This window comes from Phyllobates terribilis, unplaced genomic scaffold, assembly GCF_046119375.1.
Source record: "Phyllobates terribilis strain yellow unplaced genomic scaffold, ASM4611937v1 Scaffold_1__5_contigs__length_1240528914, whole genome shotgun sequence".
Taxonomy (NCBI): Eukaryota; Metazoa; Chordata; class Amphibia; order Anura; family Dendrobatidae; genus Phyllobates; species Phyllobates terribilis.
Genome location: NW_027362761.1, coordinates 624,613,218 through 624,742,989, shown reverse-complemented (window position 1 = coordinate 624,742,989; position 129,772 = coordinate 624,613,218). Strand labels below are relative to the sequence as shown.

Below are 129,772 nucleotides of genomic sequence, written 5' to 3'. Positions count from 1 at the left end.
ATCCGATGGGGACACCTTCAAGAATCTCCTCCCAATCTTCACCTTGGATATCAGGAACGAGGAGTTTCCATTTTCCTCTTACTGTCAATAGCGTAGGATCAGTACTCAAGGACAACGTGTATATAACGTGGAGATAAGGCCTTGGGGACCTTGTGATTTGAGGATCCCTATTAAAGGGAAAGACGATATTGTTTGAGTTGTATTTATGTTGTGAGTGATTGAATTGCTGACCTGAGCTCTAGGTTGCGAAATAATTGGGGCCTAGGAATTCTGTATTTAGTTTGTAAGTTTGTACTTGTTCAAAGGACATTAATACACCGTGATCATATACACCGCGTGCAGAATTATTAGGCAAATGCGTATTTTGATCACTTCGATACTTTTTCTCCATGTCGTCCTACTCCAAGCTGCATCGGCTTGAGAGCCAACTACCAATGAAGTAAATGTGGTGATGTGCATCTCTGTAATGAGGAGGGGTGTTGACTAATGACCTCAACACCCTATATAAGGTGTGCTTAATTATTAGGCAACTTCCTTTTCTTTGGCAAAATGGGTCAGAAGAGAGATTTGACGGCTCTGAAAAGTCCAAATTTGTGAGATGTCTTGCGGAGGGAGGCAGCAGTCTTGAAATTTCCAAACTTTTGAAGCGTGATCACCGAACAATCAAGCGTTTCATGGCAAATAGCCAACAGGGTCGCAAGAAGCGTGTTGGCCAAAAAAGGCCCAAAATAACTGCCCATGAATTGAGGAAAATCAAGTGTGAAGCTGCCAAGATGCCATTCACCACCAGTTTTGCTGCAGAGCTGCAACGTTACTGGAGTATCAAAAAGCACAAGGTGTGCGATACTCAGGGACATGGCCAAGGTAAGGAAGGCTGAAAAACCACCACCTAAGAACAAGAAACATAAGATAAAACGTCAAGAATGGACCAAGAAATATCTTAAGACTGATTTCTCAAAGGTTTTATGGACTGATGAAATGAGAGTGACTCTTGATGGGCCGGATGGATGGGCCAGAGGCTGGATCAGTAAAGGGCAGAGAGCTCCACTCTGACTCAGCCGCCAGCAAGGTGGAGGTGAGGTACTGGTATGGGCTGGTATCATCAAAGATGAACTTGTGGGACCTTTTCAGGTTGAGGATGGAGTGAAGCTCAACTCCCAGACCTACTGCCAGTTTCTGGAAGACAACTTCTTCAAGCAGTGGTACAGAAAGAAGTCGGTATTGTTCAAGAAAAACATGATTTTCATGCAGGACAATGCTCCATCACATGCATCCAACTACTCCACAGCGTGGCTGGCCAGTAAAGGTCTAAAAGAAGAAAAAATAATGGCATGGCCCCCTTGTTCACCTGATCTGAACCCCATAGAGAACCTGTGGTCCATCATAAAATGTGAGATCTACAGGGAGGGAAAACAGTACACCTCTGGGAGCAGTGTCTGGGAGGCTGTGGTGAGATCTACAGGGAAGGAAAACAGTACACCTCTGGGAGCAGTGTCTGGGTGGCTGTGGTGAGATCTACAGGGAAGGAAAACAGTACACCTCTGGGAACAGTGTCTGGGAGGCTGTGGTGAGATCTACAGGGAAGGAAAACAGTACACCTCTGGGAACAGTGTCTGGGTGGCTGTGGTGAGATCTACAGGGAAGGAAAACAGTACACCTCTGGGAACAGTGTCTGGGAGGCGGTGGTGGCTGCTGCATGCAATGTTGATCGAAAACAGATCAAGCAACTGACAGAATCTATGGATGGAGGCTGCTGAGTGTCATCATAAAGAAATTGGGCTATATTCATCACTCATTTTTTTGTTTTTGCATGTCAGAAATGTTTATTTCTAAATTTTGTGCACTGATATTGGTTTACCTGGTGAAAATAAACAAGTGAGATGGGATTATACAGTTATATGAAAAAGTTTGGGCACCCCTATTAATCTTAAGCTTATTGTTTTATAAAAATTAGTGTTTTTGGAACAGCTATTTCAGTTTGATCTATGTAATAACTGTTGGACACAGTAATGTTTCTGCCTTGAAATGAGGTTTATTGTACTAACAGAAAATGTGCAATCTGCATTCAAACAAAATTTCACAGGTGCATAAGTATGGGCACCTCACCAGAAAAGTGACATTAATATTTAGTAGATCCTCCTTTTGCAAAAATAACAGCCTCTAGTCGCTTCCTGTAGCTTTTAATGAGTTCCTGGATCCTGGATGAAGGTATTTTTGACCATTCCTCTTTACAAAACAATTCCAGTTCCTGTAAGTTTGATGGTCTCCGAGCATGGACAGCCCTCTTCAAATGATCCCACAGATGTTCAATGATATTCAGGTCTGGGGACTGGGATGGCCATTCCAGAACATTGTAATTGTTCCTCTGCATGAATGCCTGAGTAGATTTGGAGCGGTGTTTTGGATCATTGTCTTGCTGAAAGATCCATCCCCTGCGTAACTTCAACTTTGTCACTGATTCTTGAACATTATTGTCAAGAATCTGCTGATACTGAGTGGAATCCATGCATCCCTCAACTTTAACAAGATTTCCGGAGCCGGCATTGGCCACACAGCCCCAAAGCATGATGGAACCTCCACCAAATTTTACTGTGGGTAGCAAGTGTTTTTCTTGGAATGCTGTGTTTTTTTGCCGCCATGCATAATGCCTTTTTGTATGACCAAACAACTCAATCTTGGTTTCATCAGTCCACAGGACCTTCTTCCAAAAAGAAATTGGCTTCTCCAAATGTGCTTTTGCATACCTCAGCCGACTGTTTGTGGTGTGCTTGCAGGAACGGCTTCTTTCGCATCACTCTCCCATACAGCTTCTCCTTGTGCAAAGTGCGTTGTATAGTTGACCGATGCACAGTGACACCATCTGCAGCAAGTTGATGCTGCAGCTCTCTGGAGGTGGTCTGAGGATTGTCCTTGACTGATCTCACCATTCTTCTTCTCTGCCTTTCTGATGTTTTTCTTGGCCTGCCACTTCTGGCCTTAACAAGAACTGTCCGTGTTCCTCACAGTGGAAACTGACAGGTTAAATCTCTGAGACAGCTTTTTGTATCCTTCCCCTGAACAACTATGTTGAATAATCTTTGTTTTCAGATCATTTGACAGTTGTTTTGAGGAGCCCATGATGCCACTCTTCAGAGGAGATTCAAACAGGAGAACAACTTGCAAGTGGCCACTTTAAGAGCTTTTCTCATGATTGCATACACCTGGCTATGATGTTCAAAGCTCAATGAGGTTACAAAACCAAAAAAAGTGCTTTAGTAAGTCAGTAAAAAGTAGGTAGGAGTATTTAAAACAAGAAAATGATAAGGGTGCCCATACTTATGCACCTGTCAAATTTTGTTTGAATGCAGATTGCACATTTTCTGTTAGCACAATAAACCTCATTTCAAGGCAGAAACATTACTGTGTCCAACAGTTATTACATAGATCAAACTGAAAGAGCTGCTGCAAAAACACCAATTTTTATAAAACATTAAGCTTAAGATTAATAGGGGTGCCCAAACTTTTTCATATAACTGTATTTGGTTTTTATTAAGTTGCCTAATAATTCTGAACAGTAATAGTTACCTGCACAAACAGATATCCTCCTAAGATAGCCAAATCTAAAAAAAAACCACTCCAACTTCCAAAAATATTAAGCTTGGATATTTATGAGTCTTTTGGGTTGATTGAGAACATAGTTGTTGATCAATAATAAAATTAATCCTCTAAAATACAACTTGCCTAATAATTCTGCTCACAGTGTAAATCTTTAACCGAGGAAACATTATGTGAGATCCAGAATTGAGTGGACGGGTGGTTTATCATCACTGGGACGTAAGTATTATTCCATAATGGCATTTCAGCTATGATGTCATCAAAGCCAATCACTTTCTTCATTTGTCTCCAGACTGATCGCGCCGATCGGAGTAAGGGTAATAATCTAGGGGTATTGGGTTTATCTGTTCCTAAAAAACCCAGCAGGCAATCGACTTTTGCAGCATGGGCCAAATAGCTCTCCGAATTAGGTAGGTAATTATTGGGCATCCACTTACTCAAAGCTTTGATTTGCCCAGCCGAATAATACAAAAAGAAATCCGGCAGTGCCGCTCCTCCCATTTGTTTAGACCTATGTAAGGTGGACAATTTAAGTTTGGGTCTAGTCTTCCCCCATAGAAAGGACGAGGCCAGAGGACCTCTCATATAAAAGGCACCTCCTCCAAAATGGAGGTGCCCGTGCAAGGTTGTAGCTCTGTGTTCCTAACTCTGCTTCAGCCCTCAGGTCCCGCTGCCAGCCTGACTACCAGTCCAGTCCGCCAGCCTGACTACCAGTCCAGTCCGCCAGCCTGACTACCAGTCCAGTCCGCCAGCCTACCTGTCTCCGCCAGCCAAGTACACTCTCCAGCCCGACAGTCTGCCTACAGTCCAAACCCGCCAGTCTGTCTATGGGCCAGGCTTGCCTGCCTACCTGGAGAACGTACCAGTTACCTGTTGTGCCTACCAGCCAGCCTACCTTGAGGCTGCTGCCAGTTACCCGTGGTGTCTGCCAGTCCGTCTTCCCGGATCACCCGTCAGCCTTCCTGCCGAGCTCGTCTGCTGTACCGGTCAGTTCCTGCCTTCTGACCCATGGGAGTCACCTGCTCTTATACAAGGACTGGTCCAGAGTGGCACCTGGTCCCTCTGCTCGGTCCGTCCCTGGTTCACGGAGTCGATTGAGCCGCCTTGCGACCTTGGTCAGTCCGAGTTGATACCTAGTTAAGCCCCTCTGGTCCCTCCTTGCACCGCAGCACAGAGGTTCCACCACCCAAATCCGTAACAATGTATAATCATGAATATTTACTAAATTTGTCTATAGTGGTAATCATATGTGGTAATGTTTCTTCTACTATTCTTGAGATCATTTTGACCCCATGGGGTGAGATCTTGTGTGGAGCCCCAGATGGAGCGAGATTTTCAGTGGTCTTGTATGTCTTCTATTTTCTAATTATTGCTCCCACAGTTGATTTCTTCACACCAAGCTGCTTGCCTATTGCGGATTCAGTCTTCCCAGCCCGGTGCAAGGCTACAATTTTATTTCTGGTGTCCTTCGACAGCTCTTCGGTCTTCACCATAGTGGAGTTTGGAGTGTGACTGTTTGAGGTTGTGGACAGGGGTCTTTTATACTGATAATAAGTTCAAACAGGAGCCAGTACTACAGGTAATGAGTGGAGGACAGAGGAGGCTCTTACAGAAGAAGTTACAGGTCTGAGAGACAGAAATCTTGCTGGTTTGTAATTGACCAAATACTTATTTTTCACCAAAATGTGAAAAAAAAATTTCCTTCCAAATCAGACAATGTGATTTTCAGGATTTGTTTTCTCATTTGGTCTCTCATAGTCGAGGTCGACCTACGATGTCAATTACAGGCCGACCTCATCTTTTTAAGTGGGAGAACTTGCACAATTGGTGGCTGAATAAATACTTTTTCTCCCCACTGTATATTATTTATATTATCTTTTTTTCCAAGTTTTTAATATTATGTGTGCTCCTGTCTCCTACATTGCCACCACACATTTACTTGTGTTCTCAAGAAACGTTTTTCTGTATTCTTAAGATCGCTTGATTTCATGACCAATTCGTTTGGTTTTTCTTTGTTACTTTTATTGTATATACCTGGGTATGGTCACTGCCAAACTCCTCAATAATCCAAGAAAGCTAGCTGTCACCACCAATCGTTTATACAGGCAGATTGGACACCCGTTACAGGTAGCGTATGGCTTCAGGGGTGCGGTTTACAGAGCAAGAGGAACAGAACTATTAAATGTTATATTTAATCCAGCACGATAAGCAGTGTTTATAAAAATATGCAAAAGATTTTACAAAGGGGACAAAACAATGCGGTATATACAATTACATGAAGTAAAAAGGATAAACAGAAGAAAAGTACTAAACCTGTGTCATAGAAATGGCTCAGATCATAGTGGAGGGAAATGCTCCTTCTAGGGAAACGGTATTGCAGCACAGCACACTGTGTCTTCGACGACTGACAATGTTACGCCCACATACCTCCCCTCCGGTGTCTTATAACAGGGCTAGTCATGGGAAGTGGCTAGGTCGTTATGGAATCCGATACATCCATGATATCTTTGCCCATGGAGGTCCCAGGTGTGAGATATTAATGCCATATTTCCTATCACAATTTTATCTTTCTATAGATAAGAAACATGGCATGGATATTGTCATCCTTCTGACTGATATTAATTTGGAGGTGCTGCCGCAACGCCCAGTAATGTAAGACATTGCGATACGTTCACCATGATGTCAAAAATATGTCTCACACATCTGTGCTGTTCATAAAAACCCAATATTCACAATTTTGAAAGGCAGACAAAGGAGCTCAAAGTAATCTGCTTGTCTTCTGGTCACCGTGAGGCCAATGGTGATAGGTTATCTCCACTGGTCTTAAATCTGTCGTCTCACAAATTCCTCTGACAGCTGGTCTGCCATCCATCAAATAACCAGCTTTAATTACCAGCTTACAGCAAGGAGGGGAAGGTAGGAGGTCCCAACCGAGAATAATGGTCATGTGGAGGTCAATTTAATCCATGAGGAAACTATGAGATAGTTTTATAGATTTTACAATTACATTCAAGACAGTACATCTGGCTGATATTAATTCGGGGCTCTTGTACAGAGTGCACAGTGATGTACAGTAAGTAAATGCGTTCCGTTCGTGACTTCATCGAAAAATATGTCTCCCATAACTATAGGACCTTCGCATGTCACAAAAAAAACAACAATATTCATAAGTGGACTTCAGCTCCAGAGCCTGCTTGTAGTTCTTTTGGACATAGTGCTGTGGAGACAAGGCTTCCTAAAGGTGTGGCTTCTCTGCCTCTTGTACACAATGAGCCAGGACTGCGCGTCCGCTCTACAGCAGATAACCCACTTCAGTAACCTGGTCACAGCGGTGAAGAGGGATTAGCTGAACACGGATTGGAATGAAGTGTCAGCTCAGTGGATTTGTACAGATTAAGGGCGGCATTAAAGGGGGAAAAAGTTCTGAAATGATTCTTCTTGGTAGGATTTTTTTTTGCATGACAAAAGCTGGCCAAAAGGAAAGATAAAATCCCAAATAAAAAATATGGCATCAATCTCCAACGTCTATGACCATCCGGCGAGGAGTTATCGCATAAATTGGGGATTTCATAAAACCATGAAGTGTTGAGACCAGACCACAACCCGGCCCACGTGAGGTCATCACAGGGGAGTGTGTGGTGGGACCCAATTCTGCATAAAAGATCAAGCCGAATGATGATCTGTGTTCGTGCCTAAGAGATACATTTCTCATGTATGCAGGGACCACGTTCAAGTCACAGTCAATCGAAGTGCTCTCGTCGGCTAAACTGAATCGTCTCTGCGATCGGTATAGTAAGTTCTTCTGTTAATCCCTTTTATTTTCTGTGACTGTACACGCTGTCTTGTTTTGTCTCCTTTGTAACATCCTTGTATATATTCTTCTTAAACACTGCCTCCCTTTTGGATTAAATATAAAATGTAATGGTTCTGATTCTTTTGTTCTGTAATTGTGTCCCTTCCCCCCGAAACCATATACGCTACCTCAAACGGCATCCAATAGGCCAGAAAACTGATCGGTGGTGGCAGCTAATAATCTTTCTTGGGTTATCATGAAGCTGGCAGTGATCGTACGGGGGCATATACACATATTACATGTGTTGGAATTCGGAGGTGTGTACGCCATACGCTCACTGTTAGCTTTCCGATAACTAATAATTGAGAACAGCTTGCGGTCCCCTCGGTTGATCGTCGGCCAATCATGTAATTGTCCGGGCAATAGGTGGCAGCAGAGAGCTGTTGGGTCCAAAGATCACAGCGGGTGGTCTCTGTGATTATTAGGGATCGTGAATCCCTGACATAATATTTTTAGAAATAAAGAATAATCTTAATTTAAAAAAATATTTCAAGTTTAAAAAACGAGCGTGTATTATTACCCCATAGACAGAGGGTACCTGGACAGTAGTAAGGCTGTGCTCGTAATTAATGGGATCTGTCTGCAGACTACACCCCCAACTGTTCATGAGGGCAAGTCCATCCATAGCGCTGGCTACCAATCCGTTTCTCCATTACTAAGAATTCAACATTTGAATTGATATGCAAATAAGGCTGAAGTGCTTTGGGCGTATGGTAGCTCTTCCTGAGCCTCTGTCGCTCCACTCTATTCCCTCCCAGCACCGCCTGCTGCTACTTGGCTGATAGCTCCTATGCTGTGCGACTTCAAGCAAACGAGCTGTCACTCAAGCCGCAAAAGGCGGAGCCGAGCGCTGTTCATTTCTAATTATTGGAATAACTGACAATAATGAGATGCGGATCTTACAGCCTCGTGTTTATTGAGCAAAGAAATTGTAACAGCAGCAGCATACATACAGCATAAAAGGTGCACAAAGTGTTATAAAAGGAAGGAGCGAGCGTCACTGGATCATACAATCCACTCCTCCAACGTAAGATCAGGTCAGAAGCTGAAGGCCACAAAAATGCATGTGATCAGAGCAACAGGAGCACATCCAAGGAGAAGTCACGGGATTACACCCCCGAGGAGCACTCATAGGAGCACACCCCGAGGAGCACTCACAGGATCACACCCAAGAGGAGCACTCACAGGATCACACCCAAGAGGAGCACTCACCGGATCACAACCCCAAAGAGCACTCACTGGATCACACCCCTGAGGAGCACTCACAGGATCACACCCAAGAGGAGCACTCACAGGATCACACCCAAGAGGAGCACTCACAGGATCACACCCAAGAGGAGCACTCACAGGATCACACCCAAGAGGAGCACTCACAGGATCACACCCAAGAGGAGCACTCACAGGATCACACCCAAGAGGAGCACTCACCGGATCACACCCAAGAGGAGCACTCACAGGATCACACCCAAGAGGAGCACTCACAGGATCACACCCAAGAGGAGCACTCACAGGATCACACCCAAGAGGAGCACTCACAGGATCACACCCAAGAGGAGCACTCACCGGATCACAACCCCAAAGAGCACTCACTGGATCACACCCCTGAGGAGCACTCACAGGATCACACCCAAGAGGAGCACTCATGGGATCACAGACCCAAAGAACACTCATGGGATTACACCCCAGAGGAGCACACCTCGAGGAGTTCTCACAGGGTCACAACCCAGCGGAGCACACCCCAATGAGCACTCACAGGATTAGACCCCATAAAAGCACCCCCACCGAGGAGCACTCACAGAATCACACCTCGGAGGAGCACAACCCTGAGGAGCACTCAGAAGATCACACACTTCCATCCGGATCCTTCATCGGACATGGCGGCTTGTGAGCAATCTTCTTCAAGTCTGGCAACGGATAAAAACAAAACATTCAAAATTATAGTAACAAGACCTGAGAAACAACAACCACTTTCCCCCCGCTGCTCCAGGGCTAAGGCTACTTACCGCTCTGACGTTTTAAGGCGTTTACACGATGGATCTTCTAGTGAAACTGAGGGGCGCAAAATAGGCACAGGGGAGTCCACCTGGAGGAACCAGACAGCACATCCCGTCATAACCACAGCCATTAACTCCATCTAATTATCTCTTGTACCTCTGTCATGTCTACATTTCCCCCCTCCTTACATTTGCTCCTGTCTACCTCAGTCATGTGTACGTTCCTCTCGTCTATCTACGTTCCTGCCATGACCACATTCTGCTCCTATCTACCTCCGTCATCTACGTTCCTACCTGTCATGTCCACGTTCCGCTAGTCTCTACCTCCGTCATATCTGCTCCTACCGGTCATGTTCACATTCCGCTAGTCTCTACCTCCGTCATCTCTGCCTACCTCCTTCACCTCCGCTCCTACCTGTCATGTCCACATTCCACTAGTCTCTACCTCCATCATCTCCGCTCCTACCGGTCATGTCCACATTCTGCTGGTTTCTACCTCTGTCATCTCTGCTCTTACCAGTCATGTTCACATTCCGCTAGTCCCTACCTCCGTCACCTTTGCTCCTACCTGTCTTGTCCACCTTCCACTAGTCTCTACCGCCATCATCTCTGCTCCTTCCTGTCATGTCCACATTCCACTAGTTTCTACCTCCGTCATCTCCGCTCCTACCTGTCATGTTCACATTCCACTAGTCTCTACCTCCATCATCTCCGCTCCTACCAGTCATGTTCACATTCTGCTGGTTTCTACCTCTGTCATCTCTGCTCCTACCAGTCATGTTCACATTCCGCAAGTTCCTACCTCCGTCATTTCCGCTCCTACCAGTCATGTCCACATTCTGCTAGTCTCTACCTCCATCATTTCTGTTTCTGTCATGTCCACGTTCCGCCCCTCTCTACTTCCGTCATCTCCACTCCTACCTGTGATGTCCACTTTCCGCTAGTCTCTACCTCCATCATTTCTGTTTCTGTCATGTCCACGTTCCGCCCCTCTCTACTTCCGTCATCTCTGCTCCTACCTGTCATGTCCACATTTCGCTCCTATCTACCACCGCCATCTCTGCTCCTACCTGACATGTCCACATTCCGCTCCTATCTACCACTGCCATCTCTGCTCCTACCTGACATGTCCACGTTCCGCTCAGCTCTATCCCAGTCATCTCCGCTCCTACCTGTCATGTCCACGTACAGCACCTCGCTACCTGTCATCTCCATTCCTACCTGACATGTCCACATTCCGCTCCTATCTACCACCGCCATTTCTGCTCCTAGCGGTCATGTCCACATTCTGTTAGTCTCTACCTCCGTCATCTCTGCTCCTACCTGTCATGTCCACGTTCCGCTCCTATCTACCACCGCCATTTCTGCTCCTACCTGTCATGTCCACGTTCCGCTCCTCTCTACCTCCGTCATCTTCACTCCTACCTGACATGTCCACGTTCCGCTCCTCTCTATCCCAGTCATCTCCGCTCCTACCTGTCATGTCCACGTACAGCACCTCGCTACCTATGTCATCTCCATTCCTACCCGACATGTCCATGTTTCGCTCCTTTGTACCCCAGTCATCTCTGCCTCTACCTGTCATGTCCACGTTTTGTTCCACTCTGCCTCCATCATCTCTACTTCAACCTGTAATATCAATGTTCTGCTCCTCTCTACCTCCTCCACCATCCCTATATTTAATATTCCTGGTGTTTTTCTGGACTCCTATCTACCACCACTTTGGTTGTCTCTTACATGGTGTCTCTTTGGAGCTCTTGCAGCAGGAACCTTCTGTATCTCGGTCATTATTGGCTGGTGTCGCTGCGCAGCTTCTGTCCTTGTTTGTCTGCAGTTTTCGGTGTGAAGCTTCCTACAGAACCAGACCTGGTTGTTAATAAACTCAAACTTTCTGCTGCAGGGAAGACAAATGAAGATTCACTTTTTCCCCACAAAGGAAATAGATAACAAGGATTCGGAATAATGAGAACTGAAAACAAAGAGTGAGGGAAGCAGGAACAGATAAAGGATAAAGACTGAGGAGAGAATGAAGAAGAACAATGACTGAAGAGAAATCAAGGAGCGAGGAAAAGACAACAAGAACTGATAAAGAGTGAGGGAAGCAGGAACAGATAAAGGATAAAGACTGAGGAGAGAATGAAGAAGAACAATGACTGAAGAGAAATCAAGGAGCGTGGAAAAGACAACAAGAACTGATAACAAGGACTATTAAAAATGGGAACGGATATCAAGGACTGGGGATCACAAACTGAAGTCAAGGACTGAGAAGAGAACAAGAACTCACAGATAAGCATAACGAGACTGACGACAAGGACTGAGAAGAGAACAAGAACTCACAGATAAGCATAACGAGACTGACGACAAGGACTGAGAAGAAGCAATATCATGGACTGAGGAAAGTAGAATTGATGGAGGATAGTATAAGACGCACCCCGGGCCACTGACCTCACCGCCATCACCAGGCTCTCGTACCAGCCGTTCATTTCTTGTTGATTTGACGACATGAACAGAAGCTTTTCTCTTCTGAATGACAACTGCAGAAAGAAAATGACACAAAGCGATGAACAATAAAGAGGACATCAGGGAGCGGAGAACAATAAAGAGGACATCAGGGAGCGGAGAACAATAAAGAGGACATCAGGGAGGGGAGAATGATCACCGGCGAGAAAGCCTCTGAACTGCACTTTACCAGCAAAGCGACACACGGGATCGGACACGTCATTTTTATCTTAGCTTATAAAGGGTAACTGAGAAAACAACGGAGCCGTCGAGTACAGGAGCGAGGAAGATGGGGCCGCCGGGTACAAGAGTGAGGAAGATGGGGCCGCCAGGTACAGGAGCGAACAAAATGGGGCCAGGTACAGGAGCAAAGGAAAGTGACAAAGCAGTCGGGCACAGGAGCGAGTGAGAGAGATGGAGCCGCCGGGTACGGGAGCGAGTGAGAGAGATGGAGCCGCCGGGTACGGGAGCGAGTGAGAGAGATGGAGCCGCTGGGTACGGGAGCGAGTGAGAGAGATGGAGCCGCCGGGTACGGGAGCGAGTGAGAGAGATGGAGCCACCGGGTACGGGAGCGAGTGAGAGAGATGGAGCCGCCGTGTACAGGAGCGAGTGAGAGAGATGGAGCCGCAGTGTACAGGAGCGAGTGAGAGAGATGGAGCCGCAGTGTACAGGAGCGAGTGAGAGATGGAGCCGCCGTGTACAGGAGCGAGTGAGAGAGATGGAGCCGCAGTGTACAGGAGCGAGTGAGAGAGATGGAGCCGCCGTGTACAAGAGCGAGTGAGAGAGATGGAGCCGCCGTGTACAGGAGTGAGTGAGAGATATGGAGCCGCCGTGTACAGGAGCGAGTGACACGGGGGAGAGTACAGGAGCGAACAAAAGTGACGGAGTCGACGGGTACAGGAGCGAAGGAGACAGGGCCGCCGGACACAGGAGCGAGCAAGAGAGATGGAGCCGCCGGACATGGGACCGAGCAAGAGAGACGGAGCCGCCGGACACGGGACCGAGCAAGAGAGACGGAACCCCTGGTCACGAGCAAGAGAGATGGGGCCACCGAGTACGGGAGCATTACCACCGCTCACCCTTTATCACAACTGTGCAGCTGAATGTGGGAGGCCCTGCGGTGATATAGTGTGAGCACCACCTCCTGTAGTATCAAAGTACTATGCCAAGAGAGAATCATAAAAGGAAAAAGCTACACATCAGGGAAGGATATGTACAGGATTTTGGAGGTGGAAGAACATTTGTGGGGTAAGACCCTGGTGTTGGGGGGAGGCCGGGCTCACAATCTCTGTGGTGTTGGATGGGGTTTGGGTCTGGGCTCTGTGCGGCCGCTTATCTTCTTCCCGCTCCATGTCTCCATGGGGCTGAGGTCCAGGCTCACAATCCCCATTATAGGTGTTGGAAGGGGCCAAGGTCCAACCTCACAATCTCCATTATACTTGCTGGATGGGGTCGAGGTCCAAGCTCACAATCTCCATTATAGGCGTTGGATGGGGCCGAGGTCCAGGCTCACAATCTCCATTATAGGCGTTGGATGGGGTCAAGGTCCAAGCTTACAATCTCCATTATAGGCATTGGATGGGGCTGAGGACTGGTCTCAAAATCTCCATTATAGGTGTTGGATGGGGCTGAGGTTCGGGCTCACAATCTCCATTATAGGAATTGGATGGGGCTGAGGTCTGGGCTCACAATCTCCATTATAGGTGTTGGATGGGGCCGAGATTTGGGCTCACAATCTCCATTATAGGTGTTGGATGGGGCTGAGGTCCGGGCTCACAATCTCCGTTATAGGTGTAGGATGGGGCCCGAGATCCGGGCTCACAATCTCCATTATAGGTGTTGGATGGGGCTGAGGTCCGGGCTCACAAGCTCCGTTATAGTTGTTGGAAGGGGCAGAGGTGCAGGCTCACCATCTCTATTATAGGCGTTGGATGGGGCCGAGGTCCGAGCGCACAATCTCTATTATAGGTGTTGGATGGGGCCCTGAGATATGGGCTCACAATCTCCATTATAGGTGGTGGATGGGCCGATATCTGGGCTCACAATCTCCATTATAGGCGTTGGATGGGGTTGAGGTCCGGGCTCACAATCTCCATTATAGGCGTTGGATGAGGTCGAGGTCTGGGCTCACAATCTCCACTATAGGTGTTGGATGGGGCTAAGGTCCGAGCTCACAATCTCCATTATAGGATGGGGCTGAGGTCCGGGCTCACAATCTCCATTACAGGATGGGGCTGAGGTCCAGGCTCACAATCTCAATTATAGGTGTTGGATGGGGCTGAGGCCCGAGCTCACACCTCCATTATAGGTGTTATAGGTGTAGGATGGGGCTGAGGACCGGGCTCACCATCTCCATTATAGGTGTTGGATGGGGCTGAGGACCGGAGTCACCATCTCCATTATAGGTGTTAGATGGGCCGATATCTGGGCTCACAATCTCCATTATAGGCGGTGGATGGGGCTAAGGTCCGGACTCACAATCTCCATTATAAGTGTTGGATGGGGCAGAGGTACGAGCGCACAATCTCTATTATAGGCGTTGGATGGGGCCGAGGTCCGAGCGCACAATCTTTATTATAGGCCTTGGATGGGGCCCTGACATCCGGGCTCACCATCTCCATTATAGGTTGTGGATGGGCCGATATCTGGGCTCACCATCTCCATTATAGGTGGTGGATGGGCCAATATCTGGGCTCACAATCTCCATTATAGGCATTGGATGGGGCTGAGGTCCGGGCTCACAATCTCCATTATAGTTGTTGGATGGGGCTGAGGTGCGAGCTCACAATCTCCATTATAGGTGGTGGATGGGGCAGAGGTCCGGGCTCACAATCTCCATTATAGGTGGTGGATGGGCCGATATCTGGGCTCACAATCTCCATTATAGGTGTTGAATGGGGCCGAGATCCAAGCTCACAATCTCTATTATAGGTGTAGGATGGGGCTGAGGTCCGAGCTCACAATTTCCGTTATAGGTGTAGGATGGGGCTTAGGTCCGGGCTCACTATCTCTATTATAGGCGTTGGATGGGGCAGAGGTCCAGGCTCACAATCTCCATTAAAGGTGGTGGATGGGGCCCCGAGATCCGGGCTCACAATCTCCATTACAGGTGGTGAATGGGCCGATATCTGGGCTCACAATCTCCGTTATAGGTGTAGGATGGGGCCGAGATTCGGGCTTACAATCTCCATTATAGGTGGTGGATGGGGCTGAGGTCCGAGCTCACAATCTCCATTATAGGTGGTGGATGGGCTGATATCTGGGCTCACAATCTCCGTTATAGGTGTAGGATGGGGCTGAGGTCCAAGCTCACAATCTCCATTATAGGTGGTGGATGGGGCTGAGGTCCGAGCTCACAATCTCCATTATAGGTGTAGGATGGGGCTGAGATCCAGGCTCACAATCTCCGTTATAGGTGTAGGATGGGGCTGAGGTCCGAGCTCACAATCTCCATTATAGGTGGTGGATGGGGCTGAGGTCCGAGCTCACTATCTCTATTATAGGTATTGGATGGGGCCGAGATCCGGGCTCACAATCTCCATTATAGGTGGTGGATGGGCCGATATCTGGGCTCACCATCTCCGTTATAGGTGTAGGATGGGGCTGAGGTCCGAGCTCACAATCTCCGTTATAGGTGTAGGATGGGTCTGAGGTCCAAGCTCACAATCTCCGTTATAGGTGTAGGATGGGGCTGAGGTCCGGGCTCACAATCTCCATTATAGGTGGTGGATGGGGCTGAGGTCCGGGCTCACAATCTCCGTTATAGGTGTAGGATGGGGCTGAGGTCCGGGATCACAATCTCCATTATAGGTGGTGGATGGGGCTGAGGTCCGGGCTCACAATCTCCGTTATAGGTGTAGGATGGGGCTGAGGTCCGAGCTCACAATCTCCGTTATAGGTGTAGGATGGGGCTGAGGTCCGAGCTCACAATCTCCATTATAGTTGATGGATGGGGCTGAGGTCCGAGCTCACAATCTCCATTATAGGTGTAGGATGGGGCCGAGATCCAGGCTCACAATCTCCGTTATAGGTGTAGGATGGGGCTGATGTCCGAGCTCACAATCTCCATTATAGGTGGTGGATGGGGCTGAGGTCCGAGCTCACTATCTCTATTATAGGCATTGGATGGGGCCGAGATCCGGGCTCGCAATCTCCATTATAGGTGGTGGATGGGCCGATATCTGGGCTCACCATCTCCGTTATAGGTGTAGGATGGGGCTGAGGTCCGAGCTCACAATCTCCGTTATAGGTGTAGGATGGGTCTGCGGTCCAAGCTCACAATGTCCGTTATAGGTGTAGGATGGGGCTGAGGTCCGGGCTCACTATCTCCATTATAGGTGGTGGATGGGGCTGAGGTCTGGGCTCACAATCTCCGTTATAGGTGTTGGATGGGGCTGAGGTCCAAGCTCACAATCTCCGTTATAGGTGTAGGATGGGGCCCAAGATCTGGGCTCACAATCTCCATTATAGGTGGTGGATGGGGCTGAGGTCCGAGCTCACAATCTCCATTATAGGTGTAGGATGGGGCTGAGGTCCGAGCTCACAATCTCCGTTATAGGTGTAGGATGGGGCTGAGGTCCGGGATCACAATCTCCATTATAGGTGGTGGATGGGGCTGAGGTCCGGGCTCACAATCTCCGTTATAGGTGTAGGATGGGGCTGAGGTCCGAGCTCACAATCTCCATTATAGTTGATGGATGGGGCTGAGGTCCGAGCTCTCAATCTCCATTATAGGTGTAGGATGGGGCCGAGATCCAGGCTCACAATCTCCGTTATAGGTGTAGGATGGGGCTGATGTCCGAGCTCACAATCTCCATTATAGGTGGTGGATGGGGCTGAGGTCCGAGCTCACTATCTCTATTATAGGCATTGGATGGGGCCGAGATCCGGGCTCGCAATCTCCATTATAGGTGGTGGATGGGCCGATATCTGGGCTCACCATCTCCGTTATAGGTGTAGGATGGGGCTGAGGTCCGAGCTCACAATCTCCGTTATAGGTGTAGGATGGGTCTGAGGTCCAAGATCACAATGTCCGTTATAGGTGTAGGATGGGGCTGAGGTCTGGGCTCACTATCTCCATTATAGGTGGTGGATTGGGCTGAGGTCCGGGCTCACAATCTCCGTTATAGGTGTAGGATGGGGCTGAGGTCCGGGATCACAATCTCCATTATAGGTGGTGGATGGGGCTGAGGTCCGGGCTCACAATCTCCGTTATAGGTGTAGGATGGGGCCGAGGTCCGAGCTCACAATCTCCGTTATAGGTGTAGGATGGGGCTGAGGTCCGGGATCACAATCTCCATTATAGGCGTTGGATGGGGTCGAGGTCCGGGCTCACAATCTCCGTTATAGGTGTTGGATGGGGCTGAGGTCCAAGCTCACAATCTCCGTTATAGGTGTAGGATGGGGCCCGAGATCTGGGCTCACAATCTCCATTATAGGTGGTGGATGGGGCTGAGGTCCGAGCTCACAATCTCCGTTATAGGTGTAGGATAGGGCCGAGGTCCGAGCTCACAATCTCCGTTATAGGTGTAGGATGGGGCTGAGGTCCGGGATCACAATCTCCATTATAGGTGGTGGATGGGGCTGAGGTCCGGGCTCACAATCTCCGTTATAGGTGTAGGATGGGGCTGAGGTCCGGGATCACAATCTCCATTATAGGTGGTGGATGGGGCTGAGGTCAGGGCTCACTATCTCTATTATAGGCGTTGGATGGGCCCGAGATCTGGGCTCACAGTCTCCATTATAGGTGGTGGATGGGGCAGAGGTCTTTGCTCTGTGTAGACCCTCATGTCTGTATGGAGCTCGTGCATTGGACAGCACTGGGGAATATATAAGGGTCTTCCCCAAACTATTCCCACAAAGCTGAAGCTACAGTTTTCCACATTGTCTTGTGCTGAAGATTAAGATTTCCCATCACTGCCGCTGAGGGTCCATGACCGCCCCCTGATAACAGCCCATAGCCTTATCCTCCTCCACCATCTGTACAGCGGGCACAATGCAGTCAGGGGGTAACGTTCATTTGGAATCACCAAACTTCAGACTCCTCCATCAGATTAAGAGAAGTGCACAGAACATGTCTCCTCCAGAGTCCAGTGATGGCGACTTTACACCACTCCATCCGACGCACAGCATTGTGCTTGGTGATGTACGGCTGCAGGCAGATGCACAGCCATGAAACTCCCAGCGGGGCACAGTGTTGATACCAGAGGAGGTCTGAACTCTGCAGTTATGGGGTCAGCAGAGAGGTGGGAACTTTTCTGCCCTCTGCATTTCAGCACTCGGCCCCCCCACTATGAATCATAGAATCATAGAATGTAGAGTTGGAAGGGACCTCCTGGGTCATCTGGTCCAACCCCCCGGCTCAAAGCAGGATTCACTAAATCATCTCAAACAGATGTCTGTCCAGCCTCTGTTTGAAGACGTCCATTGAAGGGGAACTCACCACCTCTCGTGGCAGCCTGTTCCACTCATTAATCACCCTAACTGTCAAAAAGTTTTTTCTAATATCTAATCTGTGTCTCCTCCCATTTAGTTTCATCCCATTGCTTCTAGTCTTTCCTTGTGCAAATGAGAATAAAGATGATCCTTCTACAATGTGACAGCCCTTGACATATTTGTAGACAGCTATTAAGTCTCCTCTCAGTCTTCTTTTTTGCAAGCTAAACATTCCCAAATCCTGCAACCGTTCCTCATAGGACATGGTTTGCAGACCAGTCACCATTCTGGTCGCTCTTCTCTGAACTTGCTCCAGTTTGTCTATGTCTTTTTTAAAATGTGGTGCCCAAAACTGTACACAGTATTCCAGATGAGGTCTGACCAAAGAGGAGTAAAGACCGATAATGACTTCACGTGATCTAGACTGTATGCTTCTGTTAATACATCCCAGAATTGTATTTGCCTTTTTTGCTGCTGCATCACACTGTTGACTCATGTTCAGTCTATGATCTATTAGTATACCTAAGTCTTTTTCACATGTACTGTTGCTTAGCTCTATTCCTCCCATTCTGTATATGCTTTTTTCATTTTTATTGCCCAGATGTAGTACTTTGCATTTTTCCCTGTTAAAAACCATTCTGTTGTTTGCTGCCCACTGCTCCAGTTTATTTAGGTCTTTTTGAATCCTCTCTCTCTCTTCTCTAGTATTAGCTATCCCTCCTAGCTTTGTGTCATCAGCAAATTTAATCAGTTTACCCTCAATTCCTTCATCTAAATCATTGATAAAGATGTTGAACAATACAGGTCCCAGGACGGAGCCCTGTGGTACCCCACTTGAGACATTCATCCAGCTGGATGTGAAGCCATTTACAACCACCCTTTGAGTCCGATCACTAAGCCAGTTATGAATCCACCTAACAGTTGCCTGGTCCATTGCATACTTGGTCATTTTTTCAATAAGGATGGTGTGAGATACTTTGTCAAATGCTTTGCTGAAGTCAAGATATACTATATCTACAGCATTTCCCTGATCCACCCAGTCAGTGATTCTGTCATAGAAGGAAATTAAGTTAGTCTGACATGACTTGTTAGTTACAAACCCATGCTGACTCTGGTTAATCACTTCATTCTTATCCATGTACTTACATACATGTTGTTTAATAATTTGTTCAAAGATCTTTCCTGGTATAGAAGTCAGACTCACCGGCCTATAGTTCCCTGGGTCCACCTTCTTCCCCTTTTTGAAGATAGGAACAACATTTGCTCTTCTCCAGTCTTCTGGGACTTCTCCTGTTCTCCAAGAATTTTCAAAGATTATGGAGAGTGGTTCTAAAATTTCTTCTACGATCTCCTTCAGTACTCTGGGGTGTAATTCATCTGGACCTGGAGACTTGAACTCATTTATGTTAGCTAAATATTCCCTCACAATCTTTCTGTTTACAGATAACTTGGATTCTTCTATTCCTTTAAAACGACAGTGAAGATCAGTTGATGATACATTTTCTTTCTGAGAGAAAACAGATGCAAAATAGGAATTAAAAAGTTCGGCCTTCTCAACATCCTCTCTTACCATTTCTCCATTTTCATCCTGTAAAAATCCTATAGCATCTTTGACTTTTCTTTTACTTTTGACATACCCCCAAAATCCTTTTTTGTTGCTTTTGACATCTCTTGCAAGCCTTAATTCATTGTCAGCTTTAGCTAACCTGATACGTGCCCTACAGGATCTGCAGACTGCATTATAATCTTCTTTAGATATGCCTCCCTCTTTCCATTTAATAAACATTTCTTTCTTTCTTTTTAGCATGTGTTTAAGTTCTGTGTTCATCCATCCTGGTTTCCTTAAATGCTTCCCATTCTTCCTACTTTTCGGGATTGTTAACGATTGTGCTTTGAGAATCTCATTTTTAAAAATTTCCCATCCTTCCTGGACATTTTTGTCCTTAAGGACATCCAGCCATTGGATCCCTCCTATTCTCTTTCTGAGTCTCTTAAAATCTGCCTTTCTAAAATCTAACCTTGAAGTTTGAGTCTTCACATGTCTTCCTCCTCTAGTTATCGAAAATTCTATAATAGCATGATCGCTGCCTCCTAGGGTCCCAGCCACCTTTACCTCCTCAACCATTTCATCCCTGTTTATAAGGATTAGATCCAAAGTAGCAGATCCCCTTGTTTTCTCCCCTACCTTTTGGAAGATAAAGTTGTCAGCAAGAGAGGATAAGAATTTGCTTGACCTGTTAGTTTTACTTGAGAGAGATTCCCAACAAATGTCTGGATAGTTGAAATCTCCCATGACCACTACATATTTTTTGGAGAACTTGGTCATTTGATACATAAAGAGTTCATCCATATCTTCAGCTTGCCCAGGTGGCCTGTAGTAAATGCCTACAATGGTGTCCTTTCCGTTGTTCTCTCCTTGTATTCTTACCCAGACAGTTCCCACAGAACTCCCAGTCTCTGAAGCTTCAATCTCTGTGCAGATATACGCTTTTCTAACATACAATGCAACACCTCCTCCTCGTTTATCAAGTCTGTTTCTTGCAAATAAGTTGTATCCTTTTAGCCTTTTATTCCAATCATGTGTATCGTCCCATGTATGTAACGTTACAGGGTCTCCACTTTGTGGCTGAGTGCTGCGGTTCCTTCCACTTCTCAGTAATATCACTCACATGTGATGGGGAAAGATTCAGGAAGAAGAAATTACATGAATATGAGGTGCAATGGGCCCAGATGCTATCCACCAGGGACGAGGGCCCAGATGCTATCCACCAGGGACGATGGAGAGTTCAGATGTAATACACTGGGGGCGATGGAGGGACCGGATGTTATACACTGGGGGGAGGGGGATGCAGGAGCCATATATTCTACACCGGTGGAGATGGAGGGGCCGGATATTATACACTGGGGGGAGGGGGATGCAGGAGCCATATATTCTACACCGGTGGAGATGGAGGGGCCGGATATTATACACTGGGGGGAGGGGGATGCAGGAGCCATATATTCTACACCGGTGGAGATGGAGGGGCCGGATGTTATACACTGGGGGGAGGGGGATGCAGGAGCCATATATTCTACACCGGTGGAGATGGAGGGGCCGGATGTTATACACCGGGGATGAATGAGAAGCCAGAATTCAGTGACAAATATGCGCGGCCCTACGCTTTTCTCCACACCGCGCGCCCCTACGCTTTTCTCCACACCGCGCGCCCCTACGCTTTTCTCCACACCGCGCGCCCCTACGCTTTTCTCCACACCGCGAGGCCATAGACTTTTCTCCACACCGCGCGCCCCTACGCTTTTCTCCACACCGCGCGCCCCTACGCTTTTCTCCACACCGCGAGGCCATAGACTTTTCTCCACACCGCGCGCCCCTACGCTTTTCTCCACACCGCGCGCCCCTACGCTTTTCTCCACACCGCGTGCCCCTACGCTTTTCTCCACACCGCGCGCCCCTACGCTTTTCTCCACACCGCGAGGCCATAGACTTTTCTCCACACCGCGCGCCCCTACGCTTTTCTCCACACCGCGCGCTCCTACGCTTTTCTCCACACCGCGAGGCCATAGACTTTTCTCCACACCGCGCGCCCCTACGCTTTTCTCCACACCGCGCGCCCCTACGCTTTTCTCCACACCGCGCGCCCCTACGCTTTTCTCCACACCGCGAGGCCATAGACTTTTCTCCACACCGCGCGCCCCTACGCTTTTCTCCACACCGCGCGCCCCTACGCTTTTCTCCACACCGCGCGCCCCTACGCTTTTCTCCACACCGCGAGGCCATAGACTTTTCTCCACACCGCGCGCCCCTACGCTTTTCTCCACACCGCGCGCCCCTACGCTTTTCTCCACACCGCGAGGCCCTACGCTTTTCTCCACACCGCGCGCCCCTACTCTTTTCTCCATACCGCGCGGCCATAGACTTTTCTCCCTAGATCTATTCTAACAATGTATTTATATGAACAGAGCCGTGTTCGCCTCTGCTACTTCTGCAGAAGACAAGTACATACGCTGAGGAGACCTCCTTGGCTCTGCGTGTGTCCCAGCACCTTCTCCACTTGGCATTCCCTCAGCGGGTAGACACCGCGGCAGCAGAACTTGTGAGCATTGACGGGGTGCAGGGGGTGACATGGAGCCGTGACTAGAAGGACATCAGAGAAGAGGAAGAGCATGCGATGTTTAACGTCTTCTCCACTGGGTGGGACGAGAGACAACCACCCATCTCTGATGAAGAGCCTCCCTGCAAGAGACGGTCAACCATTACACTAAGCTCATCTGCAAGAGCTGCACCGACAGAAAGGAGGGATGTACTGACCCCCAGAGCTGCCACGTCAGCCATAGCTGGGCCGATACACGTGGCCATAGCTCCCCCATTTGAGCCCCCATTCTGGTGACTGCAGCTACATAAGAGACTAGACCCCCCAATATACCGAAGTGTAAGAACGACACCACCATCTGACAGTCTGTGTGCAGAGAAGGCAGGACGGCCGTCCACGGAGGACATCCAGCAAACACCAGTAAGAGCTTCACATACTGGGAGGAAGAAGCTGCTGCCTCCATCACTATTGTCTCAGTTCTGAAGCACAGTCTTGACCTGAACCCAGCAGAGATGTCTGCAATGGAAAGGCTCAGTCCATCAGTCGGTTCTCTCCTCCTCCATCCTATCTATCATCAGACAGTTCTCTCCTACTCAGTCCTCGCTATCATCAGACAGTTCCCTCCTCCTCAGTCCTCGCTATCATCAGACAGTTCTCTCCTCCTCAGTCCTCACTATCATCAGACAGTTCTCTCCTCCTCAGTCCTCACTATCAGACAGTTCTCTCCTCCTCAGTCATCACTATCAGACAGTTCTCTCCTCCTCAGTCCTCGCTATCATCAGACAGTTCTCTCCTCCTCAGTCCTCACTATCATCAGACAGTTCTCTCCTCCTCAGTCCTCGCTATCATCAGACAGTTCTCTCCTACTCAGTCCTCACTATCATCAGACAGTTCTCTCCTCCTCAGTCCTCGCTATCATCAGACAGTTCTCTCCTCCTCAGTCCTCGCTATCATCAGACAGTTCTCTCCTCCTCAGTCCTCACTATCAGACAGTTCTCTCCTCCTCAGTCATCACTATCAGACAGTTCTCTCCTCCTCAGTCCTCGCTATCATCAGACAGTTCTCTCCTCCTCAGTCCTCACTATCATTAGACAGTTCTCTCCTCCTCAGTCCTCGCTATCATCAGACAGTTCTCTCCTACTCAGTCCTCACTATCAGACAGTTCTCTCCTCCTCAGTCCTCGCTATCATCAGTTGGTTCTCTCCTCCTCAGTCCTCGCTATCATCAGACAGTTCTCTCCTACTCAGTCCTCACTATCATCAGTTGGTTTTCTCCTCATCAGTCCCCATTATCATCAGTCGGTTCTCTCCTCCTCAGTCCTCGCTATCATCAGTCGGTTCTCTCATCAGTCCCCATTATCATCAGTTGGTTTTCTCCTCCTCAGTCACCAGTATCCGCCGGTTCTCCTTCTCTATTCCTCAGTGTCAATTGATCAGGTGCATTTTTCTAATTTCCGTGATAATTGTTTGGCTTCACAGATTTGTCTAATGAAGCAGAATTGAGCCGCTCTGTCACAGCCCATGTTGATGGTTTCTCTCCCTCCAGGCTGATGACTGTTTCCTGCTCACACCTGGTGACAAGATCCGGATCCTCCGACCTTTCAGTAGTCCTTGAACTCTTCTCAGCTGTTGATCGTTCTCTTTGAGCTGCTGCAAGTTCTCTATGTGGTCACACACATCAGTCACAGCGAGCAGCGCTCCTGAGGGAAGAGTCACACTAAATGAGGACACGTTACTGCTCACACATGAGACCACACAGCAGGGGAGCGCAGTCACACAGGTCAGACAACACAGCAGGAGAGAGCAGTCACACAGGTCAGACAACACAGCAGGAGAGCGCAGTCACACAGGTCAGACAACACAGCAGGAGAGCGCAGTCACACAGGTCAGACAACACAGCAGGAGAGCGCAGTCACACAGGTCAGACCACACAGCAGGAGAGCGCAGTCACATAGGTCAGACCACACAGCAGGAGAGCGCAGTCACACAGGTGAAACCACACACAGAAGGAGAGCGCAGTCACACAGGTCACACCACACAGCAGGAGAGCGCAGTCACACAGGTCAGACCACACAGCAGGAGAGCGCAGTCACACAGGTGAAACCACACACAGAAGGAGAGCGCAGTCACACAGGTCACACCACACAGCAGGAGAGCGCAGTCACACAGGTCAGACAACACAGCAGGAGAGCGCAGTCACACAGGTCAGACCACACAGCAGGAGAGAGCAGTCACACAGGTCAGACCACACAGCAGGGGAGCGCAGTCACACAGGTCAGACAACACAGCAGGAGAGCGCAGTCACACAGGTCAGACCACACAGCAGGAGAGCGCAGTCACACAGGTCAGACCACACAGCAGGAGAGCGCAGTCACACAGGTCAGACAACACAGCAGGAGAGCGCAGTCACACAGGTCAGACCACACAGCAGGAGAGCGCAGTCACACAGGTGAAACCACACACAGAAGGAGAGCGCAGTCACACAGGTCACACCACACAGCAGGAGAGCGCAGTCACACAGGTCAGACCACACAGCAGGAGAGCGCAGTCACACAGGTGAAACCACACACAGAAGGAGAGCGCAGTCACACAGGTCACACCACACAGCAGGAGAGCACAGTCACACAGGTCACACCACACAGCAGGAGAGCACATTCACACAAGTCAGACCACACAGCAGGGGAGCGCAGTCACACAGGTCAGAAAACACAGCAGGAGAGCGCAGTCACACAGGTCAGACCACACAGCAGGAGAGCGCAGTCACACAGGTCAGACAACACAGCAGGAGAGCGCAGTCACACAGGTCAGACCACACAGCAGGAGAGCGCAGTCACACAGGTGAAACGACACACAGAAGGAGAGCGCAGTCACACAGGTCACACCACACAGCAGGAGAGCGCAGTCACACAGGTCACACCACACAGCAGGAGAGCGCAGTCACACAGGTCAGACCACACAGCAGGAGAGCGCAGTCACACAGGTGAAACCACACACAGAAGGAGAGCGCAGTCACACAGGTCACACCACACAGCAGGAGAGCACAGTCACACAGGTCACACCACACAGCAGGAGAGCACATTCACACAAGTCAGACCACACAGCAGGGGAGCGCAGTCACACAGGTCAGAAAACACAGCAGGAGAGCGCAGTCACACAGGTGAAACCACACACAGAAGGAGAGCGCAGTCACACAGGTCACACCACACAGCAGGAGAGCGCAGTCACACAGGTCAGACAACACAGCAGGAGAGCGCAGTCACACAGGTCAGACCACACAGCAGGAGAGAGCAGTCACACAGGTCAGACCACACAGCAGGGGAGCGCAGTCACACAGGTCAGACAACACAGCAGGAGAGCGCAGTCACACAGGTCAGACCACACAGCAGGAGAGCGCAGTCACACAGGTCAGACCACACAGCAGGAGAGCGCAGTCACACAGGTCAGACAACACAGCAGGAGAGCGCAGTCACACAGGTCAGACCACACAGCAGGAGAGCGCAGTCACACAGGTGAAACCACACACAGAAGGAGAGCGCAGTCACACAGGTCACACCACACAGCAGGAGAGCGCAGTCACACAGGTCAGACCACACAGCAGGAGAGCGCAGTCACACAGATGAAACCACACACAGAAGGAGAGCGCAGTCACACAGGTCACACCACACAGCAGGAGAGCACAGTCACACCACACAGCAGGAGAGCACATTCACACAAGTCAGACCACACAGCAGGGGAGCGCAGTCACACAGGTCAGAAAACACAGCAGGAGAGCGCAGTCACACAGGTCAGACCACACAGCAGGAGAGCGCAGTCACACAGGTCAGACAACACAGCAGGAGAGCGCAGTCACACAGGTCAGACCACACAGCAGGAGAGCGCAGTCACACAGGTGAAACGACACACAGAAGGAGAGCGCAGTCACACAGGTCACACCACACAGCAGGAGAGCGCAGTCACACAGGTCACACCACACAGCAGGAGAGCGCAGTCACACAGGTCACACCACACAGCAGGAGAGCGCAGTCACACAGGTCAGACCACACAGCAGGAGAGCGCAGTCACACAGGTGAAACCACACACAGAAGGAGAGCGCAGTCACACAGGTCACACCACACAGCAGGAGAGCACAGTCACACAGGTCACACCACACAGCAGGAGAGCACATTCACACAAGTCAGACCACACAGCAGGGGAGCGCAGTCACACAGGTCAGAAAACACAGCAGGAGAGCGCAGTCACACAGGTCAGACCACACAGCAGGAGAGCGCAGTCACACAGGTCAGACAACACAGCAGGAGAGCGCAGTCACACAGGTCAGACCACACAGCAGGAGAGCGCAGTCACACAGGTGAAACGACACACAGAAGGAGAGCGCAGTCACACAGGTCACACCACACAGCAGGAGAGCGCAGTCACACAGGTCACACCACATAGCAGGGGACCACAATCACACAGGTCAGACCACACAGCAGGAGAGCACAGTCACACAGGTCACACCACATAGCAGGGGAGCACAATCACACAGGTCAGACCACACAGCAGGAGAGCACAGTCACACAGGTCACACCACATAGCAGGGGAGCACAATCACACAGGTCAGACCACACAGCAGGAGAGCACAGTCACACAGGTCACACCACATAGCAGGGGAGCACAATCACACAGGACAGACCACACACCAGGAGAGAGCAGTCACACAGGTCAGACCAAACAGCAGGAGAGCGCAGTCACAACAGACAACCATGAGGAGCCCCCATTCTGGAGGAACTTTCTACACTTTCACTACTACTCCTCTCGGACTTAATCCTCTTACCATTCAGATGGGCAGAGTCAGAACTGCCGGGAAATGTGTTCTCCAACAGGTCCTGGAGGTAATGTCTGTATCTGAAACGATAATGACCGCACGTGCATTATTGGACATAGCCCAAATTAGAATCCCAGAGATGGAGGAAATATCAGAAGTTCTGGATTACTGGATTAAAAAAATATGTGGATTATTGGATGCCGGATTAAAGGAGTACTTCACGCCTTGGACCAGCAAATGCTCTGCAGATTTGGATTATGGCAGTGATGGGGAACCTTTTTTCTGCCCAGGGCCATTTGGAAATGTATAATGTCATTAGTGGACGTATAGAATTATCCAAGTATAACTGACTCTGCGATATGTGGTCAGACATTTAATGACCTCCTGCCTGATGTGAAGGTACTCCTCCAGTGCGGTGTAATGGTAATGCTTCTCCAGGTTTGCATCAGTCTGGAGCGCAGGTGACTCGCTGCAATAAGTTTTGTATAGAAACAGAAAATCTCGCAGCATAAAGTTGTTCCAAACACAGAAGAATGTTACACTCCAGGTCTCATCACAGGAGGAAAATCATCACTTCTCATATTAATAGAACTCAGCAGTGGGAGATCTGCTATATATACCCCACATATGAGACGCCAAGACTGCTGTATATACATCACATAGGAGACGCTGAGACTGCTGTATATACATCCCATAGGAGACGCTGAGACTGCTGTATATACAGTACATTCCATAGGAGACGCTGAGACTGCTGTCTATACATCCCATAGGAGACGCTGAGACTGCTGTCTATACATCCCATAGGAGACGCTGAGACTGCTGTCTATACATCCCATAGGAGACGCTGAGACTGCTGTCTATACATCCCATAGGAGACGCTGAGACTGCTGTCTATACATCCCATAGGAGAAGCTGAGACTGCTGTATATACGTCCCATAGGAGACGCTGAGACTGCTGTATATACGTCCCATAGGAGACACAGATTGCTGTATATACAGTAAACTCAGCAGTGGGAGATCTACTGTATTTACATCACATAGGAGCCACCGAGACTGCTTTGTATACATCACAAAGGAGACGCAGAGACCGCTGTGTACACATAACATAGGATACTCCGAGACTGCTGTCTATACATCGCATAGGTGACGCTGAGACTGCTATATATGCATCACATAGGAGACACTGAAACTGCTGTTTATACATCACATAAGAGACACAGACTGCTGTATATACATCACATAGGAGATGCCAAGACTTCTGTATATACATCGAATAAATAACTGCAATCAATCGCTTCCATCAACGAGCTTCTGACACCGCTCAGCTGGAATTTTAGAGCACTTTTCTTTTGCAAACGGCTCCAGGTCTCTCTTATTTGAAGACGTCTTCTCACAACAGTGATTTTAAGATCTTTCCACAGGTGTTCAATGAGAATTAGATCTGGACTCATGGCTGTCACTTCACAACTATCCAGCGCTTTGTTTCCATCCATTTCAGGGTACTTCATGAATTATGTTTGGGGTCATTGTCCTGCTGGAAGACCCATAACCTAGGATGTAAACCCAGCTTTCTCACACTGGGCACAACATTGTTACCCAAAATCCTTTGTAAATGTTTTTCCCAGCAATCTGCGCTCCTGAAGGATGATGATGGAACTTGATATTCGGATTCAAAGATCATTTTTATTTCAAACTAAAATACAAGCGGTTTTGACTTCTTTGAGTCTTCCTCAGGTATAACATCATGCATATAAACACACATTTTATAGCGGATATCCCTGCTTGTCATTTCGGGTGGGAACTGAAAGATCAGTTTTCCGGACACACCCAGGATTTTACACTCTGAGGAATCTAACAAAACCCATATACTAAATGACTTTCATACAGTTTTTTTTCCATAAAAAAAATTTTTGCACAATTTTTTTTCACAAAGAAAGTATTTTCTTTTCTGAAAACACTATAAATATAATTTTACCATATATAAAATGTCTTTTAAAACGTTATTAAATATACTAAAAGTGTGATTTCATACAGAAATGTAAAATCCTGCAAACATGTACATTATGACAAAATTTAAAACCCTTTCTTTCTTCATATTATAGCCATTTTCAAATACAATTCAGTAAAATAAATAAATAAAAATAATAATAAAATAATAAAAAATATATATATATATATATATATATATATATACCTGTCAACATTTATATGTCAAATACCCTCTATAATATAATTTAATCCATCTGGGTATAATGTACCCAGATGGAAGATCCAATATGATTCTTTCCGGTTTAAATTTTGTACCCTATTAGTACAATTCTCAGGTATTTGCTCCAACAGGGTCACGGAAATATTGAATGTTTTATTATGCTTCAAACATAAGTGCCGAGATAAGCTCTGTTTTAAAAACCCATTTTGGGTATTGTGCCTGTGGCCACTCGTACGAGATCGTAGGGACTGGGTGGTCCGACCCACGTATTGCAGGCCACAGGCACAGGTAATGACATATATCACAAAATCACTATCACACGTTAATTTTTGTGTGATTGCTATGGTGTCACCCGCACTGTACGATGTAATGTACTGAGTCATAGGATTGATGATTTTGCAGGTACAACATTTTCGGGAGCCACATCGATGGACCCCCAGTTTGAAAGCATCCGTTTTATTTATCATAGTTTTTTCTTTTTTCTTAATACATTCCTGTTCCCCATCTTGGGTCATTCTGAGATTACTAGGGGCAATTATATTCCTTCACTGTTTGGCCCCTACGAAAGGTAATATTGGGTCCATCTGGTAAAAGTTTTTTCAAAAATGTACCCTTTTTCATCAAGTACCAATATTTATTTAAAATGTTTCTTATCTCCGTATTACTACGATTAAAAGCGGTAATAAAGTTATACTGCCCCCCATCTTTTTTTCTTTCCTTATTCTTATTAATTATCTGCTTAGGTTTTTCTCCTCCTTCCTTCGTTATCCCCTCCTCCACATCCTTATTTTTGTTATTCTCTCTAGATCAGCACTCCTGCTGAGTTCTTGCTAGATTAGTTCTGTATGCTGCCATAATTAATCGTTTTGGATATTTCTTATCTGTAAACCTATTGATCAGAATTTATATATACATCACATAGGAGACACAGAGACTGCTGTGTATACATCACATAGGAGACACCGAAACAGCTGTGTATACATCACATAGGAGAGACAGAGACTGCTGTGTATACTGTAATGCACACGCCCAGACTGACTGGCGTGTGCGTGATTAGTGATTCCACTGTGCCATGAACCGGAGAGTGCCTGGAGGGGCGTAACTAAGTATCTGCCCGATCCGACCAAGGTCGCACGACGGCATACGACGCCAGTGCACCAGGGAGGAACCGAGCTGAGGGACCAGGTGCCACTCCAGGTCAGACCCCGGACACGGCTGTTGACCCACACCGGGGAATACAGGAGCAGGCAGGCTAGAGTGCAGGCTGGGTAGGGTCCAGTACAGACTGGGAGACGGGTTCAGAGCCGCAGATGCGGTAATCAAGCAGAGCAAAGCGAAACAGCAGGTGCGGTAGACAAGGCCGAGCAGAGCAAAACCGCAGACGCGGTAGACAAGGCTGAGCAGAGCAAAACCGCAGACGCGGTGGACAAGGCTGAGCAGAGCGAAACCGCAGACGCGGTGGACAAGGCTGAGCAGAGCGAAACCGCAGACGCGGTGGACAAGGCTGAGCAGAGCAAAACCGCAGACGCGGTGGACAAGGCTGAGCAGAGCAAAACCACAGACGCGGTGGACAAGGCTGAGTAGAGCAAAACCGCAGACGCGGTGGACAAGGCTGAGCAGAGCAAAACCGCAGACGCGGTGGACAGGACTGAGCAGAGCAAAACCGCAGACGCGGTGGACAAGGCTAAGCAGAGCAAAACCGCAGACGCGGTGGACAGGGCTGAGCAGAGCGAAACCGCAGACGCGGTGGACAAGGCTAAGCAGAGCAAAACCGCAGACGCGGTGGACAAGGCTGAGCAGAGCGAAACCGCAGACGCGGTGGACAAGGCTGAGCAGAGCGAAACCGCAGACGCGGTGGACAAGGCTGAGCAGAGCGAAACCGCAGACGCGGTGGACAAGGCTGAGCAGAGCAAAACCGCAGACGCGGTGGACAAGGCTGAGCAGAGCAAAACCGCAGACGCGGTGGACAAGGCTGAGCAGAGCAAAACCACAGACGCGGTGGACAAGGCTGAGTAGAGCAAAACCGCAGACGCGGTGGACAAGGCTGAGTAGAGCAAAACCGCAGACGCGGTGGACAAGGCTGAGCAGAGCAAAACCGCAGACGCGGTGGACAGGACTGAGCAGAGCAAAACCGCAGACGCGGTGGACAAGGCTAAGCAGAGCAAAACCGCAGACGCGGTGGACAGGGCTGAGCAGAGCAAAACCGCAAGTGCGGTGGACAAGACTGAGCGGGCAGGAACCGCCGAAGCGGTAAGTAAGACAGGACAGAGATAAATCGCCGAAGCGGTAAACAAAGATAAAGCAAAGGGGACAGGGCTCTGTTCACATGGAACAGACTGGAAAAGAAAGGCAGAACCAGAAACACACAAGGTACTTGCAAAGAAGTAGCGAAAGGACTCCAACTCACAAACGGAAGTACAATGACAACGAGTAGAATTAGGTGCAGGTTCAGACTCTACAGAAAAAGGGAGCAAACGGATATAAAGACAAAACAGGTAAGAAGCTAGGAGACAGTTCAGACAAGAACAGTAACTGCAACAAAATGCAGGAACGAGCCTAGGTAAAGCCAAGTGCTGGTTCAGACACTGCAGAAAAAGGGAACAAACGGACATAAAGACAAAACAGGTAGGAAGCTAGGAGACAGTTCAGACAGGAACTGTACTGCAACAAATACAGGAGCGAGTCTGGGTATGCGGCCCCCAGAGGGCGAGACGAACAGGCTAGGAGCGTGTTCAGACAGGCCTGGAAATACGGCCTCCAGGAAGGCAGACAGACAGCTGGCTAGAGTACACAGACAGGACACAGTTCAGACACGGGAACTGATACCGCAAGGCAGAAAACATAGACAGGACCTGGCACATCAGTGACAAGAAGCCAACTGATAGAACAAGATGCTCAGGCAAGGATTCCAAGGAGGAGCTGGTTTAAATACCAGGTGACAGACAGCAATAGGCTGAGGACGCATTAGGGGTGTGTCTGCAGCAGCTACAAGAAACAGGAAGATCACCGGGCGTCGCCTTAAGCAGCCAGAGCAGAGCAAAGCAGACAGTATGGAAAGAAGCCAAAGTGGCAGTCTGGACTGGAAATCAAGTGCACGCTCCTGCACAGTGGGAGATGGACCACTATGCAAGGACGCCGCCAGGTATGTTACATATACATCACATAGGAGACACTGAGACTGCTGTATATACATCACATAGGAGACACTGAGACTGCTGTGTATACATCACATAGGAGACACTGAGACTGCTGTATATACATCACATAGGAGACACCGAGACTGCTGTCTATACATCACATAGGAGACACCGAGACTGCTGTGTATACATCACATAGGAGACACCGAAACTGCTGTGTATACATCACATAGGAGACACCGAGACTGCTGTGCATACATCACATAGGAGACACCGAAACTGCTGTGTATACATCACATAGGAGACACCGAGACTGCTGTGTATACATCACATAGGAGACACCGAGACTGCTGTGTTTACATCACATAGCAGACACTGAGACTGCTGTGTATAAATCACAAAGACACCAAAACTGGTGTATATACATCACATAGGATAAACAAAATGCTGAATATACGTCACACTTAAGATACGCTGCGACTGTTGAGTATATCACAAGGAGAGAGACAAAGGGGCGGCGCACATTAAATCTGTCCACAAATAACACCCTGTGCTGCTGAGCGTCAGGACTTCATCCAGCAGTGCGTATGCTGCGGCATTAAGCAGTGAATGCTGTGTGCGCATGCTCACATTATTGGAAAGAATCAAAGGGTCGGCGGCCCAAGCAAAGAGACCCCCAGCTATTGCCAGAGGACCAAATCAAACGATGTAAACAGCCCGTGGACCAGAGGTTTCCCACCCCTGGATTATTGGAAGCCAGATTACAGATTATAGGAGTATTCACTTTACGACTCAGTAAATGGGAAGCTCCGAGGTTGTGGAATATCAGATGCTAGATTACAGTAGCACTTTCCTCATGACTCAGTGCAGGGTATTGGATTATTAGATGCCGGATTACAGGAGCACTTACTGAGTGACACAACGCAGGTGATGCTCCAGAGTTATGGATTACTGGAGGCTGAATTACACTAGTGCTTACTTTACGACTCTGTGCAGAAGGCGCCCCGTGGCTTTGGACTATCAGATGTCGGACTATGGGAGTACTTACCTCATAACTCTCTGCAGGGGGAGCTCCAGCAGCTTCTCCAGGGTTCGGCCCTGAAGTTCTGGACGTGATTCCTGCAACTTCATGAAACGGGAAAAAGATTTCTTCTTCTTGATTTGAATCTGGAAGAATAAAGTAGTCAAGAAAGAGGGAGCTACACAACTGATACACTGATGTCATCGTCAGGGGCGGAGCTACACAACTGATACACTGATGTCATCGTCAGGGGCGGAGCTACACAACTGATACACTGATGTCATCGTCAGGGGCGGAGCTACACAACTGATACATTGATGTCATCGTCAGGGGCGGAGCTACACAACTGATACACTGATGTCATCGTCAGGGGCGGAGCTACACAACTGATACACTGATGTCATCGTCAGGGGCGGAGCTACACAACTGATACACTGATGTCATCGTCAGGGGCGGAGCTACACAACTGATACACTGATGTCATCGTCAGGGGCGGAGCTACACAACTGATACACTGATGTCATCGTCAGGGGCGGAGCTACACAACTGATACACTGATGTCATCGTCAGGGACGGACCTACACAACTGATACACTGATGTCATCGTCAGGGGAGGAGCTACACAACTGATACATTGATGTCATCGTCAGGGGCGGAGCTACACAACTGATACACTGATGTCATCGTCAGGGGCGGAGCTACACAACTGATACACTGATGTCATCGTCAGGGGCGGAGCTACACAACTGATACACTGATGTCATCGTCAGGGGAGGAGCTACACAACTGATACACTGATGTCATCGTCAGGGGAGGAGCTACACAACTGATACACTGATGTCATCGTCAGGGGAGGAGCTACACAACTGATACACTGATGTCATCATCAGGGGCGGAGCTACACAACTGATACACTGATGTCATCGTCAGGGGAGGAGCTACACAACTGATACACTGATGTCATCATCAGGGGCGGAGCCACACAACTGATACACTGATGTCATCGTCAGGGGAGGAGCTACACAACTGATATATTAATGCAATCGTCAGGGGCGGAGCTACACTACTGATACATTGATGTCATCGTCAGGGGCAGAGCTACACAACTGATACACTGATGTCATCGTCAGGGGAGGAGCTACACAACTGATACATTGATGTCATCGTCAGGGGAGGAGCTACACAACTGATACACTGATGTCATCATCAGGGGCGGAGCCACACAACTGATACACTGATGTCATCGTCAGGGGAGGAGCTACACAACTGATATATTAATGCAATCGTCAGGGGCGGAGCTACACTACTGATACATTGATGTCATCGTCAGGGGCAGAGCTACACAACTGATACACTGATGTCATCGTCAGGGGAGGAGCTACACAACTGATACACTGATGTCATCGTCAGGGGAGGAGCTACACAACTGATACACTGATGTCATCGTCAGGGGCGGAGCCACACAACTGATACACTGATGTCATCGTCAGGGGAGGAGCTACACAACTGATATATTAATGCAATCGTCAGGGGCGGAGCTACACTACTGATACATTGATGTCATCGTCAGGGGAGGAGCTACACAACTGATACATTGATGTCATCGTCAGGGGAGGAGCTACACAACTGATACATTGATGTCATCGTCAGGGGCGGAGCTACACAACTGATACACTGATGTCATCGTCAGGGGCGGAGCTACACAACTGATACACTGATGTCATCGTCAGGGGAGGAGCTACACAACTGATACACTGATGTCATCGTCAGGGGCGGAGCTACACAACTGATACACTGATGTCATCGTCAGGGGCGGAGCTACACAACTGATACACTGATGTCATCGTCAGGGGCGGAGCTACACAACTGATACATTGATGTCATCGTCAGGGGCGGAGCTACACAACTGATACACTGATGTCATCGTCAGGGGCGGAGCTACACAACTGATACACTGATGTCATCGTCAGGGGCGGAGCTACACAACTGATACACTGATGTCATCGTCAGGGGCGGAGCTACACAACTGATACACTGATGTCATCGTCAGGGGCGGAGCTACACAACTGATACACTGATGTCATCGTCAGGGGCGGAGCTACACAACTGATACACTGATGTCATCGTCAGGGGCGGAGCTACACAACTGATACACTGATGTCATCGTCAGGGACGGACCTACACAACTGATACACTGATGTCATCGTCAGGGGAGGAGCTACACAACTGATACATTGATGTCATCGTCAGGGGCGGAGCTACACAACTGATACACTGATGTCATCGTCAGGGGCGGAGCTACACAACTGATACACTGATGTCATCGTCAGGGGCGGAGCTACACAACTGATACACTGATGTCATCGTCAGGGGAGGAGCTACACAACTGATACACTGATGTCATCGTCAGGGGAGGAGCTACACAACTGATACACTGATGTCATCGTCAGGGGAGGAGCTACACAACTGATACACTGATGTCATCATCAGGGGCGGAGCTACACAACTGATACACTGATGTCATCGTCAGGGGAGGAGCTACACAACTGATACACTGATGTCATCATCAGGGGCGGAGCCACACAACTGATACACTGATGTCATCGTCAGGGGAGGAGCTACACAACTGATATATTAATGCAATCGTCAGGGGCGGAGCTACACTACTGATACATTGATGTCATCGTCAGGGGCAGAGCTACACAACTGATACACTGATGTCATCGTCAGGGGAGGAGCTACACAACTGATACATTGATGTCATCGTCAGGGGAGGAGCTACACAACTGATACACTGATGTCATCATCAGGGGCGGAGCCACACAACTGATACACTGATGTCATCGTCAGGGGAGGAGCTACACAACTGATATATTAATGCAATCGTCAGGGGCGGAGCTACACTACTGATACATTGATGTCATCGTCAGGGGCAGAGCTACACAACTGATACACTGATGTCATCGTCAGGGGAGGAGCTACACAACTGATACACTGATGTCATCGTCAGGGGAGGAGCTACACAACTGATACACTGATGTCATCGTCAGGGGCGGAGCCACACAACTGATACACTGATGTCATCGTCAGGGGAGGAGCTACACAACTGATATATTAATGCAATCGTCAGGGGCGGAGCTACACTACTGATACATTGATGTCATCGTCAGGGGAGGAGCTACACAACTGATACATTGATGTCATCGTCAGGGGAGGAGCTACACAACTGATACATTGATGTCATCGTCAGGGGCGGAGCTACACAACTGATACACTGATGTTATCGTCAGGGGCGGAGCTACACAACTGATACACTGATGTCATCGTCAGGGGAGGAGCTACACAACTGATACACTGATGTCATCGTCAGGGGCGGAGCTACACAACTGATACACTGATGTCATCGTCAGGGGCGGAGCTACACAACTGATACACTGATGTCATCGTCAGGGGCGGAGCTACACAACTGATACACTGATGTCATCGTCAGGGACGGACCTACACAACTGATACACTGATGTCATCGTCAGGGGAGGAGCTACACAACTGATACATTGATGTCATCGTCAGGGGCGGAGCTACACAACTGATACACTGATGTCATCGTCAGGGGCGGAGCTACACAACTGATACACTGATGTCATCGTCAGGGGCGGAGCTACACAACTGATACACTGATGTCATCGTCAGGGGAGGAGCTACACAACTGATACACTGATGTCATCGTCAGGGGAGTAGCTACACAACTGATACACTGATGTCATCGTCAGGGGAGGAGCTACACAACTGATACACTGATGTCATCATCAGGGGCGGAGCTACACAACTGATACACTGATGTCATCGTCAGGGGAGGAGCTACACAACTGATACACTGATGTCATCATCAGGGGCGGAGCCACACAACTGATACACTGATGTCATCGTCAGGGGAGGAGCTACACAACTGATATATTAATGCAATCGTCAGGGGCGGAGCTACACTACTGATACATTGATGTCATCGTCAGGGGCAGAGCTACACAACTGATACACTGATGTCATCGTCAGGGGAGGAGCTACACAACTGATACACTGATGTCATCGTCAGGGGAGGAGCTACACAACTGATACACTGATGTCATCATCAGGGGCGGAGCCACACAACTGATACACTGATGTCATCGTCAGGGGAGGAGCTACACAACTGATATATTAATGCAATCGTCAGGGGCGGAGCTACACTACTGATACATTGATGTCATCGTCAGGGGCAGAGCTACACAACTGATACACTGATGTCATCGTCAGGGGAGGAGCTACACAACTGATACACTGATGTCATCGTCAGGGGAGGAGCTACACAACTGATACACTGATGTCATCGTCAGGGGCGGAGCCACACAACTGATACACTGATGTCATCGTCAGGGGAGGAGCTACACAACTGATATATTAATGCAATCGTCAGGGGCGGAGCTACACTACTGATACATTGATGTCATCGTCAGGGGAGGAGCTACACAACTGATACATTGATGTCATCGTCAGGGGAGGAGCTACACAACTGATACATTGATGTCATCGTCAGGGGCGGAGCTACACAACTGATACACTGATGTCATCGTCAGGGGCGGAGCTACACAACTAATACACTGATGTCATCGTCAGGGGCGGAGCTACACAACTGATACACTGATGTCATCGTCAGGGGCGGAGCTACACAACTAATACACTGATGTCATCGTCAGGGGAGGAGCTACACAACTGATACATTGATGTCATCGTCAGGGGCGGAGCTACACAACTGATACACTGATGTCATTGTCAGGGGCGGAGCTACACAACTGATACACTGATGTCACCGACAGGGGCGGAGCTACACAACTGATACATTGATGTCATCGTCAGGGGCGGAGCTACAGTACTGATACATTGATGTCATCGTCAGGGGCGGAGCTACACAACTGATACACTGATGTCACCAACAGGGGCGGAGCTACACAACTGATACATTGATGTCATCATCAGGGGCGGAGCTACACAACTGATACACTGATGTCATCGTCAGGGGAGGAGCCACACAACTGATACATTGATGTCATCGTCAGGGGCGGAGCTACACAACTGATACATTGATGTCATCGTCAGGGGCGGAGCTACACAACTGAAACATTGATGTCATCGTCAGGGGCGGAGCTACACAACTGATACACTGATGTCATCGTCAGGGGAGGAGCCACACAACTGATGTCATCGTCAGGGGAGGAGCTACACAACTGATACATTGATGTCATCGTCAGGGGCGGAGCTACACAACTGAAACATTGATGTCATCGTCAGGGGAGGAGCTACACAACTGATACACTGATGTCATCGTCAGGGGAGGAGCTACACAACTGATACACTGATGTCATCGTCAGGGGAGGAGCTACACAACTGATACATTGATGTCATCGTCAGGGGCGGAGCTACACAACTGATACATTGATGTCATCGTCAGGGGCGGAGCTACACAACTGATACATTGATGTCATCGTCAGGGGCGGAGCTACACAACTGATACACTGATGTCATCATCAGGGGCGGAGCCACACAACTGATACATTGATGTCATCGTCAGGGGAGGAGCTACACAACTGATACACTGATGTCATCGTCAGGGGCGGAGCTACACAACTGATACACTGATGTCATCGTCAGGGGCGGAGCTACACAACTGATACATTGATGTCATCGTCAGGGGCGGAGCTACACAACTGATACACTGATGTCATCGTCAGGGGCGGAGCTACACAACTGATACACTGATGTCATCGTCAGGGGCGGAGCTACACAACTGATACATTGATGTCATCGTCAGGGGCGGAGCTACACAACTGATACACTGATGTCATCGTCAGGGGCGGAGCTACACAACTGATACACTGATGTCATCGTCAGGGGAGGAGCTACACAACTGATACACTGATGTCATCGTCAGGGGAGGAGCTACACAACTGATACACTGATGTCATCGTCAGGGGAGGAGCTACACAACTGATACACTGATGTCATCGTCAGGGGCGGAGCTACACAACTGATACACTGATGTCATCGTCAGGGGCGGAGCTACACAACTGATACACTGATGTCATCGTCAGGGGAGGAGCTACACAACTGATACACTGATGTCATCGTCAGGGGAGGAGCTACACAACTGATACACTGATGTCATCGTCAGGGGAGGAGCTACACAACTGATACACTGATGTCATCGTCAGGGGCGGAGCCACACAACTGATACACTGATGTCATCGTCAGGGGAGGAGCTACACAACTGATATATTAATGCAATCGTCAGGGGCGGAGCTACACTACTGATACATTGATGTCATCGTCAGGGGCAGAGCTACACAACTGATACACTGATGTCATCGTCAGGGGAGGAGCTACACAACTGATACACTGATGTCATCGTCAGGGGAGGAGCTACACAACTGATACACTGATGTCATCGTCAGGGGCGGAGCCACACAACTGATACACTGATGTCATCGTCAGGGGAGGAGCTACACAACTGATATATTAATGCAATCGTCAGGGGCGGAGCTACACAACTGATACATTGATGTCATCGTCAGGGGAGGAGCTACACAACTGATACATTGATGTCATCGTCAGGGGAGGAGCTACACAACTGATACACTGATGTCATCGTCAGGGGAGGAGCTACACAACTGATATATTAATGCAATCGTCAGGGGCGGAGCTACACTACTGATACATTGATGTCATCGTCAGGGGCGGAGCCACACAACTGATACACTGATGTCATCGTCAGGGGAGGAGCTACACAACTGATATATTAATGCAATCGTCAGGGGCGGAGCTACACTACTGATACATTGATGTCATTGTCAGGGGAGGAGCTACACAACTGATACATTGATGTCATCGTCAGGGGAGGAGCTACACAACTGATACATTGATGTCATCGTCAGGGGCGGAGCTACACAACTGATACACTGATGTCATCGTCAGGGGCGGAGCTACACAACTAATACACTGATGTCATCGTCAGGGACGGAGCTACACAACTGATACATTGATGTCATCGTCAGGGGCGGAGCTACACAACTGATACACTGATGTCATTGTCAGGGGCGGAGCTACACAACTGATACACTGATGTCACCGACAGGGGCGGAGCTACACAACTGATACATTGATGTCATCGTCAGGGGCGGAGCTACAGTACTGATACATTGATGTCATCGTCAGGGGCGGAGCTACACAACTGATACACTGATGTCACCAACAGGGGCGGAGCTACACAACTGATACATTGATGTCATCATCAGGGGCGGAGCTACACAACTGATACACTGATGTCATCGTCAGGGGAGGAGCTACACAACTGATACATTGATGTCATCGTCAGGGGAGGAGCTACACAACTGATACACTGATGTCATCGTCAGGGGAGGAGCTACACAACTGATACACTGATGTCATCGTCAGGGGAGGAGCCACACAACTGATACATTGATGTCATCGTCAGGGGCGGAGCTACACAACTGATACATTGATGTCATCGTCAGGGGCGGAGCTACACAACTGAAACATTGATGTCATCGTCAGGGGCGGAGCTACACAACTGATACACTGATGTCATCGTCAAGGGAGGAGCCACACAACTGATGTCATCGTCAGGGGAGGAGCTACACAACTGATACATTGATGTCATCGTCAGGGGCGGAGCTACACAACTGAAACATTGATGTCATCGTCAGGGGAGGAGCTACACAACTGATACACTGATGTCATCGTCAGGGGAGGAGCTACACAACTGATACACTGATGTCATCGTCAGGGGAGGAGCTACACAACTGATACATTGATGTCATCGTCAGGGGCGGAGCTACACAACTGATACATTGATGTCATCGTCAGGGGCGGAGCTACACAACTGATACATTGATGTCATCGTCAGGGGCGGAGCTACACAACTGATACACTGATGTCATCGTCAGGGGCGGAGCCACACAACTGATACATTGATGTCATCGTCAGGGGAGGAGCTACACAACTGATACATTGATGTCATCGTCAGGGGAGGACCTACACAACTGATACACTGATGTCAGGGGCGGAGCTACACAACTGATACACTGATGTCATCGTCAGGGGCGCAGCCACACAACTGATCCATTGATGTCACCGACAGGGGCGGAGCCACACAACTGATACACTGATGTCATCGTCAGGGGCGGAGCTACACAACTGATACACTGATGTCATCGTCAAGGGCGGAGCTACACAACTGATACACTGATGTCATCGTCAGGGGCGGAGCTGCACAACTGATACATTGATGTCATCATCAGGGGCGGAGCTACACAACTGATACATTGATGTCATCGTCAGGGGAGGAGCTACACAACTGATACATTGATGTCATCGTCAGGGGAGGACCTACACAACTGATACACTGATGTCAGGGGCGGAGCTACACAACTGATACACTGATGTCATCGTCAGGGGCGCAGCCACACAACTGAAACATTTATGTCACCGACAGGGGCGGAGCTACACAACTGATACATTGATGTCATCGTCAGGGGCGGAGCTACACAACTGATACACTGATGTCACAGACAGGGGAGGAGCTACACAACTGATACATTGATATCATCGTCAGGGGCAGAGCTACACAACTGATACATTGAGGTCATCGTCAGGGGCGGAGCTACACAACTGATACATTGAGGTCATCGTCAGGGGCGGAGCTACACAACTGATACATTGAGGTCATCGTCAGGGGTGGAGCTACACAACTGATACATTGATGTCATAGGCAGTTACACACAGGGAACAGTAATGTCACCGACAGAGGTGGAGCTACACACAGGGAACAGTAATGTCACCGACAGGGGCGGAACTACACACAGGGAACAGTAATGTCACTGACAGGGGCGGAACTACACACAGGGAACAGTAATGTCACCGACAAGGGCGGAGCTACACACAGGGAACAGTAATGTCACCGACAAGGGCGGAGCTACACACAGGGAACAGTAATGTCACCGACAAGGGCGGAGCTACACACAGGGAACAGTAATGTCACCGACAAGGGCGGAGCTACACACAGGGAACAGTAATGTCACCGACAAGGGCGGAGCTACACACAGGTAACAGTAATGTCACCGACAAGGGCGGAGCTACACACAAGGAACAGTAATGTCACCGACAGGGGAGGAGCTACACAACATACATTGATGTCATAGGCAGGGACGGAGTTTCACACAGGGAACAGTAATGTCACCGACAGGGGCGGAGCTACACACAGGGAACAGTAATGTCATCGACAGAGGTGGAGCTACACACGGAACAGTAATGTCACTGGTCACTGACAGGGGCGGAACTACACACAGGGAACAGTAATGTCACCGACAAGGGCGGAGCTACACACAGGGAACAGTAATGTCACCGACAAGGGCGGAGCTACACACAGGGAACAGTAATGTCACCGACAAGGGCGGAGCTACACACAGGGAACAGTAATGTCACCGACAAGGGCGGAGCTACACACAGGGAACAGTAATGTTACCGACAAGGGCGGAGCTACACACAGGGAACAGTAATGTCACCGACAAGGGCGGAGCTACACACAGGGAACAGTAATGTCACCGACAAGGGCGGAGCTACACACAGGGAACAGTAATGTCACCGACAGGGGAGGAGCTACACACAGGGAACAGTAATGTCGCCAACAGGGGCGGAGCTACACAACTGAAATAGTGATGTCACCGACAGGGGCGGAGCTACACACAGGAATCAGTGATGATAATTTCAGGCGAGGATTAAGAGTGTGTGTGTTGTATTGTACAAGCGATGGCCAGGTAGTGTGCGCTCTCTCGGTGTCTTTGTATGTCCGTGTCTGTAGAGTCGGTGTGACGGAGGCACCTGTACTGCCTGCTGCGTGGCTCCTATGCAGTCGCCGTGCTTCTTGTAGAGGTGCAGGTACTGCGAGAAGTTGTGGAATCCAGAAGGTATCACATTGCGCTCCAGAGACATAAGCAGAGACCTGGAAAACACGTGATGGCCATCACCAGCCTGGTCCAATGGTATGAGACCGGTGAGCGGCCACAAGTCCAGATTCATCAGCAGCCGCGCCTCATCACCCCACGTCCCCGCTCCTGCGCAGCTCACCTGTTCACCTTCACTATACTGGGGATGGTGCCGCAGATTCCTTCCTGAGCGAGCTTCATGTTACCGCAGCGAGCTCTGAAGACTTCATCATAGAACTGGTGGAGACAAGACGATGACAAGACTCCGGAGAATACGAGAGGACCTCAGCCACATACCATGTAAGCGATATAAGAGCCCATCAGTCACATAAGAGATATACTGTGGGGAAAATAAGTATTTGATACGCTGCCAATTTTGCAGGTTTTCCTACCTACAGAGAATGGAGAGATCTGTAATGTTTATCGTAGGTCACATCACCTCTGAGAGACAGAATCTAAAATAAAATCCAGAAAAATCACATTGTATGATTGTTACATAATTAATTTGCATTTTATTACATGAAATAATTATTTGATCACCGACCAACCGGCAAGAATTCTGGATCTCACAGACCTGTTAGTTTTTCTTTAAGAAGACCTCCTACTCTGCACTCATTACCTGTATTAATGGCCCCTGTTTGAACTCGTTACCTGTATATAAGACACCTGTCCACACACTCAATCACACTCCAACCTCTCCACCATGGCCAAGACCAAAGAGTTGACTAAGGACACCAGGGACAAAGTTGTAGACCTGCACAAGGCTGGGATGGGCTACAGGGCAACAGGCAAGCAGAAAATGGAAGAAACATAATATAACTGTCAATCTTCCTCAGTCTGGGGCTCCATGCAAGATCTCGCCTCGTGGGGGGAAGTTTGATTCTGAGAAACACCAGGATTCAGACCAGAACTACACGAGAGGACATGGTCAATGACCTGAAGAGAGCTGGGATCACAGTCTCAATCATTACCGTTAGTAACACACTACGCTGTCATAGATTAAATCCTGCAGGGCACACAAGGTCCCCCTGCTCACGTCCAGGCCTGTGTGAAGTTCACCAATGACCATCTGGATTATCTAGAGGAGGCATGGGAGAATGTCTTGTGGTCAGAGGAGACCAAAATAGAACTTTTTGGTATCAACTCCACTCTCCGTGTTTGGCGGAAGATGAAGGATGAGTATAACCCCAAGAACACCGTCCCAACCGTGAAGCATGGTGGGGGAAACATCATACTTTGGGGTTGCTTTTCTGCAAAGGAGACAGGACGACTGCACCGTATTGAGGGAGGATAGATGAGGTCATGTATCGCAAGATTTTTTCAATTACCTCCTTCCCTCAGTAAGAGCATTGAAGAAGGGTCGTGGCTGGATCTTCCAGCATGTCACAATGACCCGAAACACACAGCCAAGGCAACAAAGGAGTGACTCCGTAAGAAGCATTTCAAGGTCCTGGAGTGGCCTAGCCAGTCTCCAGACCTGAACCCAACAGAAAATCTTTGGAGGGAGCTGAAACTCAATGTTGCCCAGCGACAGCCCCGAAACCTGAAAGATCTGGAGAAGATCTGTATGGAGGAGGGGGCCAAAATCCCTGCTGCAGTGTGTGCAAACCTGGTCAAGAACTCCAGGAAACGTCTGACCTCTGTAATTGTAACAAAGGTTTCTGCACCAAATATTAAGTTCTGTTTTTCTATTGTATCAAATACTTATTTCATGCAATAAAGTGCTAATTAATTGTGTAAAAATCATACAAAAACTTGCAAAATCGGCAGAGTATCAAATACTTATTTTCCCCACTGTATGTGGTTAGCTTTTCCCCTTAGTATGTAAAGCGAGGTGGCTGATAGAAGAGAGCAGTACCACGGTACCTTGGTGATGAGCTCCAGCTCCTCCACGTACGCGCGCTCAGTCTCCAGCAGTTCCCGCGCCGTGCGTCCTCTCTTCCGCTCCCAGCGACGTCTTTGATGCCGAACTGGCGATTCCATTATTACAGCTGTGAAGAGAGCGCGACGTCATCAGATAATAACCCATGTATAACCAGAGGTTATAGCTGCTGCCCCTGTGTAATAATGGAGGAGGCTTCACTACGGGTCCACGTTATATTATACAGGAAAGTAACAATGTGGAACGGAAGTGACGTCCAAACAAGTCTGCAGGTTATACCAGAGCCGGAAACGTGCAGGGTAAGGAGACACCACGGAGATATAGACAGGGCCAACATGTTTGGACAGTGACACAAGTTTTGTCATTTTAGCTGTTTACCAAAACATATTCCAAATCCAGTTCTATAATTAATCTGGGCGTAAAGTGGGTGTCAGGAATATTATAAAATATTAATGTCAGGGAGAGATTAACAGAATATTAGCCCTTCTCCCATGCCCTCTGCTGTAGTGTTTGTCCAGAGATGACAATCATACAGTGTCTAATGCAAATTATCACCACTTGTCAGCACCGAGCTGTCCCATTCTGCTCAGCACAAAAGCCCCAATTAACACACGCCTGGTAAATAGTTTATGCAAATACGACCAGCCAAGGAGTGTTATAACTTCATTAGGAAGTAAGCATCCTGTCCCTGAAAGTTGCAGGAGGTAATTAAAATGCAGGCTTGCACTAATTTGCGTGTAACTGCTGAAGCTGCTCCCGAGCTTCAAAGGGGAATTTGCAGACATGATGACTCCGATATGAATTATGAGATATTATGAGTTCCATACGTCCAGCAATAACGAGACCCAAATGGGTAGTGACCAAATCAGCCCAGGAATGTGTAGGTACTTTTCCAGGGCTGTAACCAAAATCAGGGAGCTGCAGCGCAAAAACACCAGAATAGCAGACTGCAGCTATGTGATGTGTGAGATCTAAATAAAGATAAAATCATAAGGGAAAAAATGGCGTACTCTGCAAGCTTCTGCGATCAACGAGCAATGAGTTATCGCAGAAGCTAGCGTTTCTAATAAAAATGTACAGGCTGGAGACCGACCCACATGATGTCACCACAAGGGGCGTGTGGCCAGATCTCCCTTAGGTATAAAAGAATCTATGGAGAAGACAGGAGCACTCATTGCCAGGGGGGAATAAGAATTATAAGCAACGGGTCCTATTCAATAACAGCTTATTCCAACCGGAGCGCCCCTCCTCCACCTATATTGAGTTGTCGCAGCGAACTTTATAGTGTAAGTTTCACTTTTTTATCCTGTTTTATTTTACGTAACTGCCTATGTATTTTAATGTCCCCTTTGTAACATCCTTGTATATATTTTTCCTAAACACTGCCTGCCTTTTGGATTAAATATAAAATTTAATAGTTCTGTTTCTTTTGTTCTGTAATCGTTCCCTTCCCCGAAGCCATATACACTACCAAAACGCAGGCGTCCGGCCAGGCCTGTATTATATTTAAAACTCGGCCGGTGGTGGCAGAGAGTATTAATAATTGGGCTATCATGGAGCTGACAGTGACCATACGGAGGGCGTTAAACACGGATTCCAGGCTGTGGAACCCAGGGTGTTGAGCCATACGCTCACTGGTCGCTTACCGATACCTACGTAGAGAGTAGTCTGGATCGCGTGCTCGCGACTCCGGACGAAATACGGACAGCGTGACGGCACGGTGAGATATTGTGTGATCTCCCCGGTGTCGTCCTGACTGTGTGTGGGTGGAATCCCTGAGAAATTGGTGGCAGCGGTGGGATACGGTGTGATCCTGCCGGTGTCATCTCTGACAGTGGGATTCACATCCCAATTGGGGGAATGGTTTGGGAATGACAGCTCTTTAATATGGAGCTGCCTCTTATTACAGTGACCAAAATAAACAAGACAATTATCTAAGATGCTCTTTAATGGGCTGCATGGGCTTTTCCCTCATTAATCCATCATCAATTAAATAGGTAAAAGGTCTAGAGATGATTCCAGGTGTGGCATTTGCATTTGGAGGCTGTTGCTGTGAACCCACAACAAGCGGTCAGAGAAGCTCTCAAAGGAAGAGAAACAGACCATCATTAGGCTGAAAAAAAAAGAAGAAATCCATCAGAGAGAAAGCAGAAATGTGAGGGGCGGCCAAATCAACAATTTGGTAAATTCTGCAAAAAAAAAAAGGTGCCTTGGTGAGCTCGGGAACTCAGAAAGGCCTGGACGTCCACGTTAGACAACAGAGGTGGATGATCGCAGAATCCTTTCCATGGTGAAGGAAAACCCCTTCACAACATCCACCCAAGTGAAAAGCTCTCTGGGAACTCAGTGTCTCAGTAACTGAGACACTGACACGGGTTCACCACAAGGTGAAAACCATTAATCAGTCTTAACCTCTTCACCCCCAGCTTGTTTTCGCCTTCGTGACCAGCCCAATTTTTTCAATTCTGACCCGTGTCACTTTATGTCGTAATAACTCTGGAGCTTCAACATATCCCAGTGATTCTCAGACTGTTTTTCGTGACACATTGTACTTCATGTTAGTGGTGGATTTTGGTCAACGTGATTTGTGTTTATTTATGAAAATATCAAAAACTTGACAAAAAAAATTGAAAATATTTGGCAATTTTCAAACTTTACATTTTTATGCCCTTAACCCATTCACGATGTTTGACTTACTTGTATCTCAAAAGCTGTGTCCCTGCCTTTCATGCGGGCTCATATGCTGAGCCTGCATCTTTCCCAGCTCTTGACGACTGATATAATCAGCCATCATCAGCTTCTAACAGCCGCGGGTGAAGCGGAGCTCTGCCTGCGGCTGTTAACCTGTTAAATCCCACTGTCAATCTCTGACAGCGGCATTTAGCACAAGCCGGCAGGGACTGCATCATTCCATGCACCCATCAGTGTCCTATGACGTTAATTATGGGGCGTTCGTAAAAGTCAGAACTATCAAAATATAAAATAGATTAATTCGCTCGGTAAAAGGTGTATCGAGAAAAAAATCAATAAGCCAGAATTAATTTTTTTTTGCCCGTTGCAACATTACAGTAAAATGCGATCAAAACCTTGTATCTACCCCAAAATGGTATCCGTAAAAACGTCGGCTCGGGGAGCAAAATATAAGCCCTCATAAGGCTATGGTGGCGGGAAAATACACAAGTTAAGGCTCTTCGAAGAAGAGGAGAAAAAAAAAACGGAAAATCGTGAAGGGGTTAAGCAGAGTTGCGTCACACAATATAGTTAATAAATTACATTCCCCACAGGTCTACTTTCCATCTGCATCATTCTTTAAACATCATTTTTTGGGAGTTAGAAGGGCTCAAAGTTGATCAGCAATTTCTCATTTTCCAACAAAATTTACAAAACCATTTTTTTCTTTTAGGGACCACATCATATTTGAAGTGACTTTGAGGGGTCTCAAAGTCACTTCAAAAGTGACACCATTCTAACCACTGCACCCCTCAAGGTGCTCAAAACCACATTCAAGTAGTTTATTAACCCTTTAAGTCCATCACCGGTGTAGCATCGGCGTCTCTGCCTCCTGCCCGGCAGAGACGCCGTCCCCCTTACCGCCGCGATCCTGCTCCGGCGTCTTCTGGCCTCCCTGCAGCTGCAGCTGGTGCACGCAGCTTCCCAGTCTCTGTGCTTAGGGCGCGTGCGATCCCTCCCTCTTACAGGGGCCGCGCGCGCCGTCCTAAAAAGTCCCCGGCAAATGGCCGGAGGACTTCCCGTATAAAAGGCACCTCCTCCAACATGGAGGTACCCGTGCAAGGTTGTAGCTTTCTGTGTGATACTCTGCTTCAGCCCTCAGGTCCCGCTGCTAGCCTGACTACGAGTCCAGTCCGTCAGCCTGACTACGAGTCCAGTCCGCCAGCCTGACTACGAGTCCAGTCCGCCAGCCTGACTACGAGTCCAGTCCGCCAGCCTGACTACGAGTCCAGTCCGCCAGCCTGACTACGAGTCCAGTCCGCCAGCCTGACTACGAGTCCAGTCCGCCAGCCTGACTACGAGTCCAGTCCGCCAGCCTGACTACGAGTCCAGTCCGCCAGCCTGATTACAAGTCCAGTCCGCCAGTACTACAAGTCCAGTCTGCCCGCTTGTCTACTCTCTAGCCCGACAGTCTGTCTACAGTCCAGTCCGCCAGTCTGTCTATGGGCTCTGTCCGCCTGCTTACCTGGAAGCACCTGCCTGTTACCTGCCGTGCCTGCCAGCCAGCCTACGTGGAGGCTCCTGCCTGTTACCTGCCGTGTCTGCCAGCCCGCTTACCTAGAAGCACCCGCCTGAAACCAGACGTGCCTACCAGCCCACCTACCTGGAGGCTCCTGCTTGGCACCTGCCAGTCCATCTGCCCGGATCACCCGTCAGCCTGCCTGCCGTGCCCATCTGCTGTACCGGTCAGTCCCTACCTTCTGACCTGTGGGAGTCACCTGCTCTCATACAAGGTCGGTCCCCAGAGTAGCACCAGGTCCCTCTGCTCGGTCCTTCCCTGGTCACGGAGTCGATTGAGCCGCCGTGCGACCTTGGTCGGTCCGAGTTGATACCTAGTTAAGCCCCTGTGGTCCCTCCTTGTACCGCAGCACAGAGGTTCCACCACCCGGATCTGTAACAACCGGAACTAAAGCAATGTGGAAAAAAAAATAATAATTTTTCCCACAAAAATATTGTTTTAATCCCAGATTTAGCATTTTTAGAAAGGTAACAGGAGAAGGTGGACCATACAATTTGTTGTCCAATTTCTCCTGAGCACGGCGATACCCCATATGTGGGGGGAAAACTACTGTTTGGGCGCACGGCAGGACTCGGAAGGGAAGACGCACCAACTTAACTCTAGAGCACAATTTTGGCTGGAATTAATAGCTGACGCCACGTCTCGTTTGGAGAGCCCCTGATGTACCAAAATAGTGCAACCACCCCACAGGTGACACCATTTTGGAAACTACACTTCTTAAGGAATTAATTTAGGGGTGTAGTGAGCATTTATTACCCTCACAGTTGATTCACAGATTTAATTGGTACTCCTTCCCTTCCGAGCCCTGCCGTGCGCTCAAACGGTAGTTTTCCACCACATATTGGGTATTGGCGTGTTCAGGAGAAATTGCACAACAAATTGCATATTTCATTTTCTCCTGTTACCCTTGTAAAAATGCAAAATCTGGGGTTAAAACAATATTTTTGGGGGAAAAATTAAAAATTTTTCATTTTTTTCCTTCCACATTGCTTTAATTCCAGTGATGGAAAAAGGGTTAACAAACTTCTTGAATGTGGCTTTGAGCACCTTGAGGGGTGCAATTTTTAGAACTGTGTCACTTTTGGGTATTTTCCATCACATAGGCCTCTCAAAGTCACTTCATTTGTGATGTGGTTCCTACAAAAATTAGTTGTTCAGAAAAATTCAGAAATTTGTAAGAAATTTTTTTATGTGTTTCGCCACTTTCTGAGAAACATAACATTTTTATTTTTTGGGCTGAGGGTTGTTTTTGTGCCCTGAGGCGACGTTTTTATTCATATCATATTGGGGTAGATACAATGATTTGATTTCATTTTTATTGCAAGCAATATTACAGTACAGATTTTATTGTTATGGTTTGCGGGTGCCATGTCACATTGGCAGGGCCCCTGAGGACCCAAAACAGCAGAACCCCCCATAAGTGACTCCATTTTACAAACAGCACCTCTCAATGAATTAATCTAGGGGTGCAGTGAGCATATTGACACCACAGGTAAGTCACAAACCATTAAGTAGTGAAAAAATAATAATAATATTTTTACCATTAAAATTTGGTTTTAGCCCCAGATTTTACATTTTCACACTAGAAAATGGGTAAAAATGGCACCAAAATTTGTCCCACAATTTCTGCTGAACGTGGCAATACCCCACATGTAGCTGTACAGTACTGCTTAGCCACACGGCGAAACTCGGGAGCAACAGAGCGCTATTTGCCTCCTGCAGCGCAGATTTTCCTAGAATAGTATCCATAAACAGAGCCCCTAAGTAGTAGAAGAGCAGAATCCCCCCTCAAGTGACCCCATTTTGGAAATTATATGCTCTGGTAAATTATCTACAGGTGTAGTGACGATTTGACTCCATGGGTGTTTTCCAGATACAAGCAGCAGTGGATGTTTCTGAGTGAAAATTGTAGCGCCCAGTACATGGCAGGGACCAGTACATGGCAGGGACCAGTACAGTGTAGTGACCAGTACATGGCAGGGACCAGTACAGTGTAGTGACCAGTACATGGCAGCGACCAGTACATGGCAGGGACCAGTACAGTGTAGTGACCAGTACATGGCAGCGACCAGTACATGGCAGGGACCAGTACAGTGTAGTGCCCAGTACATGGCAGCGACCAGTACATGGCAGGGACCAGTACAGTGTAGTGCCCAGTACATGGCAGCGACCAGTACATGGCAGGGACCAGTACAGTGTAGTGCCCAGTACATGGCAGCGACCAGTACATGGCAGGGACCAGTACAGTGTAGTGCCCAGTACATGGCAGCGACCAGTACATGGCAGGGACCAGTACATGGCAGCGCCCAGTACATGGCAGGGACCAGTACATGGCAGGGACCAGTATATGGCAGCGCCCAGTACATGGCAGGGACCAGTACATGGCAGGGACCAGTACATGGCAGGGACCAGTACATGGCAGGGACCAGTACATGGCAGCGCCCAGTACATGGCAGGGACCAGTACATGGCAGCGCCCAGTACATGGCAGGGACCAGTACATGGCAGGGACCAGTACAGTGTAGTGCCCAGTACATGGCAGGGACCAGTACATGGCAGGGACCAGTACATGGCAGGGACCAGTACATGGTAGCGCCCAGTACATGGCAGGGACCAGTACAGTGTAGTGCCCAGTACATGGCAGGGATCAGTAGATGGCAGGGACCAGTACAGTGTAGTGCCCAGTACATGGCAGGGACCAGTACAGTGTAGTGCCCAGTACATGGCAGGGACCAGTACATGGCAGGGACCAGTACATGGCAGGGACCAGTACATGGCAGGGACCAGTACATGGCAGCGCCCAGTACATGGCAGGGACCAGTACATGGCAAGGACCAGTACATGGCAGCGCCCAGTACATGGCAGGGACCAGTACATGGCAGGGACCAGTACAGTGTAGTGCCCAGTACATGGCAGGGACCAGTACATGGCAGGGACCAGTACATGGTAGCGCCCAGTACATGGCAGGGACAAGTACAGTGTAGTGCCCAGTACATGGCAGGGACCAGTACATGGCAGGGACCAGTACAGTGTAGTGCCCAGTACATGGCAGGGACCAGTACAGTGTAGTGCCCAGTACATGGCAGGGACCAGTACATGGTAGCGCCCAGTACATGGCAGGGACCAGTACAGTGTAGTGCCCAGTACATGGCAGGGACCAGTACAGTGTAGTGCCCAGTACATGGCAGGGACCAGTACAGTGTAGTGCCCAGTACATGGCAGGGACCAGTACATGGCAGGGACCAGTACATGGTAGCGCCCAGTACATGGCAGGGACCAGTACAGTGTAGTGCCCAGTACATGGCAGGGACCAGTACAAGGCAGGGACCAGTACAGTGTAGTGCCCAGTACATGGCAGGGACCAGTACAGTGTAGTGCCCAGTACATGGCAGGGACCAGTACATGGCAGGGACCAGTACAGTGTAGTGCCCAGTACATGGCAGGGACCAGTACAGTGTAGTGCCCAGTACATGGCAGGGACCAGTACATGGCAGGGACCAGTACAGTGTAGTGCAAAGTACATGGCAGGGACCAGTACAGTGTAGTGCCCAGTACATGGCAGGGACCAGTACATGGCAGGGACCAGTACAGTGTAGTGCCCAGTACATGGCAGGGACCAGTACAGTGTAGTGCCCAGTACAGTGTAGTGCCCAGTACATTGTAGTGCCCAGTACATTGTAGTGCCCAGTACATGGTAGTGCTTAGTACATGGTAGCGACCAGTACATGGCAGTGCCCAGTACATGGCAGGGACCAGTACAGTGTAGTGCCCAGTACATGGCAGGGACCAGTACATGGCAGGGACCAGTACAGTGTAGTGCCCAGTACATGGCAGGGACCAGTACAGTGTAGTGCCCAGTACAGTGTAGTGCCCAGTACATTGTAGTGCCCAGTACATTGTAGTGCCCAGTACATGGTAGTGCTTAGTACATGGTAGCGACCAGTACATGGCAGTGCCCAGTACATGGCAGGGACCAGTACAGTGTAGTGCCCAGTACAGTGTAGTGACCAGTACAGTGTAGTGCCCAGTACAGTGTAGTGACCAGTACAGTGTAGTGACCAGTACATGGCAGTGACCAGTACATGGCAGGGACCAGTACATGGTAGTGACCAGCACATGGCAGGGACCAGTACAGTGTAGTGACCAGTACATGGCAGCGACCAGTACATGGCAGGGACCAGTACATGGCAGTGACCAGTACATGGCAGGGACCAGTACAGTGTAGTGACCAGTACATGGCAGCGACCAGTACATGGCAGGGACCAGTACATGGTAGTGACCAGTACATGGCAGGGACCAGTACATGGCAGGGACCAGTACAGTGTAGTGCCCAGTACATGGCAGGGACCAGTACAGTGTAGTGCCCAGTACATGGCAGGGACCAGTACAGTGCAGTGCCCAGTACAGTGTAGTGCCCAGTACAATGTAGTGCCCAGTACAATGTAGTGCCCAGTACAATGTAGTGCCCAGTACAGTGTAGTGACCAGTACATGGCAGGGACCAGTACATGGCAGGGACCAGTACAGTGTAGTGCCCAGTACATGGCAGCGACCAGTACATGGCAGGGACCAGTACATGGCAGCGCCCAGTACATGGCAGGGACCAGTACATGGCAGGAACCAGTATATGGCAGCGCCCAGTACATGGCAGGGACCAGTACATGGCAGGGACCAGTACATGGCAGGGACCAGTACATGGCAGGGACCAGTACATGGCAGGGACCAGTACATGGCAGGGACCAGTACATGGCAGCGCCCAGTACATGGCAGGGACCAGTACATGGCAGGGACCAGTACAGTGTAGTGCCCAGTACATGGCAGGGACCAGTACATGGCAGGGACCAGTACATGGTAGCGCCCAGTACATGGCAGGGACCAGTACAGTGTAGTGCCCAGTACATGGCAGGGACCAGTACATGGCAGGGACCAGTACAGTGTAGTGCCCAGTACATGGCAGGGACCAGTACAGTGTAGTGCCCAGTACATGGCAGGGACCAGTACATGGCAGGGACCAGTACATGGTAGCGCCCAGTACATGGCAGGGACCAGTACAGTGTAGTGCCCAGTACATGGCAGGGACCAGTACAGTGTAGTGCCCAGTACATGGCAGGGACCAGTACAGTGTAGTGCCCAGTACATGGCAGGGACCAGTACATGGCAGGGACCAGTACATGGTAGCGCCCAGTACATGGCAGGGACCAGTACAGTGTAGTGCCCAGTACAGTGTAGTGCCCAGTACATGGCAGGGACCAGTACAGTGTAGTGCCCAGTACATGGCAGGGACCAGTACAGTGTAGTGCCCAGTACATGGCAGGGACCAGTACATGGCAGGGACCAGTACAGTGTAGTGCCCAGTACATGGCAGGGACCAGTACAGTGTAGTGCCCAGTACATGGCAGGGACCAGTACATGGCAGGGACCAGTAGAGTGTAGTGCCCAGTACATGGCAGGGACCAGTACAGTGTAGTGCCCAGTACATGGCAGGGACCAGTACAGTGTAGTGCCCAGTACATGGCAGGGACCAGTACAGTGTAGTGCCCAGTACATGGCAGGGACCAGTACATGGCAGGGACCAGTACAGTGTAGTGTCCAGTACATGGCAGGGACCAGTACAGTGTAGTGCCCAGTACAGTGTAGTGCCCAGTACATTGTAGTGCCCAGTACATTGTAGTGCCCAGTACATGGTAGTGCTTAGTACATGGTAGCGCCCAGTACATGGTAGTGCCCAGTACATGGCAGGGACCAGTACAGTGTAGTGCCCAGTACAGTGTAGTGACCAGTACAGTGTAGTGACCAGTACAGTGTAGTGACCAGTACATGGCAGCGACCAGTACATGGCAGGGACCAGTACATGGTAGTGACCAGCACATGGCAGGGACCAGTACAGTGCAGTGACCAGTACATGGCAGCGACCAGTACATGGCAGGGACCAGTACATGGTAGTGACCAGTACATGGCAGGGACCAGTACATGGTAGTGACCAGTACATGGCAGCGACCAGTACATGGCAGGGACCAGTACATGGTAGTGACCAGTACATGGCAGGGACCAGTACATGGCAGGGACCAGTACAGTGTAGTGCCCAGTACATGGCAGGGACCAGTACATGGCAGGGACCAGTACAGTGTAGTGCCCAGTACATGGCAGGGACCAGTACAGTGCAGTGCCCAGTACAGTGTAGTGCCCAGTACAATGTAGTGCCCAGTACAATGTAGTGCCCAGTACAATGTAGTGCCCAGTACATTGTAGTGCCCAGTACATGGCAGCGCCCAGTACATGGCAGCGCCCAGTACATTGTAGCGCCCAGTACATTGTAGTGTCCAGTACATGGTAGTGCTCAGTACATGGTAGTGACCAGTACATGGTAGTGACCAGTACATGGCAGTGACCAGTACATGGCAGTGCCCAGTACAGGGTAGTGCCCAGTACATAGCAGTGCCCAGTACATAGCAGTGCCCAGTACATGGTAGTTGCCACACATTGTAGTGCCCAGTACATGGTAGTGCCCAGTACATGGTAGTGCCCAGTACATGGTAGTGCCCAGTACATGGTAGTTCCCACACAGTGTAGTGCCCAGTACATGGTAGTGCACACATATTGTAGTGTTCAGTACATGGTAGTGCCCACACATTGTAGCGCTCAGTACAAGGTAGTGCCCGCACATTGTAGTGCCCAGTACATTGAAGTGCCCAGTACATGGTAGTGCTCAGTACATGGTAGTGCTCAGTACATTAAAGTGCCCAGTACATTGTAGTGCCCAGCACATGGTAGTGCCAGCACATTGTAAAGCACGCACAGTGCAGTGCCCAGTACATGGTAGTGCCCAATACATGGTAGTGCCCAGTACATGGTAGTGCCCAGTACATTGTAGTGCCCAGTACATTTAAGTGCCCAGTATATTGCAGTGCTCAGTACATGATAGTTGCCACATATTGTAGTGCCCAGTACATAGTAGTGCCCAGTACATGGTAGTGCTAAGTACATGGTAGTGGCTGCACACTGTAGTGCCCAGTACATGGTGGTTCCCACACATTGTAGTGCCCAGTACATGGTAGTGCCCACACATTGTAGTGCCCAGTACAGTGTAGTGCTCAATACATCGTAGTGCCCGCATTGTAGTGCCCAGTACATGGTAGTGCCCACACATTGTAGTGCCCAGTACAGTGTAGTGCTCAATACATCGTAGTGCCCGCATTGTAGTGCCCAGTACATGGTAGTGCACACACATTGTAGCGCTCAGTACAAGGTAGTGCCCGCACATTGTAGTGCCCAGTACATTGTAGTGCACGCAAATGGTAGTGCCCAGTACATTGTAGTGCCCAGTACATTGTAGTGCCCAGTACATTGTAGTGCCCAGTACATGGTAGTGCCCAGCACATGGTAGTGCCCAGCACATGGTAGTGCTCGCACAGTGCAGTGCCCAGTACATGGTAGTGCTCAGTACATGGTAGTGCCCGCACATTGTAGCGCCCAGTACATGGTAGTGCTCAGTACATGGTAGTGCCCGCACATTGTAGTGCCCAGTACATGGTAGTGCTCAGTACATGGTAGTGCCCGCACATTGTAGCGCCCAGTACACTGTAGTGCACGCAAATGGTAGTGCCCAGTACATTGTAGTGCCCAGTACATGGTAGTGCCCAGTACATGGTAGTGCCCAGCACATGGTAGTGCCCGCACATTGTTGTGCTCAGTACATGGTAGTGCTCAGTACATAGTAGTGCCCGCACATTGTAGTGCTCAGTACATGGTAGTGCCCGCACATTGTTGTGCCCACACATTGTAGTGGCCAGTACATGGTAGTGCCCGCACATTGCAATGCACGCACAGTGCAGTGCCCAGTACATTGTAGTGCTCAGTACATTGTAGTGCTCAGTACAGGGTAGTGCTCAGTACAGGGTAGTGCCCGCACATGGCAGTGCCCAGTACATGGCAGTGCCCAGTACATGGCAGTGCCCCAGTACATGGTAGTGCCAAGTACATGGCAGTGCCCCAGTACATGGTAGTGCCAAGTACATGGTAGTGCCCAGTACATTGTAGTGCCCAGTACATGGTAGTGCCAAGTACATGGTAGTGCCCAGTACATTGAAGTGCCCAGTACATTGAAGTGCTCAGTACATTGAAGTGCCCAACACATGGTAGTGCCCACACATTGTAATGCACGCACAGTGCAGTGCCCAGTACATGGTAGTGCCCAGTACATTGTAGTGCTCAGTACATTGTAGTGCTCAGTACATTGTAGTGCCCAGTACATTGCAGTGCCCAGTACATGGTAGTGCTCAGTACATGGTAGTGCCCACACATTGTTCTGCTCAGTACATGGTAGTGCTCAGTACATGGTAGTGCCCGCACATTGTAGTGCTCAGTACATGGTAGTGCTCAGTACATGGTAGTGCCCGCACATTGTAGTGCCCAGTACATGGTAGCGCCCACACATTGTATTGCCCAGTACATGGTAGTGCCCACACATAGTAATGCACGCACAGTGCAGTGCCCAGTATATTGTAGTGCTCAGTACAGGGTAGTGCCCAGTACATGGTAGTGCCCGCACATTGTAGTGCTCAGTACATGGTAGTGCTCACACATTGTTGTGCTCAGTACATGGTAGTGCCCGCATATTGTAGTGCCCAGTACATGGTAGTGCCCACACATTGTAGTGCCCAGTACATGGTAGTGCCCGCACATTGTAGTGCCCAGTACATGGTAGTGCCCACACATTGTAGTGCCCAGTACATGGTAGTGCTCGCACATTGTAGTGCCCAGTACATGGTAGTGCCCAGTACATGGTAGTGCCCAGTACATGGTAGTGCCCACACATTGTAGTGCCCACACATTGTAGTGCCCAGTACATGGTAGTGCCCACACATTGTAGTGCCCAGTACATGGTAGTGCCCAGTACATGGTAGTGCTCAGTACATTGTAGTGCCCGCACATTGTAGTGCCCAATACATTGTAGTGCTCAGTACATGGTAGTGCCCAGTACATGGTAGTGCCCAGTACATGGTAGTGCTCAGTACATGGTAGTGCCCAGTACATGGTAGTGCCCAGTACATGGTAGTGCCCACACATTGTAGTGCCCAGTACATGGTAGTGCCCGCACATTGTAGTGCCCAGTACATGGTAGTGCCCGCACATTGTAGTGCCCAGTACATGGTAGTGCTCAGTACATGGTAGTGCCCAATACATTGTAGTGCTCAGTACATGGTAGTGCCCAGTACATGGTAGTGCCCAGTACATTGTAGTGCCCAGTACATGGTAGTGCCCGCACATTGTAGTGCCCAGTACATGGTAGTGCTCAGTACATGGTAGTGCTCAGTACATGGTAGTGCTCAGTACATGGTAGTGCCCACACATTGTTGTGCTCAGTACATGGTAGTGCTCAGTACATGGTAGTGCCCGCACATTGTAGTGCTCAGTACATGGTAGTGCCCGCACATTGTAGTGCCCAGTACATGGTAGTGCCCACACATTGTATTGCCCAGTACATGGTAGTGCCCACACATAGTAATGCACGCACAGTGCAGTGCCCAGTACATTGTAGTGCTCAGTACAGGGTAGTGCCCAGTACATGGTAGTGCCCAGTACATGGTAGTGCCCGCAAATTGTAGTGCCCGCACATTGTAGTGCTCAGTACATGGTAGTGCTCACACATTGTAGTGCCCGCACATTGTAGTGCCCAGTATATGGTAGTGCCTGCACATGGTAGTGCTCAGTACATGGTAGTGCCCACACATTGTAGTGCCCAGTACACGGTAGTGCCCGCACATTGTAGTGCCCAGTACATTGTAGTGCCCAGTACATGGTAGTGCCCAGTACATTGTAGTGCCCACACATTGTAGTGCCCAGTACATGGTAGTGCTCAGTACATGGTAGTGCCCACACATTGTAGTGCCCAGTACATGGTAGTGCTCAGTACATGGTAGTGCCCGCACATTGTAGTGCCCAATACATTGTAGTGCTCAGTACATGGTAGTGCCCAGTACATGGTAGTGCCCAGTACATGGTAGTGCCCACACATTGTAGTGCCCAGTACATGGTAGTGCCCGCACATTGTAGTGCCCAGTACATTGTAGTGCCCGCACATTGTAGTGCCCAGTACATGGTAGTGCTCAGTACATGGTAGTGCCCAATACATTGTAGTGCCCAGTACATTGTAGTGCCCAGTACATGGTAGTGCTCAGTACTTGGTAGTGCTCAGTACTTGGTAGTGCCCACACATTGTAGTGCCCAGTACATGGTAGTGCTCGCACATTGTAGCGCCCAGTACATGGTAGTGCCCAGTACATGGTAGTGCCCACACATTGTAGCGCTCAGTACAAGGTAGTGCCCGCACATTGTAGTGCCCAGTACATTGAAGTGCCCAGTACATGGTAGTGCTCAGTACATGGTAGTGCTCAGTACATTAAAGTGCCCAGTACATTGTAGTGCCCAGCACATGGTAGTGCCCGCACATTGTAAAGCACGCACAGTGCAGTGCCCAGTACATGGTAGTGCCCAATACATGGTAGTGCCCAGTACATGGTAGTGCCCAGTACATTGTAGTGCCCAGTACATTTAAGTGCCCAGTATATTGCAGTGCTCAGTACATGATAGTTGCCACATATTGTAGTGCCCAGTACATAGTAGTGCCCAGTACATGGTAGTGCTAAGTACATGGTAGTGGCTGCACACTGTAGTGCCCAGTACATGGTGGTTCCCACACATTGTAGTGCCCAGTACATGGTAGTGCCCACACATTGTAGTGCCCAGTACAGTGTAGTGCTCAATACATCGTAGTGCCCGCATTGTAGTGCCCAGTACATGGTAGTGCACACACATTGTAGCGCTCAGTACAAGGTAGTGCCCGCACATTGTAGTGCCCAGTACATTGTAGTGCACGCAAATGGTAGTGCCCAGTACATTGTAGTGCCCAGTACATTGTAGTGCCCAGTACATTGTAGTGCCCAGTACATGGTAGTGCCCAGCACATGGTAGTGCCCAGCACATGGTAGTGCTCGCACAGTGCAGTGCCCAGTACATGGTAGTGCTCAGTACATGGTAGTGCCCGCACATTGTAGCGCCCAGTACATGGTAGTGCTCAGTACATGGTAGTGCCCGCACATTGTAGTGCCCAGTACATGGTAGTGCTCAGTACATGGTAGTGCCCGCACATTGTAGCGCCCAGTACACTGTAGTGCACGCAAATGGTAGTGCCCAGTACATTGTAGTGCCCAGTACATGGTAGTGCCCAGTACATGGTAGTGCCCAGCACATGGTAGTGCCCGCACATTGTTGTGCTCAGTACATGGTAGTGCTCAGTACATAGTAGTGCCCGCACATTGTAGTGCTCAGTACATGGTAGTGCCCGCACATTGTTGTGCCCACACATTGTAGTGGCCAGTACATGGTAGTGCCCGCACATTGCAATGCACGCACAGTGCAGTGCCCAGTACATTGTAGTGCTCAGTACATTGTAGTGCTCAGTACAGGGTAGTGCTCAGTACAGGGTAGTGCCCGCACATGGCAGTGCCCAGTACATGGCAGTGCCCAGTACATGGCAGTGCCCCAGTACATGGTAGTGCCAGGTACATGGCAGTGCCCCAGTACATGGTAGTGCCAAGTACATGGTAGTGCCCAGTACATTGTAGTGCCCAGTACATGGTAGTGCCAAGTACATGGTAGTGCCCAGTACATTGAAGTGCCCAGTACATTGAAGTGTCAGTACATTGAAGTGCTCAGTACATTGAAGTGCCCAACACATGGTAGTGCCCACACATTGTAATGCACGCACAGTGCAGTGCCCAGTACATGGTAGTGCCCAGTACATTGTAGTGCTCAGTACATTGTAGTGCTCAGTACATTGTAGTGCCCAGTACATTGCAGTGCCCAGTACATTGCAGTGCCCAGTACATGGTAGTGCTCAGTACATGGTAGTGCCCACACATTGTTCTGCTCAGTACATGGTAGTGCTCAGTACATGGTAGTGCCCGCAAATTGTAGTGCTCAGTACATGGTAGTGCTCAGTACATGGTAGTGCCCGCACATTGTAGTGCCCAGTACATGGTAGTGCCCACACATTGTATTGCCCAGTACATGGTAGTGCCCACACATAGTAATGCACGCACAGTGCAGTGCCCAGTATATTGTAGTGCTCAGTACAGGGTAGTGCCCAGTACATGGTAGTGCCCGCACATTGTAGTGCTCAGTACATGGTAGTGCTCACACATTGTTGTGCTCAGTACATGGTAGTGCCCGCATATTGTAGTGCCCAGTACATGGTAGTGCCCACACATTGTAGTGCCCAGTACATGGTAGTGCCCGCACATTGTAGTGCCCAGTACATGGTAGTGCCCACACATTGTAGTGCCCAGTACATGGTAGTGCTCGCACATTGTAGTGCCCAGTACATGGTAGTGCCCAGTACATGGTAGTGCCCAGTACATGGTAGTGCCCACACATTGTAGTGCCCACACATTGTAGTGCCCAGTACATGGTAGTGCCCACACATTGTAGTGCCCAGTACATGGTAGTGCCCAGTACATGGTAGTGCTCAGTACATTGTAGTGCTCGCACATTGTAGTGCCCAATACATTGTAGTGCTCAGTACATGGTAGTGCCCAGTACATGGTAGTGCCCAGTACATGGTAGTGCTCAGTACATGGTAGTGCCCAGTACATGGTAGTGCCCAGTACATGGTAGTGCCCACACATTGTAGTGCCCAGTACATGGTAGTGCCCGCACATTGTAGTGCCCAGTACATGGTAGTGCCCGCACATTGTAGTGCCCAGTACATGGTAGTGCTCAGTACATGGTAGTGCCCAATACATTGTAGTGCTCAGTACATGGTAGTGCCCAGTACATGGTAGTGCCCAGTACATTGTAGTGCCCAGTACATGGTAGTGCCCGCACATTGTAGTGCCCAGTACATGGTAGTGCTCAGTACATGGTAGTGCTCAGTACATGGTAGTGCTCAGTACATGGTAGTGCCCACACATTGTTGTGCTCAGTACATGGTAGTGCTCAGTACATGGTAGTGCCCGCACATTGTAGTGCTCAGTACATGGTAGTGCCCGCACATTGTAGTGCCCAGTACATGGTAGTGCCCACACATTGTATTGCCCAGTACATGGTAGTGCCCACACATAGTAATGCACGCACAGTGCAGTGCCCAGTACATTGTAGTGCTCAGTACAGGGTAGTGCCCAGTACATGGTAGTGCCCAGTACATGGTAGTGCCCGCAAATTGTAGTGCCCGCACATTGTAGTGCTCAGTACATGGTAGTGCTCACACATTGTTGTGCTCAGTACATGGTAGTGCCCACACATTGTAGTGCCCGCACATTGTAGTGCCCAGTATATGGTAGTGCCTGCACATGGTAGTGCTCAGTACATGGTAGTGCCCACACATTGTAGTGCCCAGTACATGGTAGTGCCCGCACATTGTAGTGCCCAGTACATTGTAGTGCCAAGTACATTGTAGTGCCCAGTACATTGTAGTGCCCACACATTGTAGTGCCCACACATTGTAGTGCCCAGTACATGGTAGTGCCAGGACATTGTAGTGCCCAGTACATGGTAGTGCTCAGTACATGGTAGTGCCCACACATTGTAGTGCCCAGTACATGGTAGTGCTCAGTACATGGTAGTGCCTGCACATTGTAGTGCCCAATACATTGTAGTGCTCAGTACATGGTAGTGCCCAGTACATGGTAGTGCCCAGTACATGGTAGTGCTCAGTACATGGTAGTGCCCACACATTGTAGTGCCCAGTACATGGTAGTGCCCGCACATTGTAGTGCCTGCACATTGTAGTGCCCAGTACATGGTAGTGCCCGCACATTGTAGTGCCCAGTACATGGTAGTGCTCAGTACATGGTAGTGCCCAATACATTGTAGTGCTCAGTACATGGTAGTGCCCAGTACATGGTAGTGCCCAGTACATGGTAGTGCCCAGTACATGGTAGTGCTCAGTACTTGGTAGTGCTCAGTACATGGTAGTGCCCACACAATGTAGTGCCCACACATTGTAGTGCCCAGTACATGGTAGTGCTCAGTACATGGTAGTGTCCGCACATTGTAGTGCCCAATACATTGTAGTGCTCAGTACATGGTAGTGCCCAGTACATGGTAGTGCCCAGTACATGGTAGTGCCCAGTACATGGTAGTGCCCAGTACATGGTAGTGCTCAGTACATGGTAGTGCCCAGTACATGGTAGTGCCCAGTACATGGTAGTGCTCAGTACATGGTAGTGCCCGCACATTGTAGTGCCAAATACATTGTAGTGCTCAGTACATGGTAGTGCCCGCACATTGTAGTGCTCAGTACATGGTAGTGCCCAGTACATTGTAGTGCTCAGTACATGGTAGTGCCCAGTACATTGTAGTGCTCAGTACATGGTAGTGCTCAGTACATGGTAGTGCCCAGTACATGGTAGTGCTCAGTACATGGTAGTGCCCGCACATTGTAGTGCCCAATACATTGTAGTGCTCAGTACATGGTAGTGCCCAGTACATGGTAGTGCCCAGTACATTGTAGTGCCCAGTACATGGTAGTGCTCAGTACATGGTAGTGCCCAGTACATGGTAGTGCCCAGTACATGGTAGTGCTCAGTACATGGTAGTGCCCGCACATTGTAGTGCCCAATACATTGTAGTGCTCAGTACATGGTAGTGCCCAGTACATGGTAGTGCCCGCACATTGTAGTGCTCAGTACATGGTAGTGCCCAGTACATGGTAGTGCCCAGTACATGGTAGTGCTCAGTACATGGTAGTGCTCAGTACATGGTAGTGCCCACACATTGTAGTGCCCAGTACATGGTAGTGCCCACACATTGTATTGCCCACACATTGTAGTGCCCAGTACATGGTAGTGCCCACACATAGTAATGCACGCACAGTGCAGTGCCCAGTACATTGTAGTGCTCAGTACAGGGTAGTGCCCAGTACATGGTAGTGCCCAGTACATGGTAGTGCCCGCAAATTGTAGTGCCCGCACATTGTAGTGCTCAGTATATGGTAGTGCTCACACATTGTTGTGCTCAGTACATGGTAGTGCCCGCATATTGTAGTGCCCAGTACATGGTAGTGCCCACACATTGTAGTGCCCGCACATTGTAGTGCCCAGTACATGGTAGTGCCTGCACATTGTAGTGCCCAGTACATGGTAGTGCTCAATACATGGTAGTGCCCACACATTGTAGTGCCCAGTACATGGTAGTGCCCGCACATTGCAGTGCCCAGTACATTGTAGTGCCCAGTACATGGTAGTGCCCAGTACATGGTAGTGCCCAGTACATTGTAGTGCCCGCACATTGTAGTGCCCGCACATTGTAGTGCTCAGTACATGGTAGTGCCCAGTACATGGTAGTGCCCACACATTGTTGTGCCCAGTACATGGTAGTGCCCACACAATGTAGTGCCCACACATTGTAGTGCCCAGTACATGGTAGTGCTCAGTACATGGTAGTGCCCGCACATTGTAGTGCCCAATACATTGTAGTGCTCAGTACATGGTAGTGCCCAGTACATGGTAGTGCCCAGTACATGGTAGTGCCCAGTACATGGTAGTGCTCAGTACATGGTAGTGCCCAGTACATGGTAGTGCTCAGTACATGGTAGTGCCCGCACATTGTAGTGCCAAATACATTGTAGTGCTCAGTACATGGTAGTGCCCAGTACATGGTAGTGCCCGCACATTGTAGTGCTCAGTACATGGTAGTGCCCAGTACATTGTAGTGCTCAGTACATGGTAGTGCCCAGTACATTGTAGTGCTCAGTACATGGTAGTGCTCAGTACATGGTAGTGCTCAGTACATGGTAGTGCTCAGTACATGGTAGTGCCCAGTACATGGTAGTGCCCAGTACATGGTAGTGCCCGCACATTGTAGTGCCCAATACATTGTAGTGCTCAGTACATGGTAGTGCCCAGTACATGGTAGTGCCCAGTACATGGTAGTGCCCAGTACATTGTAGTGCCCAGTACATGGTAGTGCTCAGTACATGGTAGTGCCCAGTACATGGTAGTGCCCAGTACATTGTAGTGCTCAGTACATGGTAGTGCCCGCACATTGTAGTGCCCAATACATTGTAGTGCTCAGTACATGGTAGTGCCCAGTACATGGTAGTGCCCGCACATTGTAGTGCTCAGTACATGGTAGTGCCCAGTACATGGTAGTGCCCGCAAATTGTAGTGCCCGCACATTGTAGTGCTCAGTATATGGTAGTGCTCACACATTGTTGTGCTCAGTACATGGTAGTGCCCGCATATTGTAGTGCCCAGTACATGGTAGTGCCCACACATTGTAGTGCCCGCACATTGTAGTGCCCAGTACATGGTAGTGCCTGCACATTGTAGTGCCCAGTACATGGTAGTGCTCAATACATGGTAGTGCCCACACATTGTAGTGCCCAGTACATGGTAGTGCCCGCACATTGCAGTGCCCAGTACATTGTAGTGCCCAGTACATGGTAGTGCCCAGTACATGGTAGTGCCCAGTACATTGTAGTGCCCGCACATTGTAGTGCCCGCACATTGTAGTGCTCAGTACATGGTAGTGCCCAGTACATGGTAGTGCCCAGTACATGGTAGTGCCCACACATTGTTGTGCCCAGTACATGGTAGTGCCCACACAATGTAGTGCCCACACATTGTAGTGCCCAGTACATGGTAGTGCTCAGTACATGGTAGTGCCCGCACATTGTAGTGCCCAATACATTGTAGTGCTCAGTACATGGTAGTGCCCAGTACATGGTAGTGCCCAGTACATGGTAGTGCCCAGTACATGGTAGTGCTCAGTACATGGTAGTGCCCAGTACATGGTAGTGCTCAGTACATGGTAGTGCCCAGTACATGGTAGTGCTCAGTACATGGTAGTGCCCGCACATTGTAGTGCCAAATACATTGTAGTGCTCAGTACATGGTAGTGCCCAGTACATGGTAGTGCCCGCACATGGTAGTGCCCAGTACATTGTAGTGCTCAGTACATGGTAGTGCCCAGTACATTGTAGTGCTCAGTACATGGTAGTGCTCAGTACATGGTAGTGCTCAGTACATGGTAGTGCTCAGTACATGGTAGTGCCCAGTACATGGTAGTGCTCAGTACATGGTAGTGCCCGCACATTGTAGTGCCCAATACATTGTAGTGCTCAGTACATGGTAGTGCCCAGTACATGGTAGTGCCCAGTACATTGTAGTGCCCAGTACATGGTAGTGCTCAGTACATGGTAGTGCCCAGTACATGGTAGTGCCCAGTACATTGTAGTGCTCAGTACATGGTAGTGCCCGCACATTGTAGTGCCCAATACATTGTAGTGCTCAGTACATGGTAGTGCCCAGTACATGGTAGTGCCCGCACATTGTAGTGCTCAGTACATGGTAGTGCCCAGTACATGGTAGTGCCCAGTACATGGTAGTGCTCAGTACATGGTAGTGCTCAGTACATGGTAGTGCCCACACATTGTAGTGCCCAGTACATGGTAGTGCCCAGTACATTGTAGTGCCCAGTACATTGTAGTGCCCAGTACATGGTAGTGCTCAGTACATGGTAGTGCTCAGTACATGGTAGTGCCCAGTACATTGTAGTGCCCAGTACATGGTAGTGCCCGCACATTGTAGTGCCCAGTACATGGTAGTGCTCAGTACATGGTAGTGCTCAGTACATGGTAGTGCCCACACATTGTTGTGCTCAGTACATGGTAGTGCTCAGTACATGGTAGTGCCCGCACATTGTAGTGCTCAGTACATGGTAGTGCCCGCACATTGTAGTGCCCAGTACATGGTAGTGCCCACACATTGTATTGCCCAGTACATGGTAGTGCCCACACATAGTAATGCACGCACAGTGCAGTGCCCAGTACATTGTAGTGCTCAGTACAGGGTAGTGCCCAGTACATGGTAGTGCCCAGTACATGGTAGTGCCCGCAAATTGTAGTGCCCGCACATTGTAGTGCTCAGTACATGGTAGTGCTCACACATTGTAGTGCCCGCACATTGTAGTGCCCAGTATATGGTAGTGCCTGCACATGGTAGTGCTCAGTACATGGTAGTGCCCACACATTGTAGTGCCCAGTACATGGTAGTGCCCGCACATTGTAGTGCCCAGTACATTGTAGTGCCCAGTACATGGTAGTGCCCAGTACATTGTAGTGCCCACACATTGTAGTGCCCAGTACATGGTAGTGCTCAGTACATGGTAGTGCCCACACATTGTAGTGCCCAGTACATGGTAGTGCTCAGTACATGGTAGTGCCCGCACATTGTAGTGCCCAATACATTGTAGTGCTCAGTACATGGTAGTGCCCAGTACATGGTAGTGCCCACACATTGTAGTGCCCAGTACATGGTAGTGCCCGCACATTGTAGTGCCCAGTACATGGTAGTGCCCGCACATTGTAGTGCCCAGTACATGGTAGTGCTCAGTACATGGTAGTGCCCAATACATTGTAGTGCCCAGTACATTGTAGTGCCCAGTACATGGTAGTGCTCAGTACTTGGTAGTGCTCAGTACTTGGTAGTGCCCACACATTGTAGTGCCCAATACATGGTAGTGCTCGCACATTGTAGCGCCCAGTACATGGTAGTGCCCACACATTGTAGCGCTCAGTACAAGGTAGTGCCCGCACATTGTAGTGCCCAGTACATTGAAGTGCCCAGTACATGGTAGTGCTCAGTACATGGTAGTGCTCAGTACATGGTAGTGCTCAGTACATTAAAGTGCCCAGTACATTGTAGTGCCCAGCACATGGTAGTGCCCGCACATTGTAAAGCACGCACAGTGCAGTGCCCAATACATGGTAGTGCCCAGTACATGGTAGTGCCCAGTACATTGTAGTGCCCAGTACATTTAAGTGCCCAGTATATTGCAGTGCTCAGTACATGATAGTTGCCACATATTGTAGTGCCCAGTACATAGTAGTGCCCAGTACATGGTAGTGCTAAGTACATGGTAGTGGCTGCACACTGTAGTGCCCAGTACATGGTGGTTCCCACACATTGTAGTGCCCAGTACATGGTAGTGCCCACACATTGTAGTGCCCAGTACAGTGTAGTGCTCAATACATCGTAGTGCCCGCATTGTAGTGCCCAGTACATGGTAGTGCACACACATTGTAGCGCTCAGTACAAGGTAGTGCCCGCACATTGTAGTGCCCAGTACATTGTAGTGCACGCAAATGGTAGTGCCCAGTACATTGTAGTGCCCAGTACATTGTAGTGCCCAGTACATTGTAGTGCCCAGTACATGGTAGTGCCCAGCACATGGTAGTGCCCAGCACATGGTAGTGCTCGCACAGTGCAGTGCCCAGTACATGGTAGTGCTCAGTACATGGTAGTGCCCGCACATTGTAGCGCCCAGTACATGGTAGTGCTCAGTACATGGTAGTGCCCGCACATTGTAGTGCCCAGTACATGGTAGTGCTCAGTACATGGTAGTGCCCGCACATTGTAGCGCCCAGTACACTGTAGTGCACGCAAATGGTAGTGCCCAGTACATTGTAGTGCCCAGTACATGGTAGTGCCCAGTACATGGTAGTGCCCAGCACATGGTAGTGCCCGCACATTGTTGTGCTCAGTACATGGTAGTGCTCAGTACATAGTAGTGCCCGCACATTGTAGTGCTCAGTACATGGTAGTGCCCGCACATTGTTGTGCCCACACATTGTAGTGGCCAGTACATGGTAGTGCCCGCACATTGCAATGCACGCACAGTGCAGTGCCCAGTACATTGTAGTGCTCAGTACAGGGTAGTGCTCAGTACAGGGTAGTGCCCGCACATGGCAGTGCCCAGTACATGGCAGTGCCCAGTACATGGTAGTGCCAAGTACATGGCAGTGCCCCAGTACATGGTAGTGCCCAGTACATTGTAGTGCCCAGTACATGGTAGTGCCAAGTACATGGTAGTGCCCAGTACATTGAAGTGTCAGTACATTGAAGTGCTCAGTACATTGAAGTGCCCAACACATGGTAGTGCCCACACATTGTAATGCACGCAGTGCAGTGCCCAGTACATGGTAGTGCCCAGTACATTGTAGTGCTCAGTACATTGTAGTGCTCAGTACATTGTAGTGCCCAGTATATTGCAGTGCCCAGTACATGGTAGTGCTCAGTACATGGTAGTGCCCACACATTGTTCTGCTCAGTACATGGTAGTGCTCAGTACATGGTAGTGCCCGCACATTGTAGTGCTCAGTACATGGTAGTGCCCGCACATTGTAGTGCCCAGTACATGGTAGTGCCCACACATTGTATTGCCCAGTACATGGTAGTGCCCACACATAGTAATGCACGCACAGTGCAGTGCCCAGTATATTGTAGTGCTCAGTACAGGGTAGTGCCCAGTACATGGTAGTGCCCGCACATTGTAGTGCTCAGTACATGGTAGTGCTCAGTACATGGTAGTGCCCGCACATTGTAGTGCCAAATACATTGTAGTGCTCAGTACATGGTAGTGCCCAGTACATGGTAGTGCCCGCACATTGTAGTGCTCAGTACATGGTAGTGCCCAGTACATTGTAGTGCTCAGTACATGGTAGTGCCCAGTACATTGTAGTGCTCAGTACATGGTAGTGCTCAGTACATGGTAGTGCTCAGTACATGGTAGTGCTCAGTACATGGTAGTGCCCAGTACATGGTAGTGCTCAGTACATGGTAGTGCCCGCACATTGTAGTGCCCAATACATTGTAGTGCTCAGTACATGGTAGTGCCCAGTACATGGTAGTGCCCAGTACATGGTAGTGCCCAGTACATGGTAGTGCCCAGTACATTGTAGTGCTCAGTACATGGTAGTGCCCAGTACATGGTAGTGCCCAGTACATTGTAGTGCTCAGTACATGGTAGTGCCCGCACATTGTAGTGCCCAATACATTGTAGTGCTCAGTACATGGTAGTGCCCAGTACATGGTAGTGCCCGCACATTGTAGTGCTCAGTACATGGTAGTGCCCAGTACATGGTAGTGCCCGCAAATTGTAGTGCCCGCACATTGTAGTGCTCAGTATATGGTAGTGCTCACACATTGTTGTGCTCAGTACATGGTAGTGCCCGCATATTGTAGTGCCCAGTACATGGTAGTGCCCACACATTGTAGTGCCCGCACATTGTAGTGCCCAGTACATGGTAGTGCCTGCACATTGTAGTGCCCAGTACATGGTAGTGCTCAATACATGGTAGTGCCCACACATTGTAGTGCCCAGTACATGGTAGTGCCCGCACATTGCAGTGCCCAGTACATTGTAGTGCCCAGTACATGGTAGTGCCCAGTACATGGTAGTGCCCAGTACATTGTAGTGCCCGCACATTGTAGTGCCCGCACATTGTAGTGCTCAGTACATGGTAGTGCCCAGTACATGGTAGTGCCCAGTACATGGTAGTGCCCACACATTGTTGTGCCCAGTACATGGTAGTGCCCACACAATGTAGTGCCCACACATTGTAGTGCCCAGTACATGGTAGTGCTCAGTACATGGTAGTGCCCGCACATTGTAGTGCCCAATACATTGTAGTGCTCAGTACATGGTAGTGCCCAGTACATGGTAGTGCCCAGTACATGGTAGTGCTCAGTACATGGTAGTGCCCAGTACATGGTAGTGCTCAGTACATGGTAGTGCCCAGTACATGGTAGTGCTCAGTACATGGTAGTGCCCGCACATTGTAGTGCCAAATACATTGTAGTGCTCAGTACATGGTAGTGCCCAGTACATGGTAGTGCCCGCACATTGTAGTGCTCAGTACATGGTAGTGCCCAGTACATTGTAGTGCTCAGTACATGGTAGTGCCCAGTACATTGTAGTGCTCAGTACATGGTAGTGCTCAGTACATGGTAGTGCTCAGTACATGGTAGTGCCCAGTACATGGTAGTGCTCAGTACATGGTAGTGCCCGCACATTGTAGTGCCCAATACATTGTAGTGCTCAGTACATGGTAGTGCCCAGTACATGGTAGTGCCCAGTACATTGTAGTGCCCAGTACATGGTAGTGCTCAGTACATGGTAGTGCCCAGTACATGGTAGTGCCCAGTACATTGTAGTGCTCAGTACATGGTAGTGCCCGCACATTGTAGTGCCCAATACATTGTAGTGCTCAGTACATGGTAGTGCCCAGTACATGGTAGTGCCCGCACATTGTAGTGCTCAGTACATGGTAGTGCCCAGTACATGGTAGTGCCCAGTACATGGTAGTGCTCAGTACATGGTAGTGCTCAGTACATGGTAGTGCCCACACATTGTAGTGCCCAGTACATGGTAGTGCCCAGTACATTGTAGTGCCCAGTACATTGTAGTGCCCAGTACATGGTAGTGCTCAGTACATGGTAGTGCTCAGTACATGGTAGTGCCCAGTACATTGTAGTGCCCAGTACATGGTAGTGCCCGCACATTGTAGTGCCCAGTACATGGTAGTGCTCAGTACATGGTAGTGCTCAGTACATGGTAGTGCCCACACATTGTTGTGCTCAGTACATGGTAGTGCTCAGTACATGGTAGTGCCCGCACATTGTAGTGCTCAGTACATGGTAGTGCCCGCACATTGTAGTGCCCAGTACATGGTAGTGCCCACACATTGTATTGCCCAGTACATGGTAGTGCCCACACATAGTAATGCACGCACAGTGCAGTGCCCAGTACATTGTAGTGCTCAGTACAGGGTAGTGCCCAGTACATGGTAGTGCCCAGTACATGGTAGTGCCCGCAAATTGTAGTGCCCGCACATTGTAGTGCTCAGTACATGGTAGTGCTCACACATTGTAGTGCCCGCACATTGTAGTGCCCAGTATATGGTAGTGCCTGCACATGGTAGTGCTCAGTACATGGTAGTGCCCACACATTGTAGTGCCCAGTACATGGTAGTGCCCGCACATTGTAGTGCCCAGTACATTGTAGTGCCCAGTACATGGTAGTGCCCAGTACATTGTAGTGCCCACACATTGTAGTGCCCAGTACATGGTAGTGCTCAGTACATGGTAGTGCCCACACATTGTAGTGCCCAGTACATGGTAGTGCTCAGTACATGGTAGTGCCCGCACATTGTAGTGCCCAATACATTGTAGTGCTCAGTACATGGTAGTGCCCAGTACATGGTAGTGCCCAGTACATGGTAGTGCCCACACATTGTAGTGCCCAGTACATGGTAGTGCCCGCACATTGTAGTGCCCAGTACATGGTAGTGCCCGCACATTGTAGTGCCCAGTACATGGTAGTGCTCAGTACATGGTAGTGCCCAATACATTGTAGTGCCCAGTACATTGTAGTGCCCAGTACATGGTAGTGCTCAGTACTTGGTAGTGCTCAGTACTTGGTAGTGCCCACACATTGTAGTGCCCAATACATGGTAGTGCTCGCACATTGTAGCGCCCAGTACATGGTAGTGCCCACACATTGTAGCGCTCAGTACAAGGTAGTGCCCGCACATTGTAGTGCCCAGTACATTGAAGTGCCCAGTACATGGTAGTGCTCAGTACATGGTAGTGCTCAGTACATGGTAGTGCTCAGTACATTAAAGTGCCCAGTACATTGTAGTGCCCAGCACATGGTAGTGCCCGCACATTGTAAAGCACGCACAGTGCAGTGCCCAGTACATGGTAGTGCCCAATACATGGTAGTGCCCAGTACATGGTAGTGCCCAGTACATTGTAGTGCCCAGTACATTTAAGTGCCCAGTATATTGCAGTGCTCAGTACATGATAGTTGCCACATATTGTAGTGCCCAGTACATAGTAGTGCCCAGTACATGGTAGTGCTAAGTACATGGTAGTGGCTGCACACTGTAGTGCCCAGTACATGGTGGTTCCCACACATTGTAGTGCCCAGTACATGGTAGTGCCCACACATTGTAGTGCCCAGTACAGTGTAGTGCTCAATACATCGTAGTGCCCGCATTGTAGTGCCCAGTACATGGTAGTGCACACACATTGTAGCGCTCAGTACAAGGTAGTGCCCGCACATTGTAGTGCCCAGTACATTGTAGTGCACGCAAATGGTAGTGCCCAGTACATTGTAGTGCCCAGTACATTGTAGTGCCCAGTACATTGTAGTGCCCAGTACATGGTAGTGCCCAGCACATGGTAGTGCCCAGCACATGGTAGTGCTCGCACAGTGCAGTGCCCAGTACATGGTAGTGCTCAGTACATGGTAGTGCCCGCACATTGTAGCGCCCAGTACATGGTAGTGCTCAGTACATGGTAGTGCCCGCACATTGTAGTGCCCAGTACATGGTAGTGCTCAGTACATGGTAGTGCCCGCACATTGTAGCGCCCAGTACACTGTAGTGCACGCAAATGGTAGTGCCCAGTACATTGTAGTGCCCAGTACATGGTAGTGCCCAGTACATGGTAGTGCCCAGCACATGGTAGTGCCCGCACATTGTTGTGCTCAGTACATGGTAGTGCTCAGTACATAGTAGTGCCCGCACATTGTAGTGCTCAGTACATGGTAGTGCCCGCACATTGTTGTGCCCACACATTGTAGTGGCCAGTACATGGTAGTGCCCGCACATTGCAATGCACGCACAGTGCAGTGCCCAGTACATTGTAGTGCTCAGTACATTGTAGTGCTCAGTACAGGGTAGTGCTCAGTACAGGGTAGTGCCCGCACATGGCAGTGCCCAGTACATGGCAGTGCCCAGTACATGGCAGTGCCCCAGTACATGGTAGTGCCAAGTACATGGCAGTGCCCCAGTACATGGTAGTGCCAAGTACATGGTAGTGCCCAGTACATTGTAGTGCCCAGTACATGGTAGTGCCAAGTACATGGTAGTGCCCAGTACATTGAAGTGTCAGTACATTGAAGTGCTCAGTACATTGAAGTGCCCAACACATGGTAGTGCCCACACATTGTAATGCACGCACAGTGCAGTGCCCAGTACATGGTAGTGCCCAGTACATTGTAGTGCTCAGTACATTGTAGTGCTCAGTACATTGTAGTGCCCAGTATATTGCAGTGCCCAGTACATGGTAGTGCTCAGTACATGGTAGTGCCCACACATTGTTCTGCTCAGTACATGGTAGTGCTCAGTACATGGTAGTGCCCGCACATTGTAGTGCTCAGTACATGGTAGTGCCCGCACATTGTAGTGCCCAGTACATGGTAGTGCCCACACATTGTATTGCCCAGTACATGGTAGTGCCCACACATAGTAATGCACGCACAGTGCAGTGCCCAGTATATTGTAGTGCTCAGTACAGGGTAGTGCCCAGTACATGGTAGTGCCCGCACATTGTAGTGCTCAGTACATGGTAGTGCTCACACATTGTTGTGCTCAGTACATGGTAGTGCCCGCATATTGTAGTGCCCAGTACATGGTAGTGCCCACACATTGTAGTGCCCAGTACATGGTAGTGCCCGCACATTGTAGTGCCCAGTACATGGTAGTGCCCACACATTGTAGTGCCCAGTACATGGTAGTGCTCGCACATTGTAGTGCCCAGTACATGGTAGTGCCCAGTACATGGTAGTGCCCAGTACATGGTAGTGCCCACACATTGTAGTGCCCACACATTGTAGTGCCCAGTACATGGTAGTGCCCACACATTGTAGTGCCCAGTACATGGTAGTGCCCAGTACATGGTAGTGCTCAGTACATTGTAGTGCTCGCACATTGTAGTGCCCAATACATTGTAGTGCTCAGTACATGGTAGTGCCCAGTACATGGTAGTGCTCAGTACATGGTAGTGCCCAGTACATGGTAGTGCCCAGTACATGGTAGTGCCCACACATTGTAGTGCCCAGTACATGGTAGTGCCCGCACATTGTAGTGCCCAGTACATGGTAGTGCCCGCACATTGTAGTGCCCAGTACATGGTAGTGCTCAGTACATGGTAGTGCCCAATACATTGTAGTGCTCAGTACATGGTAGTGCCCAGTACATGGTAGTGCCCAGTACATTGTAGTGCCCAGTACATGGTAGTGCCCGCACATTGTAGTGCCCAGTACATGGTAGTGCTCAGTACATGGTAGTGCTCAGTACATGGTAGTGCTCAGTACATGGTAGTGCCCACACATTGTTGTGCTCAGTACATGGTAGTGCTCAGTACATGGTAGTGCCCGCACATTGTAGTGCTCAGTACATGGTAGTGCCCGCACATTGTAGTGCCCAGTACATGGTAGTGCCCACACATTGTATTGCCCAGTACATGGTAGTGCCCACACATAGTAATGCACGCACAGTGCAGTGCCCAGTACATTGTAGTGCTCAGTACAGGGTAGTGCCCAGTACATGGTAGTGCCCAGTACATGGTAGTGCCCGCAAATTGTAGTGCCCGCACATTGTAGTGCTCAGTACATGGTAGTGCTCACACATTGTTGTGCTCAGTACATGGTAGTGCCCACACATTGTAGTGCCCGCACATTGTAGTGCCCAGTATATGGTAGTGCCTGCACATGGTAGTGCTCAGTACATGGTAGTGCCCACACATTGTAGTGCCCAGTACATGGTAGTGCCCGCACATTGTAGTGCCCAGTACATTGTAGTGCCCAGTACATGGTAGTGCCCAGTACATGGTAGTGCCAGGACATTGTAGTGCCCAGTACATGGTAGTGCTCAGTACATGGTAGTGCCCACACATTGTAGTGCCCAGTACATGGTAGTGCTCAGTACATGGTAGTGCCCGCACATTGTAGTGCCCAATACATTGTAGTGCTCAGTACATGGTAGTGCCCAGTACATGGTAGTGCCCAGTACATGGTAGTGCTCAGTACATGGTAGTGCCCACACATTGTAGTGCCCAGTACATGGTAGTGCCCGCACATTGTAGTGCCCGCACATTGTAGTGCCCAGTACATGGTAGTGCCCGCACATTGTAGTGCCCAGTACATGGTAGTGCTCAGTACATGGTAGTGCCCAATACATTGTAGTGCTCAGTACATGGTAGTGCCCAGTACATGGTAGTGCCCAGTACATTGTAGTGCCCAGTACATGGTAGTGCTCAGTACTTGGTAGTGCTCAGTACTTGGTAGTGCCCACACATTGTAGTGCCCAGTACATGGTAGTGCTCGCACATTGTAGCGCCCAGTACATGGTAGTGCCCAGTACATGGTAGTGCCCAGTACATGGTAGTGCCCACACATTGTAGTGCCCAGTACATGGTAGTGCCCACACATTGTAGTGCCCAGTACATGGTAGTGCTCAGTACATGGTAGTGCCCACACATTGTAGTGCCCAATACATTGTAGTGCCCAGTACATGGTAGTGCTCAGTACATGGTAGTGCCCAGTACATGGTAGTGCCCAGTACATGGTAGTGCTCAGTACATGGTAGTGCCCACACATTGTAGTGCCCAGTACATGGTAGTGCCCGCACATTGTAGTGCCCGCACATTGTAGTGCCCAGTACATGGTAGTGCCCGCACATTGTAGTGCCCAGTACATGGTAGTGCTCAGTACATGGTAGTGCCCAATACATTGTAGTGCTCAGTACATGGTAGTGCCCAGTACATGGTAGTGCCCAGTACATTGTAGTGCCCAGTACATGGTAGTGCCCGCACATTGTAGTGCCCAGTACATGGTAGTGCCCGCACATTGTAGTGCCCAGTACATGGTAGTGCCCACACATTGTATTGCCCACACATTGTAGTGCCCAGTACATGGTAGTGCCCACACATAGTAATGCACGCACAGTGCAGTGCCCAGTACATTGTAGTGCTCAGTACAGGGTAGTGCCCAGTACATGGTAGTGCCCAGTACATGGTAGTGCCCGCAAATTGTAGTGCCCGCACATTGTAGTGCTCAGTATATGGTAGTGCTCACACATTGTTGTGCTCAGTACATGGTAGTGCCCGCATATTGTAGTGCCCAGTACATGGTAGTGCCCACACATTGTAGTGCCCGCACATTGTAGTGCCCAGTACATGGTAGTGCCTGCACATTGTAGTGCTCAATACATGGTAGTGCCCACACATTGTAGTGCCCAGTACATGGTAGTGCCCGCACATTGCAGTGCCCAGTACATGGTAGTGCCCAGTACATGGTAGTGCCCAGTACATTGTAGTGCCCGCACATTGTAGTGCTCAGTACATGGTAGTGCCCAGTACATGGTAGTGCCCAGTACATGGTAGTGCCCACACATTGTTGTGCCCAGTACATGGTAGTGCTCAGTACATGGTAGTGCCCGCACATTGTAGTGCCCAATACATTGTAGTGCTCAGTACATGGTAGTGCCCAGTACATGGTAGTGCCCAGTACATGGTAGTGCTCAGTACATGGCAGTGCCCAGTACATGGTAGTGCTCAGTACATGGTAGTGCCCACACATTGTAGTGCCCAGTACATGGTAGTGCCCGCACATTGTAGTGCCCGCACATTGTAGTGCCCAGTACATGGTAGTGCCCGCACATTGTAGTGCCCAGTACATGGTAGTGCTCAGTACATGGTAGTGCCCAATACATTGTAGTGCTCAGTACATGGTAGTGCCCAGTACATGGTAGTGCCCAGCACATGGTAGTGCCCAGTACATGGTAGTGCTCAGTACTTGGTAGTGCTCAGTACATGGTAGTGCCCACACAATGTAGTGCCCACACATTGTAGTGCCCAGTACATGGTAGTGCTCAGTACATGGTAGTGTCCGCACATTGTAGTGCCCAATACATTGTAGTGCTCAGTACATGGTAGTGCCCAGTACATGGTAGTGCCCAGTACATGGTAGTGCCCAGTACATGGTAGTGCCCAGTACATGGTAGTGCCCAGTACATGGTAGTGCCCAGTACATGGTAGTGCTCAGTACATGGTAGTGCCCGCACATTGTAGTGCCAAATACATTGTAGTGCTCAGTACATGGTAGTGCCCGCACATTGTAGTGCTCAGTACATGGTAGTGCCCAGTACATTGTAGTGCTCAGTACATGGTAGTGCCCAGTACATGGTAGTGCTCAGTACATGGTAGTGCTCAGTACATGGTAGTGCCCAGTACATGGTAGTGCTCAGTACATGGTAGTGCCCGCACATTGTAGTGCCCAATACATTGTAGTGCTCAGTACATGGTAGTGCCCAGTACATTGTAGTGCCCAGTACATGGTAGTGCCCAGTACATGGTAGTGCCCAGTACATGGTAGTGCTCAGTACATGGTAGTGCCCGCACATTGTAGTGCCCAATACATTGTAGTGCTCAGTACATGGTAGTGCCCAGTACATGGTAGTGCCCGCACATTGTAGTGCCCAGTACATGGTAGTGCCCAGTACATGGTAGTGCCCAGTACATTGTAGTGCTCAGTACATGGTAGTGCTCAGTACATGGTAGTGCCCACACATTGTAGTGCCCAGTACATGGTAGTGCCCACACATTGTATTGCCCACACATTGTAGTGCCCAGTACATGGTAGTGCCCACACATAGTAATGCACGCACAGTGCAGTGCCCAGTACATTGTAGTGCTCAGTACAGGGTAGTGCCCAGTACATGGTAGTGCCCAGTACATGGTAGTGCCCGCAAATTGTAGTGCCCGCACATTGTAGTGCTCAGTATATGGTAGTGCTCACACATTGTTGTGCTCAGTACATGGTAGTGCCCGCATATTGTAGTGCCCAGTACATGGTAGTGCCCACACATTGTAGTGCCCGCACATTGTAGTGCCCAGTACATGGTAGTGCCTGCACATTGTAGTGCCCAGTACATGGTAGTGCTCAATACATGGTAGTGCCCACACATGGTAGTGCCCAGTACATGGTAGTGCCCGCACATTGCAGTGCCCAGTACATTGTAGTGCCCAGTACATGGTAGTGCCCAGTACATGGTAGTGCCCAGTACATGGTAGTGCCCAGTACATTGTAGTGCCCGCACATTGTAGTGCCCGCACATTGTAGTGCTCAGTACATGGTAGTGCCCAGTACATGGTAGTGCCCAGTACATGGTAGTGCCCACACATTGTTGTGCCCAGTACATGGTAGTGCCCACACAATGTAGTGCCCACACATTGTAGTGCCCAGTACATGGTAGTGCTCAGTACATGGTAGTGCCCGCACATTGTAGTGCCCAATACATTGTAGTGCTCAGTACATGGTAGTGCCCAGTACATGGTAGTGCCCAGTACATGGTAGTGCCCAGTACATGGTAGTGCTCAGTACATGGTAGTGCCCAGTACATGGTAGTGCTCAGTACATGGTAGTGCCCGCACATTGTAGTGCCAAATACATTGTAGTGCTCAGTACATGGTAGTGCCCAGTACATGGTAGTGCCCGCACATTGTAGTGCTCAGTACATGGTAGTGCCCAGTACATTGTAGTGCTCAGTACATGGTAGTGCCCAGTACATTGTAGTGCTCAGTACATGGTAGTGCTCAGTACATGGTAGTGCTCAGTACATGGTAGTGCTCAGTACATGGTAGTGCCCGCACATTGTAGTGCCCAATACATTGTAGTGCTCAGTACATGGTAGTGCCCAGTACATGGTAGTGCCCAGTACATTGTAGTGCCCAGTACATGGTAGTGCTCAGTACATGGTAGTGCCCAGTACATGGTAGTGCCCAGTACATTGTAGTGCTCAGTACATGGTAGTGCCCGCACATTGTAGTGCCCAATACATTGTAGTGCTCAGTACATGGTAGTGCCCAGTACATGGTAGTGCCCGCACATTGTAGTGCTCAGTACATGGTAGTGCCCAGTACATGGTAGTGCCCGCAAATTGTAGTGCCCGCACATTGTAGTGCTCAGTATATGGTAGTGCTCACACATTGTTGTGCTCAGTACATGGTAGTGCCCGCATATTGTAGTGCCCAGTACATGGTAGTGCCCACACATTGTAGTGCCCGCACATTGTAGTGCCCAGTACATGGTAGTGCCTGCACATTGTAGTGCCCAGTACATGGTAGTGCTCAATACATGGTAGTGCCCACACATTGTAGTGCCCAGTACATGGTAGTGCCCGCACATTGCAGTGCCCAGTACATTGTAGTGCCCAGTACATGGTAGTGCCCAGTACATGGTAGTGCCCAGTACATTGTAGTGCCCGCACATTGTAGTGCCCGCACATTGTAGTGCTCAGTACATGGTAGTGCCCAGTACATGGTAGTGCCCAGTACATGGTAGTGCCCACACATTGTTGTGCCCAGTACATGGTAGTGCCCACACAATGTAGTGCCCACACATTGTAGTGCCCAGTACATGGTAGTGCTCAGTACATGGTAGTGCCCGCACATTGTAGTGCCCAATACATTGTAGTGCTCAGTACATGGTAGTGCCCAGTACATGGTAGTGCCCAGTACATGGTAGTGCCCAGTACATGGTAGTGCTCAGTACATGGTAGTGCCCAGTACATGGTAGTGCTCAGTACATGGTAGTGCCCGCACATTGTAGTGCCAAATACATTGTAGTGCTCAGTACATGGTAGTGCCCAGTACATGGTAGTGCCCGCACATTGTAGTGCTCAGTACATGGTAGTGCCCAGTACATTGTAGTACTCAGTACATGGTAGTGCCCAGTACATTGTAGTGCTCAGTACATGGTAGTGCTCAGTACATGGTAGTGCTCAGTACATGGTAGTGCCCAGTACATGGTAGTGCTCAGTACATGGTAGTGCCCGCACATGGTAGTGCCCAATACATTGTAGTGCTCAGTACATGGTAGTGCCCAGTACATGGTAGTGCCCAGTACATGGTAGTGCCCAGTACATTGTAGTGCCCAGTACATGGTAGTGCTCAGTACATGGTAGTGCCCAGTACATGGTAGTGCCCAGTACATTGTAGTGCTCAGTACATGGTAGTGCCCGCACATTGTAGTGCCCAATACATTGTAGTGCTCAGTACATGGTAGTGCCCAGTACATGGTAGTGCCCGCACATTGTAGTGCTCAGTACATGGTAGTGCCCAGTACATGGTAGTGCCCAGTACATGGTAGTGCTCAGTACATGGTAGTGCTCAGTACATGGTAGTGCCCGCACATTGTAGTGCCCAATACATTGTAGTGCTCAGTACATGGTAGTGCCCAGTACATGGTAGTGCCCGCACATTGTAGTGCTCAGTACATGGTAGTGCCCAGTACATGGTAGTGCCCAGTACATGGTAGTGCTCAGTACATGGTAGTGCCCAGTACATGGTAGTGCCCAGTACATGGTAGTGCTCAGTACATGGTAGTGCCCAGTACATGGTAGTGCCCAGTACATGGTAGTGCCCGCACATTGTAGTGCCAAATACATTGTAGTGCTCAGTACATGGTAGTGCCCAGTACATGGTAGTGCCCGCACATTGTAGTGCTCAGTACATGGTAGTGCCCAGTACATTGTAGTACTCAGTACATGGTAGTGCCCAGTACATTGTAGTGCTCAGTACATGGTAGTGCTCAGTACATGGTAGTGCTCAGTACATGGTAGTGCTCAGTACATGGTAGTGCCCAGTACATGGTAGTGCTCAGTACATGGTAGTGCCCGCACATGGTAGTGCCCAATACATTGTAGTGCTCAGTACATGGTAGTGCCCAGTACATGGTAGTGCCCAGTACATGGTAGTGCCCAGTACATTGTAGTGCCCAGTACATGGTAGTGCTCAGTACATGGTAGTGCCCAGTACATGGTAGTGCCCAGTACATTGTAGTGCTCAGTACATGGTAGTGCCCGCACATTGTAGTGCCCAATACATTGTAGTGCTCAGTACATGGTAGTGCCCAGTACATGGTAGTGCCCGCACATTGTAGTGCTCAGTACATGGTAGTGCCCAGTACATGGTAGTGCCCAGTACATGGTAGTGCTCAGTACATGGTAGTGCTCAGTACATGGTAGTGCCCACACATTGTAGTGCCCAGTACATGGTAGTGCCCAGTACACTGTAGTGCCCAGTACATGGTAGTGCTCAGTACATGGTAGTGCTCAGTACATGGTAGTGCTCAGTACATTGTAGTGCCCAGTACATGGTAGTGCCCAGTACATGGTAGTGCTCAGTACATGGTAGTGCTCAGTACATGGTAGTGCTCAGTACATGGTAGTGCTCAGTACATGGTAGTGCTCAGTACATGGTAGTGCTCAGTACATGGTAGTGCTCAGTACATGGTAGTGCTCAGTACATTGTAGTGCCCAGTACATTGTAGTGCCCAGTACATGGTAGTGCTCAGTACATGGTAGTGCCCAGTACATAGTAATGCTCAGTACATGGTAGTGCCCAGTACATGGTAGTGCCCAGTACATGGTAGTGCCCACGTCTGAATCACGTATTTCAGAGATTTACATGGAAACCCCGATGTAATCGCTCAGCCAAAGCTGTGGAGTTGGAGTCGTGGAGTTGGTATCCATTTTGGTGGAGTCGGAATCGGTATAAAATGGACCGACTCCTAAAATATATAATAAATTGGGTGCAGTCATTCAATGCAGTTTGTGGGGAATAGTTTTTCTTAAGAATTTGGGAAAGTTATGAAATGTCCTATAAAAGTCTGTCCTATTCCTGATCTCAGGGTCTGGACTTTTAGCTGAGATGAATCTGTGCTGCAGTAAATTTATCACTTAAACATGAGCCGTGTATGAGGGAGTTGGGAGTCGTGCAGTCGGTGTCATGGAAATTGAGGAGTCAGAGTCGAAGGTTTGGCTTACCGACTCCACAGCCCTGGATAAATGAGCCGAGCCTTACTGCGATCTTTGGGAGGCAGAATGCACAAATCAACAGCAGGTGAAGAATTTGTTTTCTTTATTTTTTCGCTGTTCCTCGTGCGGTATAAGTGATTAGACGACTTTATTCTTCGGGTCGGTGCGATTACAGCAATACCAGGTTTATGTAAATTTTTTATGTTTTGCTGCTTCTACACAATAAAAACAATTAGGGGTGCCATCACATTGCGTTTTGCCACGTGTTCAGTGGCCTACTTAGGGCTTATATGTGAACTCTCCGCAAAACGGGATTTGGGTGTATGCACCGACAGGGCCATAGACTATAATGGTTCTGGCAGAGCGAACGTGCGCTCTGACTGCAGCACTTTCAGGCGTATACACCTACTGGGGGCTGACACTTATATATACTTATAGCAGTCTATATAGCATTACAGTCTATGGCCCTGCCTTCTCCCCAATCCAATATTGTGGGTTTTTTTCCGGATCTAAGCCCCAATGGGGCCAATGAACAGGTGACAAAGCACAGTGTGAAGGCTTCCTTTATAAAGCAGAATTGTTTTTGCATTGCTGTATTCTGAGATCTATAGCTTTTTTATTTTTCGGCTGATGGAGCTGTATGGCGGCTTGTTTTTTGCGGGACAAGATGACGTTTTCAGAGATACCATTTTTAATTTACATTCCATTTTTCGATCGTGTTTTATTCCACTTTTTTGTCGGCTGTATGATGAAAAAAGTTTTTGCAATGTATTTTATGCATTTTTTTATGGTGTTCACTGTAGGGGATAAATAGTGTGACAGTTTTCAGGGTTGTGGAGTCGGAACCCACTTTGGTGCAGTCGGTATAAAATGGAAAGACTCCTACATGATATAATACATTGGGTTCATTAGCACAATGCAGGATGTGCTGGAAATGTCTCCAGAAGAAATTGGGAAAGTGATGAAATGTCCTATAAATGTCTGTTCTGTTCCTGATCTCCGCTTTTAGTTGAGATGAATCTGTGCTGCGCTTTATGTACACGCTCAGTAGTGACCAGGGCTGCGCTTTATGGACACGCTCAGTAGTGAGGCAGTGCTGCACTTTATGGACACGCTCAGTAGTGAGGCAGTGCTGCACTTTATGGAAACGCTCAGTAGTGAGGCAGTGCTGCACTTTATGGACACGCTCAGTAGTGAGGCAGTGCTGCGCTTTATGGACACGCTCAGTAGTGAGGCAGTGCTGCACTTTATGGAAACGCTCAGTAGTGAGGCAGTGCTGCACTTTATGGACACGCTCAGTAGTGAGGCAGTGCTGCGCTTTATGGAAACGCTCAGCAGTGACCAGGGCTGCGCTTTATGTACATGCTCAGTAGTGAGGCAGTGCTGCACTTTATGTACACGCTCAGTAGTGAGGCAGTGCTGCACTTTATGGACACGCTCAGTAGTGAGGCAGTGCTGCACTTTATGGAAACGCTCAGTAGTGAGGCAGTGCTGCACTTTATGTACACGCTCAGTAGTGAGGCAGTGCTGCGCTTTATGGACACGCTCAGTAGTGAGGCAGTGCTGCGCTTTATGGAAACGCTCAGTAGTGAGGCAGTGCTGCACTTTATGGACACGCTCAGTAGTGAGGCAGTGCTGCACTTTATGGAAACGCTCAGTAGTGAGGCAGTGCTGCACTTTATGGACACGCTCAGTAGTGAGGCAGTGCTGCACTTTATGGACACGCTCAGTAGTGAGGCAGTGCTGCACTTTATGGACACGCTCAGCAGTGACCAGGGCTGCGCTTTATGGACACGCTCAGTAGTGACCAGGGCTGCACTTTATGGACACGCTCAGTAGTGAGGCAGTGCTGCACTTTATGGACACGCTCAGTAGTGAGGCAGTGCTGCACTTTATGGACACGCTCAGTAGTGAGGCAGTGCTGCACTTTATGGACACGCTCAGTAGTGAGGCAGTGCTGCACTTTATGGACACGCTCAGTAGTGAGGCAGTGCTGCACTTTATGGACACGCTCAGCAGTGACCAGGGCTGCGCTTTATGGACACGCTCAGTAGTGACCAGGGCTGCACTTTATGGACACGCTCAGTAGTGAGGCAGTGCTGCACTTTATGGACACGCTCAGTAGTGAGGCAGTGCTGCACTTTATGGACACGCTCAGTAGTGAGGCAGTGCTGCACTTTATGGACACGCTCAGTAGTGAGGCAGTGCTGCACTTTATGGACACGCTCAGTAGTGAGGCAGTGCTGCACTTTATGGACACGCTCAGCAGTGACCAGGGCTGCACTTTATGTACACGCTCAGTAGTGAGGCAGTGCTGCACTTTATGGACACATTCAGTAGTGAGGCAGTGCTGCGCTTTATGTACACGCTCAGTAGTGAGGCAGTGCTGCACTTTATGGACACGCTCAGTAGTGAGGCAGTGCTGCGCTTTATGTACACGCTCAGTAGTGACCAGTGCTGCACTTTATGGACACACTCAGTAGTGAGGCAGTGCTGCAGTTTATGGACACGCTCAGTAGTGACCAATGCTGCGCTTTATGTACACGCTCAGTAGTGACCAGTGCTGCGCTTTATGTACACGCTCAGTAGTGACCAGTGCTGCGCTTTATGGACACGCTCAGTAGTGACCAGTGCTGCGCTTTATGTACACGCTCAGTAGTGACCAGTGCTGCGCTTTATGGACACGCTCAGTAGTGAGGCAGTGCTGCACTTTATGGACACGCTCAGTAGTGAGGCAGTGCTGCACTTTATGTACACGCTCAGTAGTGAGGCAGTGCTGCACTTTATGGACACGCTCAGTAGTGAGGCAGTGCTGCACTTTATGGACACGCTCAGTAGTGAGGCAGTGCTGCACTTTATGGACACGCTCAGCAGTGACCAGGGCTGCGCTTTATGTACATGCTCAGTAGTGACCAGTGCTGCGCTTTATGGACACGCTCAGTAGTGAGGCAGTGCTGCGCTTTATGGAAACGCTCAGTAGTGAGGCAGTGCTGCACTTTATGGACACGCTCAGTAGTGAGGCAGTGCTGCACTTTATGGAAACGCTCAGTAGTGAGGCAGTGCTGCACTTTATGGACACGCTCAGTAGTGAGGCAGTGCTGCACTTTATGGACACGCTCAGTAGTGAGGCAGTGCTGCACTTTATGGACACGCTCAGCAGTGACCAGGGCTGCGCTTTATGGACACGCTCAGTAGTGACCAGGGCTGCACTTTATGGACACGCTCAGTAGTGAGGCAGTGCTGCACTTTATGGACACGCTCAGTAGTGAGGCAGTGCTGCACTTTATGGACACGCTCAGTAGTGAGGCAGTGCTGCACTTTATGGACACGCTCAGTAGTGAGGCAGTGCTGCACTTTATGGACACGCTCAGTAGTGAGGCAGTGCTGCACTTTATGGACACGCTCAGCAGTGACCAGGGCTGCGCTTTATGGACACGCTCAGTAGTGACCAGGGCTGCACTTTATGGACACGCTCAGTAGTGAGGCAGTGCTGCACTTTATGGACACGCTCAGTAGTGAGGCAGTGCTGCACTTTATGGACACGCTCAGTAGTGAGGCAGTGCTGCACTTTATGGACACGCTCAGTAGTGAGGCAGTGCTGCACTTTATGGACACGCTCAGTAGTGAGGCAGTGCTGCACTTTATGGACACGCTCAGCAGTGACCAGGGCTGCACTTTATGTACACGCTCAGTAGTGAGGCAGTGCTGCACTTTATGGACACGTTCAGTAGTGAGGCAGTGCTGCGCTTTATGTACACGCTCAGTAGTGAGGCAGTGCTGCACTTTATGGACACGCTCAGTAGTGAGGCAGTGCTGCGCTTTATGTACACGCTCAGTAGTGACCAGTGCTGCACTTTATGGACACACTCAGTAGTGAGGCAGTGCTGCAGTTTATGGACACGCTCAGTAGTGACCAATGCTGCGCTTTATGTACACGCTCAGTAGTGACCAGTGCTGCGCTTTATGTACACGCTCAGTAGTGACCAGTGCTGCGCTTTATGGACACGCTCAGTAGTGACCAGTGCTGCGCTTTATGTACACGCTCAGTAGTGACCAGTGCTGCGCTTTATGGACACGCTCAGTAGTGAGGCAGTGCTGCACTTTATGTACACGCTCAGTAGTGACCAGTGCTGCGCTTTATGGACACGCTCAGTAGTGAGGCAGTGCTGCGCTTTATGTACACGCTCAGTAGTGAGGCAGTGCTGCGCTTTATGTACACGCTCAGTAGTGACCAGTGCTGCGCTTTATGGACACGCTCAGTAGTGAGGCAGTGCTGCGCTTTATGGACACGCTCAGTAGTGAGGCAGTGCTGCGCTTTATGGACACGCTCAGTAGTGAGGCAGTGCTGCGCTTTATGGACACGCTCAGTAGTGACCAGTGCTGCACTTTATGTACACGCTCAGTAGTGAGGCAGTGCTGCGCTTTATGGACACGCTCAGTAGTGAGGCAGTGCTGCACTTTATGGACACGCTCAGTAGTGAGGCAATGCTGCGCTTTATGGACACGCTCAGTAGTGAGGCAGTGCTGCGCTTTATGGACACGCTCAGTAGTGACCAGTGCTGCACTTTATGTACACGCTCAGTAGTGAGGCAGTGCTGCACTTTATGTACACGCTCAGTAGTGAGGCAGCGCTGCACTTTATGGACACGCTCAGTAGTGAGGCAGTGCTGCGCTTTATGTACACGCTCAGTAGTGAGGCAGTGCTGCACTTTATGGACACGCTCAGTAGTGACCAGTGCTGCACTTTATGTACACGCTCAGTAGTGACCAATGCTGCGCTTTATGTACACGCTCAGTAGTGACCAGTGCTGCGCTTTATGGACACGCTCAGTAGTGACCAGTGCTGCGCTTTATGGACACGCTCAGTAGTGAGGCAGTGCTGCACTTTATGTACATGCTCAGTAGTGACCAGTGCTGCGCTTTATGGACACGCTCAGTAGTGAGGCAGTGCTGCGCTTTATGGACACGCTCAGTAGTGAGGCAGTGCTGCGCTTTAGGGACACGCTCAGTAGTGAGGCAGTGCTGCGCTTTAGGGACACGCTCAGTAGTGAGGCAGTGCTGCGCTTTATGTACACGCTCAGTAGTGAGGCAGTGCTGCACTTTATGGACAAACTCAGTAGTGAGGCAGTGCTGCACTTTATGTACACGCTCAGTAGTGACCAGTGCTGCACTTTATGTACACGCTCAGTAGTGACCAGTGCTGCGCTTTAGGGACACGCTCAGTAGTGAGGCAGTGCTGCACTTTATGTACACGCTCAGTAGTGAGGCAGTGCTGCACTTTATGTACACGCTCAGTAGTGAGGCAGCGCTGCGCTTTATGTACACGCTCAGTAGTGAGGCAGCGCTGCGCTTTATGTACACGCTCAGTAGTGAGGCAGTGCTGCGCTTTATGTACACGCTCAGTAGTGAGGCAGTGCTGCGCTTTATGTACATGCTCCGTAGTGAGGCAGTGCTGCGCTTTATGTACACGCTCAGTAGTGAGGCAGTGCTGCGCTTTATGTACACGCTCAGTAGTGAGGCAGTGCTGCGCTTTATGTACACGCTCAGTAGTGAGGCAGTGCTGCGCTTTATGTACACGCTCAGTAGTGAGGCAGTGCTGCGCTTTATGGACACGCTCAGTAGTGACCAGTGCTGCACTTTATGTACACGCTCAGTAGTGAGGCAGTGCTGCACTTTATGGACACGCTCAGTAGTGAGGCAGCGCTGCACTTTATGGACACGCTCGGTAGTGAGGCAGTGCTGCGCTTTATGTACACGCTCAGTAGTGAGGCAGTGCTGCACTTTATGGACACGCTCAGTAGTGACCAGTGCTGCACTTTATGTACACGCTCAGTAGTGAGGCAGTGCTGCGCTTTATGTACACGCTCAGTAGTGAGGCAGTGCTGCAGTTTATGGACACGCTCAGTAGTGACCAATGCTGCGCTTTATGTACACGCTCAGTAGTGACCAGTGCTGCGCTTTATGGACACGCTCAGTAGTGACCAGTGCTGCGCTTTATGGACACGCTCAGTAGTGAGGCAGTGCTGCACTTTATGTACATGCTCAGTAGTGACCAGTGCTGCACTTTATGGACACGCTCAGTAGTGACCAGTGCTGCACTTTATGTACATGCTCAGTAGTGACCAGTGCTGCGCTTTATGGACACGCTCAGTAGTGAGGCAGTGCTGCACTTTATGGACACGCTCAGTAGTGACCAGTGCTGCGCTTTATGGACACGCTCAGTAGTGAGGCAGTGCTGCACTTTATGTACATGCTCAGTAGTGACCAGTGCTGCGCTTTATGGACACGCTCAGTAGTGAGGCAGTGCTGCGCTTTATGGACACGCTCAGTAGTGAGGCAGTGCTGCGCTTTATGGACACGCTCAGTAGTGAGGCAGTGCTGCGCTTTAGGGACACACTCAGTAGTGAGGCAGTGCTGCGCTTTAGGGACACGCTCAGTAGTGAGGCAGTGCTGCGCTTTATGTACACGCTCAGTAGTGAGGCAGTGCTGCACTTTATGGACACGCTCAGTAGTGAGGCAGTGCTGCACTTTATGTACACGCTCAGTAGTGACCAGTGCTGCACTTTATGTACACGCTCAGTAGTGACCAGTGCTGCGCTTTAGGGACACGCTCAGTAGTGAGGCAGTGCTGCACTTTATGTACACGCTCAGTAGTGAGGCAGTGCTGCACTTTATGTACACGCTCAGTAGTGAGGCAGCGCTGCGCTTTATGTACACGCTCAGTAGTGAGGCAGTGCTGCACTTTATGTACACGCTCAGTAGTGAGGCAGTGCTGCGCTTTATGTACATGCTCCGTAGTGAGGCAGTGCTGCGCTTTATGTACACGCTCAGTAGTGAGGCAGTGCTGCGCTTTATGTACACGCTCAGTAGTGAGGCAGTGCTGCGCTTTATGGACACGCTCAGTAGTGACCAGTGCTGCACTTTATGGACACGCTCAGTAGTGAGGCAGTGCTGCACTTTATGGACACGCTCAGTAGTGAGGCAGTGCTGCACTTTATGGACACGCTCAGTAGTGAGGCAGTGCTGCACTTTATGGACACGCTCAGTAGTGACCAGTGCTGCGCTTTATGTACACGCTCAGTAGTGAGGCAGTGCTGCGCTTTATGTACACGCTCAGTAGTGAGGCAGTGCTGCGCTTTATGTACACGCTCAGTAGTGAGGCAGTGCTGCACTTTATGTACACGCTCAGTAGTGAGGCAGTGCTGCGCTTTATGTACACGCTCAGTAGTGAGGCAGTGCTGCACTTTATGTACACGCTCAGTAGTGAGGCAGTGCTGCGCTTTAGAGACACGCTCAGTAGTGAGGCAGTGCTGCACTTTATGGACACACTCAGTAGTGAGGCAGTGCTGCACTTTATGTACACGCTCAGTAGTGACCAGTGCTGCGCTTTATGTACACGCTCAGTAGTGACCAGTGCTGCACTTTATGTACATGCTCAGTAGTGAGGCAGTGCTGCACTTTATGGACACGCTCAGTAGTGACCAGTGCTGCACTTTATGTACACGCTGAGTAGTGAGGCAGTGCTGCACTTTATATACACGCTTAGTAGTGACCAGTGCTGCACTTTATGTACACGCTCAGTAGTGAGGCAGTGCTGCACTTTATGGACACACTCAGTAGTGAGGCAGTGCTGCACTTTATGTACACTCTCAGTAGTGAGGCAGTGCTGCACTTTATGTACACTCTCAGTAGTGAGGCAGTGCTGCACTTTATGGACACGCTCAGTAGTGAGGCAGTGCTGAGCTTTATGTACACGCTCAGTAGTGAGGCAGTGCTGCGCTTTAGGGACACGCTCAGTAGTGAGGCAGTGCTGCACTTTATGTACACGTTCAGTAGTGAGGCAGTGCTGCACTTTATGTACACGCTCAGTAGTGAGGCAGTGCTGCGCTTTATGTACACGCTCAGTAGTGAGGCAGTGCTGCACTTTATGTACACGCTCAGTAGTGAGGCAGTGCTGCACTTTATGTACACGCTCAGTAGTGAGGCAGTGCTGCACTTTATGTACACGCTCAGTAGTGAGGCAGTGCTGCGCTTTAGGGACACGCTCAGTAGTGAGGCAGTGCTGCGCTTTATGTACACGCTCAGTAGTGAGGCAGTGCTGCACTTTATGTACACGCTCAGTAGTGAGGCAGTGCTGCGCTTTAGGGACACGCTCAGTAGTGAGGTAGTGCTGCGCTTTAGGGACACGCTCAGTAGTGAGGCAGTGCTGCGCTTTAGGGACACGCTCAGTAGTGAGGCAGTGCTGCGCTTTAGTGACACGCTCAGTAGTGAGGCAGTGCTGCGCTTTAGGGACACGCTCAGTAGTGAGGCAGTGCTGCGCTTTATGGACACGCTCAGTAGTGAGGCAGTGCTGCACTTTATGTACATGCTCAGTAGTGACCAGTGCTGCACTTTAGGGACACGCTCAGTAGTGAGGCAGTGCTGCGCTTTAGGGACACGCTCAGTAGTGAGGCAGTGCTGCGCTTTAGGGACACGCTCAGTAGTGAGGCAGTGCTGCGCTTTATGTACACGCTCAGTAGTGACCAGTGCTGCACTTTATGGACACGCTCAGTAGTGAGGCAGTGCTGCGCTTTAGGGACGCGCTCAGTAGTGAGGCAGTGCTGCACTTTAGGTACACGCTCAGTAGTGACCGGGGCTGCACTTTATGGACACGCTCAGTAGTGAGGCAGTGCTGCGCTTTATGTACACGCTCAGTAGTGACCAGTGCTGCACTTTATGGACACGCTTAGTAGTGAGGCAGTGCTGCGCTTTAGGGACACGCTCAGTAGTGAGGCAGTGCTGCGCTTTAGGGACACGCTCAGTAGTGACCAGTGCTGCACTTTATGGACACGCTCAGTAGAGACCAGTGCTGCACTTTATGGACACGCTCAGTAGTGAGGCAGTGCTGCACTTTAGGGACACGCTCAGTAGTGACGCAGCGCTGCGCTTTAGGGACACGCTCAGTAGTGAGGCAGTGCTGCGCTTTGTGGACACGCTCAGTAGTGAGGCAGTGCTGCGCTTTATGTACACGCTCAGTAGTGCTGCGTTTTATGGACACGCTCAGTAGTGAGGCAGTGCTGCGCTTTATGGACACGCTCAGTAGTGAAGCAGTGCTGCGCTTTAGGTACACGCTCAGTAGTGAGGCAGTGCTGCGCTTTATGGACACGCTCAGTACTGAGGCAGTGCTGCACTTTATGTACACGCTCAGTAGTGAGGCAGTGCTGCACTTTATGGACACGCTCAGTAGTGAGGCAGTGCTGCACTTTATGGACACGCTCAGTAGTGAGGCAGTGCTGCACTTTATGTACACGCTCAGTAGTGAGGCAGTGCTGTACTTTATGGACACGCTCAGTAGTGCTGCACTTTATGTACATGCTCAGTAGTGAGGCAGTGCTGCACTTTATGTACATGCTCAGTAGTGACCAGTGCTGCACTTTATGTACATGCTCAGTAGTGAGGCAGTGCTGCACTTTATGGACACGCTCAGTAGTGAGGCAGTGCTGCACCTTATGGACACGCTCAGTAGTGAGGCAGTGCTGCACTTTAGGGACACGCTCAGTAGTGAGGCAGTGCTGCGCTTTAGGGACACGCTCAGTAGTGAGGCAGTGCTGCGCTTTATGTGCACGCTCAGTAGTGAGGCAGTGCTGCGCTTTAGGTACACGCTCAGTAGTGAGGCAGTGCTGCGCTTTATGGACACGCTCAGTAGTGAGGCAGTGCTGCGCTTTAGGGACACGCACAGTAGTGAGGCAGTGCTGCGCTTTATGTACACGCTCAGTAGTGAGGCAGTGCTGCACTTTATGGACACGCTCAGTAGTGAGGCAGTGCTGCACTTTATGGACACGCTCAGTAGTGAGGCAGTGCTGTACTTTAGGGACACGCTCAGTAGTGAGGAAGTGCTGTGCTTTATGTGCACGCTCAGTAGTGAGGCAGTGCTGCGCTTTAGGTACACGCTCAGTAGTGAGGCAGTGCTGCGCTTTATGGACACGCTCAGTAGTGAGGCAGTGCTGCGCTTTATGTACACGCTCAGTAGTGAGGCAGTGCTGCACTTTATGGAAACGCTCAGTAGTGACGCAGTGCTGCACTTTAGGGACACGCTCAGTAGTGAGGCAGTGCTGCACTTTAGGGACACGCTCAGTAGTGACGCAGTGCTGCACTTTAGGGACACGCTCAGTAGTGACGCAGTGCTGCACTTTAGGGACACGCTCAGTAGTGAGGCAGTGCTGCACTTTAGGGACACGCTCAGTAGTGAGGCAGTGCTGCACTTTAGGGACACGCTCAGTAGTGAGGCAGTGCTGCACTTTAGGGACACGCTCAGTAGTGAGGCAGCGCTGCGCTTTAGAGACACGCTCAGTAGTGAGGCAGCGCTGCGCTTTAGGTACACGCTCAGTAGTGAGGCAGTGCTGCGCTTTATGGACACGCTCAGTAGTGAGGCAGTGCTGCACTTTATGTACACGCTCAGTAGTGAGGCAGTGCTGCGCTTTAGGTACACGCTCAGTAGTGAAGCAGTGCTGCGCTTTATGAACACGCTCAGTAGTGCTGCACTTTATGTACATGCTCAGTAGTGAGGCAGTGCTGCACTTTATGTACATGCTCAGTAGTGACCAGTGCTGCACTTTATGTACATGCTCAGTAGTGAGGCAGTGCTGCACTTTATGTACACGCTCAGTAGTGAGGCAGTGCTGCACTTTAGGGACACGCTCAGTAGTGAGGCAGTGCTGCGCTTTAGGGACACGCTCAGTAGTGAGGCAGTGCTGCGCTTTATGTGCACGCTCAGTAGTGAGGCAGTGCTGCGCTTTAGGTACACGCTCAGTAGTGAGGCAGTGCTGCGCTTTATGGACACGCTCAGTAGTGAGGCAGTGCTGCACTTTAGGGACACGCTCAGTAGTGAGGCAGTGCTGCACTTTATGTACACGCTCAGTAGTGAGGCAGTGCTGCACTTTATGGACACGCTCAGTAGTGAGGCAGTGCTGCACTTTATGGACACGCTCAGTAGTGAGGCAGTGCTGCACTTTATGGACACGCTCAGTAGTGAGGCAGTGCTGCACTTAAGGGACACGCTCAGTAGTGAGGCAGTGCTGCGCTTTATGTGCACACTCAGTAGTGAGGCAGTGCTGCGCTTTAGGTACACGCTCAGTAGTGAGGCAGTGCTGCGCTTTATGGACACGCTCAGTAGTGAGGCAGTGCTGCGCTTTATGCACACGCTCAGTAGTGAGGCCGTGCTGCACTTTATGGACACACTCAGTAGTGAGGCAGTGCTGCGCTTTATGCACACGCTCAGTAGTGAGGCCGTGCTGCACTTTATGGACACACTCAGTAGTGAGGCAGTGCTGCGCTTTATGGACACGCTCAGTAGTGAGGCCGTGCTGCACTTTATGGACACGCTCAGTAGTGAGGTAGTGCTGCGCTTTAGGGACGCGCTCAGTAGTGAGGCAGTGCTGCACTTTAGGTACACGCTCAGTAGTGACCGGGGCTGCACTTTATGGACACGCTCAGTAGTGAGGCAGTGCTGCGCTTTATGTACACGCTCAGTAGTGACCAGTGCTGCGCTTTATGTACACGCTCAGTAGTGACCAGTGCTGCACTTTATGGACACGCTCAGTAGAGACCAGTGCTGCACTTTATGGACACGCTCAGTAGTGAGGCAGTGCTGCACTTAAGGGACACGCTCAGTAGTGAGGCAGCGCTGCGCTTTAGGGACACGCTCAGTAGTGAGGCAGTGCTGCACTTTATGGACATGCTCAGTAGTGAGGCAGTGCTGCGCTTTATGTACACGCTCAGTAGTGAGGCAGTGCTGCGTTTTATGGACACGCTCAGTAGTGAGGCAGTGCTGCGCTTTATGGACACGCTCAGTAGTGAGGCAGTGCTGCACTTTATGTACATGCTCAGTAGTGACCAGTGCTGCACTTTATGTACACGCTCAGTAGTGAGGCAGTGCTGCAATTTATGTACACGCTCAGTAGTGAGGCAGTGCTGCGCTTTAGGTACACGCTCAGTAGTCAGGCAGTGCTGCGCTTTATGGACACGCTCAGTAGTGAGGCAGTGCTGCGCTTTATGGACACGCTCAGTAGTGCTGCACTTTATGTACATGCTCAGTAGTGAGGCAGTGCTGCACTTTATGTACATGCTCAGTAGTGACCAGTGCTGCACTTTATGGACACGCTCAGTAGTGAGGCAGTGCTGCACTTTATGGACACGCTCAGTAGTGAGGCAGTGCTGCGCTTTAGGGACACGCTCAGTAGTGAGGCAGTGCTGCGCTTTATGTACATGCTCAGTAGTGAGGCAGTGCTGCACTTTATGTACATGCTCAGTAGTGAGGCAGTGCTGCACTTTATGGACACGCTCAGTAGTGAGGCAGTGCTGCACTTTAGGGACACGCTCAGTAGTGAGGCAGTGCTGCGCTTTAGGGACACGCTCAGTAGTGAGGCAGTGCTGCGCTTTATGTGCACGCTCAGTAGTGAGGCAGTACTGCACTTTAGGTACACGCTCAGTAGTTTGGCAGTGCTGCGCTTTATGGACACGCTCAGTAGTGCTGCACTTTATGTACATGCTCAGTAGTGAGGCAGTGCTGCACTTTATGTACATGCTCAGTAGTGACCAGTGCTGCACTTTATGGACACGCTCAGTAGTGACCAGTGCTGCACTTTATGGACACGCTCAGTAGTGACCAGTGCTGCGCTTTATGGACACGCTCAGTAGTGAGGCAGTGCTGCACTTTATGTACACGCTCAGTAGTGAGGCAGTGCTGCGCTTTAGGTACACGCTCAGTAGTGAGGCAGTGCTGCGCTTTATGGACACGCTCAGTAGTGCTGCACTTTATGGACACGCTCAGTAGTGCTGCACTTTATGGACACGCTCAGTAGTGAGCAGTGCTGCACTTTAGGGACACGCTCAGTAGTGAGGCAGTGCTGCACTTTAGGGACACGCTCAGTAGTGACCGGGGCTGTGGAGTCTGGAGTCAGGGAAATTGAGGAGTCGGAGGTTTGGTATTACCGACCTCACAGCCCTGGTTTAAAAGATCAGGTCTTTCTGGACGCGGCGATACCAAATGTCTGAAATTTGTTTATTTTTACATAAATATATGTATTTATTGGTGTAATGTTTTTTTTTATTCATTTTTTTAGTTTTAGTTTTTTACTTAATCCCTCTATGGGACTTTAACTTTTATCACTCTGATCGCTGGTATAATGCATTGTACCTGTCAGTGATGCACGGACAGAACACCTCTAAGATCCTGCTCCTCGCATGGTCTAACAGGCGACAGTCCAGGTCAATATATGACCTTCTGCTGTCATGGCAACAATCAGAACCTCGAGATGTCGGGGGTGCCGATCTGGTGTGAGAGGGAGCCCCCTCCCTCACCTAAATGCTGCGATCACTAATCAGTGTGGCATTTAGAGGGTTAAACAGCCGGAGGTGGTGTGGGCACCGGCCCTGGCTTTGGGAGCCGGCGCTCAGCTATCAGTTAAGCAGCGTTCCCGATGGCGATTGTGCAGGAACAGCTCCTGTGCCCTCACGATAGCCATGAAGTACTGGTACATCCATTTGCAGGAAGCACCTGGAAAATATGACGTACTGGTATACCATATGTTGGGAAGGGTTAAAAATAGAAAGGCCGGATTAGACTTTGCCAAAAAACATCTATAGAAGCCGCGTAGTTGTGGAAACGCAAAACTAAGGTCAACCTGCATCACAATGATGAGAAGAAAGTCTGGAGAAGGCTTGACGCGGCTCCTGGTCCCCGGCACATCCTGCGTAACCCATGGTGGAGGCGGTGTGATGGCGCGGGCAAGCATGGCTGCCAATGGCACCGGGTCATCCGGCTGCTTCTGTCTTTAGTCACATCATCAATAACCACTGGTGACCCGATAGCAGTGGCAGCTATGCATGCCCGCGCCATCACACCGCCTCCACCATGGGTTACACAGGATGTGCCGGGGATCAAGAGTCTCTCCAAGCCTTCTCATCGTCTTTATCATTAATTCCCAAGTACTGGCTCTGGGGTCTCTCAGGCGGCCCCCAGTATGAGGTCCGGATGTTCCTGCAGTCCAGCTGTGGGCTCACACACCCCGAGCTCGCACCTTCCCCTGCACATGATGGCTGACAGCCATCATCTGCCTCTAACAGCAGCGGGTGCAGATCAATCTGCAGCTGTTAACCTGTTAAATCCCACGGTCAATCTCTGACAGCGGCATTAAACACGAGCCAACAGGGACCACATCATGCCATGCTCCATGGCGTGTCCATGACGTGATCAAGGGGCTCCAATGGGTTGTCATGATAGTGGGGTCTGCAGAAGACCCCTGTGAATTTCGTCATGAGCCTCCTGTGAAGGCCGTCCCGTGGCCGGCCTTCATAGATCGTGATGTTCCCTGCACAGAGCAGGGCTGAAGCCCTGTGTATAACACAGGCGATCAGACGATCGCAGCTTCAGGTCCCTCAAGGGGACTAACAAATACAGAAAACAGTGAATAAAAGGGTTTAAAAAATGAAAATAAAGTCAGTAAACGGCAAAACGAGGAAAAAAATCAAAACGCCAGAATTACAGTTTTTGAGCCACTGCAACATTGCAATAACAGGCGATCAGAACATCGTATCTACCCCACACTGCTGCCAGTAACTATGTCGGCACGGGTGAAAAAATAATCCAGCAGCCGTCCCACGAAAAATAAGAACATTACTGCACTCAGGAGATGGCGACAAAAAAATACTTACAATTTCTGACTTTTTTTTCACCCACTTAAAGCGCAGCTGTCACAGGATTGTGCTCAGTAACCGCATACACTGTCAGGTGGGTGACATTACACTGAGTAACATGATACCTGGTGATGAAATCCGTCCTGTGCTTCTTGTGGAATCCTTACTTTCAGTTTGGAATCAATGATATGCTCGTGCTCCGGGGCAGCCAGTGAGGGGGCGGCCCCCTGTCTGGTGCTCCGGGGGCGGCCCCCTGTCTGGTGCTCCGGGGGCGGCCCCCTGTCTGGTGCTCCGGGGGCGGCCCCCTGTCTGGTGCTCCGGGGGCGGCCCCCTGTCTGGTGCTCCGGGGGCGGCCCCCTGTCTGGTGCTCCGGGGGCGGCCCCCTGTCTGGTGCTCTCATTATGTATTCCTATTTCACATACTGCCTGTGTAATTTCTGTGCAAAACATAACACTTACATACAACAAAATGGCCGCGGTGCATGCGCAGTAGCATCTTTTCGTTGCCGAGAGCTGCTACTGGGCATACACGGCACCATATTGCTGCACCCAAATTCTTAATGGCGCCCGCACAGTATCATCTCTCGGCAACCAAAGGATACTACTGCGCATGCGCGGCAACAATTTTGTTGTAAGTGTTATGTTTGGCACAGAAATTATACAGGCAGTATGTAAAATAGTAGGCAGTCACTGACGACACAGTGACCTGTCAGAGATAGGAATACATAATGAGAGCACCAGATAGAGCGCCCCCTACAAGCCACCCCGGAGCACCGGATACAGCGCCCCCTACAGGCCGCCTCAGAGCACCAGATACAGCGCTCCCCACAAGAAGCCCCTGAGCACCGGATACAGCGCCCCCCACAAGCCGCCCCGGAGCACGAGCATATCATTATAACCACAGGATGGATTTCATCACCAGGTATCATATTAATCAGTGTAATGTCGCCCGCCTGACAGTGTATGCGGTTACTGAGCACAATCCTGACATATGCACATTTTGGCTCTGTGCCCACGATGCAGAAATGCTCCGGTTTTTTTCCTGAGCGTTTCTGCATCTCCCTGGCAGAAAAAACACATGAGGACTGCACATGCGGACTGCACATGCGGACTGCACATGCGGGTTGTCAAGCAATTTTAGCATCACTTGGAAAGTGCTTGACAACTTGGTCACACTATATAAATCCATGCAACCGGCATATATAGTGTGACCGTAAAGAATGGTAAAAAATAAATCTATACTTAGCTTCTGATGGCCTCGCAGTCTTTATTCGCTCCGTCCCGGCTGCTGGCAGCTCGCTGTACACTGGAGCACCCGCCGTCACATGACTATGACGTCAGCGCAGGTCCTTCAGTCCACCGCGATCTGCCGGCAAGTGAAGACAAGCGCACCGGGGGCCATCAGAAAGTAAATATAACATTTGTTTTATTCTTTTTTTTTTACAGGTTCTATGGTACCGGGGTCCGGAGGAGAGTCTCCTGTCCTCCACACCCGGGTACCATCCGCACACTGAAAAGCATGGATTCTGCATGTACAGATCCAGTGATGCAGAATCCAAGCGATTCAGTCCTCCTCCTCCTCCCCCCCCGGTATATCGCCCCCATCCTCCTTCTCTCCCAGTATATTGCCCCCTCCTTCTCTCCCCGGGTATATCGCTCCCATCCTCCTCCCCTCCCCGGTATATCGCCCCCATCCTCCTTCTCTCCCAGTATATTGCCCCCTCCTCCTCTCCCCGGGTATATCGCTCCCATCCTCCTCCTCTCCCCGGTATATCGCCCCCATCCTCCTTCTCTCCCAGTATATTGCCCCCTCCTCCTCTCCCCGGGTATATCGCTCCCATCCTCCTCCTCTCCCCGGTATATCGCCCCCATCCTCCTTCTCTCCCAGTATATTGCCCCCTCCTCCTCTCCCCGGGTATATCGCTCCCATCCTCCTCCTCTCCCCGGGTATATCGCCCCCATCCTCCTTCTCTCCCAGTATATTGCCCCCTCCTCCTCTCCCCGGGTATATCGCTCCCATCCTCCTCCTCTCCCCGGTATATCGCCCCCATCCTCCTTCTCAACCAGTATATCGCCCCTTCCTCCTCTCCCCGGGTATATCGCTCCCATCCTTCTCCTCTCCCCGGGTATATCGCCCCCTCCTCCTCCCTCGGGTATATCGCCCCCATCCTCCTCCTCTCCCCGGGTATATCGCCCCCATCCTCCTCCTCTCCCCGGGTATATCGCCCCCATCCTCCTCCTCTCCCCGGGTATATCGCCCCCTCCTCCTCCTCTCCCCGGGTATATCGCCCCCTCCTCCTCCTCTCCCCGGGTATATCGCCCCCTCCTCCTCCTCTCCCCGGTATATCGCCCCCATCCTCCTCCTCTCCCCGGTATATCGCCCCCATCCTCCTCCTCTCCCCGGGTATATCGCTCCCATCCTCCTCCTCTCCCCGGGTATATCGCTCCCATCCTCCTCCTCTCCCCGGGTATATCGCTCCCATCCTCCTCCTCTCCCCGGTATATCGCCCCCATCCTCCTTCTCTCCCCGGTATATCGCTCCCATCCTCCTCCTCTCCCCGGGTATATCGCCCCTCCTCCTCCTCCTCTCCCCGGGTATATCGCCCCTCCTCCTCCTCCTCTCCCCGGTATATCGCCCACTCCTCCTCCTCCTCTCCCCGGTATATCGCCCCTCCTCCTCCTCTCCCCGGTATATCGCCCCCTCCTCCTCCTCCTCTCCCCGGTATATCGCCCACTCCTCCTCCTCCTCTCCCCGGTATATCGCCCCTCCTCCTCCTCCTCTCCCCGGGTATATCGCTCCCATCCTCCTCCTCTCCCCGGTATATCGCCCCCATCCTCCTTCTCTCCCCGGTATATCGCCCCCATCCTCCTTCTCTCCCCGGTATATCGCTCCCATCCTCCTCCTCTCCCCGGGTATATCGCCCCTCCTCCTCCTCCTCTCCCCGGTATATCGCCCCCTCCTCCTCCTCCTCTCCCCGGTATATCGCCCCTCCTCCTCCTCTCCCCGGTATATCGCCCCCTCCTCCTCCTCCTCTCCCCGGTATATCGCCCACTCCTCCTCCTCTCCCCGGGTATATCGCCCCTCCTCCTCCTCCTCTCCCCGGTATATCGCCCCCTCCTCCTCTCCCCGGTATATCGCCTCCTCCTCCTCCTCTCCCCGGTATATCGCCCACTCCTCCTCCTCCTCCTCTCCCCGGTATATCGCCCACTCCTCCTCCTCCTCCTCTCCCCGGTATATCGCCCACTCCTCCTCCTCCTCCTCTCCCCGGTATATCGCCCCCTCCTCCTCCTCTCCCCGGGTATATCGCCCCCTCCTCCTCCTCTCCCCGGGTATATCGCCCCCTCCTCCTCCTCTCCCCGGGTATATCGCCCCCTCCTCCTCCTCTCCCCGGGTATATCGCCCCCTCCTCCTCCTCTCCCCGGTATATCGCCCCCATCCTCCTCCTCTCCCCGGTATATCGCCCCCATCCTCCTCCTCTCCCCGGGTATATCGCTCCCATCCTCCTCCTCTCCCCAGGTATATCGCTCCCATCCTCCTCCTCTCCCCGGTATATCGCCCCCATCCTCCTTCTCTCCCCGGTATATCGCCCCCATCCTCCTCCTCTCCCCGGGTATATCGCCCCTCCTCCTCCTCCTCTCCCCGGTATATCGCCCACTCCTCCTCCTCCTCTCCCCGGGTATATCGCTCCCATCCTCCTCCTCTCCCCGGTATATCGCCCCCATCCTCCTTCTCTCCCCGGTATATCGCCCCCATCCTCCTTCTCTCCCCGGTATATCGCTCCCATCCTCCTCCTCTCCCCGGGTATATCGCCCCTCCTCCTCTCCCCGGTATATCGCCCCCTCCTCCTCCTCCTCTCCCCGGTATATCGCCCACTCCTCCTCCTCCTCTCCCCGGTATATCGCCCACTCCTCCTCCTCCTCTCCCCGGTATATCGCCCACTCCTCCTCCTCCTCTCCCCGGTATATCGCCCCCATCCTCCTTCTCTCCCCGGTATATCGCTCCCATCCTCCTTCTCTCCCCGGTATATCGCTCCCATCCTCCTCCTCTCCCCGGGTATATCGCCCACTCCTCCTCCTCCTCTCCCCGGTATATCGCCCCCTCCTCCTCCTCCTCTCCCCGGTATATCGCCCCTCCTCCTCCTCTCCCCGGTATATCGCCCCCTCCTCCTCCTCCTCTCCCCGGTATATCGCCCCCTCCTCCTCCTCCTCTCCCCGGTATATCGCCCCCTCCTCCTCCTCCTCTCCCCGGTATATCGCCCCCTCCTCCTCCTCCTCTCCCCGGTATATCGCCCCCTCCTCCTCCTCCTCTCCCCGGTATATCGCCCCCTCCTCCTCCTCCTCTCCCCGGTATATCGCCCCCTCCTCCTCCTCCTCTCCCCGGTATATCGCCCCCTCCTCCTCCTCCTCCTCCTCTCCCCGGTATATCGCCCACTCCTCCTCCTCCTCTCCCCGGTATATCGCTCCCATCCTCCTCCTCTCCCCGGGTATATCGCCCCTCCTCCTCCTCCTCTCCCCAGTATATCGCCCACTCCTCCTCCTCCTCTCCCCGGTATATCGCCCCCTCCTCCTCTCCCCGGTATATCGCCCCCTCCTCCTCCTCTCCCCGGTATATCGCCCCCTCCTCCTCCTCCTCTCCCCGGTATATCGCCCCCTCCTCCTCCTCCTCTCCCCGGTATATCGCCCCCTCCTCCTCCTCCTCTCCCCGGTATATCGCCCCCTCCTCCTCCTCCTCCTCTCCCCGGTATATCGCCCCCTCCTCCTCCTCTCCCCGGTATATCGCCCCCTCCTCCTCCTCCTCTCCCCGGTATATCGCCCCCTCCTCCTCCTCCTCTCCCCGGTATATCGCTCCTCCTCCTCCTCTCCCCGGTATATCGCCCACTCCTCCTCCTCCTCTCCCCGGTATATCGCCCACTCCTCCTCCTCCTCTCCCCGGTATATCGCCCCCTCCTCCTCTCCCCGGTATATCGCCCCCTCCTCCTCCCCCTCCTCCTCTCCCCGGTATATCGCCCCCTCCTCCTCCTCTCCCCGGTATATCGCCGCCCCCTCCTCCTCCTCCTCCTCCTCCTCTCCCCGGTATATCGCCCCCTCCTCCTCCTCCTCTCCCCGGTATATCGCTCCTCCTCCTCCTCTCCCCGGTATATCGCCCACTCCTCCTCCTCCTCTCCCCGGTATATCGCCCCCTCCTCCTCCTCCTCCTCTCCCCGGTATATCGCCCCCTCCTCCTCCTCCTCCTCCTCCTCTCCCCGGTATATCGCCTCCTCCTCCTCCGCTGTTTCTCACCTGACTGAATTCTTTCGCGGTAAATTCAAATCCACTTCCGGATCCTACGATCACGTGACCAGGGACGAGAATTAACGCAGCGACACCAGCGGTAGAGAGCGAGAACTGCAGCCGGGGTGACAGGAGCGGCCGTGAGAGGAGGAGCTGGAGTGTATGGGCTCCGGGGAGCTGTGATGACGTCATGTGCCCACGTGCCTCTGCGGTCACGTGGTTGCTTCTAGGCGCGTTGGTGATGTATAGTGGTGAGCGCCCTCTGTCGCCTGCTGTCGTTCACTGCATGATGAGCGGAGGAGGAGGATGTCAGGGGGGATACAGCCTGAGTTATGGGGGTCTCTGGGGGTATATTGGAAGAGGTCATGTGGTGTAGTGAGGGGGTATAAGCGTGGGGGGATTTATGGATTGCAGTGGTGATTGTGGGGTCCCTGCGATGTTTGTGGGGGGGGTCGCCCAATGCGCTGGGTGCTGACTGCTGCCGTCTGCAGACCCCCAACTTCTGAAGAATAGAAAAAGAGACAAATCCTGTGCCGCAGCCGCCGGACCCAGAAACACGGCCAATTACCATGTCCATCTGCCCTGACAGGAGGAGTTGTCAGAGGGACGCAGGTAATGAGGGGCATTCAGCAGACCCCCAAGAATACGGGGCGCAGACCCAAATCCAGGGCTGTCCGCTGTATCCGGGGGCAGACCTCTGTATCCGGGGACCGTCCTCTGTATCCGTGTGGGGGGGGCCGTCCTCTGTAGCCGGGGGCTATCTTCTGTATCCGGAGGCTGTCCTCTGTATCTGGGGGCCGTCCTCTGTATCTGGGGGCCGTCCTCTGTATCCGGGGGCCTTCCTCTGTATCCGGGGGCCGTCCTCTGTATCCGGGGGCCGTCCTCTGTATCCGGGGGCCGTCCTCTGTATCCTGGGGGGGCCGTCCTCTGTATCCGGGGGCCGTCCTCTGTGTCCGGGGGGCCGTCCTCTGTGTCCGGGGGCCGTCCTCTGTATCCGGGGACCGTCCTCTGTGTCTGTGGGGGGGCCGTCCTCTGCATCCGGGGGCCGTCCTCTGCATCCGGGGTGCGTCCTCTGTACCCGGGGTGCGTCCTCTGTATCCGGGGGGCCGTCCTCTGTATCCGGGGGCTGTCCTCTGTATCCGGGGGCCGTCCTCTGTATCGGGGGGCCGTCCTCTGTGTCTGGGAGGGGGCCGTCCTCTGTGTCTGGGAGGGGGTCCGTCCTCTGTATCCGGGGGGTCCGTCCTCTGTATCCGGGGGGGCCGTCCTCTGTATCCGGGGGGGCCGTCCTCTGTATCCGGGACCGTCCTCTGTATCCGGGGTGCGTCCTCTGTATCCGGGGTGCGTCCTCTGTATCCGGGGGGCCGTCCTCTGTATCCGGGGACCGTCCTCTGTGTCTGGGGGGGGGGGCTGTCCTCTGTATCGGGGGGCCGTCCTCTGTATCCGGGGGGTGGGGCTGTCCTCTGTATCCAGGGGCCGTCCTCTGTATCTGGGGGGGGTGAGGCTGTCCTCTGTATCCGGGGGGCTGTCCTCTGTATCCGGAGGGGCCGTCCTCTGTATCTGGTGGCCGTCCTCTGTATATGGGGGGTCGTCCTCTGTATCCGGGGGGGGCTGTCCTCTGTATCCGGGGGCCGTCCTCTGTATCTGGGGGCCGTTCTCTGTATCGGGGGGCTGTCCTCTGTATCCGGGGGGGCCGTCCTCTGTGTCTGGGGGGGGGGTCCGTCCTCTGTATCGGGGGGCCGTCCTCTGTATCCGGGGGGGCCGTCCTCTGTATCCGGGGGCTGTCCGCTGTATCCGGGGGCAGACCTCTGTATCCGGGGACCGTCCTCTGTATCCGTGTGGGGGGGGCGGTCCTCTGTATCCGGGGGCCGTCCTCTGTATCTGGGGGCCGTCCTCTCTATCTGGGGGCCGTCCTCTGTATCCGGGGGCCTTCCTCTGTATCCGGGGTGCGTCCTCTGTATCCGGGGTGCGTCCTCTGCATCCGGGGGCCGTCCTCTGTATCCGGGGGCCGTCCTCTGTATCCTGGGGGGGCCGTCCTCTGTATCCGGGGGCCGTCCTCTGTGTCCGGGGGGCCGTCCTCTGTGTCCGGGGGCCGTCCTCTGTATCCGGGGGCCGTCCTCTGTATCCGGGGACCGTCCTCTGTGTCTGTGGGGGGGCCGTCCTCTGTATCGGGGGGCCGTCCTCTGCATCCGGGGGCCGTCCTCTGCATCCGGGGTGCGTCCTCTGTACCCGGGGTGCGTCCTCTGTACCCGGGGTGCGTCCTCTGTATCCGGGGGGCCGTCCTCTGTATCCGGGGGCTGTCCTCTGTATCCGGGGGCCGTCCTCTGTATCGGGGGGCCGTCCTCTGTGTCTGGGAGGGGGCCGTCCTCTGTGTCTGGGAGGGGGTCCATCCTCTGTATCCGGGGGGGCCGTCCTCTGTATCCGGGGGGGCCGTCCTCTGTATCCGGGGGGGCCGTCCTCTGTATCCGGGGTGCGTCCTCTGTATCCGGGGGGCCGTCCTCTGTATCCGGGGACCGTCCTCTGTATCTGGGGGGGGTGGGGCTGTCCTCTGTATCGGGGGGCTGTCCTCTGTAACATAGTTTGTAAAGCTGAATAAAGACTTGCGTCCATCAAGTTCGACCTGTTAGTTCTGTAATTGCTAAAGTTGATCCAGAGGAGGCAAAAACCCCAAATGATTTAGCCAATCTTCACCTGAGGAAAAATTCCCTCCCGACTCTGAAACCAGCAGTCAGAATAAATCCCTGTATCAACCTACTATTTTATTCTATTTTTAAGTATATGCAGAAATCTGCCTGGTATCTAGAAAAGCATCCAGTCCCCGCTTGAACTGGTTTAGTGAATCCGACATTACCGTCTCCTCACTCAGTGAATTCCATATTCTCACTGCTCTTACCGTAAAGAACCCCTTCCTATGCTGGTGCTGAAACCTTTTCTCTTCCAGTCTTAGTGAGTGCCCTCTTGTTACCGTAATATCCCTCCTTTTGAACAAATCCCGGGCAAGGTCTCTATACTGTCCCCTAACATATTTGTACACATTTATTATGTCCCCCCTCAACCTTCTCTTTTCCAGGCTGAATAGTCCTAGTTTTGCCAACCTCTCTGGGTATTGCAGTCCCTCCATTCCCCTTATTAATTTTGTTGCCCTCCTTTGTACCTTTTCAAGCTCATTTATATCCTTTCTATATATTGGGGCCCATAACTGAGCACAGTATTCCAAGTGTGGTCTGACCAGTGCTTTGTACAGTGGAAGAACAATGTTCTCCTCCTTTGCAGCTATACCTCTTCTGATACATCCCATTACCCTGTTTGCCCTTACAGCAGCCGCCTGACTTTGGGCACTCCAATTTAGTTTGCTATCAATCAAGATGCCCAAGTCCTTCTCCATCTCTGAATTCCCCAATGGTTTCCCATTCAGTGAGTACTGGTGACTTCCATTTTTCCTTCCCATATGTATGACCTTACATTTCTCCTCGTTAAACCTCATTTGCCATTTAATGCTCCACCTACCCAGCTTATCCAAATCCCTCTGTAGGTCTGCACTGTCCTCTTTTGTATTAATTGTTTTGCATAACTTTGTGTCATCTGCAAATATTGATATTTTACTATTTATCCCGTTGACTATGTCGTTAATAAAGATATTAAATAACATTGGGCCTAGTACAGACCCCTGTGGTACCCCACTAGTGACGCTTACCCAATCTGAGTATATTCCATTTATAACCACCCTCTGCCTTCTATCCTTTAGCCAGTTAGCTACCCACTTGCAGACATTTTCCCCCAGCCCCATCTTTCTCATTTTGTATACCAACCTATTATGTGGCACGCTATCAAACGCTTTTGAGAAGTCGAGATACACGACATCCACTGGTTCCCCCTGATCTACTCGAGAGCTAACCTCCTTGTAGAAGTCAATCAGGTTTGTTTGGCAGGAGCGATTCCTCATGAATCCATGTTGGTTCGGGGTTAATAGATTATTAGCATCAAGATGCTCCATGATTGCCTCATTAATAAAGCCTTCAAAAATTTTGCCCACAACGGACGTCAGACTCACCGGCCGATAGTTTCCGGTGTCACTTTTCGCTCCCTTTTTGAATATTGGCACTACATTCGCCTGTCGCCAATCAAGTGGCACAGACCCAGTCTCAACAGAGTCCTTAAATATAAGATATAACGGTCTGTCTATCACATGACTTAGTTCCCTTAGTACCCGTGGGTGTATGCCATCAGGTCCTGGTGATTTGTTTATTTTAATGTTACTGAGGCGTTTCTGTACCCCAGCTTGGGTTAGATTTGTCATACTTAGTGGAGGATTAAGTTTGTCACTTCTCATTTCTCCTGTTAGTTCTTTTTCCTTTGTGAAAGTTGTTGAAAAAAATGTATTTAATAGATTAGCTTTATCCTCATCTTTCTCTATGATTTTGCCTTCATCACTTTTTATCGGTCCAATATTATTCGATTTAATCCTTTTACTATTTATATACGTAAAGAACAGTTTGGGATTTGATCTACTTTCCCTAGCAATACGTCTCTCTGTTTCCTCCTTCGCTATTTTTATTTGTTTTTTACAGGTTCTCGTTTTTTCCTTGTAACACATTAGTGCCTCCTTACTGTTTTCCTGTTTTAATCTCTTGAATGCCTCTTTTTTGCTATTTAACGCCCCTTTTACGTTCTTGTTCAACCATATTGGTTTCCTCTTATTTCTGGCCCTTTTATTCCCATACGGTATATACCTCTCGCACTGAGTATTCAGAATTCTTTTGAAGGTTTCCCATTTACTATTCGTATTCCTTTGATTAAGAACTTTGTCCCAGTCTATAAGTTGAAGGTTTTCTTTCAGCTGATCAAACTTCTCCCTCCTAAAGTTTAATGTTTTAGTTGTTCCCTTATTGATAACCCTACTGAAGGGCATTTTGAAATTGATAATATTATGGTCGCTATTACCTAGGTGCCCCCCTATCTGTACCTCAGTTATTCTATCAGGCCTATTAGTCAATATTAAGTCCAACACGGCCTTCCCTCTCGTTGGTTCCTGCACTAGTTGGGAGAGATAATTATCCTTGATATTTGTCAAGAACCTTTTTCCTTTCTGAGATCTACAGGTTTCTGTTTCCCAGTCAATATCCGGGTAGTTGAAGTCCCCCATTACAATCACCTCATTATGTTTTGCTACTTTGTCTATTTGTCCTAATAGCAGTTTCTCATTCTCCTCTGTTATATTGGGTGGCTTATAGCAGACCCCCAGTAATATTTTATTATTATTTTTTGCCCCCTCTATCTCTACCCACATGGACTCGACCCCCTCTTCTCCCTCTCCTATATCTTCCCTTAGTCTGGGCTTTAGACATGACTTTACATATAAGCAGACTCCTCCGCCTTTCCCCTGTTTCCGGTCCCTTCTAAATAAACTATAATCTAATAAATTTACCGCCCAGTCGTAGCTATCGTCTAGCCAAGTCTCTGTTATACCTACGATGTCATACCTCTCCTCCGATATAAGCGCCCGCAGCTCATCCGCCTTATTGGTCAGGCTTCTTGCGTTGGTCAGCATGCAAGATAAAACTTTGGGGTTATTTAGCATCCTATTCTTCTCTAACGATCTAACTGTACTATCCCCACCCTCCCTGTATCCGGAGGGGCCGTCCTCTGTATCTGGTGGCCGTCCTCTGTATATGGGGGGTCGTCCTCTGTATCCGGGGGCCGTCTTCTGTATCTGGGGGGGGCTGTCCGCTGTATCCGGGGGGGGGGCGTCTGCTGTATCCGGGGGCCATCCTCTGTATATGGTGGGGGCCATCCTCTGTATCCGGGGGCCGTCCTCTGTATTTGAGGGGGGCCGTCCTCTGTATCCGAGGGCCGTCCTCTGTATCCGGGGGGCCGTCCACTGTATCCGGGGGGTGGGGCTGTCCTCTGTATCCGGGGGGGGGGCGTCCTCTATATCCGGGGGGGCCGTCCGCTGTATCCGGGGGGGGCCGTCCTCTGTATCCTGGACAGTTGGGACTAGTGATGAGCAGATGGATCCTGCACCGCCCTATATCTCATCCCTCATCTCTATGGTATGTCCTCTCCTGTGCCCTCCATTCTGTAACTGATCTAAGACTGACATCCTCCTTAATCCGATCCTCGCACCTCCGGCTCCCAGACTTCTCTCGTGCTGCACCAGTTTTCTGGAATGCGTTACCTCAGGCGATCCGACTGATATCTAGCCCCCATGACTTCAATCTGTTTAGAGAAGCCGATCACCTGAACTCACCAGACTAACTCTCCCCTGTCCCCTCCTAACTGTTAATCTTAATCTGCCCCTCCTTATTCATCTGTCTCCACATCCTCCATGCCCCAAATACCACACGGTAACTGCCCTTAGACAGATACTGGCTGATGACCATGTGCTACCTATTGTGCCCCCCCATTTCTATATAGATTGTAGCTTGCTAGCAGCCGGACCCTCACTGCTCCTGTAACTGGTGAAATGTGATACATTGTATTTATATTGTCTGTACATGTCCCTACTTAATTGTAAAGCGCTGCGGAATATGATGGCGCTATAGAAATAAATATTATTATTCTTATGATGGATTCCGGGGTCTCTGGTCAGTGGTTCCGGGCGGCTGGACACCGTGAATCTCTTGTCTTCCGGGGTCCCCGGCGGCTTCTGATCCCCCCCGGTCAGCATGATGTCCTCTGTGCGTCCGGCTCGTCTCTCTTTGTGGATTATTCTTTCTTCATTCACAGTCGGAGCCGCCAGAACTTTCTCATCTTTATGTAGCGTCACTATACGACATCCGGCGTCTGTGGCCGCATTCACACGGTGCAGAAATACTGCAGGATCCGCACCAAACTCCACAATAACAATCTGCTCTGATTATTGCAGTTCTGCTGCATTTTTTAGGCCTTCTCCCCCTTATTTGATGCGTTTTTTATATACAGAAAAGCTTTGATTCTGCTCTTAATAACGTTTCTGCAGTTTTTTACATGAGTTTTTTTAGGCTCCACAAAAAAAGCAGCCGAAAAAACGCAGCTATTACGCTACATGTGAACACGGCCCCAGCATTACATTTTTAATAATTTTTTTATCAGAACCTCAGATCAGGGGTATATAGTGGACGGGTGTATAGTGGAGGATTATATAGTGGAGAGTCGGGATATGTAGTGGGGTGTGTATATGTGCCAGACATACAGGTGCATCTCACAAAATTAGAATATCATCAAAAAGTTAATTTATTTCAGTTCTTCATTACAAAAATTGAAACTCCTATATTATATAGAGTCATTACACACAGAGGGATCTATTATATAGAGTCATTACACACAGAGGGATCTATTATATAGAGTCATTACACACAAAGGGATCTATTATATAGAGTCATTACACACAGAGGGATCTATTATATAGAGTCATTACACACAGAGGGATCTATTATATAGTCATTACACACAGAGGGATCTATTATATAGAGTCATTACACACAGAGGGATCTATTATATAGGGTCATTACACACAGAGCGATCTATTATATAGAGTCATTACACACAGAGGGATCTATTATATAGAGTCATTACACACAGAGGGATCTATTATATAGAGTCATTACACACAGAGGGATCTATTATATAGAGTCATTACACACAAAGGGATCTATTATATAGAGTCATTACACACAGAGGGATCTATTATATAGAGTCATTACACACAGAGGGATCTATTATATAGTCATTACACACAGAGGGATCTATTATATAGAGTCATTACACACAGAGGGATCTATTATATATAGTCATTACACACAGAGGGATCTATTATATAGAGTCATTACACACAGAGGGATCTATTATATAGAGTCATTACACACAAAGGGATCTATTATATAGAGTCATTACACACAGAGGGATCTATTATATAGAGTCATTACACACAGAGGGATCTATTATATAGTCATTACACACAGAGGGATCTATTATATAGAGTCATTACACACAGAGGGATCTATTATATAGGGTCATTACACACAGAGCGATCTATTATATAGAGTCATTACACACAGAGGGATCTATTATATAGAGTCATTACACACAGAGGGATCTATTATATAGTCATTACACACAGAGGGATCTATTATATAGAGTCATTACACACAAAGGGATCTATTATATAGAGTCATTACACACAGAGGGATCTATTATATAGAGTCATTACACACAGAGGGATCTATTATATAGTCATTACACACAGAGGGATCTATTATATAGAGTCATTACACACAGAGGGATCTATTATATAGGGTCATTACACACAGAGCGATCTATTATATAGAGTCATTACACACAGAGGGATCTATTATATAGAGTCATTACACACAGAGGGATCTATTATATAGAGTCATTACACACAGAGGGATCTATTATATAGAATCATTACACGCAGAGGGATCTATTATATAGAGTCATTACACACAGAGGGATCTATTATATAGAGTCACTACACCGAGGGATCTATTATATAGAGTCATTACACACAGAGTGATCTATTATATAGAGTCATTACACAGAGGGATCTATTATATAGAGTCATTACACACAGAGGGATCTATTATATAGTCACTACACACAGAGGGATCTATTATATAGAGTCACTACACAGAGGGATCTATTATATAGTCATTACACACAGAACGATCTATTATATAGAGTCATTACACACAGAGGGATCTATTATATAGAGTCATCACACACAGAGGGATCTATTATATAGAGTCATCACACACAGAGGGATCTATTATATAGAGTCATTACACACAGAGGGATCTATTATATAGAGTCATTACACACAGAGGGATCTATTATATAGAGTCATTACACACAGAGGGATCTATTATATAGAGTCATTACACACAGAGGGATCTATTATATAGAGTCATTACACACAGAGGGATCTATTATAGAGAGTCATTACACACAGAGGGATCTATTATAGAGAGTCATTACACACAGAGGGATCTATTATATAGTCATTACACACAGAGGGATCTATTATAGAGAGTCATTACACACAGAGGGATCTATTATATAGAGTCATTACACACAGTGCGATCTATTATATAGAGTCATTACACACAGTGCGATCTATTATATAGAGTCATTACACACAGAGGGGTCTATTATATAGAGACATTACACGCAGGGGGATCTATTATATAGAGTCATTACACGCAGAGCGATCTATTATATAGAGTCATTACACGCAGAGCGATCTATTATATAGAGTCATTACACGCAGAGCGATCTATTATATAGAGTCATTACACGCAGAGGGATCTATTATATAGAGTCATTACACACAGAGGGATCTATTATATAGAGTCATTACACACAGAGTGATCTATTATATAGAGTCATTACACACAGCGATCTATTATATAGAGTCATTACACACAGAATGATCTATTATATAGAGTCATTACACGCAGAGGTGTCAGGCAAAATGTATTTCTGCCGAGTTTTTAAAAACGAGAGATGTCTCAAAGAAAAACCCCCACCCCCTATCCGTTTGTAAGAGAAGACATAGAACTGCAGTGCTGGCCCCCACCCTAAGAATTTTTATTATCGTCGTAAACCCTCAGTGCAGAGCAGCTTCTAGTTCAAAATAGTTATTCCCTCCAAAATTCCCATTGTTTAAAAGCTTGTACAGTTAATGTAGAATTTAAAAACGCACATGACTGTCACTAACCCAGGGACCACATTTTTGGAATGCTCACATTTTCCTGGTTACAATGATATATTTTTCATAACTGGGATACCCCCAGAAATCGAGGAATTGGTTTCTTAGCTTCTGAGCATCATAGAGAGGTCCTGTTTAATATCCATCTGCATGAAAATTAATGACGGCCAACATGATGTCTCCATCTTGGATGTGGGACCCCCCCACACCAAGATATGAAATATGAAGGTTTTTATGTTGTATGCAGCTGGGTGGTCTCACAAAGCCGAGCCGACCTTGTGAGGTAAATAATGGGTGTCTCCCAGAGTTTTGGCTGCTTTTCTAAAAAGCAGAACGGTCATAAAACTGGCATTCTTCTCAGGGACATCAGACGCACGCACACCACGCTGCGTAGAGGAATCACATCTAATTTCCGGGGAGCTGTCCCCCCCCCACAGAATCTGAGACCATCACCTTGTGAAGCAGGTTTTGCTATTACTTATCCCTTTTATTTTAATAACTGTTTATGCATATATGTAAATTGTCTCCTTTATAATATCTTGTATATATTTTGTAAACACTGCCCCCCTTTGGGAGTAAATCATTATTATTTACCAGTTTCGTTCTTCTTGTCCTATGTCGAGCAAACACGTTCCTCACCCGCTAATTCACGTTACCTAACGGGTACCCGATCCATCTGTTAAGCGATCGGTGGTGGCAGTATACCAGTATTTATGTGATATTGTGGTTTGAGCGTGGCTGGTCGGAGGTATATATACGTTCCTGGAAGGAACTGGTGGTTTATATACGTCCTGTCACATCACGTGCCGCAATAGTCGACATAAATTAGAGCAGCTGCACCCATGCTTATCCTTGGTCAATACCGTGTGTGACCAGCAGGATAAGGGGGCGCCAGAGAGCTGCAAGGTCTGACCCAAAAGTGGGTGTTGTTTTCGTGACAAATTGGTGGCATGCGGTGGGATCATAGGACATTAGTGATTGGGTTTGAGCAATCATTCCTCTCACTAAAAACTTGCACGGTTCTTACCTGGACCCTGCACAAAAGTTTTGGAAGATCGAACTCAGTGTTTATTAGATCTTAGACATTACTGTATGTGTAGCAGTTGCCCCTACCCTTCTCTTGTTTTTCTATCCTATCTTTTATTTGGCAAAAATGGCTACACGTGGAGAGCCCTGGTATCACCAGCAGACGAAGACCACTCTCACTGCCCTCTGTGAGCTGAGTGAGATTGACCCCACGGGCAAAAACAAGGCCAAAATGATTGCAGAACTGTTACAAGGTGCTGCAGAGCCCGTCCGACAGCAGAGCCCTGATGATGGGGCGGCCAGCCAAGGCCCGGATGGCGCTGCTGCAGGGGTCCCACCTGTGATTGCCAGCCATACCCTCAACCAGGGTAGTGTGGACCCCCACCTGCAGATGGCCTTGGAGGAGCTCGCCGCAGACGATCGTGATGGACGACTGCAGCTGATCCTGAGATTCCAGGAGCGAGCAGAGCAACAGGCCCAAGCTGACCGAGAGGCTGCTGAGCGACAAGCTGACCGACAACACCAGCTGGAGCTAGCCCGGATTCAGAAGGAGTCGCCCTCTACGCAGACCCATGAGTCCAACAGTGCCAGCTGCTTTAAACCTCGTCCTGGGCACTTCCCTGTGATGGAAAAGGATGGAGACTTGGACACATTTCTGCGAGGCTTTGAAAAGGCCTGCAGGCAGTATTAGCTGCCAACAGACGAGTGGGCAAAATATTTAACCCCAGGACTCAGAGGAAAAGCTTTGGAGGTGTTTGCTTCCCTCCCTCGAGAGCAAGATGGAGACTATGAGGCCATCAAGCAGGCCCTGATAAAAAAGTATCAGCTGACTCCGGAGGTGTACCGGAAAAAGTTCAGAGCCCTCCAACGGGGACCACATGACACCTACAGCGATGTGGTAGACGGGCTCCGGACCAACTTTGAGCAGTGGATCCAAGGACTGTCAGCGACCACCTTTGAGCAGCTAAAGGACCTGATGGTGAAAGACCAGTTCCTGCATCTGTGTCCGACTGAGGTACGGCAGTTCGTGATGGATCGGGACCCCCCAGATGCCAATAAAGCAGCGCAGATAGCAGACACCTACGAGGCCAACCGGAGACCAGAGGTGCGGTAGCCGGTCGTCGCCAGCTGGAAAGGGGGTAAGCCATCAACCACCATCCCTGCCCCTGCCAGCCGACCTTCCGGAGGCCTTTTTCCCGTTACCAATGCCCGGCCTGCATCTGATGCCCGCAGGTGTTATTTCTGCAACCAGACTGGTCATCTCAGCGCCACTTGCCCAGAGAAGCAGAGGGAGAACCCCCCATCCAAGGCCCCAGGGCCTAAGGCATCAGTTCTTTTGGTGGGTGGGCCGGTTGGGAGGGCCTGTGAAAACTTGCAGTCTGTCAGGGTGGGGAACACTCTAACTGTAGGCCTCAAGGACACTGGGGCCGAACGAACCCTCATCTGACCCGAACTGGTGTCCACTGAAGAGCTTATTCCGGGAAAGACCCTGACTGTCACCGGGATTGGGGGCGTCCGATGCCCCTTGCCCATGGCCCGGGTTTTTATTTGATTGGGATGCGGGGAGTGGGGTGAAGGAAGTGGGAATATCTGCAAACCTACCTGCAAATGTTATGTTGGGAACTGATTTGGGGAGGATGTTTGCTTATTATGCCCCTGGCCCCCCTCCCAGATCTGATACGGTTGGTAAGGTTAATGCTAATAATGGGAATGTTAATGCTTTACATGATGATGATGTAGTCTTGGAAGGTGCAGGAGAACTCAGCCATGTCTCTCTGCGGGGTGATGTTGCTGAGGATTCCCTAGCAGGAGCAAAGGTCAGTGCCAAGGGTAATGGGGAGAGGCACGAGGACCATGAAGCAGGTGGTGCTGTGCCAGTGACCAGTGTCACAACAGAAGGTGACCTGGCTGATAGTCGCTGCCCCATACGTAGCACGGTGCCTGAGGTAATGGAGGATGATGGAGAAGTAGTTCGCATGGCCTCGCAGGCTAATGAGATGGTGTTATTCCCCGGGGAGACGGCCTATATAGCTGCTGTTACCCGCAGTCAGAGTGCCCAGAACGCAAGTAACGCCCTGCCTTCTGGACCCTCCTCGGACAGAGGAATAACAGAATCAGTTATGGTCCCAGTGAGGACCTTGGCCTTAACCTCACTTCTGGCTTCCTCCAGCCAGGAATTTCAGGCAGCTCTGCACTCAGATGCTAGCCTGGAGACGTTAAGGAGCCTTGCTGAGAAACCCACCTCCGAGTCGGATAAGGAGAGGGTATTCTGGGACCAAGGGAGGTTGTACCGGGAGACAGTTCCCTGTACAACCCAACAGGAGTGGCTGAGGGAAAGACAGCTGGTCGTCCCCTACCAATTCAGGGATGAGTTGTTGCGGATCGCCCATGAAATTCCACTCGCTGGACACTTGGGGGTCAGAAAAAACAAGGCCCGGCTGTCTCATCACTTTTATTGGCCCAAAATGAGGACAGATGTGGTGAACTACTGTCGCTCCTGTACCACGTGTCAAAGAGTGGGAAAGTCAGGGCCGGCCCCCAAAGCCCCCCTGATCTCTTTGCCAGTGATAGAGGAGCCTTTCCAGAGGATTGCTGTGGACATTGGCCATGCCCAGCAGCTCTGGAAAACGTTTCATCCTTACCGTGGTAGACTATGCTACCCGGTATCCGGAGGCAGTAGCCCTGTCCTCAATTAGGGCGGATAAGGTGGCGGACGCCCTCTTGGCCATCTTTTCGAGAGTAGGATTTTACAGGGAGATGCTTACCGACCAGGGGACCCAGTTCATGTCACGCTTAATGGAGGCCCTATGTAAGAAAATGCAGGTGCAGCATTTGGTATGGAGCGCGTATCACCCACAGACCAATGGTTTGTTTGAGCGATACAACGGTACCCTCAAACAGATGTTAAAAATGCTGGTTGAAACCCAGGGTCGCGACTGGGAGCGTTACCTCCCACACCTGCTATTTGCTTACAGAGAGGCTCCACAGGCCTCGACAGGGTTCTCCCCCTTTGAGCTCCTGTATGGCAGGCGTGTCCGAGGACCCCTTGGGTTGATAAGGGAATTCTGGGAAGAAGAGCCGAGCTCCCCAGGAGTGTCCATCGTGGAGTTTGTCATGCGCTTCCGTGACAAGATGCAGACCTTGACGCAGTTGGTGCATGACAACATGGCGCAAGCCCAGGCTGACCAGAAGCATTGGTACGACCAGAACGCCCGAGAACGGACCTACCAGGTGGGTCAGAAGGTGTGGGTGCTGGTCCCCGTACCAAAGGACAAGCTTCAGGCGGCCTGGGAAGGCCCGTACGTCATTCACCACCAGCTCAACCCGGTCACCTACGTGATCACACTTGACCACGAGCGGGGTAGGCGGAAGGCGTTTCACGTTAATATGATGAAGGCTCATCAAGAACGTGGAACCTGCGTCCTACCGGTTTGCTACCTGCCTGAGGATGGGGAAGATGACCCCCTCTTGGACATGCTCGCCCAAGCGAAGGCCAGCGGGTCCCTAGAGGATGTAGAGGTAAGCGACTTGCTATCCGCAGACCAGAGGTCTCAGCTGCGAGCAGTGCTGAAACCCTTCCAAGCAGTGTTCACCAACATGCCTGGCAGGACTGAGGCGGCGGTCCATGAAGTGGACACCGGGAATCATGCCCCACTCGGCCGGACAGCCTATAGAATCTCCGACGAGGTGCAGCATGTCATGCGCCAGGAGGTCGAGGAGATGCTGAAACTGGGGGTGATTAAGCTGTCCAAGAGCGCGTGGGCCTCACCTGTAGTCCTGGTGCCAAAGAAGGACCGGACCACCCGGTTCTGTGTGGGCTACAGGGGGCTCAACGCTATCACAGCCTCTGATGCACAACCAATGCCACGCATTGAGGAGCTGCTGGAGTGGTTAGCCAGTGCGAGCCATCTCTCCATTATGGATTTGAGTCGGGGATATTGGCAGATTCCCTTGAGCCCCGGGGCCCAGGAAAAGTCCGACTTTATCACCCCCTTAGGATTGTATAAATCCACGGTCATGCCTTTCGGCATGAAAAATGCCCCTACCACTTTCCAGCGAATGGTCAACCACCTGCTCCAGGGACTGGAGAGGTACGCAGTGGCGTACCTGGATGACATTGCCATCTTCAGTCCCACCTGGGAGGATCACCTCGAGCATCTGCAGCAGGTGCTCGGGCGCATTCACCAGGCGGGCTTGACCATCAAGCCGGGAAAGTGCCAGATGGGCATGAACGAGGTCCACTACCTGGGGCACCAGGTAGGTGGGGGTACTCTGAAGCCAGAGCCTGGAAAGGTGGACGCTATCGTGTCCTGGCCCACCCCCAGGACCAAGAAGCAGGTGCAGTCCTTCTTGGGCACCGCCGGGTACTATAGACGCTTTGTACAAAACTATAGTAGCCTTGCGAAGCCCTTGACAGATCTCACCAGGAGGAGCCTACCCCATTCAGTCAAGTGGACAGATGAATGCGAGGTGGCCTTTCGGGCTTTGAAGACTGCCCTGAGCAGCTCTCCTGTACTAAAGGCTGTCGACGGCACACGACCACTCTTGGTACAGACCGACGCCAGTGAATTTGGCCTCGGTGCTGTACTCAGCCAGGTCAACTCGGGGAACCAAGAACACCCCATGTTGTACCTAAGCCGGAAACTGCTGCCGAGGGAAGTGGCCTATTCCACCATAGAGAAGGAGTGCCTGGCCATTGTATGGGCCCTCAACCGTTTACAGCCTTACTTGTACGGGCGCCCCTTCACTGTCGTGACTGACCACAACCCCCTGAGTTGGCTGCACACCATGTCAGGTGCCAACGGAAGGTTGTTACGCTGGAGCCTCACCCTCCAGCAATACGACTTTACCGTTCAACACCGCAAAGGCAGCGAGCATGGCAATGCCGATGGGTTGTCCTGGCACGGGGAGCCTCCAGACATACGCTTGGAGGAGTACCAGAAGGTCCTATCTCCATAGCACAGTCTAAAAGGGGGAGGTGTCAGGCAAAATGTGTTTCTGCCCTAGTTTTTAAAAACGAGAGATGTCTCAAAGAAAAACCCCCACCCCCTATCCGTTTGTAAGAGAAGACATAGAACTGCAGTGCTGGCCCCCACCCTAAGAATTTTTATTATCGTCGTAAAGCCTCAGTGCAGAGCAGCTTCTAGTTCAAAATAGTTATTCTCTCCAAAATTCTCATTGTTTAAAAGCTTGTACAGTTAATGTAGAATTTAAAAACGCACATGACTGTCACTAACCCAGGGACCACATTTTTGGAATGCTCACATTTTCCTGGTTACAATGATATAGTTTTCATAACTGGGATACCCCCAGAAATCGAGGAATTGGTTTCTTAGCTTCTGAGCATCATAGAGAGGTCCTGTTTAATATCCATCTGCATGAAAATTAGTGACGGCCAGCATGATGTCTCCATCTTGGATGTGGGACCCCCCCACACCAAGATATGAAATATGAAGGTTTTTATGTTCTATGCAGCCGGGTGGTCTCACAAAGCCGAGCCCCCCTTGTGAGGTAAATAATGGGTGTCTCCCAGAGTTTTGGCTGCTTTTCTAAAAAGCAGAACGGTCATAAAACTGGCATTCTTCTCAGGGACATCAGACGCACGCACACCACGCTGCGTAGAGGAATCGCATCTAATTTCCGGGGAGCTGTCCCCCCCCCCCCCACAGAATCTGAGACCATCACCTTGTGAAGCAGGTTTTGCTATTACTTATCCCTTTTATTTTAATAACTGTTTATGCATATATGTAAATTGTCTCCTTTATAATATCTTGTATATATTTTGTAAACACTGCCCCACTTTGGGAGTAAATCATTATTATTTACCAGCTTTGTTCTTCTTGTCCTATGTCGAGCAAACACGTTCCTCACCCGCTAATTATATTGTGGTTTGAGGGTGGCAGGTCGGAGGTATATATACGTTCCTGGAAGGAACTGGTGGTATATATACTTCCTGTCACATCACGTGCCGCAATAGTCGACATAAATTAGAGCAGCTGCACCCGTGCTTATCCTTGGTCAATACCGTGTGTGACCAGCAGGATAAGGGGGCGCCAGAGAGCTGCAAGGTCTGACCCAAAAGTGGGTGTTGTTTTCGTGACAAGAGGGATCTATTATATAGAGTCATTACACGCAGAGGGATCTATTATATATAGTCATTACACGCAGAGGGATCTATTATATAGAGTCATTACACGCAGAGGGATCTATTATATAGAGTCATTACATGCAGAGGGATCTATTATATAGAGTCATTACACGCAGAGGGATCTATTATATAGAGTCATAACACACAGAGGGATCTATTATATAGAGTCATTACACACAGAGGGATATATTATATAGAGTCATTACACACAGAGGGATCTATTATATAGAGTCATTACACACAGAGGGATCTATTATATAGAGTCATTACACACAGAGTGATCTATTATATAGAGTCATTACACACAGAGCGATCTATTATATAGAGTCATTACACACAGAGGGATCTATTATATAGAGTCATAACACACAGAGGGATCTATTATATAGAGTCATTACACACAGAGGGATCTATTATATAGAGTCATTACACACAGAGGGATCTATTATATAGAGTCATTACACACAGAGTGATCTATTATATAGAGTCATTACACGCAGAGGGATCTATTATATAGAGTCATTACACGCAGAGGGATCTATTATATAGAGTCATTACACACAGAGGGATCTATTATATAGTCATTATACACAGGGATCTATTATATAGAGTCATTACACACAGAGGGATCTATTATATAGAGTCATTACACACAGAGGGATCTATTATACAGAATCGTTATACACAGAGGGATCTATTATATAGAGTTATTACACACAGGGACCTATTATATAGAGTCATTACACGCAGAGGGATCTATTATATAGAGTCTTTACACGCAGAGCGATCTATTATATAGAGTCATTACACGCAGAGGGATCTATTATAACGACTGTGTGTAACGACTCTATATAATAGATCCCTCTGTGTGTAATGAGTCTATATAATAGATCCCTCTGTGTGTAATGACTATATAATAGATCGCTCTGTGTGTAATGACTCTATATAATAGATCCCTCTGTGTGTAATGACTCTATATAATAGATCGCTCTGTGTGTAATGACTCTATATAATAGATCCCTCTGTGTGTAATGACTATATAATAGATCCCTCTGTGTGTAATGATTCTATATAATAGATCGCTCTGTGTGCAATGACTCTATATAATAGATCCCTCTGTGTGTAATGGCTCTATATAATATATCCCTCTGTGTGTAATGACTCTATATAATAGATCCCTCTGTGTGTAATGACTCTATATAATAGATCCCTCTGTGTGTAATGACTCTATATAATAGATTCCTCTGTGTGTAATGACTCTATATAATAGATCCCTCTGTGTGTAATGACTCTATATAATAGATCCCTCTGTGTGTAATGACTCTTTATAATAGATCCCTCTGTGTGTAATGACTCTATATAATAGATCCCTCTGTGTGTAATGACTATATAATAGATCCCTCTGTGTGTAATGACTATGTAATAGATCCCTCTGTGTGTAATGACTATATAATAGATCCCTCTGTGTGTAATGACTCTATATAATAGATCGCTCTGTGTGTAATGACTCTATATAATAGATCCCTCTGTGTGTAATGACTCTATATAATAGATCCCTCTGTGTGTAATGACTCTATATAATAGATCCCTCTGTGTGTAATGACTATATAATAGATCCCTCTGTGTGTAATGACTCTATATAATAGATCCCTCTGTGTGTAATGACTCTATATAATAGATCCCTCTGTCTGTAATGACTCTATATAATAGATCCCTCTGTGTGTAATGACTCTATATAATAGATTCCTCTGTGTGTAATGACTCTATATAATAGATCCCTCTGTGTGTAATGACTCTATATAATAGATCCTTCTGTGTGTAATGACTCTATATAATAGATCCCTCTGTGTATAATGACTCTATATAATAGATCACTGTGTGTAATGACTCTATATAATAGGTCCCTCTGTGTGTAATGACTCTATATAATAGATCCCTCTGCGTGTAATGACTATATAATAGATCCCTCTGTGTGTAATGACTCTATATAATAGATCCCTCTGTGTGTAATGACTCTATATAATAGATCCCTCTGTGTATAATGACTCTATATAATAGATCACTGTGTGTAATGACTCTATATAATAGGTCCCTCTGTGTGTAATGACTCTATATAATAGATCCCTCTGCGTGTAATGACTATATAATAGATCCCTCTGTGTGTAATGACTCTATATAATAGATCGCTCTGTGTGTAATGACTCTATATAATAGATCACTCTGTGTGTAATGACTCTATATACACACGGTTAACTAGGGGGGAGGAAGATGTCGGAAGCGGAGGGACCCTCTACCACCAGCGTAGCCGCTGCAGCTGTGATGCCGTTCTCCATGCCCTATATCCCCGGAGCGGCCTGGCTGCCACAGTATGCCGGCGAGTCGCATACCTTAGGCGACTTTAAAGAAAGGCTGTATAGCCTGTTCAAAGTTTATCCCCTGACAGAAGAACAGAAACTAAGCAAACTGATAGGGCAGTTAACTGGTGCGGCCCAGCGGGAGGTAAAGTCTTGGACAACTGAGGAGAAAAGGACTGTAAGGGGGGTTCTGACCCGTCTACGGGACACCTTTGATACCCGAACCTCAGCAGAAATCAAAATGCGGTTCTATGGCTGTAAGCAGCGGACACAGGACAGCATCAGAGATTATGCCCTAAATTTACAGGAAGCCTTGGGGGCAATTAAGCAAGCTGACCCTGGCAGCGTGCAGGATACAGATAAACTGTTGACTGACCAGTTCATAGAAGGTCTGCTGTCCAGCGCCCACAGAACCCAGCTGCGCCTCATGGCCCTACAGAACCACGATTTGACTTTTGCACAGTTCAAAGATAGGGCCATCCGGGTGCTCCGAGAACCCGCACCAGGTGGCGCTGTAGTTTCCCGGCGCCCTGCCATCACTTACCACCAGGAGGCAGCGCCCTACCCTGCAGACCTTGTGGGGGCTGATGCTCAGGCCCTAAACCCATCCCCGCCTGCAAACCTGTGCACCATCAGGTCCAAGAACTGACAAAGAGTGTTGCTGCATTGACCAGGACCGTACAGTCGTTACAGATGGACCCGTCAGGACCAATCAAGCTGGCTTCCAGTCCAGAGGATGTCCCGTGGCGTCGACGGAGGAGGATCCCATCGTTCAGAGGGAGGCCCGCCGATCGTTAAACTGAGGATGGACAGCCGATTTGCCGCCGTTGCAGCCAGCCGGGACACGTAACCAGGTACTGTACTTTAAATGGGTCCGACCTGGGGCATCGGGCCAACCCCCAGGCATAAGGTCACCAGGCCCGTCTAATTGGCGTGATAAGTACATAGGGGGGCGCCCGGTTTTACCCATAGTGCTGGGAGGTATCCCCATGAGTGCACTGCTGGACACCGGGTCCCAAGTGACTACCATCCCCTATGTACTTTTCAAGCAGTACTGGAGTGACAATGACATAACCCGCTATCCAGACAGTGACTTGAGCATCATCGCCAGCAATGGCCAGCCCGTGCCGCAGGTGGGGTTCAGAGAGATGACCATTAAGATTGGTAAAGTTGAACTGCCGGCACAGGGAGTGATCATTGTGGACATTGACCGTTGAGAAAGTCACCCTAAAATAACCTTGGGTACTAACGTGATTGAAAATTGTCTTTCAGAAGTGATTGTAATTTTGCAGCAGGTGGCGATGAATGCGAGCTCCAGCCAACAGAGGGTCCTCCAGAAAGAGATAAGAGCCCTGATGAGACGGCAACAGGTAGAACTGTCTGGTGGTGAGATCGGTAGCATGAGGATGAGCGACCCGTTCCCCATTGCCATGCCTCCCAAAAGCGAAATGATGATCTGGTGTCGGACTGCAATCGGGTTAAGAGGGAGAGACTACCAAGCCATGGTAGAACCCGTGTACTCAGACAGCAGGCCCACCATTTTGACAGCCCGGTGGGTGGTTGATGTCCGCCATGGAAGGGTGCCCGTCCGGATCTTAAACATTGGGGAAAGGGAAGTACACTTACCCAGGTACGCTACACTCGCCAAACTGTATACTGTTGAACACAATGCTGTCACGGCCGTGGAACCCTTGCCTCCATCTCCCCAGGCGGAGGGTAATGGCTCCCAGAAACCTAAGTAGGACTGGTGCCAGAAACTCCACGTGGGTGCTGACTCCACTCCCCTGCACCAAAAACAAGGAGTCTACCGGGTGGTTCATGAGTACGAGAGAATCTTTAGTAAGCACTCGCTAGATTTCGGCAGGGTGAAAGGGGTAGAACACCACATCCCCACGGGGAGCCACCCACCTATAAAAGAGACCCAGGCCTGTACCCCCTGCACATTATCAGAACGCCAAGGGCATGCTGAGAGAAATGAAAGAAGCCGGGGTCATTAGAGACAGCTGTAGCCCCTGGGCAGCCCCCTTGGTTCTGGTAAAAAAGAAATACGGTCCCATGAGAATGTGCGTGGACTATAGACAAATCAATCGTATCACCCATAAAGACGCGTACCCGTTACCTAGGATAGAGGAGTCTTTAGTCGCACTAAAATCAGCTTTCTTCTCTACTTTGGACCTTACTAGCGGGTACTGGCAGGTTCCTGTGGCAGAGGCTGACAAGGAGAAGACCGCCTTCACCACCCCGATGGGATTGAGTGAATTCAACTGTATGCCATTCGGGCTCTGCAACGCACCAGGGACCTTCCAGAGGCTGATGGAATGCTGTCTAGGGCACCGAAACTTTGAGACGGTCCTTCTTTACCTGGACGACGTGATTGTCTATTCAAAGACTTACGAGGACCATCTAAAGCACCTGGCCGAGGTGTTCGAAGCCCTGGCAGGCTTTGGCATGAAAGTGAAACCCTCCAAGTGCCATCTGTTAAAGCCGAAGGTCCAGTACCTGGGGCACGTGGTGAGTGCAGAAGGAGTAGCCCCCGACACCGACAAGGTCACAGTAATCAAGAGCTGGCCAAGCCCCTCAAACATCAAAGAAGTGAGGCAGTTTCTCAGGTTGGTAGGCTACTACTGAAGGTTCATCCCCGGGTTCATAAAGATGGCGGCTCCAATGCAGGACCACCTGATAGGTCAGTCTAAATCCAGAAGTCAAAAGCCACCCTTCAAGTGGGACAAGCCGGAAGAGGAGTCCTTCCGCCAGCTGAAGATGGCCCTCACAGGGGATGAGATCCTGGCCTACCCCGATTATGGCCAGCCTTTTATCCTCCACACAGACGCTAGTAATGTGGGGTGAGGAGCCGTACTGTCCCAAAACCAACAGGGCAGAGAAAGGGTGATCGCGTACGTCAGCCGGAAGCTGAGGCCCACTGAAATGAACCCGGAGAATTACAGCTCCTTCAAGATAGAATTCTTGGCAGTGGTATGGGCCGTCACAGAACGGTTTAAACATTATCTGGCCCCCGCAAAGTTCACTGTGTACACGGACAACAACCCGTTGACACACCTGGACAATGCAAGACTAGGTGCCCTAGAACAGTGGTGGATGGCCCAGCTATCAAATTATGACTTCACAATCAAATACAGGGCAGGCAGAACCAACGCCAACGCAGACGCCCTATCAAGAATGCCCCACCTACCCGAAGGAGAAGAAGACTCGGAAGAGCTGGAGGAAGTAGAGCTCCCTGCGTTTCACCGGTATGGGGCCACTCAGTATTCTCACCGGGTAAGAGACAAAGACCTAACCACCGTCATGTTCAACCCCTTACCCCACCATCTTGTGTATTTGCTGGGACTGTTCTATAGGTTAGTGATTGCTGGTTGTTCAATAAATGATTGCCACACTGTTTACCCTCACCCTGTGCTGTCTGAGTAGTGTTCTGCCCATGGAAGGCCCCATGTCTTCACATAACCCCTCTACAATCCAGGCAAATAGAGATACTCTGCACTGTACAATGTATCAGTACAATCTGCCTGTAGTCAGAGCCTGCAGTACAGATCAAGTGCACAAAACGCTCCCCATTACATCAACAGAGTCTGTGGATCAGCAGCTTTACCTCCTGCCTGTGATGTTGAGGTTGTGGGTTCAAATACTGGATAAACTCACAAAAAAAGAAAAAGAATTACATTTTTTAATTGCTCATAATTATATTTATTAGTTTTATAGGAACAAAAAAAAATTAGATAAAGAAATCTGCTGCTGTATACAATGTACTTGTATAATCTGCTTCCGGGTTCGCTGCCTGCAATACAGCTCAAGATTTCCAAAATCTCCTATGTTTATTATGAGCTGTAGCTCTTGGATAAAGCTGCCACCTGTGAGAGTCACGGGGAGACCGATGGCAGGAGAAGTGAATAAATTAAATGTAATTTATGCACTGAGCCGAGAGGAAGTTGCCCCACCCCGGAGGAGGAGCTATGAGAGCAATGAAGACATCGGAGAGGTGAAGACAAAGCAAAGACATCGCGGGACTGAGCCCTCACTGCCAAAAAATGTATATTCCTAAGAACCAGTGTAGGGAATTGATTCTCTATTCACAAATTGCCATAAGGCAAAGAAGCCCTCCCTAAAGGTTCTGTGATTACTAGAAAGGTCATTATTACTTTATTATCTATTTATCACCTTATCAGTTTGTGCAGTTTAAAAACACAAGTTTTGTAGGTCCTACCTTGAAACAATTTCCATATACTGGGTTAAAACTTTTACTTAAAGAGGTTGTCCAGTACTATTTAAAATTCCCCCAATGTGTTTAAACTGTGGAGAGAAGATTTTTTCTAATTACCTTGTGTTGTGTTTATTGCCTGTGAGTGGCGCTATTGCTGGCAGCTCACAGGCATCACGTGACCCCCGGCTGCAGCCAGCTCTGGGCTAATGTCACCTCAAGTTCCGGCTACAGCCAGGCGTGACTCAGTGCTGCACTCCCCGGTGAGTGATGGGCTGTGGGCGGGGTCTCCCCGCACGTCACACCCATCATCCACCGCGCGCTTTCCCTCTCCTCATTCCCCGCACGTCACACCCAGCATCCACCGCGCGCTTTCCTTCTCATTCCCTGCGCGTCACACCCAGCATCCACCGCGCGCTTTCCCTCTCCTCATTCCCCGCACGTCACACCCAGCATCCACCGCGCGCTTTCCTTCTCATTCCCTGCGCGTCACACCCAGCATCCACCACGCACTTTCCCTCTCCTCATTCCCTGCGTGTCACACCCAGCATTCACCGCGCTTTCCCTCTCCTCATTCCCCGCGCGTCACACCCAGCATCCACAACGCGCTTTCTCTCTTCTCATTCCCTGCGTGTCACACCCAGCATTCACAACGCGCTTTCTCTCTTCTCATTCCCTGCGTGTCACACCCAGCATTCACCGCGCGCTTTCCCTCTCCTCATTCCCCCACACGTCACACTCAGCATTCACCGCGCTTTCCCTCTCCTCATTCCCTGCGCGTCACACCCAGCATTTACCGCGCGCTTTCTCTCTTCTCATTCCCTGCGCGTCACACCCAGCTTCCACAGCATGCTTTCTCTCTCCTCATTCCCCACGCGTCACACCCAGCTTCCACAGCGTGCTTTCTCTCTCCTCATTCCCCACGCGTCATACCCAGCATCCACCGCGCTTTCCCTCTCCTCATTCCCCGCGCTTCACACCTAGCATCCACCGCTCGCTTTCCCTCTCCTCATTCCCCGCGCGTCACACCCAGCATCCACGGCGTGCTTTCTCTCTCCTCATTCCCCCGTTTGTCACACCCAGCATCCACCGCGCGCTTTCTGTGAACACATGGGGATTTACCTGCGTTCAATAGAATGCAACGTTTTGAACGCAGCAAAAATATGCGTCCAAAGCACTGCTACGTCCGGATCGTGGGTACATAGCCCAAAATTTAAAACAAAAAATGACGTGGGCTCCCGCATCATTTTTATATATGGTATAATAATATAATATATGCTTTGTCGTCTGAGATGTCCATTCTTTGTCTTTTCTACCAGTTTTTAAAAGGATTTGCCAATAAAGATTGTTGAATTTTAATTAATTGCCCGGTGTGTTGAGCTGGATCCATCTTCACTTCCTCAGAGATGGAGGGGTACAGAGAGGTAGAGGAGGAGGGATGAACAGAGAAAGATGGAGGGGTACAGAGAGATAGAGGAGGGCAGTACAGAGAGATAGAGGAGGAGGGAGGAACAGAGAGAGATGAAGGGGTACAGAGAGATAGAGGAGGAGGGAGGTACAAAGAAAAAGAGGAGGAGGTGCAGAGAGAAACAGAAGTAGGGGGGAGGTGCAGAGAGAGATAGAGGAGGAGGGAGGTACAAAGAGAAAAAGAGGAGGAGGTGCAGAGAGAAACAGAAGTAGGGGGAGGTGCAGAGAGAGATAGAGGAGGAGGGAGGTACAAAGAGGAGGTGGTGCAGAGAGAAACAGAAGTAGGGGGGAGGTACAGAGAGATAGAGGAGGAGGGAGGTACAAAGAGAAAAAGAGGAGGTGGTGCAGAGAGAAACAAGTAGGGGGGAGGTACAGAGAGAGATAGAGGAGGAGGGAGGTACAGAGAGAAAAAGAGAAGGTGGTGCAGAGAGAAACAGAAGTAGGGGGAAGGTACAGAGAGAGATAGAGGAGGAGGGAGGTACAGAGAGAAAAGGAAGAGAATGGAGGTACAAAGAGAGATAGAGGAGGAGGGAGGTGCAAAGAGAAAAAGAGGAGGTGGTGCAGAGAGAAACAAGTAAGGGGGAGGTACAGAGAGAGAGGAGGAGGGAGGTACAGAGAGAAAAAGAGGAGGTGGTGCAGAGACAAACAGAAGTAGGGGGGAGGTACAGAGAGAGATAGAGGAGAAGGAAGGTACAGAGAGAAAAGGAAGTGAATGGAGGTACAAAGAGAGATAGAGTAGGAGGGAGGTGCAAAGAGAAAAAGAGGAGATGGTGCAGAGAGAAATAGATAAGTAGAAGGGAGGTAGAAAGAGAGATAGAAGAGGGGGAGGTCTAGAGAGATTGCGGAAGGAGGTGGCACCATACATGGAGAAGTAAATTTTGATACCATCCAGATGGGTGGCTCTGACTTTATATCGACCCCACATCAGAAAGTCCCTCAGTATGAAGGACGCAGGGAATGTTTTGGGATTTTGCTTTACTGATGAGCAAACATGACGGCTTCTACAGCACAAACCACAGGACAGCAACATCAATTGCTATAATCTGGTTTATTCTCATTGAGGACAGTGGCTGGTAGGAGAGGTAACAAGCTGCGACCTGAAGACAGTAAGAAGGCTGTGTGAGATTGCAGGCTGGAGGTGTCGGAGAGAGAATGTGCTGGACACCGGAGGGTGCAACAGGGTGGACATGGAACATGCCGGAGTGTAAACGTGTGATAGGGTGGAAGTGTGAAACAATAGTGGTGGCAGTGCGAGAACGTGGATGTGAGAGATGCCATAGGGTAGATATGCTAAACACTGGACTGTGGATGTGCGAGAGGCCGGATCTGAGAGATACTAAAGGGTGGCTGTGCAATATGCCAAAGCATGGAGGGTGGCATCGTTCCAGATTCTGACTTGTATATGTCACTTTCCATATACGGACTTTATGGTCCAGTTTGACCAGGGGTTTCCCAACCTGAGCATACAGGCTAATACAGTCTGTGAGGCTGCAGGATGGTCTGGGCATGCCGGTCCATATACAGACCATGAAATATGCCAGCCTGAACACGGCCTACAGCTGAACTCCATCTTATCTGAATACTCAGGTGTTAGCGTTTATCCCCTACCCTCCTCTTCTCCGGGTGACACTGACAGTGGTCTCAGAAGCGTAGAGGTGGGCTGCTGTA

General features: G+C 50.0%; 2 protein-coding genes across 3 annotated transcripts in view; both read right to left on the bottom strand.

Annotated features, from left to right (window-relative positions):
• Positions 1-8,342: 8,342 nt before the first annotated feature.
• Positions 8,343-103,376, bottom strand: ARHGEF39 (Rho guanine nucleotide exchange factor 39). 2 transcript variants are annotated; one of them, XM_073684645.1, is made up of 13 exons: positions 103,200-103,376; positions 45,534-45,658; positions 43,810-43,904; positions 43,564-43,684; positions 33,664-33,782; positions 27,279-27,349; positions 24,037-24,165; positions 22,380-22,609; positions 19,580-19,882; positions 11,887-11,975; positions 11,179-11,293; positions 9,451-9,530; positions 8,343-9,351 (listed from the first exon to the last, which is right to left on the bottom strand). In XM_073684645.1, exons 2-13 carry the CDS (start codon positions 45,648-45,650, stop codon positions 9,282-9,284), a joined length of 1,539 nt encoding a protein of 512 aa, XP_073540746.1. In that variant the 5' UTR covers positions 45,651-45,658; positions 103,200-103,376; the 3' UTR covers positions 8,343-9,281. The 2 variants fall into 2 exon arrangements, with proteins under 2 accessions (XP_073540746.1, XP_073540757.1); XM_073684656.1 differs by lacking the exon at positions 19,580-19,882 and having other exon boundaries at positions 103,200-103,372.
• Positions 103,377-129,133: 25,757 nt separating this feature from the next.
• LOC141273169 (endonuclease domain-containing 1 protein-like) overlaps positions 129,134-129,772 on the bottom strand; it is a 6,744-nt gene continuing 6,105 nt past the window's right edge. Inside the window, exon 2 of the mRNA XM_073684630.1 lies at positions 129,134-129,772. This exon is cut by the window's right edge and continues 791 nt beyond it. The gene's annotated coding sequence lies outside the window, so the exon portion shown is untranslated.

What these genes read in the sequence shown, in the direction of transcription:
- ARHGEF39 (XM_073684645.1), bottom strand. Translation starts at nt 45,650, where the DNA reads ATGGAATCGCCAGTTCGGCATCAAAGACGTCGCTGGGAGCGGAAGAGA. An exon ending in GATCCGGATCTTGTCACCAG is followed by an intron (nt 22,610 to 24,036) that starts GTGTGAGCAGGA and finishes CGTCTCTTGCAG; the next exon opens with GGAGGCTCTTCATCAGAGAT. An exon ending in AGCCTGGTGATGGCGGTGAG is followed by an intron (nt 11,294 to 11,886) that starts GTCAGTGGCCCG and finishes CTGGTTCTGTAG; the next exon opens with GAAGCTTCACACCGAAAACT.